Raw genomic sequence first — 144,179 nt, 5'->3', positions numbered from 1 at the left:
CAGCCAAGGTTATTGTAGGCTCCATGGGGCAGCAGCACTTTCTCCCTCTCTTTCTGTATAATACCGAGTTCTCTCCCGGAGCTCAGCATATAATAAAACAGTTGTGTATCTTAAAGGAATGAGAAAACGCCATAATAATGACCATACGCATATGCAGTAACTTCTCCAGATGGACCCTAAAGCACTCTATACCATTTGCCAATTAACGGTACAAAATGAAGTATTTACATAGAAATCATTTCACCCACGAACAATGGCATAACGCCAGCCATGCCTTAATTGCATGGAGTTACACAATACAAATTTAAGACAGGAAGTGAAGACTCACGTCATATTTCCAGAGAGAACTAAGGCTGGTGTATTACAACTACCAGAACTGGTTGTGAAATGAAAATAAATTCTCAATTAAAAATGTCACTTTTTGCCAGAATTTTGGAAACATTCGAATCATTTTTATCTGGTCAATGAAGAGAGCAGTGAAACACACCCCACACTGAACACTTCCAAAGATTGACGCATTTTAAACAAACAAACAAACAAACAAAATAGGTTGGTGTACTCCTGAATAGCTTTAATAATACTCAAAACTGGAAAGTAGCCAGGACCTGAGTTCCCTCTTTGACAACTGTCATAGGATTTTACTCATCATAAACTGGGACTTCAGATGACAGGAGATACCATGTTGTGGAACTCTTAAAAAAACCAATTTAACTGAGCATGCACATATCCAGATTCAAATTACAACTTAAATGAATTATATTAATAAAAGCTGAAGGAATTCCTGCTCATTGTTTTCTACACATCAACAAATTCACAGGCAAGCTTACCACTAATATTTAAACTGAAGCGCCATAAGTAAAAGCAACACTTAGTTCTCAAAACAGTTTTAATTAGGTGAAGTCTTGGCATCAGTCAAGTCATTCAGAATTTTTTCAGTAACTTAGTCAGTGTTTCACCCACCGTCCATGGGATGGAGGACTGAATAATGAAAAAATGGTTTGAATAAATTATTCACCGATTGCTCAAAATTTATGAATCATTTATCTGGAGAAAACTATCCAACTATACATAAAGCTGGTCAGAGAGGGGCAAATGTGTTTCTGAGTCAATTATTCAACAATTAATGGAAAAAAACTATTCACAAATGTCATTCAAATAGCTCTAGACTATGGTAACTTGGTTTCCAGTTGACTCAGCATGTCTTTTAGAAAAGTGCCAGGTTTTCATGCACACTAAGCTTTCTTTCATTATTTGAGATGCTCTTGTTTCTATTTTTCCCTTTAGCCTAGCAAAATAACCTCTTTTTCCAGTACCACGGCTACCGTTGCAGGCCTGACTTGCTTTGACTGCAAGCCCAGTATGCAACTGCGGTCCTGGGCTTGAAACAATCTCTCCTATCGCCAAGAAGCCTGAAGCAAAGAAAAACAAGCATATATACGTTTGAATTTCCGAATATATACTAGGTGGGGAGCGGAGAGGAAATCCACCTCAGAACAACAGCATGAGTCAGAGGAAATGCAGAAGAGGTGAGACAAGAGTAGGTGGCCACATTCCTCCACAGCCCTTCTTCCACCCGCGTCCTGGAGGGACCTCCAAGCACCAGCGCGCAGCCCCGGCGAACAACGTGATTCACCACAGCCACCGGCCAACTAGGTTGCTGTTGGAAAGAAATCCTGGCGTTCAGAGTAATTACGCTTTATTAACTAATGTTAAGTGCAGGAAATCCATGTTGTTATCATGGTTTTTCCAACATGCGTTTCAAACGTGGCATTGTGAACGCTGGCTGGTGTCGCTGCCTCTGTGGGATTCTCTCGGTGCCTTGAGCACAGCATCACGGAGTGCACTCGTCTTTCAACACCTTGACGCTCTTTTTTTCAAATGCAACTTAAACAATAAACGTCAGATTTAAAGACACAACAAGACAAACAGCTCAGGTTTACTTTTTTTTTCACTAGCATTTAATGAAGATTTCCAGGGTACTGTAAATCATCGACATTAAACAGAAATGAACTGCTAGATAGAATTTACCTGAAAAGGAGTGAGAGGTGGAAGAAGGGCTGTATGGTGCTCTGATAAATATGGAATCAGTCCTCTTTGTGTACAAGGTGTGCAGAAATCAGTGACTTATTTCTTGTTTTCTGAGTGAGAATAAAGGCAAAGTGAAGTGAGAGAAGCAGAAAAGACCAGAGTGCAAGGCTGTATAATAGATATTCTAAAGAAAAAAAAAAAAGCACCAGTATTTTTCATCCAAATCTGCTTTAAAATAATGACACATAGAACTAGGGACAATATTTTCTTAATTTAGAATTTTATAATACAATTTGATTTGGCATCTAGAATACATAATCATCACCAGAATGTAAATGCTGTAATCCTCGTGACAACCTCTATTCTACCCACTCTTTCTGCTGCTATTTTGGCTTGAATCTAAGAAATTGTACCACACCAAGTATTACTTTCATTAATAAAGGTTAAGCATAGCTGAGTACTGCTTAGCAAAATCTTATTTACCTGAGTAAATAACTTCCTAGCAATGACGAAAACACACAGTAATGTGCACGCTTTCATTTCCACACAATATACACCCATTAACACCCACTGTGCAATATAAGTTATCAAAGAGCTATGTTCTCTGTATCAATTGAAAAAGATTTATTTAGCAGAGCATGATTTTAAAAGTAAGTACTTTTTGGATCCTTGGACTGTTGTTGGCCTGTATCAGAGAAATGAGGTCTGGAGCTGGAAGGAAAATAAAAAGTGGGTGGTGTGGTTAATGGTGCAAGTCACTCCTCCGGTGGCATTTATCCATCTGAGCCACACCTGGAGCTGCACAGTGCCAAGGACAAGATACCACTGGAGGTGTTGCCTTGCGGAGGAGATGTACATCCCGGTGTCAACCTACAAACCAGCAGAAGGATGAGGTCACGGCTGGAAAGGAAAGGTGGCAATTCGGGGAAGCCACCGATCACTGAACAGCCCCAGGGCTTCGCACGGGCTTGGCAGGATCTCTGATAGTCTGACTGCAAGATGAGAGAAGGGAGAAGACAGAAGGGGTTTGTAAGGAAGATAAAACAGCAGCTGAATGCTGACAAAATCAACCTTCCTGAGACCCCTGTGTCTGATGTCAGCACTTAGTTTGTATTTTCACATTTAATTTGGACACTTCCGGACCAAAGTGTCCCAGGCACAACCAGTCACCACGCTGATTTCGAGCGTGTTGAAGCGGGATACCGTTGTCCTGCTAATTACATTTTAAACTGCCATCATCTCCTCTTTATGCTTGTAGCATTACATCAAAATGACTTTTCAGCATTCATTTCAAGCAGCAGCCTCGCTACATGGAGCATCCAAGTTACTGACCATTTAACCACCCAACACTCTGAAAGAAAAAAAAGCCTTTTTGTTTTTCCCTCCCCTCCCCACTAGGTCAATGTGCAGGTCCCATCCACTCCCTATGGAAATGACCCCTCTGTAAATAACCTAATATTTACCACAGTGGTGCAGAGTCCAAAAGGTAAATTTGGAAAGAGGTGGTTTCAGCCCTCATAAACAACTAAGCAAGAAATGCTTCGGGAACAGCACGCACGTAGGATTCATTACCTGTAGCAGTGCTACAACAGCCATCCACAACACCCTTGTTAACACTGCTTTACTTCTTTGGGACTTCATTTGCTAATAAAGCTGCAAAAGGATTAACTAAGGAGTTTCACAGAAATCGTCACAAAATGCCTTAGCATTTATAACCATACTCTTGCTGCCCTGACACAGTCATATGCCTTTTCAAATCACCAGTTATTTGGAGCACACAGAGTTTCTTCCTAAAAAAGAAGAAAGGGGCAGAAGACAGAACAAATACACAGCAACCAACAACCAATAACAAGAAATTGAATTTAAAACTTTCATAGAAAAATTACAAAAGAATAATGGAAATTAATATCCACATCAACAAAATAAACCATCCCTCCCAGGTGAGAAATTCCTGATGCTACCTTGCCCTTCTAAAGCAGGGAGCAGGACGGCATCACGACCAGCTGGTTCCTAAAGTACCGAAACGCTTCCAGAACAGCAGTTTTTGTGTCATGACAGCTGCTGCAGCCTTCTACGTTCAAGTAGCAAAGTAAAACCAGATCTACTAAAATAAAGTTTGCATTTATCCTTCCATGGTAATGTTTTTAAACTACAGTTCGTCCAAAAGAAGGCAGAAGCAGGGGTAATAGCTCTAACCAGGGTACCTCGCGAGAACATAACGGAGAAGAACCCTCACAATGGGCAGACACGTGCTGTAAATTTTAAGTGCCAGGAATGAGCATCAAGTTTAGTCCCCACATTTCAGAGGGTTCTCCCTTTTCAGACTGGGGGTTATTCAGCACATTGTTGCAGTAATGCGAAGGTATTTTGTAAGAGTTAAAGTCGTCTACAAGTGAAGAGTTTGCCTGAGCGAGGAGGCCAGGACTGGGCTCCCCTGTATATCCTCCGCTCCTGCTTCAGGCAAGCATTTTAGTGCGTGATCCTACTCCATTACACATCTCATTAAAAAAAAATGAAAAATAAATAAATAAAAACCCCCTCTGTTTCATTTTGCTTTCATGAGCAATTTACATTTCATTTGTGATTTTTAAGCAGAAAACCTTTGGCAGTGAGTTTACAGATGACATACTGAAAAGGTTGAGGTTTTTTGTTGCCTTTTTTTTTAATCTTAAGGAAAACAGGATTAGAGGTAGAGGCTTTTATATTCCACCACTTCTGAGACATATGTTCTGCTCTCCCACCAGTTATGAAGTGATTACTGGAGTGGCACAAACAGATTTTTTTTAACAAAGTGAAGGTGTGATTTTCTCAGGTTCTGTGAGAACATGCACACTTATTTTTACCAACCCAATCTGTTTTCCAGTAGTTTAATGTCCGCAGGGTTTATAAGGCTATCTTAGGTGTCAGATTCAGCGCAGCTTGCAGGGTGCTACCTGACTATGGAAGTTTAAAGAAAAAGACACAGAGAAAGCAGAAATGATGCAAGACTCAAAGTAATTTGGAGACTGATTTAAATATACAAAAAGACTGACCTTTTTTGCCACTTGCCCATATACAGTTCTCTAAAGCCTGAAGGCCCTCATATCATAAATACTTCCTTCATTTTAGAAACCTCACTGAAGATCTATCCCTAAATAATTTACATATGCAGCCTGACTTTTAAAAGTATTATTTGTACTCTACAAAAAGGAATTTGATCTTATAAACACTTATTGCCAGGAACAGTGATTCCAATGGGGGAAATGGGGCTTGATTTCTTGCACCTTGCCTATTTAAGCTGGCTGTAAAATGTCACCAAAGGAACAAGTGAAGAGATCTGATTTTATATCAGTTCACACCCATTTTTCAGGTATATAAAAATGAGACAAAGAGATTTCTCTACAAAGCAGTGTAGGGAAGGCGTTCGCACCTGAATTGGACTGCTCACCCATTCCAGATTTGCAGCCAAAAATCTATAAACACACCGATAGAAGACAACACTTTGCCAAGAGACTCTAAAAGCTCAATTTTGGTCTGTTACACTGGGACAAATTTAGAATAACCACTTCAAATGCAGCGAAGTTACTCAGGACCAGAGGAAGTGAGAACGAAATTTGGCAAGGACTGTACAGGGAAGTAGTCAGTTAACATTTAATCCTTGGTGAAAATCCTCAGGTCTAGTGTCCGTACCAAGAATTTACACTGGTTTAAAAAACAGTTTATCTGAAAACCCCTTCCTGGATGTATTCAAACTACTGATATATCATTTTAGCTCATAATTTAGCTACATAAGCTGAACTGTAGATTTCTAGTCTGGTTAAATTCCATATATTTGATGTCCTGCAAAGTTTTGAAGCAATTTTAACTATAGTACTTCTAAAAAAAATGCCTTTTGTTAAATCACTGAAATTTTATAGGCAGACAAAAGCCTTACATAGGGCAATATGCTTTCAATATGTTTGTGCTCAATGGCTCAGTGCTATTAAGACAAGGGGTCTGTAGGGTATTTTCTTGATGCAAGATTTTTCCAAGAACAGTCTTATCCTTACCTCTACGCTGAGGATCTCGGACAGTGAGGTCAAAGTCATTAGTCCCTGACAAAAGCCTTAGCAGGTCCCACTAAGCACGCTTGGTAGGATTTTTTATTATTGTTGCCTGTCATTTTGGATGAACAGTACCCACCTCCTTGCAAAATGGGATTTTCAGTGCAGCCTCATAGACTTTAATCTGGCCACACTTCCAGGAGCAGCACAGTCCTGTGTCCGCAGCAGCGGTGGAGACCCTTTGGGACAGGGGTCCAGGCACTTTGGACCCCCCAGAAACACAGTTTCCATGAAATCAGAGCTTTAACTGTAAAGCTGAAAGGAAAATGGAGACTGTGAAAAATTTGACACATCAAAACTTAGAGAAGGGATAATCCTTTTGTAGGAAGTATCTCAAGATAGCCTTGGTCATTTCATCTATAGACCTCTCACAATGCCAAAGGCACTTCTGACTTCAAAGTTGTTCTTATAGCTTTGGTTTTCCCTGCTTGCCTGTTGCAGTACTTCCTACTACTGAAACAGCTCCTTAGTGATGGAATCAGTGATGTTTCACTTTTTTTTTTCACATAGGCTCCCCATCCCCTCTTATCCCATTCCTTTCTTTCCTGTTGGCTTAACCAAAGTTGTATCAGACAAAGCTATGAACAAACAAACATTCCCCTTTTAAATTTACTATGTATACTGTATTATCCTGGAACTCTACGATGGTCATCTCAAACATCTTGCATGAATTATAGCTAGTTATTCTTATTTATTTTTACTATCTCCTTATTACCATCATTAAAAAAACACACAATAGAAATTAAAGTGCAATAATCTATGGCAATGCAAAATGTTAAGTATCTGCCTTAGATCCACAGAGGCAAGGAAATTAAAAGAGGCTTAAACTCTGAGCTAATGCTTCATCCCTAATTCATTCTCTTGTGCTCATATATTGAAGTCTCAGCACAATGAATCTGTGAAAGGACACATTAATGTGTTGTGGAACTGGTGTACAATAAATTGATAGGGAATTTAATGTAACTCTGATTGGAGACTGGGCCAGAGATTTCAGTGATGAGTAATACCAGGCAAAGAATTTGCATTTTAATTCAGGCTTTCCTTGAATTTTTGGCTTTAATTCATACTCCAAATATTTTGGGAAAGAAGGCTTCTGCTGAGGCATCCTAAACAAGGCAAAGAATTTCTGACAGCAGTTAGTACTTCATGATTTAATGGCATTGGTATTTCTTAAAAATAAGAGGTCATACGTCACAAAGCAACATCAGGGTCTGAAACTCTTCTCTTAAAGACTGTTAAATATTATTACGTTCCATTTACAACAGGAGGAGCATAAAAGTCCTAATATTGCAGAGTACATTTGTGTTCTCAAAAGGCTCACAAGATCTCATAATCCTATATTCTAACAAAGTAAAAATTTCTTACATGGTATTAACATCAAACCAAACAGAAACTCATGCTCCATGATAGATTTTTTTCCAGAAGAAAAGCTTGCTTTTTAAAGTTCTTTCTGCCCCAAGCTTGCTTTTAAAAGCTGCTATGAAATGAAACAAGATTTTAAAGAGTGGAGATTCAAAAAGAAATACAGAACCGGTGTAATCTTTCCACTGTAAGTATCCATGCTGAAATGACAAAGGAAAGTAGAAGGTCTATGCAAAATCACCGCAAATAAATTGCTACATGTGCCGTATCTCGTAGAACTGCTGAACAGTTTTTATTACATTTTTGTTCGCTGGAGATTGCTACAGAGATCTCTGCATTGCAAGCAGCCACAGCATTTCAGTGCGCTGCTGTTTCAGAAGAGCAGATTTTCTTGATTAATAACAAAAGGTTTTGTTGGGATCAGAGCTGTTTCCCACCATCTCTATGCAAACCCGGCAACACAAACTGTGTACATTAGCATTTCAAGGAGCCTCCTATTAATGATGGCAAGAAAAGCTCCTCTCGGTGGGTAAAATCCATTTTGTCCTCTCTTGTGACATCTGTTCTAACTTTTAAAGCCAGAAAGGAAACTAGATAATGCCAGAGAGTCTTTTGATTTACTGTATTGGCACTTGTGATGATGCTTCAGACTATAAAAGCATGTAACCCTAGTGGACATACATGACTGTGTAAATGTGAACATCTGCATATTCCCACAACATAGAGGGAACTGAAGAAGTAATTCCAAAGTTCTTTGTTAAACTTTTAACTAGCTTTTTTTTTTAATTGAGAATTCATAATTATGCTTTCAATTGCTTCTATACCATACAAAATTCAACATTTTAAATTGTATTTTTATGTAAATGTTTACTGCTACATATGTTTTTTTTATTTAATTTCATTTCCCGAAAGCTTTTCCTTTTTTTTTTTTTACATTTTTTTGTGAGTAAAGACATTTAAGCAAATAGAGTTGGAGAAGCTGAAATATGGCTAAAAAAAATAAAACCCCAAACAGTGTAGGATAAGAAAAAGTAAACTAAACCCTGCAGATTTCTTACCTCTTTACACCATCTGTGCAGTATTGCTCTTAGGCCTTTTACATTGGTCATCCTGGGAACAAAGCTGAAGGCAGATTCCAGCAGTTTTTCCATTCACTATTCATTCAGAGGTTCATCAGCTCCATATGGATCCAGCCAACTGCTGTGTTAAATCAGAGCCTTTTCCCAGAATTGACATGGTAATGAAGTCATGGTATTGCTCACAGAAAAGGCCTCCATAGGTATTTTCCTCTCTAACAAATCCAGCCTTTTCACCCCATTCACTCCCTAAAATTATCTCATAACGTTACAACATCTGTGAACTGGGTTTTCGCCTTTTAATGTCTAGCATGTTTTATTACATGACTATGCGTTACATACTGGTTAACAAGACTCCTACACAACCAAGGAAATAAACTTGCACTCTTCTCCTTCAACCTGAGATTGTTTTGTCCTCTTTTCTTTAAATTTATATCTACTATATTTATTTTTCTCCGGATAGAGCTGTCCAAAGTAGTGATGTACAAGTTGAAATTCAATTTTTCTGATTTCTATCAGAAAGCGGTTTTAGGAATATTCCAGGATGAAAACTTGTTTTACCACAAAACGGTAAATCCATCAACACAATAATTTGCTAAAGAGAGATGATGTTAATGGCAACTATGTCGTAACAGTTTCCTTCAGTTCACCAGGTGTATGGACCTGAACACTGTTTTAACACAAATAGTTCAATATTTGTTAAAGAATAAATATGATACAGTTTATTTCTGTAATAGGCCATCTGCAATTAATGTTGATACATTACATTACGCCTTGATATGACAACACAAGGTAGCTTTATTGCAAAACTACGTCTTTCTCATAATAATAATAATGTACCTGAAGAAATATAATCTATAAAAACAGGTATCATTCTAAATGCATATGTCCAAGATTAGTCATATACTGGCAAAGGAGAAGAGAATAGTAGGTTGTTTACAGTTAGTGTAGGTTTTTGAGATGGTTTGTGAATATGTATTACACTTCTAGTCTGCATGCATCTCAATTTGTTTATTTTTTAATGATTCAACACCGTATCCTGATCGACTCTCTCACTTTGGACTGGAAAGCGGGAAGATCTGGCACACACGACCTCCTCCTGTACCCTTGCGTAACATCCACCCAAGTCCACACCCCAGAGGGAAGCACTATGGCTTATAAACGGATCAGAGCTACAGCGGCTTTATGGGGCAAGTGACTTAAGCGTCTTCTTAGAGAAACTGTACGCCAAGTCTTGAGCGTTCTTTACAGTGCTGGTCCTGGCATCTCACAACAGATGTAACAGAGTTATTGCATTTCCAGAGAATGGCAACTAAAACAATCCAAGGGATTGAGCAGTTGCTCTAAGAAAGAATGAGCAACTAAAAAATATTAGGGCTCCAATTTGGAGAGGAGGTAGCTGAGAAAGGGAATGTAAGTGAGGTGTATAGAATCACAAAGGTGGTAGAAAAGCTGAAAGCAGAACTCTACAACAACTTTTGCAATACTAGAACTGAGGGTTACTTGATGAAACCAGTAGGAGATTGATTTAAAAGAGGTAAAAGTTCTTCTTTATGCAGCACCTAGTCAACTCCTGGAACCTGATGATGCAGAAGGCTGTGGAGGGAGACTGCATCTGCAGGATCATAAAAAGAGACAACTTGATGGACTAAGAGTCTATAAGCAGATACTGAAAGAGCTAAGCAGGGCTACAGCCTAACATCCCTAATAAAACTGTTCTGGGTACCAGGGAAGTCAAGGTGAATGGACCGCAGAAAGCAGTCAGGCTAGAATGGCCTTCCTAACTAACATCTCCTGTTCCTGATTTTGCAGCCAGAACACCTGGGCAGCTGGACATTGGTTTGACACAGACAGTGCCATTCCCAAGATCTTTTTTACATCCTGTGAATGTCACTCAGCCATCACTCAGATCCCGGAGCTCAGTGTTCATTCTAGTTAAACAATGCCTGCAGGACTGCTCTGCCAAAACTGGCATCAAACATGGACCTGCTGTTCAAACTAAAGCTGAGGGAGCATAAGTCCATGTCATAGAGAATCAGGAACAGCTTTGGGGCAGAAACTGAGATTTCTTATTCTTCAAAGCAAATATTTCACAGTGTCTGCAGCAATAGAAGACACTCTACCAGTGACTAACTACGGTTGTCTTATAGGAGTGCTCCAACTCGCTAGAAGACAACCCCCTGGGAGATGTGGGACCACATATAGTCACTGATACCTCAACTACACGCTGCAATGTAACTAGTTGACAGCATCTGTGCTGTATTAGTTCCCAGGGAAAATTGTTCTTGTCTGTGCTTAGTGCGGTAAGGCGCACCATCATGATTCTCCAGATGTATTTGTTACTCTTTTGGAAAAGGAGCAACAAAGAATACTGATAGGAGATGTGCTTCTCATGGGCGAATTAACTCAGAAGTATCCATTATTAGTGGGGCCAGGCAAACAAACATGTCTTTAATCCTAACATCTTTAAGTCTGTCATATTTAAGGACACAAAGGCCCATGTTTGAGGATGTTCATTCTTTTAATTCCAGAGGGCTAGACAGCTATAAGACACAGTGACAGCTCCACCAGCACAGTTATTCAGAAAAATTACCCTGGCTGCACCCAAGTCTGTCCTGGGATGCATGACAACAATCCCACGAAGAAAAAAGAGGCACTTGATGAGCATGTACAACATCCTAAAATACTTATAGCAATTTGGGGAAGAAAGATCTATTTATATAGAAATAGAGAGAAATGCAAGAAGTAACATCTGCAAAGAAACATTGCAAAGAAAAAACATCTGGAACTTCTATAGTAGATTATGCAAAAGAATACCCTTCCCACAATGACTTTGTTTTACCTATCCATGAAAAACAGCTGCTGAGTCAGTTAGAAGCAGCCCACTCCTTTTGTCTGTGCTTTAGCTTTCAAGTTAACTAAAGCTTCTACCACACAACACAATGTCAACTGTTCAAGCAGGACGGACAGAGCAAAGACAAACACCACACTGCCTCTCTGGTCTCTCTGAATTCAGAGAGGACCCCATCCTCTGAAGTGATACCGGGCCTTGACGCAACAACTGCTGCAGCAAAAATGTGGAACTGAGAGCAAAGCCCAGGCGAGTTTCAAGCCCTGCTTAGCAAGTCCTGCCATGGCAAGCCGTGGTGGTGGCAGCCTCGCACACCAGAGGGATGGTTTCTACCACGGTTTTCTGCGTGCCCTTTGGCACCCAGCAGTTACGAAGAGGAAATGTGATCACCGTTCTCAAGAAATCACACATGCCATCTCCACGGCATAGCCTGTCTCCTTCAGGCAGTGGTTTAAAGCCAAGCTCCCCTGCACAGCAAAGAGCTGAGGTGCTGACTCGCCCCTCCGACAGTAGCAGAGGGCCGGGGGGTGGGGAGAAGGCAAATCCTCAGCTGGTGAGGAAGCTGCACTTGCTCCAAGAGTCTCTGAGGACAGATGCTAGAGAAGCTGGGCATTCTCTGTGTCTGGGACACCTACTGACAACCGATCTCATCCTTTCTTGGAAAGAGCTTTTTACCTATTCAAAGCACTTCAGACCTCTTTATTCTCAACTCAGGCAGAATAGCTGGATAAATACAGCCTGGGGCATGGATGTATGGCATTGTGTTGCAATTGCTTCCCCAATATTTGCAAAGAGATTGCTTATCTATTATCCAGGTATTAGGCATCTCCCCCGCTTGCTTCTTCCTATAGACTACTATGAAGAACAATGCAGTCGCACTCAAAAGTCTTTCAACCCACTATACAAATATTCACCTTCATGAACAGCTCACGGAAAGTATTTACAAAACCACTACACCTCATATTCTGAGATTGCAACGCAGCATCTCCCTGTCTGCCTCCCAGCTATCAGCCCTGGGAGATGTGTGCCAAAGGTAATGCTGATGGAGGGAGAATTCTGCCGGTATGAAATGGGATGCTGGCACCTGGTCAGCACGGTGTTTATTCCTCGGTCAGAGCAGCTCAGCCCTGCTCGCACGTAGCACTGCTGTAACCGCGACAGGGTGAGGAGGAACTAAAGAGGTAACTCTCTCTCCTCAGCCAACCAGACCAATACTTGCAGGTGGAAACCTGTATTCCAGCTTCTTGCATTCCTGTAACAGTGCTTTCACTGCAACTTCTGTACTTGGGGTACGGGCTGTTTGATTTAATGACACCACACGAGATGGGAAACAAGTCCCTCCCCCTTCTCCCAGGAGTTAGAGACACTTTGCTCCTCTATTACAGTTATTAGAGTTCTAATAAATGAAAGCAAATGAAAACATAATTTTGGTTGGAATCAGACTCAAAGGAATTTGTAAAGGAAGGCAGAATCCTTTACAGCCTTGCTGAGGGCATCCCACCCAGGGTGAAACGGCATCTACTTCACGTCTACTCAGGGATTTTGTACAAGTTACTCAGTTAATTCGAGTTCTACTAATGAGCCAGAAGAAAGTCTCCAACATGAAGAACAGCTTCACCAGCTCCTCAGAAGAGGACACAAGCTAACACTCACAGAGGTTAGAACATTTTCCCAGCTAGAAGTCACTGGGGTTTGTGGCACAAAAGCATGAAGTACAGAGACTATGCCGCTACTAACAATGAAGGAACAAGGAAAGTCCTGAAAATTTTTATAAGTATAAACACTCAGTTTAGAGAATGTAAAACATCATATAAATCACCTGTGTGAATGTAGGATCTCAAGACAGAAACATTGATTTTTTTTCTCTGTAGGTCTCAGAGGGTTTGGTTCTGCTCTGATTAAAACAGCAGAAATCTTTGTCTTTCAAAGGGCAGACACATTCTTTTACTCTCCCCTCAAAGAACCCTCTGACTTTCACCTCCATTGTTTTTAGTCCAGCTTTCAACAACAGTCACTTAGTGATTCTTGGAAATCAGCAGTAAGTGTACAGCACTTCTATTTTTTATCTCATTTTAATCTGTCCTGCCTACTGCTAGTGGGTATTTTTCATTTCTAGGCAAGTGTTTTCAGCTTTCCCTCATCTGTTCCATTCTGGAGTTGCTGTCCTTGCCACTTCTTCACATTCATGCCTTCCACTTGACATATGTGTTGAGGTACACTTCATCCACATCACTGTCTCAAATCCAACTACTACCCGAAGCTTTTGTTTGCACAGACCAACAGTTCCCTAACATTTGCTGTCTCTTCATTAAATCCATCACAGGCCATGAGAGGCCTCTTTTTCCCTTGGTTGCCCAACCCTTGAAATGAAGATTGCAGATAATTTGTAGAATTATAATCAACGGATACATAAATCAATAAAGAAATTTAGCTCAATGACCACCAATACTTTACAAACCCAAAACCAAAACAAAGCAAAACAAAGTAGTAAAATATTTCACTGTTTATTTCAGTGTTTATCTTCTAGGTGTCTTTTTTGGCTCTCCATAAGAGCACCAACAGTTCAGATAACCATTAGTGCACAGAACAAGAACACATCCATAAAATAAGGTACTCATTAACAGTAAATTTCAGAGTCCAGATTCCTTACCAATATGCCAAGAAAATCGAGATGAAGGACTGGCAGGAATTTCAGGCCTGCTGTATATATTCTTTTGTAATTTCTTTAAAGACGAGGTGGGAGAAAATATGCTTAGTTGTTTCTAAGACTCTTCAGAAAAAAGCAAAGTTTGCTTTGAAGTTCACAAACTTGCGAAGATTTTAGCTTGTGGCTGTTATACTGAACTGCTTGTTAAGTGCAGCAGGAACAATCTGTTGCACTATTAATTTAAAATATCTATATACCTGCACTGCTAATGATGCTGCCATTAAGAGGGAGGGCTTCCTTTAAAAGTCCTGATCCTGCAGTGATCTTCGTGTTGGCAAGTTAGGCACCAATCTGGAACTCGCAGCTGATCAGGCACCAAGCCTCTGCCTTCCCTCTTCCTTACAGTTTGTTTCCATCTTTTGCAACTTGTTAATTTCCTGTCACCTTAGACACTTCAGTTGGTCTCCAGCCGATCACCCAGCTAATAGTAAAGTGCGTTAATGAGAAGATGGTTGAGTTCACTCCCGTTTAGCTGATTTAGCCACATTAACTGCAACCACAGCAGAGCCCAGGTATCTCTGCCAGGGCTGCTTACAAATGGCAGCAACACCAGAAGCAGATAAACAGACAAAACGTTCCAAGTAAGCAAAATATTTGAGAGTTGCGTGGCACAGGAGAGGGTGCACAGTTGGGTGTGTGCTGTTCTGTCTGCAGACCCAGGTCACAGATCTTCAGTTCAGTTCAGCACTTTCTCCTTGTGCTGGGTGCACAGGCCATTCCAGAAAGGCATGGTATAGCAAAGAAACCATCTGTAGGGTGGTAATTAGCTCCTGGAATAAGAGAAACCATTTTAGTGTCTATCTGTAGATGTCAATTTGTGAGTTAACGGTCAAAGGCCATTCAACTGTCTCAAAAGTAGACACGTGTTTGGGCAGCTGGTCAGAGGCTCCCTGGAGACTCCTCTGAGGGTACAGATCAGATGTCCACTGACTACAACTGGTGCAGTTTGAGGTGCAGTTGGCTGTCTAAGAAATCCATGCAGACCTGCCAAGGATGGCATACCAAGTTTGGGACTTCTTTACTGACATGGAACAGCAGTTCAAGTCCAGATGGGAAACTTGAGCACTTCAAATAGTGCTGGACACTTACATGTGGGGCAACCAAATCAAGCCTCTGGTGTCTTAATCTGTGAGCTGAATCCCATGCTTACTTACAATAAAATATATAAGACGTTTTATGGCACATTTAGCTTTGTGGGGCACAGCAGACCTCAGAAAGAAAGCAGAAGAGTGACCATAGGTTTAGTGGGTTTGAGAGGGGTGAATGCTCAGTGCACAATTAACCTTTATGATTGTTTTATATTTTCAAGGGTCACTTTAGTAGGAAAAGAACTGGAAATATCTTTAAAAGAATCTGGAAAGCTTAAACACTTTGAGAAGCACACAAACACAGGGAGCTGACACATCTGTGTGATGTGTCTCATATGAACTCCAAAAGCATTGTTTCTGAACAAGTAACTCTGGAAGATTCCATTACAGTAATTCGGACTTTGTGAGAATGAAATATAAAAACACACTTCCTACCACTGACAGAGAGACACCCTGTGCAATCGTGTTGTGAGGGATGTTGCTGCAGAAGGTCTTATGAGTGTTTATGGAGCAGAGAAAGGTGCATTCTGGAAAATCAGACAAAAGCTGCAAACCAAATTCGCTGGTCTGTAAAGCCTACAACCTTGCCAGAGATATTCAGAAGTAAAGGCAACTTTTGAACTGTATGTTATATGCAAGGTTGGTGCTGACAAGACTCAAATGGGACGGCAGACAGATCAGGCAGCTTCTCCTCTAGCTAGAAAGGTACCTCAACTGCTTTTGGGCGAAAGAGATCCCCAGTTCTGTTTCTCATTGGAACTGATTCCTCACAATTAAGGCTGGTCCTTTATTTGATGTTTACTCAGTTTACTGCCTTTCTGCATTCAGCATTGTCCACATCTGGCTTTGCACTTTGTATTTATTCTAGCCAATGTAAGTTTATTCATCAGCTGTGTTTGTTCTAGCTATGGTTGAGACAGCAATTTCATCCTAAGTCTCCGCATGCCTTGATGGATACCGTACCTTTCAGCTGAACTTTCTCAGGCTTGTTCTCAGGCCAGAACTTACATTTTTTTCTGTGAGTTAGAAGAAAACACATAGTTCTTTTCAAACCCCTCAAATTCAGATGTGAGAACACAGTTTTTTAACAAAAACACCTTTTGATACGAAGTGCTCTTTTTTTTTCTGTTTTTGAGTCCTTCAATTTTAAAGCAACTTAAATTATAGGCACAAGTATTTCTTCTACTGTTATCACAAATGTGAAAAGGGCACAAGACTGTAAGGAAAGGTGAGGTGAGGTTTGTAAGGAGGAGGTACACTACCACTCTTGTTTGTGCATGAACTCCAATGGGAGGGTAAAGCGTGTGACTGTGAGAATGTTTAATGAGTCACATTTGCATACAAATGGTTACAAAGCACTCAGATGAGTCATGAAAATTCACATCGTTTCTAAAAATGAGTGGATATGTTAATGCAATGGTAAGGTTGAGATTTCAACTGAAGATAAGCAAAAATATTTACTGTTCTGATTTCAAAAGAGACTTTAACTTCTGCCCATTATTCCTACTTACTACAACAGTGGATCAGATCTTGCCAGTATTTATCTAGCTAGAGCTTTGAATTTTATTTTTTGGTGAAGGGAGGGTGGATTTTTCTAGTGCAATCCAACATAATTTTTCTTGCATTAATAGCGAAGTGCATTACATCTGTATCACTTTTTATTCTGTGGCCACGATATCTGCTGACTTTCTTATCCTCCCTTCTAGACACAATGCTTAAAACAGTACAATGCAGCATCTTGAAGGTTATCAGAAGTAGGGCATGGAGCAGTGTTAACCCACTGACTGCAGAAGGCACTGCAGAGACAAGACCCTTCTCTTGAAGCTTTACCTCCTGCCTGCAGGAACCACTGAGGTGATAAAGCTTTTCATCCCAAGCACACAGGCAGCCTGAAGCAAGTGCTCAGAGTCGGTATCGCTGTCAGCTGAAGGAGTAACCAGACAGGATTTCTGGAAGTAAAAAAATCAGATGGGCAACCAGAAAGCTGGGGCAGTCTGGGGCCTGGGGTAGACAGGACATATATTTATGAAGGACATGTGGCAAAGAGGTAATAGCGATAGCTTATCAACAAGTCATGAACTTAAATTCTGTGTCCTAGTAAAAACAGGCACTTAGCCTAGGATGGTCTAATGTGCATTTCAGGAAAGTAAGGAAGGTGTCAGAGAGCTGGGGCTTTGTGCAAAGAGGAAGACAGGAAGGAGAAAGAGCTACCATTTTTTGGAAGAAGGCTTGGGTGGTGCCTACCTGAAGAGCTGTGTCAGGCAGTATTAGAGGGTGCTTGAAAATGACTTAGGGTGAGTACAGTCACCTGCTGCTATAATGACAAGAATTAAAAATAATAAATTACAAAAGTCAGTGCTGTTCATGTCCAGGACCCAGGAGACAAAGCAGCAGGCTTACTACAGCTTGCAGAGCTCACTCTCCATTACAAAATGCAGTCAGCTGATCGGAGCCAGCCCAGCGAGAGCCGGAGCCGGCGGGGTGCAGCCGACCACGAGGTTCAGCCGAGATTAGGAAGCTCAGAGGGAAACGTGCAGGGACAGCGTGATTCCCGGCGGGTCCCCATCCCCAAAGCCCAGGCAGCCATTGCGAGAGAGCGGCTGACGTGGCGGGGGGCGTTCCCACGGTGACGGCGGGAGGTTTAAAAGTGGCTGAAACTCGAGACTAGCATTCAGTCAGCTGATCGGAGCCAGCCCAGCGAGAGCCGGAGCCGGCGGGGTGCAGCCGACCACGAGGTTCAGCCGAGATTAGGAAGCTCAGAGGGAAACGTGCAGGGACAGCGTGATTCCCGGCGGGTCCCCATCCCCAAAGCCCAGGCAGCCATTGCGAGAGAGCGGCTGACGTGGCGGGGGGCGTTCCCACGGTGACGGCGGGAGGTTTAAAAGTGGCTGAAACTCGAGACTAGCATTCAGTCAGCTGATCGGAGCCAGCCCAGCGAGAGCCGGAGCCGGCGGGGTGCAGCCGACCACGAGGTTCAGCCGAGATTAGGAAGCTCAGAGGGAAACGTGCAGGGACAGCGTGATTCCCGGCGGGTCCCCATCCCCAAAGCCCAGGCAGCCATTGCGAGAGAGCGGCTGACGTGGCGGGGGGCGTTCCCACCGTGACGGCGACCACACCCCCTCCCATTGCCTTGAAAAGTCCTGTGGGAGGGCAGCGACTAGTCGCTGCCCACCAGGCGCAGGGAGGAGCAACCAGCTTGAGTAGCGGGTGAGTCCCACCCACACTGTGCTGCAGCAGCGGGTGTGGCAGCTTGTGCAACAGGGTGCAGAGAGCACTTGACGCTTGCTAGCCCCTCTAACTTATTGCCAGCATCCCAGACTACTGACGACCATGGTCGCCTCCAGGAGGAGAGCTTGTCTCAAACAGACGGTGGCAACGCAGACTGAGGTTCTGTCCCGAACGGTGGCTGTTCAGGTCTCCGGCTGCAGGGAGTGCCAGGGCCTGCTGCTGCCGGGGGAGGGAGGCCAGCACTCCACCTGTGTGAGGTGTGAGCAGGTGCAAGATCTGCTCCACATGGTCGTGAAGCTTAAGGAGGAAATTGAGACTCTGAGGACCATCAGGGAGTGCGAAAGGGAGATTGACTGGTGGAGTAACACCCTGACGTGCCAGTCGGAAAGGTCCCAGGGAGGTACCCCTCAAAAGGAGATGGACCTCCTGCCCTCTCGGAAAGAGGCGGAAGTCTTGAGACGGCCCCACCCTTGTTGCTGTCGGGCAGAGGTAGGGGACCTAAAAGACGACGAGGGTTGGAAGCGTATTCCAATTCGGCGTCACGGGCAGCCCCCCTCCCTGCCTGCTTTGTCTCCTCAGGTGCCCGTCCATAATAGGTTTGAGGCCTTGGATCTGGAAGAAGAGGTAGGTGAGGAGGCAGTGCCAAGCCTGCCTACAGGATCACATAGGAAGAGGCGGTTGACTCCACAACTTAAGACTGCCTCTATTAAGAAAGAAAGAAGGGTGATAGTAATAGGAAATTCCCTTCTGAAAGGAACAGAGGGCCCAATATGCAGAGTTGACCCTCATCTTAGAGAAGTTTGTAGTCTACCTGGAGCCCGGATCAAGGATATTGCTAGAGAGCTCCCAAGACTGGTGCACCCGACAGACTACTACCCGCTGCTGGTCTTCCAGACAGATGGGGAGGAAGCTGCTTCCCGTAGTCTGAGGGCAATGAAGAATGATGTCAAGGTCTTGGGAAGGATGGTGAAAGACTCAGGGGCTCAAGTGATCTTTTCTTCACTCCTTCCATCTTCAAGTGACGATGTGGGATGGAATAGGAAAATTCATTCTCTAAATGGTTGGCTCCAAGAGTGGTGCTACAGGCAGGGCTTTGGATTTTTTGATAATGGTTGGTTCTATAAGACACCAGTCCGGACAGTGTCACGTGGGAAAGGTTTATCTCAGAGGGGCAAAAGAATGCTGGGGCAGGAATTAGCTGGGCTCATTTGGAGAGCTTTAAACTAGGCTCGAAGGGGGATGGGGTTGTAGCTGGGCTTGTCCCAGTGGGGCAGCATTCTAGAACTGATGAGGACCAGATGGCCTCTTATGCTCCTAGGGAGAAATGGGAGTGCTCTGCTCGCTCCTTGAAATGCCTGTACACCAATGCGCGCAGCATGGGGAATAAGCAGGAGGAGTTAGAATCCTATGTTCGGCTGGGAGATTATGACCTGGTGGCAATTACAGAAACATGGTGGGACAGTTCACATGACTGGAATGTGGTCATGGATGGCTATGCCCTTTTCAGAAAAGACAGGCCAGCCAGGCGTGGTGGTGGAGTTGCTCTCTATGTGAGAGAGCAACTACAATGTACTAAATTCTGCCCAGGAGTGGATGATGAGCGAGTTGAGAGTGTATGGGTCAGGATCAAGGGGCAGGCTGGCAGGGGTGACACTGTTGTGGGCGTCTGTTACAGGCCACCAGATCAGGCTGAGGAAGTTGATGAGGCCTTCTATGGGCAGCTGAGAGTGGCCTCGCAGTCACAGGCCCTGGTTGTTGTGGGTGATTTTAACTTCCCTGATGTTTGCTGGAAGGACCATTCAGCCAGCCAGCCACAGTCCAGGAGATTCCTCCAGTGCATTGATGATAACTTCCTCATGCAGATGGTGGAGGAGCCGACTAGGAGAGGTGCACTGCTGGATCTCATCCTCACTAACAAGGAGGGTCTGGTCGAAGCAGTAAAGGTTGAGGGCTGCCTGGGTTACAGTGACCACGAGATGGTGGAGTTCAGCATCTTGTGTGGCAGGAACAGAATAGCAAGTAGAATTGCAACCCTGGACTTTAGCAGGGCTAACTTTGGCCTTTTCAAGCAATTGCTGGGGGAAATCCCATGGGCAAGACTGCTTGAAGGAAAAGGGGCCCAAGAGAGCTGGATTGCATTCAGAGATTGCTTCTTCCGCGCTCAGGATCAGAGCATCCCCACACGTAGGAAGTCAAGGAAGGGAGCCAGGAGGCCTGCGTGGTTGAATAGGAATCTATTGGGTATGTTCAAGCAGAAGAGGAGAGTTTACAGGTCATGGAAGCAGGGGCTGGCCACTTGGGAGGAATATAAGGCTGCTGTTAGAGGATGTAGGAAGGCAGCTAGGATAGCCAAGGCCTCCTTAGAATTACAGCTGGCGAGAGGGGTCAAGGACAGCAAAAAGAACTTTTTCAAATACATAGCGGATAAAACTAATACCAGAGGCAATGTAGGCCCACTGAGGAATGGGGTGGGTGCCCTGGTGGCGGAAGATACAGAGAAGGCAGAATTACTGAATGCCTTCTTTGTCTCTGTCTACTCTGCCGGAGGCTGTCCTGGGGAGCCCTGTACCCCTGAGACCCCAGATGAAGCGAGGTCAATGGAGGAGCTTGCTTTAGTTGATGAGGACTGGGTTAAGGAGCAATTAAATAGACTGGACATCCATAAATCCATGGGTCCAGATGGGATGCATCCGCGGGTGCTGAGGGAGCTGGCTGAGGTCATTGCTGGACCGCTCTCCATCATCTTTGCCAAGTCTTGGGAAACGGGAGAGGTGCCCGAGGATTGGAGGAAAGCAAATGTCACTCCAATCTTCAAAAAGGGCAAGAAGGAGGACCCGGGTAACTATAGACCGGTCAGCCTCACCTCTGTCCCTGGGAAAGTAATGGAACAACTTATCCTTGGTGCTATCTCAAGGCATATCAAGGATAAGAAGGTTATTAGGGGCAGTCAGCATGGCTTTACCAAGGGTAAGTCATGCTTGACCAACCTCATAGCCTTTTATGAGAATGTTACAAGGTGGATGGATGATGGCAGAGCCGTGGATGTGGTCTACCTTGACTTCAGTAAAGCCTTTGACACAGTCTCCCACAGCATCCTAGTTGCTAAGTTGCAGAGGTGTGGTCTAGACAATAGAGTAGTGAGGTGGGTTACAAACTGGCTTAAGGAGAGAAGCCAGAGAGTGGTAGTCAATGGTGCGAAGTCTAGTTGGAGACCAGTATCTAGTGGAGTACCTCAGGGGTCAGTACTGGGGCCAGTATTATTCAATATATTCATTAACGACTTGGACGAGGGAATAGAGTGTACTATCAGCAAGTTTGCTGATGACACTAAGCTGGGAGGAGTGGCTGACACGCCAGAAGGCTGTGCTGCCATCCAGCGAGACCTAGACAGGCTGGAGAGTTGGGCGGGGAATAACCTAATGAAATTTAACAAGGAAAAGTGTAGAGTCCTGCATCTGGGCAGGAACAACCCCAGGTTCCAGTATCGGTTGGGAAATTACATATTAGAGAGCAGTGTAGGGGAAAGGGACCTGGGGATCCTGGTGGACAACAGGATGACCATGAGCCAGCACTGTGCCCTTGTGGCCAGGAAGGCCAATGGCATCCTGGGATGTATTAGAAGGGGGGTGGTTAGTAGATCAAGAGAGGTCCTCCTTCCCCTCTACTCTGCCCTGGTGAGACCCCATCTGGAATATTGTGTCCAGTTCTGGGCCCCTCAGTTCAAGAAGGACAAGGAACTGCTGGAGAGGGTCCAGCGTAGGGCAACCAAGATGATTAAGGGAGTGGAGCACCTCCCTTATGAGGAAAGGCTGAGGGAGCTGGGTCTCTTTAGTTTGGAGAAGAGGAGACTGAGGGGTGACCTTATTAATGTTTATAAATATATAAAAGATGAGTGCCATGAGGATGGAGCCAGGCTCTTCTCGTTGGCAAACAATGATAGGACAAGGGGCAATGGGATCAAGCTGGAACACAAGAGGTTCCACTTAAACTTGAGAAGAAACTTCTTCTCAGTAAGGGTGACAGAGCACTGGAACAGGCTGCCCAGGGGGGTTGTGGAGTCTCCTTCTCTGGAGACATTCAAGACCCACCTGGACATGTTCCTGTGCAACCTTACTTAGGCGTTCCTGCTCCAGCAGGGGGATTGGACTAGATGATCTTTTGAGGTCCCTTCCAATCCAGAACATACTGTGATACTGTGATAAAAGCTAAGGTAACGTAACAAACAGCAGAAAGGACGAAGGATTTTTCTTTCTCTAGTACTAAATGTAACAGCTAAACAACTCAGAAAGATGATTCTCGTTGACAACTCTGCTCCCAAAGCAGCTGCCATAAGCACCTATCCACGCCACGCAAAACACTTTTATTGCTCTGGGAGAAGACATCACGTGAGGATGACAGGAACTAAGTACTGCCCGACTTTTGCATCTGTCATCCTCGCAAACTGCCTGATTTTAAAGCACGAGCGAAAATGGGAAGGTAACAGCTTGTGTTTGTTCTGTCATCCCCCCACTTCGAGACCCCTGACGCACTGAGAGACAGACTGCGGGTCAGGTTCTGCTCTGCCCTGTTCTTTCTGTAGTCATTTACACCTGTACAAACTGAGTGGAAAACATGCAAAATGGTACCATTTTGTTTTGATAGTGTTTTACCCTCACTTCACAGGGGTGAGAATGAATAGACAGGGTGCAAGGCAGTGGAGAATCAGGGATTCTGTATATTAAAAAACAGCGCAGGCAGCCACACAAAGTGTCAAACACCATATAAAAGGACTGTTCATGCATTCATGCTCAGCATCTGTGATCCGGGCAGTACAAACAGAAGTCAGTATCTTTGTGCTATGTGGGGCTTATAGGGTTTTGTTTATATAATTTAAAAATCAGCAGACCTGCAAGGCTGAATGTTGCAGGGTGCTTCGCAAACAGCAATCTCACAGCATTTCAGAAGCCTCCAGAGCATACGCTGAGGAATTCCCTTATTGTTGGAAGATGGTGAAGGCTATTGTCAGATGACTGATACTGGCTCTCTGCCACATGATGCTGGAGCTTACAGTTTTAATTAAAAACCCTAAAACAATTTGAAGAATTGCCTGTCTGAAGCTCTGATTAGCCAGGATGCCTGCCCCTTCCACACACAGTCAGGCAAGGAATAGCAACTGGGAAGGAAACCTTTCTGCCACTCCGAAGGGTTAAGATCTGTGGCTACATATGCAAGAAAGCCACCCCCCCAAAAACAGACCTCTGAAGCTGGGAGCCAAGATGTGTTAACACACTCTGCATCAGTCCCTTGGCGAAGCAGGAGACCTAAAGTCACAGATGTTTAAGAGTCATGAAGAATGAAGCATGGTGGCTGAAAGAGAGGGAAGGTAAGAGCCAGTGGAGCTGAGAGCTGCTCTTATCTTTGTCAGCTTCCAATGACAGCTGGTGATTACTGAAACGGCATTATGGCCTTGTCCTCCGCAGCAGGAAAGGGCTTGATAGTAAAACCACAGCAGAAATCATGTGAGCGTGTTTCCACATAGGCTGCCTAGAAAACAATTTAACTTCCACTCTGCCTGGCTATTATCAGCGGTGCCCCGTAGGCATCAGGGTCGAAGTGCATCTTAAGGAGTGATTTGAAGGCGAACAGCTGGAGAGAATTTTCCAGACCTTTGTTTCACGCACGGAGGACAGGAGGCAGGAAAGCATGAAGATAGCTGGGTGGGAAAAGGACTCATGCATAGCAGAGGCCAGCACGGCTGCCAGAGCAAAGGTCAGGTTCAGCAACGCGCTAAGCTAATAGAGCTGGAAAGAATGGCTAAAGAGAGTCCTAGGAAAGAGCAAGGTTGTTTTTTGCCTGGAGCACAGAGGATGTAACATGAGGTTAGTGGCTCCAGGTGCAGGTTTTCCTCTTTTAACTATCCGGTTTGAGAACTGATGGCATTTTTTGTTGTCTGGAAGAAAATCCCATGAATTCTGGGATTTTGTTCTGGTCTCCTCATACTGTAAGTATGCTTGAGAGATACTAAGCCAAACAGCCACTAGTTAAGCAGTTAAAGTTGGGCTCTGACAGGTTTCCCAAGCTGCTTCTGAATGTATTTGGCAAATAAATTCCTCCTCGTCTGCTAATTTCAGACTTTTAAAATAATTTAGCTCTCAAGTACATAACATAAAGTGATTATCTTGTTCTTCTTCACAGTCTGAGGGCAGAATCTATTTAGAACCTGAGCAGGCTGGCTACGTGCAAGTGGAAAGCTTTAGATAAAATTCACTTGCCAACCCAGAGCAGTGAAAACAAATTCTGCTCTCATGGGCAACTGCTGTATTAGCCAAACACCAGTTACGACCCTCGTATACATTCACAAACACACCTGAAGCTGGATCCAAAGCTGAGAAGCTGATAGAGTCATGCTGGGTTTCACTGGATTTGCATCAGGCCCTATGTGCATAAAGCATCAAGACTGTTGAGTCTTCATCAAAGGAGCTTCCACGGCCTGTTTCATGTCTTACCCACAGCCACCCCCATAACAGCTGATCCACGCAGACAGCCTGCTTATTCTATACACAAATGTACATTTGCAGCTTATACATATGCACTTAACTCCACAAAACACTAGCAAAACAGCAGAAAAGAGAGCAATTGGCATACTGCAGATTGCTCCCTAAGACAATCTGCAAGGTGTGTTGCTGCTCTCACTACAGAGCAGAGAGTATCATCTCCCCAGATGGCAATGCCTGTGCCAGGTTTCAGAAAGGAACATCTGCATTACAGCAAAAAACACCCAGACAACAAAAAAATTACCAAAAACCTTCCCATGACATTTGTTTTTCCTTGACAGAATCTATACGAATACTATCGAAAATAAAGCAGAAGCTCACATTAAAAAAAAAAAAAAAAGACAAAACCATAGAAACAGAACATGGCCACTCTGTACCATATAATTTCTGTAAACATATCCCCAAATATTCCACAGAATTTTAACATCAGATATGTCTTTAAAGTGATGCTGGATCCTGTGTAAAGATCCTGTACCCCACATGACACGGAATGGATACAGGAAGAATTCTTTTCCCCACCTTGTGAAACTTTCAAGGATTTCAGCAGTCTTACTCTCATGCTTCAGAAGAAAACCAAGAGTATTCTCATGAATATTTTCTCAGGAAATTCTCAGAAAAGCGGTCTGATGTTTAAAAAGCCTGTCGAAACCAAAGGCTTCATATCCCGTTCTTCTCAGTTCAGACTGCAACTCTAAATTTCCATTGCAGCAGGGGAATCTCCCAAATGACCACTTCTGGAGTCTCTCTTACGTGAGTGTTATAAGGACCTCATCACACCAGTCTTGAACCTCTATCTCCCATAAGCTAGGAAATATATCTAGTTAGGGCTAAAATCACTGCAGTTTACTTCACAAGTTGCCCTGTTTGCAACAGGAGACAGAACTAAAGGAAACTTCTTCAGAAGCATTCACTTTCTGGACAGCGTTGCTTATTTTGGTTTGTCATTTCAAATGAAAGAAACCTAAAGCAACAAATAGAGATCTGAAACTTGAATTCTCCTTCTCCCCTGTTCCCCTTTAATCCTTAGACTTCCTTGTTCCGGGGCTCCAAGTGCTCATCCAGCTGTAACTGGTACTGTCTCTGGTCCTCCAGCCCCGTCGTGCTCAAGCCAACCAAGGCAGCATTGCCTTTCTTCTTCCCCTCTCCCTCAGCAGCACTTGGTCCCTGACAGTCACCTCACTGGCTCTGCAACACCCTGTGAGTTCCCAGCTGGAGAGCAGCAGCTATAAGCAACCTATGGGTGCTGAAAAGCTTACTGGATAGGAGACTGGAATGTCCCTGATTACAATGAACTTTTGCCACCCAGAATAATTTCCCACACTTACTAGCATATACTCTGTCCTACCGTCAAAAGGGATATTCTCTTTTCAAGGAAAAGAAAAAATAAAATGATGTTAACTTTAAACTAATGGTCATTTGTGAAGCAGCTGACCAGAAAATGTACTGGTTAATAACTCCAGTTCTAGCTGCCAAGCTTGTGATAGATGGGACCTGTTACTTCAGAGTGCTTGGCATTTTCATTACACTTTAGATATTTAAGAACAACCCCCATTGACTTCCCATGTGGTAAACAGCCTTCTGACAAAAAGTCTGCTTTAAATGACTTGTCCATCATCTCACAAAAACACTTTGTGGCAGAGGCAGGGCTTGAATTAAGTCCTCCACAGCAGAATTCAGCTGTTTTGTGGGGGCGCCTTGCCTCTTTCACAACCCTTGGCATATCTTCTACAACAACTGGGGCCGGGCTCCCGCAGAGGAGCCTCCCTCACTAGGTAAGTCGCACCTGCGCAGCAAACGAGTAAGAGGTCCTGCAATTGAAGATTACCACTGAACTACAGCACAGAAATGCACAAAGCTTACAACTATGAGCCTAGCGGTGACACACTGCGGCCTGTAAATCCCCAGTACTCCGCAAGACCACAGCCAGAACAACTTCTTGGTGAAAGTGTATTAGTCACTGCTCATTTCCTCACTGTTGTCAAGTGTTTTAATTAAAATGTGTCGAGTCACACAGAAAAAAACTTGGAGAATTGTTGAGAAAGTCTGATAACCAACCCTGGCAAAGAGCATCCACACAGATGTCAGGATGTCCAGCTAAACCACACGCTGGCTGAGCTGAGGACAGATGGACTCACAAGTCAAGGGAGCATCAGCGTGGAGTTAGAGTCTGTTAGACTTCTGTACCAGGAAGAAATAAGTCACCACAGAAGCAAAGATTTTTTTCAATTGTCTGTAAATTGAGCTTTGAAAGACAGGCCTAGATGCAGACATCAAGCAGACACGTGCCTTAAGTCAAGTGAGGTGAACCCCGTTTCCAGAGCCAAGAGACCTGTAGAGCTGTGACATGGAAGTCTCACAAAACTATTGCTACTGAAGTGAAAACAAAGTGGAGTGAGAAAGCAGGAAATTAAGCAACTGCAAAAACTCCAAATTTGACTGTTCAATGGAGAACAACTGAGATCCTCAGCTAGGTATAAACCAGCTGTTTCGTTCTGGCCCAAAGTATCCTAAAAAGTTTGCACGTTCTTTCCATGTTTTCAGATCTCTTGTCTCTACTGGAAACAATAGCTTAAGGCCTTAGGTAATTTAATTTTGAGTCCATTCCCAACTACTTTTATATTGCCAAATTTAAACATCTCGGGTGCACAAATAGTTTCAATATTTTGATAAAATAAGTAGAAGGGTTTTTCAAGCATGTATTTTGGAATCATTGAAGGCATTCAGCCGTATGGAGCAACTGACGTGAACAATGTGGTGGAATAGTCTCCAATTGTATTTGTAGCTAATAACCCATCAGGAGAACATATTACTTTAATTCTGCCAAACTGGACACTTACTGCCCACCACTGCCTCCACAATCTAAATTTTGCAAAACGACTGGATGCAAACCTTTGATGAACCTTGACAAATTTGACATTATAAAAACACACAGCGTGCCTTTTCTTGCAATTTGCAAAGAATATATGTGCACCAAACTCAGAGAAGCACAAAAAAGCCACTTGCCCTCCTATAATCTGATAAGAAGGCTGGGTGACCTTTTGCTAATCTCTGATGAAACAATGAGGTACATATTTAGGATTAATCATGTAGTACACCTCAGCACTACTCCCTGTCATAAAAAATGAAAAACTGTAGCTTTTTGAAACTGAAAATTACATGCTCATCTCTTCAGGGCTAGGATTGAAGATAACATTTTTAAAGGTATCCAACCCCCATTTTTAGACGTTAGAGACAGATTTTTCTGAGTATGCAAGTGCATAAAATGCAATGTACACTTCATTATATTTTCCACAGTACATAACTTGCATTGATTTAAATAAGGAGCCTTTCAGCTTTATGAAAATCCTAGTTGCAGCCTCTTCTCATCTTCAGACATTTTAATACATATTTTTATGCAACTGTCTCCTTTCTTAAAAATAGTTTGTAGTGCCTGTAGTGACCAAGACTATCCACAAAAGAAGTTTGCATGATAATATGTAATAGTTCCACACTTTCAACTTTGAGACACCCAGTGCCAGGATTCACGAGTGCAAATTAGGAGCACACATGAGCTTTAGGCGGTGCAGGCTCAGAGAAAGAGACACAACATCCAAGGACAATTCACCCAGCTCTCCATCTCCAGTCTCCCAACAGAGGGAATGGTACATGGACCACGGTACAGAGACAGAACTCGAATTGCAAACTTCGATTACACACCTGACTTTTAAAGGCTAAAATCAGGTATGATGAATGAGAAAAATTAGTCATCTACAGTGGAATTCACCTCACTTGGCATCTACAAGTCAGGTTTCTGGTCAAAATTCATTGTCTAGCTTCTGTCGAGAATTGATGGGAAGCGACGGCCCCCAGCGAAAAGATTGGTTCCATCCAGAGAGAGGTGTCAAACAGGGACAGAATGAGTCACCCTCTGCAGGTGTCTCGTGTTCTCCCTTCTCACTGACTACAGAAAGACCAAACCTCTAAATAGCCAAGATAAGGTGAGATGAACTTCACCCTCAAGAATGGGTGAGTCTGCCAGGCCCAGCGTTCAGGCTTCTTGCCATCCAGGAGATGCCTTTACCCCTGAGCTACAGTGTCAGGCTCCCTCTTGTTCGTAATCACTCTGGCCCTCGGAAATTTGCATCTGTTTCTTTACCATGGCAAGCTTGAACAGGATGGGTGTGTGTCCTCCACCAGCCTTATCTTTACTCTGGTTGTTAGGAGTGCTTTGTGAGCAGGAGGGAGTTTATATCACCTCTGATGAGGAGAACATTGAATCTGAGTCTCTCACTTCCAGGGCAAGTGCTCTCACGAGAAAAATTGCTTATAAAAAAGCTGCACTTTTTTTCCTTCTCTCCTCCTGAACTTTCCAGCAGCTACAGCTGCTGCGCTTTGTGCTAAACTCCGTGCTGTCAATGTGCATTTAAGCATCATCTGAGCACACCTCCTGGACCAGGCCTCTCAGGAGATTTAGACACATACCTATTTTGTGATTCCCAGGTGGGTTTATGCAGGCGACGCTCACCAAGAAAGTCAGTTTAACCTAGATAACGCTCATTGAGGCCTATAAAGAAGCAGTTTTAACAGCCTAGGAAACTTCACTGGTACTCATGTGGTTCAGCCAGACCTCTGAGGGTCCACTTGCATTTGGGATGCGGTGCAGACATTTTACTAAGTTGCACCTTCAGTATCCAAACTCCAACTAGAACTAGGCGCTCCTGGCCACTGAAAATTTTGCTCTATATATTAATTATTATAAAAAGGACTGAGAATGTTCTGGGTCCCGTCCTAATATAACCAATAACAATGGTTTTGGTAAGGCACTAGATCAGTATTGCCCATTTAACACTACAAGGCTTTCCATGACATAACTGAGGTATTCTGACTGAAGTGAACAGGAAGGTGAGATTACAGATTCACCAACAATTAGACACTCGTTTCAGTACAGACTCCATTTCTCCTCTGTGTTCACAAAACACTACCACTAGGCAAGAACACGCAGAACATACTATAAAAACACATCTGTACTTGAAATTATCATAATTTTACAATTTGAAAGGGGAGAGTGTGTTTAAAACCATACCTGGAACAGATTTCCAAAATCTTCTCCTACCAAGACAATTCCCAATCCCGCCTTTCTCCAGAAAAATTAAGCCAAGTATTTTGCTATTATATTCCCACAAGTCCATACCTAAAAATCAAAGTTTTGCCAAGCTGAGAGGCTGAGGGGGGCTGGGCCAGCCAGCCAGATAACTAACAAAAGAACAAGCCTATTTTTTGTTCCTCAGTTTATTCCCTACCGCATGCAAGATATGGTCAGTAACCTCCTGCCTGGGCACTCTCTGTTTTCTGTTCTAAATGGATTTTCCACAGACTTGTTGGGAAGTGCAAAATTTGCAACATTTTAGACCTATACTAATTTAAAGGTATCACTAGAAAAGCTACGGCAGATACAAACCATCTGCTACATAACCCATGCACTAAGAAGGGAACTTGTTTGATCCCAGGTTTTACCACAACCATGTAAGTTGGAGAGCCACCTTACTGGTTCACTGTAAGTGCTTCTAGAAGACATGCTACGTAATCTAATTAAAACATAGACATTACATTCGTAGCAATTATCCCATAGTTAAAGATTAAAACAAAACCAAAAAACATGTATTTGCATTTGAGTAGAGAGGTAAGAGTTAATACATGGATTTAATACACCTCACACCAGTAACACTTACTATGCCTGAGAGATGCTGCTTTCAGGAAGATTTCATGGCAGTATTGTTCAAGTAGCATCAGGTATGCAACAGCCCTTTGCAGGTGGCAGTTTATGTAGAAAAGCCTTCAGGGCACTGGTCCTACTTACAGAAGTGAGAAATCCTGCAAAACAGTAGAAAACATTGGAACGGAAATGTCTGAATTTGGAGTTGATATAAATGTCCTGGCAAAATCACACAACTCATGTAGAAACACCCCTCTTTGCAGGGTGGTGCTGGAAAATATAGTTTGAGTAAAAGACATTCCTGCAGAAGAGCGGAGTTTGGGAGTGTGACCATAAAACGATAAGCATGTCAAAACTGAACCAGAACAAAGGCCTGTCAAACCTGTAGTCCAACACTTCTGGCCAAAAAGCAGAGTTTAGGAAAATGAGAAAATATATATGTTTCATCATAATACTTCCCAAGCCTCCAACAACACACAGCTTGGGAATCCAACAGCAGCAGATGAGGGGTGTTTAGAAGTGGGGATCGAGGGAACGATACTGCACAAAAGGAGCGTTATTCAAAAGCATAGTGGGGGGAGAGAGATGAAAATGAGATCTTGCAGTTGGCGGATCTGTGGCATTTGAAGATAAGGCCCAGAAAAGAATGGGGTTTGGAAATGGGCCTGGGAGAAGGTGCATCCATGTGTTCCTTGAAGAACACAGAGGGGTTCGCAGTGGGGTGGGTTCAAAGCAACACTTATCCTCTTGGCCAAGAGAGGTACCTGGAAGTGGGGGGAGCAGTGCTGCCAGCCCTGCTGTCCTGAGAGGTGCCCCGAGAACCCTGCCACGGGCAGCACGGGGTGCTGGGAAGCAGGACTCCCAGCAGCACGGCTGTTCACAAAGAGCCCCGGGAGCACGGAGATGACGCCTCGCTGCTGCTCTGGGGCTGCCCACGCCTGCAGGGCACTTCCCAGCACAGCAGTGGTGTCCCACGGCGGCTCTGTGCCACCAGGACCGGGGCAAGCCATGGTCAGTGGTCACACACAGCCACGTCCCTGTGAGCCTGTACTGCAGCAGTGGGGACAGGGGCAATAAGGAGGGCCTGCAGGGCACAGAGCTGAGCACTGAAGCAAGGGCAAGTGGAAATAAAATTAAAAAAAAACCAACAATCCCTTCCCCCAAGGCAGCTGCAGGGTGCGATGAAACCCCCTTTTAGGCACAATCAGCCCTGAGCATCTAGGCAAGGATGAGGTGGGTGCAAAGTGCACCGGGAGGAAATGTGTCAGCTGCAGCATCTGAGAGCAGCAGAGCAAACTCAGACGGGAAATGAGCTTGCAAAGTGCACCCAACAAGATGATCGCGGGGATAAGTTGCTTCTATGGAAACTGCAGCCCGATGAACCAAAAAACATTTTGATGGCAAAGTTTTAGCAGGAGCCGGCTCATGGCTGGTTTCAGCTACATTCCCCACCCCCTAAAGAAAAAAAAAAAGGAGAAAAAGCTGCACAATGTGTTTCTTGTTATGGACAAAAAAAAAAAAAAAAAAAAAGGGACACAGGTTTTTTCCTGTATGGGCTACATCATATTAAGCTGTAAGTTTAGTTCTGGACAAACAATCTCTTGTTGCATCTCTGGGATGGAGGTTAATGAATTCCCACAGATGATGTTGGCCAAACAGTGGTCGGCTTGTGACTTGATTTCCAGCATCATGATGTGAGGGGATCAGTATAGAAAAGCACTTTGAAGGGAAGAGGCTGCCTACAGCAGGATTGTTTCTACAAGCTAATTGTACTGAGTGCAGCTGCACAAAGCTGGATCAACAGTAATAGAAGGCGGCGCAGACTTCCTGACGCCAGCCCCGCAGAGCTCCCACCAACAGCCTGGCAATTCCAGATTGTTTTCCAGACCTTATCTCTCCCCCAAGTTTTTTTTTTTTCTTCTCTTTCGCCCTTTTTTTTTTTTTAATTTTGTGACCGGAACAAAAGTAACAGGAAAATCCTTTGTGAAAGTAGAAAATGCTGTTACAGATCGGTGCCTTTCGCAGAAGTTGTAACTAAATATTTTGCATGCATTACTCTCCCTCCCGCTCAAAAGAAAGAAAGAAAAAAAACCCCACCACACCACCCAAACCCCAAACTTCTAAAACTTCTTTCTTTGAATGAATTGGAAACGTGAGGCAAACAAAAGGGGCCGGGTAGTTAAAAACAACCGGGTTTAGCAAGGTATTTCACCTGGTACATTGAAAACTCCTGTATCTGAGCATATTCGGACACCCCACTCGGATAGGTTGGATGGTGTCAATGACTTGGAAACGGGCCAATTTTAACAGATTTTTTTTTTTTTTTGATGGCTTAAATACACGGCAATTAAAACCATTTACATTATTACTAGATGGTTTAGATAAATAAATTTCACTAGAGGCACGGGATAGGGCGCGCGTAGGAACTTGCCGGTCCCTGACGGTGTGGGGGGGAACACAGCCCCCGGGCCCGGCCCGGAGCCCTGTTGGTCCCCCGTTTGTCACGCACCGGGAGCCCCGGCCCCAGGGACGGCTGCGTGACCCCGGGGCTGCTCTCAGGAGACCTCAAAAAGCCAGAGCGCAGGCAACCCCTATAAAAACGGTGCTTTTTCCTCTTTTTGTTTTTTTTTTTTTTTTTTTTTTTTTGCGGGGGGAGGGTGAACACAGGACACAAATTCCCCCTCTCTCTCCGCAGCGCACCCGGGGCAGCCCGGCGCGCTCCTTCCCGCCCGGGTCGCGGCTCCCGGCCCCGCGGAGCAGCCCGGCGGGGGGCGAGCGGCGCTGGGATCTCTCCCGCGGACGCGCTCCCCCCTAGGTCCCGTTTTACTCTTTCGCCCGTTTCACTCTTTTCCTCCCCCCTTTCCCCGGGCGCCGCCAGCACCACCCCCCCGCAAGCGGAGCGTCCGGCGGCGGCCCCCGCTGCAGGTGCGCCCGGGAGGGGGAAGCGGGGCCGGGCCGCCGCCTGCCGCCGCCGCGGGCGCAGCCCCGGTCGCCATGGCAGCCGCCTGAGCGGCGCCGCCGGGCCCGGGCGGCGCGGGCGGGGGGGGCGGCGGCGAGGGGCTGATGTCACGGGGCTGGCGCCGCGCAGTCCGGGCCGGCCCCGGGCGCGGGGCGGGGCGGGGCGCGGCGCCCGGGGCGCGGAGAGGGGGGAGCGGGGGCGGCCGCGCACCCGCCGCCGCGCACCCGAGCGCTGCCGCGGGCTGGCGCCGGGGGCCCCCCACGGCGGGACGGCCCGCACCCCCCGCAGCGGAGCCCTGGGTTTGTGGTTGGCGGCGGAGCTGGGAGTGTGTGGGGGTGCGGAGGAGAAAGCGGCACTTTGTGCATGGCGAGCGGCGACGGGTTCCCAGCAGATGTTTGCGCGGCGTTTCGGGGTTGGGAACCGGCTGTAAAATCCCGGCTGAAAACAAGAGGCGGACGCGGCTCCCTGAAGCACCCGCCATCCCGGGGGCCCGTCCCGCCTGGGACGAGCCCTGAGATCCCGGGGAAGAGCCCCGAGGAGCCGCTCGCAGCCCCGCTGATTTCGGGGGTCTCCCCAGCTGCCCGCGCGTCTCCCCGCCGAGGCGCGGGCAGCGGGGCTGCCGAGCCGGAGCAGTGACATTCGTGAGAGCGGGGAGCTTGCAGAACTGGCGGGCCGCTGCCAAGGGTTCAAAGAGCAGAACCGAGGGAATGCCATGTCAGGAAAAGACTCTTCGCCCCTTGCCGGGAGGAGCGGAGCTTGCCTACTCGCAGGCAAGTGAAAAACGCGCACATGACAACCGTTTGGTTACAGAAAAATAACCAGTTTCGCCTCCCCTCGCACAACTTCTCAGTGTTCTAAAAAGCATGTTAAGACCTTAGTATGGAAAACCGAAACCACTTGCAAAGGGGTCCTCCGCAAAACCGGGACGGACGTTACTGTAAGCCTGCTGCGCTGTCCAAGAATGACAAATAATGACAGGAGAAGCCTGAACGTACTTGTTTACGTTGGCTATTATTATACCAAAAACAGTGTCAAAATTTCTTCCACTGGTGCATTCATGAGCCAGAAACCCAAGCTCGGTGAAGGACTAAAACCTGTGGCAGCAGACCAAGTACCAGTTGAGATTTTAATGATGTGAAGGACTTAAGTCGCTCTAAGTGATTATTTTAATCGAGTCATTAATTGATAGGGTGGGATTTTTTTTAATTATTTACTCTTTTTAACTGCACTTGAACAATGTGTTTGTCTTCCTATCAGACTGAATGTCGAGATTCACCCTTCGCATTTCAAACGCGTTGAATTGTGTTCCGGCCAGCCTGCCCACCGCCTACGGTCATCCTCCCTCCCCGAGAAAAGCCCCGGGGCAAACACCCCGGGGTGACAGTCGCCAAAATGTCCTGCTAGAGAATAGCCAACCACCAGCTCAGGAATGCCACGTTAATTGGAAAACAATATTGATCCAGCTCTCCGCACCTTTGTCTCCAAGTGTCTGCAACGTTCCTCCCCCACAGCCCCAACTCCTTCAGTGTAGCTATGCAACAGCAGCGCAGATAAACCCAGTGTTGGTCTGCTTTTAATAGGTATGACTGACAGCACAGCCCTCACTGATCTTGTGGATCTATGCCGTTACTACGTTTTTGATTGCAGTGAACACTGAAGTAGTTTAAGCATCCAGGTGGTTATTACAGAATTGCTGCGTTTTGTGTAGAATTCCATACATATCAATTGCATATATAAGTCTACACTTCTCTAACTTTCCTCAAGGTAGTATGTGAAAAGACGGGTGGAAGTTATGTCGGTATGTTATACAGCATCAGCAAACTATGGAAAAATATAATGGGGTTAAAGTTTAAAAAAATCCAAGTTGCTTCTCCAGCTAAATAAAAAAAACCTCAACTTTTTCCTCTGGAGTGTTTCTGGAAGAGGTTTAATTGGCTGCAACCAAAAGCTGCAAAAAGTACAGCGGGTAGTAAGTATTTGCATTTGTCACCAGAAACAATCTATGCATAATTAATGACAGTACTGTGTCACAAGCACTGATAGGGTGCAGATGAGCAGCCTTTCAAGGGTAATACATGTAAATGCACTTCCAATATGCACATTTGCTTAATGATCTCCAATTAATAGCATCATCTAAAATAGCCCTGTCCTCGGGAAGCCGGGAGCGAACAGTGACGCCTGACTCCGGCAGGGCTCTGGGTGTCCTGTGCTCAGCAGGGCAGAAAGCTGCAGTTGGTTTTACAGGTTTATTTTATCGTTATTTTTGATGCTCACACGCCCTTGCTCACATCTGCAGCCTGAAGTGCTCCGCCGCTGACCCGACCGTCCCCTTGCGCTGCCGGTTTTCATTTTGAAAACCCGCTCGATGCTCTACCTCAGTGAGTTTTAGGAAGGCTCAGCCCCTCGCTGCAGCCCGACCCAGTTGCCCCGCACTCCGCGGCCCTGGCTCCGGCACCGCCGGCCCTCACAGCTGCTGCGCGGGCTTTCAGCCGGCGGCGCTGCGTGCCCCCACACAGAGGTGAGCAGCGGAGGGACACCCACCGCTCCACAGGAGAAAGAGCGCGGACTAAAGCGCGAAAGCCGCGCTCCGGTCTCCGCACAGCGCTGCCCCCGAGGCCACAGCCCCGCTCCCTCCCGGCAGACCCGACTCCACCGGGGGGGTCGGGGGCCGCCGACTATTTACTCCCTCAGCTGTGCGGCGCGGCCACGCCCCCAGTCGGGATTGGCTCTCCAGGCGGAAGGCCCGCGCAGCCCCCGCGCTGTCCGCCCCACCAGTGAGGGCGCCCCGGGGTGATGGACGTGCCGGCGGCCGCCAATGGCAGCGAGCGCGGGCCGGGCTCGGCGGCGGCGGCGGTATAAGAGGAGGCCGCGCAGCCCCGCGCCTCAGTGCGAGCTCCGGCAGTGCGCAGAGGGGAGGCAGCGCCAGCGCTCCGCACGCTCCGCTCCGTCCGTGGAACCGCGCTCTCCGCCCGCCTGCCAGCATGAAAGCCTTCAGCCCCGTGCGGTCTGTCCGGAAAAGCGGCCTCTCGGAGCACAACCTGGGCATCTCCCGCAGCAAAACGCCGGTGGATGACCCCATGAGCCTGCTTTACAACATGAACGACTGCTACTCCAAGCTGAAGGAGCTGGTGCCCAGCATCCCGCAGAACAAGAAAGTGAGCAAGATGGAAATCCTGCAGCACGTTATCGACTACATCCTGGACCTGCAGATCGCCTTGGACTCGCACCCCAGCATCGTTAGCCTCCACCACCAGAGACCCGGGCAGAACCCTTCCTCCAGAACTCCTCTGACCACCCTCAACACAGACATCAGCATCCTCTCGCTACAGGTAACCGCCGGCCCCTCTGCCCCCCGGCGCTCCGCCGACCTCCAGCGTGGGGTTACAGCTAGAAATAAATGTCTTTCCTCACGGCAGAGCGCGGTGGTCGCGGCGGGGACCGGGCGGGATGACCCGGCTCTGCAGCCGCCGTGCGGCAGGGGGGAGCGGAGCGCCCCGGCATCCCGGACGGTTCTGTCCCGCTTCCCCCGGTCCCGGGCCCCTCTCCTCACTCACACCTGTGCTGTTTTCTCCTCGCAGGCGTCCGAGTTCCCCTCAGAGCTCATGTCAAGCGACAGCAAAGCACTTTGTGGCTGAATCAAACGGTGAGTGCAGCGCATCTTCTTTCTAAACTTCGGAGGGAAAAAAAATAAGTGTCTCCCTGGGGAAATGGGAGGCGTGATGGTCATTTCTAAAAATCGGTCTTACAAATTCATTAGGAGATGTCTTTATAATAAGAAACGAGTAATTAAGTCTTGCAGTCCAACGTGTATTTTGTTGCTAAGGTTCATTAGGCAGCACAGGCTGCTCTGATACTGCTCGCTCCTTAATGCAAATTCTCTTGTTATCTGTTCTTAGAGTCTTAACTTCCCAGGCCAAAGTAACTGATTAAGTTGGGAATCTTGGCACAATTCCTCAGATTCTGTGATGTGGGATTGTCTGCGCTATCAGTTAAATAAGTGACTGCTTTTAATCAAGTAATTTGCTGTAAGAGGCAGACTGGCGCCTCTGAGCATTGCGTTTACAGAGATCTAAATAGAGATTGGAGTGAGAATCCTCTTTTTACCCTTTCCCTTGAGTGTAAGTTATTTTAATGTTCAGTTTGTGCTCTGGAGAGCGAGTGTGTGAGCGTGTATGTGTTGCATCTGGACGCCAGGGTTTGCCCAATCTCTGAGTGTTTGGTTAAATGTTCAAACTGTGGCTTCCTCTCTGGCGCCAGTCTGTCCGGATCTCTGCCCTGTTAGCATTCTCCTAAATATGCCTCTTTTCAATCTCTTGCAGGTGTTCCACTGATGAGATTTTTTTTTTTTTGCACAAGAAAATGGCTACATGGTTTTTTTTTTTTTTTTTGAGGTGCTGAATTTATTTTTCAGCTGTATCTGGAGGGGAAAATCCACATCTAACTAAAAGGACCTTTTAAAATTCATGAAGAAGAAAATGTCAAGATTGATCTTTATCCTCTCCCCATTCTGCAACTTGGACTGAACCTAGTTATTTATGAAGAGACTCTTAAATACCCTTTCCCTAGTTGGAAGGCTTCCTTTATATACTATTCCCAACGTGGGGAGCGAAACAAAAATCTCACAAGGAGTTGCCCATTTTAAAGCAGACTTTGCCTTTTTTCCAAAGGTGGAGCGTGAGTACCAGAAGGATCCAGTGTTCAGTTTTTTTAGGAAAGTCTGTGGTCAGAAATTACCTTTTTGACACAAACCTAGGACTGAATGCTGTGTATATATTTATATATAAATATATATATATGAGTGAAACGTTGTGAACTCTTTAATTAGAGTTTTCTTGTATAGTGGCAGAAATTTACATTTCTGCAAAAAGTGTAATGATGTACTTAATCATGCTAAACTTTTTATAAAAGTTTAGTTGTAAACTTAACCCTTTTTATACAAAATAAATCAAGTGTGTTTATTGAACTGATTGCTTGCTTTATTCTTTGGGGACCAACTGTTCGCTGGCTTTGATTTATGTTGTGTTTTGTGGGTTGTTTTTTAAATACTTATTCATTCTGTTATGACTACAAAGTAAAAATTCAAGTATGTAGAGAACATAAAGAATAAAATTACCTGAACAATAACTCTTGTAACTTGGAAAATCTTATTTGAGTGTATATTCCAAACAAAATGATATGTCTGTGAACAGTGTGAAAGGAACAAGAAAAGTAATTTATGACAGAGGGGATGCTACTGACAAAGTGTTTGGAAACATACACAAAAGCAGTTAATCCTGAGACATTTCCCATGGGCTGCTGACTTTCCCCCCCACCCTTATAGATTATTTTGTTCTCAGTAGTAACAGCTCAGATCTGTTAATTTGGTTTTAGAATAATCACTCAGAATTAAGGGCTGTGGGTGGTTATTAGTCCCCCAACTATCTTCTGTAAAAAGGCTTTGAATGTGAGAGTTGGTGATGCGTTAACATGGGATCTAGAATGATGAAGTGACTGTTGCCTTTCCACACTGGAATGTTCATGCTTCCATGCAATATTTCAATGAAATGGGGTTTCTAATCAGTTGCAGCTTCTCTGACTAAGATACTGAGCTAAATCGCTGTTGTGTTACTGATTAAACTTTGGCTGCTCCTAAAGGGACTCTTTCTCCATAAGAATTAAATCAAGTTGGAAACAGGAGTCTAAATTCCTGAAAGCCAGTAACAGTCTCTTAATTCTCTTTTGCCCCCAGAAGCTCTGCACTCTCCCTTATTCAAGGGACACTCACCCTAGGAATGTACCCTATGAATCCACTGTAAGTACCACTGTTCATTAGCTCTGTTTAGTTGTCATAAGACAGTGGATGCGGGAACTATGCCTTATCAGATGATGTTCTAATTTAAGCTCACTTATAAACTTGCCTAAAATGGGAAGTTAAGCTTTGAGTCCTACATATGAATTGAAGAGAATCACTTACAATGGGAATGAAGCGTCCTGATACTGCAGATGAGTGCAGGTCTCTGGCAGGCACTACACTTTGGGCCTGAGGGAGCACATTCTGGGTTTCTGTGCTCTGGAGACTCTTAGAGTGAAAGGCAGGAGCCTCACCTGGGGCCAGTAACACTTTCACCAGCAAACAGGTGCGTGGGTGGTGCTCTGGGGCAGCAGCAGCTGCCTTTCCTTGCCCTTGACACCAAATCCATCCACGTAGGCTGGGAGAAAGCCAGCTCTGATCTCTTAATACAGAAGCTGCCCTGCCCAAGCAGCAGCGCACCCTCACAGAGGATCAATGCGATCATAAGGCAAGAAGGGTTAGCGAGAGCGGGGGGAGGGTGGGATATGGGGCCAAGCCGATCTCCTGCTTCTCCCCGTGCCCCCAACCCCGCAGAGATGAGGGAAATCTCTCCATGGAGCAGCACTGGCGGGGCCTCCTGCGGCCAAACCTCGCTACTGTCCCAACACCCAGCGCACAGGGGCTGTTCCAGCTCAGTGCGATGAACATTTAACCCTGACAGCCCAGTAGTAAAATATTTCATCGCTACAAATCAGTACACCTCAGTCCCTCAGTCCCTTTTTGCGTATATTTTACTTAAGTCTGAACTGCAGCACACGCAGGGTTTTAATCACAGAATTGAGATCTTCGCCCTTCCAAACCAGTAATGATCTAATGTAATCGCTACCCCATTTCTCCCCCAGAACTAACTTTTCATCCTATTGTTGATTTTACGGTGAGACCACAATAAGCATCACTTTAAACCCACAGTTTACTTTAAGACATTAAAGAACTGCAACAGTCAGATCATTGTAATTATTTTAAGATCAACCCCTTTAGAAACTAAACCATTTGCACACTGATATTTCTTAGCTACAGGATGATTAACACACTTGTAGAATGAAAACAATTTCCTTATCATACATAGCCAAAAGAGAAATTCACAATTTACAAGGCGTGGGGAGCTGAGCAGGAAAACAAACAAACATGTTTTAAAAAATGTAAATTAAGAAAGGAAAAAAATTTTCCTCTTTCAGTATTAACTAATTCATTGTCTTGACAATGCATTCCTATGATTAGAATTAGGGGCTTAAGCTGGGTGCTCTACTTAGAGATCCACTCTGGTTTTGTTCTTAAGATTTTGTCATTCAAAGATAAACGAACAGCAAGGTCAAAGCTGAGTGGCCAAAGTCTTAATATTAATTCTTTAAGTTTCCTTAAAGATGTGTGATTTCTTGATTCGATAGCATTGTCTTTTTCTCTCCAGAATACACTAGAAAAATGTGTGGAGTTTTCACCACTTTCCCTGGCTCATTTACTCTGCCTCTGAACACCGTTGCTGCCAACAGTCCCGTTAACTGACCAGCTGAACACCGTATATCGAGAGGACCCATACTCAGCTACATGATAATAAAATAGTTCTGGTAACAATCATATTTAAACACTGTAAAATCTTATCAAGTAGGCGAGGCATGAAAGTTGCAAATGCACCTATAGACAACTCCCCACAAGAAAAATAAATAAATAAGAGATCGAAGGGGACTTTCCCCTCCAGAAGAGCGGTTTCCAAACCTGGCTTTGCACGTGTATTGCCCGTAACAACACATAGACCCGCCCGAGCCGTGAATGTGCACCGAAATGTCTCATCTGGATTTTCAGGGAACACTTTTGTATCACAAAGCATGTGATGCACACGCAGTGCTGGTGACCTGTCCCACAGCAGCTCACGCACCCGGGCGGTACGAGTCCCTCCGGTCCACCGCCAGCTACGGGAAACGCAGCGAGCAGACGCCTTGGTTTTGTTTACCCTCCCCTGGGAAAACAGCATTGTGTCTATTGCACTGAAAACATTCATAACCCACTTGAAGAGCCGGAGCCAATATTGTGACAGCCGCGCTCCGGGGCCGCTGCGGCAGCAGGTACCGGAGCCGCCTCCTGCCGGCGCCCCAGCGGCTGCGTGGAGAGCGACCGCCCCCTGGCGGCCCGGCCCCAAGCAGCACCCGCCGCTCCCCCGCGGGAGCGGAGCCCAGACGCGCTTTTAAAAGGGTAAATCGCTCGATTCTTTACGTTTTATGCATAACAACCAGGGCACGGGTCTTCCGAGGATTATTTAAAATCACATTGCACAGCTACATCTGGGAAATGATGTTTTAGCTAATTCAGCTCTGCTATAGAATTTCACTCAAGAAGTGAAGTGGTTTGTAACAATCTGAAGAGAAAGTTGTATTGAAATAATAAATGCTTTGCTTGTACTGTTACGGGAAAAGCACCTCTTGATTAGCACTGGTTTGTATTTGACTCTGGAAAGTAAAACATGCTCACTAAACAATCTCGTATGTGCTCAGGATTCCCCTGTAAAACAGTTCTCTCTCTGGATCGATTCACGCAATGCGGAAAAGATAAAATAACTTACTGATGAGAATTTTATTATTTGTGAGTAAGCATCTCATCTTGTTTACCACTGTCTTTCGTTACTTATGTGCAACAAGAACTGATTTGCAGAGCTTTTTCTGGCAGCTGTCAAGAAGAGGGATAACCGAATGCAACTGTCGCGTGACAAAAGACTAAGTGAACTAACTATATAAATGATGGTATTGAATTTTGTTCAGAAAAAGGTTTTCGCAAATGTACTCTTTAAAACTATTGTTTTGCAAAAGGATTGGTATTTTCTGATTCTACAGATAAATGAGGATGTTTGATCTTTGAAATCCAATTTGTTTTATCCAGATTACCATTTTCCTCTCTATAGCAGCCATCTAAGTTATCGTCATTCTGAAGTGTAAGAGCCAAATACAAACACTATTTCAATAAAACAAAGCACAGCAATAGTCACTGATTGTGTGAGCCACTTGCTAGAGTAAATTGAAGGCGGAAACAAAACCGGAAACAAACAAATGCAATTACTTTTGGAGTCAATCATAGTAACTGAGACTATAATCAACTCCAAAAGTAGTGTTTCAGTTGATCGCTTACCTTGAAAAAACATTAAAAATGAGGGGACATGGAGCAAAGACTGTAAATAAGGGCAAACTGAGAAAAATGAATTGCATAGAAAGTGCTGCAGTGGACTTACTGCTGCTAGCTGCCCTAGAAGATGGCCCTTTATTTGCTGTCTATACTCACAGGAATGTGATTAATGAGTAGATAATATGACATTATACGAACTTACAGGACCTATCCAGATTTGAAACAATTTAACTAACTACATTACTTGCCAAAAAGGAGTACATTGTTATAATTTCCAGTAAATATCCCCACAAATTACACCATGTCTGTGGCAAACAGTTTTATGAATAGGTCAGGTATTTCTACTTAAAACTAAGAGCTTGAGCCAGCTCTTAAGTTTTAGTACTGATGGCAGAACTTCAAAAGCTCACACAAAGCTCCTTTTTTTTTTCTTTTTTAATAGAACCGGATTGTAAATCCGCTGATTTTCTCTTTCATTTGGAAGAGAACAAATTATTTTGATACTTACCGTCTAGTGTTTGACCAGCCACAGGACCAGCAGCATCTCCTCACTGAAGCCACCTCGAGCAGACCTCTGGCTGCAGCAGCTGCTGCCTGGGGAAGGGTGTGAGACCAGAGTTAGGTGGTGCTTCCCCCATGTACTCCCAGCATCTCCCCTTCTCCGAGAACAGCCTTCCTGACATTTTTTGCATGCAGATTCACTTTGTTGTACTGTTTTGTTAATACAGAACTTGAATATCCTGTAGGATATCCTATACCTGTCATCTGATTTTTTTTCTCATCCTGAGGAGAGGCGTAGTGCCCTGAAGGGGGAGAGAGAGGGCAGGAAGAAAAGGTGAAGACAGAGACAATACAAGACTAAATATCTCCTGCATATTAGGCCAAGATCAAAGCAGCATATCTTGCCTTAGAAAGGCAATGAGGTTGAAGTTTGGGTTGTGTTTTCAGTTTTGGGCAAGTTTCTTTCACCTGGACTAGAGAGCTCAGCCTGACCATCTCACTTGAGCAGACAGTTCCTTACAACCCACAGAACTGAACTGATTTAACTACATCTGACAGCAGCACTCCCAGGAAATGCAATGTACTAGCCAGACTTGGGAAGTGTCCTTCAGCCACATTTTCCATAAACCTCACGCTCCTCCACAAGCTCTCTGTGATATTTTAGAAATTTGTGCAGTACTTGAAGAGAAGGACTCAATGATCTTACAGGTCTTTTCCAACCGAAATGATTCTATGATTACAGTCTACTGGAAAACAAGGTAGGGAGGAGAGAATCCAGGAAAGCTTGTGCTCACAACAGATGGTGGTGCTGAGATACTCGGCTGTAACATACTAATTCACATATAAACTCGTACAGCATCAGAAAGGCACAGAGATTTACCTCATTGGAAATGGGAGAAAATTATACTCATGGACATTGTTATGCAGGAGGTTAACTACAAGAGATGTGGAAGGTGACAGAAGACACCGAGCTTCCATTTGTGAAGGGAAGGAGAAATCTGCTCCCAAAGCAAGAGTATGCAAAGTAGGCCAAGAATATGAACATATAGATTTTTTTTAAAGTCCAGGTTCAGTGTCAACATCAGTTAATATACAGAAATAAAGTGATGGGCAGGGTATTTCAGAAAAAAAAATGGTTAAGCTACATTTCATAGCTTCTTGGAAAAGTATCTCACTTGTGCTTCCATATTTCTGCTCATAAGTATATAAAAAAAAAAGGTGCCACTGCTAGGGCTTTGCTTTCTTTTTAATTAAAAGGTTTGTGTAAAACACATTAAGTAAACCTCCTATTAGTACTTTTCAAAAGATGGAACACTTAGAAGGCTGAGTAAATTACATGCCAAATCTATAAACTCAGTCTAGCTCTTGTTAAAAGCTGGTTTATTGCACGTAGAAGTTTCCACCCATAGATATAACGTACGGTGCTACACATGCGGACACACACTGTTAGTGATCCTTACTGATTCTCATTTTGCTCAGATCATCCCATTGTTGCTCTTACTGTTCTTACAGAAAAACCTGGAAGTGTTGGTTGGATCTCATCCTGTAAGTACTAAAACTTTATGCTACTTATGAAATTAAATTTCTAAATTCCACTGTAAATCTGCTCTTCAGTCACTCAAAAATTTTAAGAGTTCCTTGGAGACTGAACTTTTTTACTGAATTAGTTTGATTCATGCACCTAACTATGGATCTTTCTATCCTTCCAATCTAAGTCTAATTTAGAAAAAAAGCCATGCTTAGAGGAAAAAAAGCATAAGTGTTTAGAATGTGGGCCCTTTGTAATAAATATATACATAAAAACTGTGTATGTTACGTACATGCCACATCCAACGCGCAATTAGCAGTTTATTGACAGCATGACAAAAATTCTCATAATCTGAAAATCTGAAACAGATTGTCACTAATACTGAATGGTAAGTTAATTTATTGGCAGAGTTGAGTACTTACTATTATTTTTATTGCTATTTTAGGGGGCTTCAAGTTCGGCAATATTGTCAAAAAAGATAAAAGACAGGTGGATGAACCGACTTGTCAGAGGAAAGGAAACACTTAGAGAGATATCCAAAGGCAGAATCATATACCTGGACTATGACAGACCTGGAGGAAAGCACATTTGTGAGTTATGAGCATAAAAAGAACTGAAATTTTTCAAATGTAAAAAGAAACCCAGAAGCCAGGCATCTGAGTGAGATAATGAAGCAGTTACTTTAAGATTTATTGGAGTTCCACTGGAAAATGTGAAGTGGCATCAACCTGTCACAAAACAATGGAAATGTGACTGAAAGTCTAAGAACGAGACAAGAAGGATACGTGGGGCAGAAAGAATGAGTGATATTGTACTCCTCCCCTCCAAAGAAAATCACCGTGATTCTGCCAGGGAAAGGGAAGAAAAGCAGGTAGTGAAAATGTGGAAAACACAGTTATTGAGACAAAGAAGAACTGTCAGGTAAGGAAGAGGCAGAACAGAAAAAAGTATTTTCACAAAGCAGAAACTGAGTGCAGCCACAAATTCTACAAGAAAAAAACAGACATAGCAGAACAAAGGTATGGAAAACTCACCTGTCCTATGAACTAAGGGAGGGAATGAACAGATTTATCCTCCAGCCTCGCTAATGACAGATGAACACCCGCCTGCCCATGGAAATAGTGAATGAATCTCTTGTTTCGCTTTGCTTGTGTATGCAGCTTTCGCTTTACTTATTCAACTGTTTTTATCTCAACGCACAAGTTTTTTCACTTCTACTGTCCTGATTCTCCCCTCCATCCCACTAAGGAGGAGAGAGCAAATGACCGTGTGGCACATAGTTGCTGGCTGGGGTTCAACCACGACACCAAATGCCACCAGACTACAGTACAGACATCCCCAAAAGCAAATGCTGGAGGGCTTCACTGGAGGTGTACTTGGAACAACATCAGTTACTGGGTATCTGTCCTTATCGCTGAGACACTGTCACATGTTTAAATGTAAGACCTGAAGGTAAACATAAGGTAACGGTGTGGCAATTTGATGTGAGTCACAACAGAAAAAGGTCTCTAAAAAGAACACTTGCAATGAGACCTTCAGATAAAGATGCCTCTGAGTATTTCACTGAGCAGGCATTTATAGACATTCTTCAGTTTCCTGGAGAGAAAAGTTTTATAAACATAATAAAGTGTAAAAAGAACAAGTTTACTATCTCCTAATCTCTGAACTATTGCTGAAATGTATTTTTAAGTTTTTTGATCAACTGATGGCTTCCACACACTTCTTAAGCACTTAATTACAAGTCGGGAAAGAAAGTCCATTTCATTTGATGCCTATAAAGTTGATGAAAGATTTAAGATGCCCATGAAAACACTTAAAAGCTACAAACACTTCTTGCTTTTCCCTTCAAAGTTCTGGTGTTTAAGCAGCTCCATTTATCAGCTGCTGAAAGTGATGAAACGGGGCTTCACCTCTGTGAAGGAAAATAATAATCTTGTGGTTAAGACATTGAGCTGGGAGTTATGAGACATCTTTCTTATCCCAAATTTCCCACAGACTTTGTATGTGACTTCTGCAAGTCATTTCACTCCTTCATGTTTCTATGCATCTGTAGGAAATGGGAAATTCTGTTCTCTCTCTCTCAGGAATTCTTATGAACCAGCATGCCCAAAGCAGTATGATATTGGGCTCCCTTTGTAATACTAAACAGTGGCAGCAGCATTCTTGGGCATTAAAATCAGTTATTTATCATATGAAATTGTACCTGTCATGCACTCAAGGAACTGCCAGTCATGACTTGGGAGTTATATGGCCTAGAAGTACTCCCAGACTATCCACTGCTTTTAGTATTATGTTTTAAAGAGAGATTATGAGTATTGATGAGGGAGGTTCCCTAGAAGTAGGCCAAAGAATGGTCATTATCCTGTTAATATAGTGCTAATGTAGATTCAAGCCTTCTAGTTCTATACTAAGTAAAAAAGAGCCGGGCAGAAACGGCGCGCACTGGGTGCTCACACATCTCCCTGTAGGGAAGAAACCGCTTCTTTGGGCCTGATGTAGATAAAGTAACATCACTTTATGGATATTATAACATCACTTTATGAAGATTATATTTTGCGTAAACAAGCATGTTCTCTCTCCTTTCTTACTGCCCTATAACAGTATTAAGGTTACTTACGTCTAGCAGTCCCTTGAGGAACTGAATGACATAACGTAAACAGTTCAGAGACAATTAAAGCACGAGCCTGAATGATACTGTGGCAAAAGAGAGACAGGGCATTGGAAGTGCTAAATTACTCAAGAAGTGAAAAAGTAATCAGAAAATAATTTGACTTGGATTCTTCCAAGACACATACATTTTTATATGGATGTTACTAACGTTGTAACATGGAAGCAGGTACCCAACATGGAGACAGCCTGGGTATAAGGTCACTGTGCAAAATACAGGAATCACTCTAGTGCCTAGAAGCCTCGCCATCAAGGGCATGAACAAGAAGCTCTTAATCAGACACAGAAAATATAATGGTTTGCTCCTGTGAGCTGGCAGCCACTGTCTCCCATACACCTGGGATGCTCTGGGGTTCCTCATTATTGTTGTCACTGCCTCTTTGCCCCCAACCAGGTCTGTGTCCCCAGCACTTTCTATTTAAAGTGTGACCTTTTGTATTTGAACTTCTACTTTTGCCCTTCTGAGGGGTAATTTTGCAGCTCCTGCTCTTGCATGGGTATTTATATCCAGGCCTACTCCATCAGTTGATTTTCCAGGAAAACAAATGGTTTGGCACATACTGTTTTTCCTTTGGGAGTCCCATGGGTGGTGAATGCAGTCACAGCTGCTGCTTTAAACTAACTTCTGGGCATTTTGCTATGTAAAACCAAGAAGTGCAGACCAGAGGGGCAGAAAGTCATTTTATAATTATTATTGTTCATTTATATTACTCCCAAGTGCTCCCACTGAATTAAATTCCACAACTTCCCTGGTTAACACTGATACTAAATTATTAGAAAGCTTTTCTTTTCAGAAAGTTGGTTGGTTGTTTTTTTTCCACCACAAATTAGAAGTTGATTACTTCGTGCTCCACCCATGGAGCTTCTTATAATCTTTCTATAGCAATATTTTACATATCAAGAATTTATGTCCATTCAGCCTTCCTTCTTTCAAACTCAACAAATCCAACTCTTTCAATATTACATATGTGTAAGTCATGTTTTCTATTTGGTTTTGCCATTCTCCTCCAGTTGCTTATTAAAGGTGCTCAGGTCTGGACACAGCACACCTTCAGCAGCAGGAAATACCTCTCCTGGGTTGTATGATACCCCTATTCATACACCCCTCAGAGGTTTCCTTTTCTTTCCCCAACCTTCTACAGTATTATCTTTTAGCTTAGCACAGGTTCACCGGCCACACTAAAACCCCATTGCCTTCTGCAGCATTGCAGTAGGTTATACTGCATTTTCACAGAACCACAGAATAGTTTGGGTTGGAAGGGACCTTCAAAGTTCATCTAGTCCAACCCCCCTCCAACAAGCAGGGACATCTTCGACTAGATCAGGTTGCTCAGAGGCCCATGGTCTAGTTGCAGATATCCCTGCACAGATGTGCATTTGATTTCACTTTCATAAGCACAAGACTTTATACTTGCCTTTACTGAATGACATCATGGTAATTTACAGTCCTCTATGTATTAAGTAATTCTGTCCTTCAGGATAAGACAGATTTATACAAAAGTAAACTTTAAAATTTCACCAATAAAGTTGCTATTAAAAATACTGAATGGACCAAATAGACGCTGATGTGACCCTACTTTGGCATGAGATAACTGATAATCACTCCAAGTCTACCTTTTCAAGCAGTCTGCTTTCACTGCATGATTTGCTTCAGTTTCAGTGACAAAAACCTTCCTGAAGTCAAACATATCACACCTGCTGTATCAACCTTCTGCAGGCCAGTTACTCGGCCAAAGGGGGAAATGAGAGTAACCTGATAAGGGCCATTCCTGCAAACCCCATATTGACTTTCATACTTGAAGCTTAAACACCTGATCAATGATAAAAGCTTGATGAATAAAATTCTGGTAGATATCAAAGTAAAGATGACTTGTAACTCCCCAGGCCCTCCCCTTTTTCCCTTAAATATGGTTCCAAGTAGTCCTCTCCTATCTTCTAACAGCTCTATCTCCATGATACAACTGTTCTGCTTTTCTCCAGGAAAACTGATCATAGTTTATAGATTGTTTTGACTGGATCCTTCACTTCAACATGAAGCAGAGCTAGGCCATACTGACTTGAGTCAGCCATTGAAAGAATAACAAAACCACTTGAACTACTATTTGAAAGAAAACAAAACAAAACAAAACAACAACCCGTTGGTATGCTGGACAGGTCTAAGTGTTCAGAACCTCCTGTTTGCGATCTTGGAAGTTTTCTTTTTTTGGTAATTATTCATTTCTTAGAATTGTACAATTCCCCTGCGTAATTTACCTTTGTAAGATAATCGGAGAGCAGAAAAATATATTCAGAGGTAACCCCCTTGTGCTGCCCTTATAGAAGCCAAACATTTATGTGGAGTTAACTTATTTTGAATTATTTTTCTGTTTCTGCCTAGTTTTCTTCAGAGAGCATTGAACAGAAAATCTTACAATAACTAAATATGAATGCATTTTGATGATGTTTTCTTAAGAGTATTTTCAAACCCAAATAATTCTAAGATATCTGAACTGAATACATTTCAGTGCTACACAGCATCAATTTGGAAGATTTTAATGACTACCTTCAGTAATTTTTTCTAAAATTTCTTTAGCAGCGATTTACTTTCTCAGAAGTATTGTTGATTTATGAGGTAGTTGCATGTGCTGCCAGTTAAGAATTTTCAGCCTTTGTACTATCCATGGCACGTGTTCGCACCACATCCTCAACTCCAACCTGAGATACAGGTGCTGTGTCATCTCAGTTCTGGCTCCACTGGAGAACTCCAGAGTTCCCAGACTTACCCTTTGGGGTAACACATGCATAGTTTTCTCCTCCATTTTAAAATGTGTGTTTAAACATCTCCATGCATTACTCTAGTCACCTGGAAAGAGGTGTCTAAGTCCTCATACTAAGACCAACAGATGAACCTTGACAAGCTCTAGTTAACTCCTAGATCCCTGTGTGAGGGCACAACTCCTGCTGAGTGTTGGCTCAAAGTCTGTTGGCTTCTGGTGATGGAAGAATGGCTTAGGTATAGGAGGCTATAGGAGAAGTACATTCTCTAGTTAAAACAGAACCACTCGGGGAGAGGAGAAGCTATAGGACTTTATGGATGCCTTATCCAAAAAAGTGGAAGTGCCACAGAGAGCCCTAAGCGTGAATTTCACCTGCTCTCCTGAACAATGTTACACCCTGCAAAGAAATGTGGTCATGGATAGCAATTCCGTCAACTCCACTGAGGTTCTGCCATGACATCCTAGTCCTGACCACTGCTCAGTTTGTTCCTGTTGGTCTTCCCCACTGCAAACAATTTAATTAAACCTTGAGAACCTTTGAGGGTACTGAATGAACACTGCAGTTGGTGCACCAAGATAACTCTGCCAAGTGAATGTAGAGCACACTATGGGATGGCTGAGCTTCTTTAGCTCCAACAGAAAGTCCAGACAGACTGGACCTTCAGCCAAGAGAGAGAACAGACAGAAGGCTTTGTAGATAGCGCACTCATAGAGCCCCTTACGCTCTTAAGAAGTATCTCTCCCATAGTACAGGAACATCAGTACTCTAATACTAACAGACATCTAGTACTCACATCTAAAACAGAAAGCTGAGGATTAGGACAGGTAAAGAATTTTTCATCAGATCAGAAGGAGACATTATCTTGAGATTTGTTACTGACAGAGCAAAAAATTCTGACAATGTGATAAGAGAAATCCTAGAAATGTACATATTGAGTCCCTGATCATAGACCTGGGAATACATTAAATAGGGCTTAAGGTTAAGGATGTTTTAGGAACAGAAAGCTCTGCTTCTTATATCAAAGACAAAAAATATATATCAAATCAGGATACACACAGCCACAGCAAATCAGGACAGAGAAACCAGGATTCTGTTCCCAATCATGACTCAAGTAATCCACCACATATTTAAAGCATTCAGGAGAGGAATTAATATGGTGCTTAATGCATCAAAATCAAGGACTTCTGGACTGTGCGGAGTAGACCTTGTACCAACCTACACGTTGATGCAATACATCATTTTGGTGTTGTCAGTTGTCACTTGAACACGCTATCTCTTGATGTGAAAGAGAAATGTCCAGCATGTGTTTCAGACATGAGGTTTGAGACACTGATGAGCAGAATTTCATCCTCCTCCATCTGAGCATATCTCTAAGAAGTTATATGTTATGGTCTTGTAATGAACATATGTAGAAAGAGACAGGGTGGTGGTGGTGGTTTTTTTTTTTGCATAAAGTGGCTGAGTTTCACTATCATAGTCAGAGATTTCTCTACTTCTAGAAGTATGCCATGGGATTACACAGTTCACCGCTAGACATCAAAACACATGCTGATATATATATGCATATATATACATATATATGTGTGTGTATATATATATACATATATATATATTCCTCAGGTTGTTTTGCCAGGTATTACAGAAAGACTAGAAAGGAGTTCATCATAGGAGGATGAATATCTAAGTACTTTATCCAGCTTTTCACAGCCTGAAATAAACCCAGAGGAGAAAAAATTCTGATAGGTTTCTTCCCTTCCTGCCCTCCCTTGAACTCCAGGGGCTGTTTAAATACAGGTGACTGTCTACTGGACCATAAATTAAAAAACAAACAAACAAACAAACATACATACATACATGAAGTATTTTCTAGAATCTGAGCAGACTGGTCTTATGTTTTTAGACACCAGTCATCAGGCAAAGGAGTCGTAGTCCACCTCAGATGAGCTATCATCACTATTGGGTCTGTGCTAAAAGACAACTAGGCCAAACAAAAGTAATTTCCATTTTTCTCTGAAAGTCCACCTATTTTCAAGGACGAAAATAAACACTCCCTATCCTGTACTGGAAGGTAACAGAAGTGGGACTACTTTCCTGAATTTAAAGGCATAAATGCCTTCTCGTACAAATCTAAGATGAATCACCATTGTAGTTGCTGCTTGGAAGTAAAGTGTGTATACTGTAAATGCATAAAAGTGAGTTCTGTGGGTCCCAGTATTGCAAAGACCCTACCAGGTGCTTAAAGAAATTACTGTAGAGAGAGGCCTGAAAGTTGATGTGAAGACTGAAGGACAAAAAAAAAACAAACCTAAAGATAAAAGAAAATTATTGAACATGGACCATAAAATTAAAGACTCTGGTTCATATTAGCACATAAAAAGATCTGATGAAGCTGAGCTAGTCTGTCATCAGATAGAAGAGAGGCAGAAGGTGGCACAGATGGTGAAAACAGAGGAAATTATTCATGGTTCCTCATCACACCTTGAACGGAGCTACTGAAAAGATTATGTTGAAAATTACGACCAGAAGGCATTCAGGAACAACAAAATCTCTAAACCCTCCTTTATATTCCAAAGGTGTAAATATGTCCTGAGGTTAAACAGGTTTATGGTTTTAGGATTTGTCTTTGATAGAAAATGAAAATTCAAGATTTCTTATTATGTTTCAGAGTAAAAATACCTGAACACCAAAGACAGGCTCTTGAGTCTTTAAACAAATGTAGGACCTCATAAATCCTGGCATACTAGATCAACACCCATTAACATCAGTCTTTAAAGTTTGTCTATGTTCAGATTACTTCAAAGCAAGAGCTAAAATGTCCTCTACACATTTGCAGTGCCATTCAGATCTGCAGCATCGGGTATAACTTACAAAGGTCTATGAGGAAAATTAACCCTTGCTGGGTGCAGCCCTAAAGTTCTAGAATCGTAACAGACTATTTACATAGCAGAAGAGCTGACAACTGTGCTTATCGTATGAGCAAGAATTGACTGATTATTTTTCAGGAATACTTGTAAGGAAACCAAGCAGCATATTTTTCCCCCACTGCATAAAGTTTGACAGTTCTGTCCATTGGCAGATATAAACCAGTGCACTTTTTTTTTTTTGCTGTGTCCATTACTGTCCACCACAAAGATAAGAGATAAAATATATTTTAAAAGCAGCTTTGTGGACTCTGGATATGTATATCCTAGGAATTTCCAAGGACATGAGGAAGAGGATGGAGAGAAGTCAGTAAAAAATTGACTGTAGAACTTAGACCCTACCTAGGTTGTAAAACCTTCCTAGGGTAAAAAACCCCAAACAAACAAAAAATTCAATGCAAGGAAAAAACATCACAACCACTGTGGCAGGATCAGATTTTCTGCCATTGCTGAAGTGGGGAAAATTGCAGCGTACAGTAGTTCCGAGGTTATGATGAAGCTGAAGAGAAGGTAAGTTACACTCTCAGCAACCAAAGCCCCAGCTGGGCGGGGAGGCACAACTGAAGCAGTGACAAGTGCTCTACATGATGTACTCGCACACTGAGTAAGAGCAGGGGAAAGCACATTTACTTAGTCCCCAATTACTGACATTCCAAAGATACTCAAAATCAGAATATTTGCCAAAAAAGGAGGACCACAGGCTGCCAGGTTTGCAGTCAAAGAGGAAACATCAAGAGGAGGGGAGAAAAAGTTCTGAGTGATGACAGAAAGCTAACTTAATAGTAATATTCAGTTCAGACTTCAAGACTTCTCATGGTTTAAATTAACATAAAGAGGGCCTAGTATCAATAAAAGTCCAATTTTAGTGTGTGGCAGGTACACTTCTCCACACCCTGCCAAAAGCACCAGAAACTTCTAGACCAAAGGACAACCATGGTCATGCACACACTCCTTGGTGAACAGACAGGGCCCCTGGCCAGTGAAACACCTCGGCTGAGAGAAGTTTCTATCCCACCGACCACGTATGGCCACAGCTCAGATTCAACTAGGGTGCAGATGGAGCCCACCAGAGACCCCCTTTGAGTTGGTCTCCTCGGAGCAGCAGATCTGCAGCTGGGGACTCTCCCCTTAGGTCAGGACATCACCTATGGAAACTACTTGGGGTTGGGAGTCTCATCGTATACAGATGAGCGATCGTGCAATTTGAGTCATCATCCCAGAGTCTGGGGATCCCGAGTCAGCTGTGTAGTAATTGGATTCCCCTTGGTATCTCGAACCTGTGGTTTACTAAATGTTTGTCAGAATGTAAACTGATTTTGCTTAAGAGGACATTTTATTTTTGACGTACCATTGGTTAAACGATTTTGTTTGAAAGAAGAAAAATAGATTCCCCTTCTGAGTTTGCTATCTGCCTGGATTTTTTGTGTGCCCCTGTGACAGACTGGCATATGAAAGCTCAGGTCTCAATTCTTGACTCTCCTAGAAAAATATGTATAACTCTGTATGCTACTGTTGATGAGGTGGGAAAGGATTATTCTGGTGTCCAAAATGAGGCTAGTAAAATTTTGCTGCCTCTCAAAAGTACTATGAGAAATTCAGAAAGATTTGAAGGTGCTTGGATATGTAAACAGATTCAAGAATATGTATTGCCTTTGGCCAAGCACAAACCATCACATTATTTCAGAAGAGAGAAATATTAAAAAAAACAAAAAAGTTAAATCTCTGCTGATTGCTCCCCTGTAGTTTAATTAGTGAAGAAAGGCAGTAAGGCATCACAGAATTTCCATTTTAGTTTTACTGTTCCCCACAGTTAATATTTTATGTCTGTATCTTCATTTCTAGGTTCCAGGGACACACATACAAACCACTCAAACTTTGTTCTGTTATTTTCTAACATGAAAAGTCCTGGACACGAGTAAAATCTTACAATTGATCACTATTATTCTTCTCCTCGCCTTCTCTTTCATAAACGATAAACACACTGTACCCAAGGGTATACAATCACTGTCTGGTCTACTTAAAAAGGTAATTCTCCAATCCAGGTTACTTCCACAAGAGGTAACAAAGATATGTGATAGCAAGACTTAGAAAGGAGACTCGAAACATGAAAGAACCCTGTACACTGTACTATGTAATGGCAATACTAAGACTTAACATAACAAAAAGTATGCTCCATTGCTAGAATTCTATCTGAAGAAACAAACACGAACTCTCAAATACAACCTTTTGTTACACAACACCTCAAACAACCTCTTATCTATTTCTTTTTTCCTTCAAAAGACCATGTGCTTCTAAAATATTCTTCTAAAATATTCTTTCACTTCAGGTGACCGTAAGACATGATAAACTAAGAGAAGAAAATCAGTCAACAGCATTTCTTTTAGAAGTTTATCCAGTGTCACTATCATAACAAAATATGCTTTGGAGAAAGAAGAATACCTTTTAACACTTTTTAAGGCCCAAACATTTGGTGTTGCAAGTATCAGTCTTACTAAGGAACTACAGTCATGAGCAAGAAAACACTTCTAAAAGCCCTGCAGCGCCGAGTCTTTCTGTAAGACGGGGCATACATTTCTAAACCAAAACTTAAATACTAAGTGCATCACAGGAGGCAGACCTGCAAATGAAAATACAAATGCTAGACTCAAAGCTCAATAAAAGAAAAAAACCTCCTCTATCATTAGTCTTACGTTTTATCACAAAAGAACAGAATCATTACCGTGCCAGAGGCTGTGCTAAGCTGCAAGGAATACACACCTCTATTAGTGAATTCCACATGAAGACTTTTAACAAAGCAATCATAAACAACCTGACCATAAGTTTGGGTTGGAAGGGACCTTCAAAGGTCATCTAGTCCAATCCCCCTGCAACGAACAGGGACATCTTCAACTAGATCAGATTGCTCAGAGCACCATCCAACCTGGCCTTGAAAGTCTCCGGGGATGGGGCATCGACCACCTCTCTGGGCAACCTGGGCCAGTGTTTCACCACTCTCATGTCCAGCCTGAATCTCCCCTCTTCTTGTTTAAAACCATCACTCCTTGTCCTGCCATAACAGGCCCTGCTAAGAAGTCTGTCCCTATCTTTCTTATAGGCCCCTTTTAAGTACTGAAAAGCTGCAATAAAATCTCCCGGGAGCCTTCTCTTCTCCAGGCAGAACAATCCCAACTCTCTCAGCCTTTCTGCATAGGTGTTCCAGCCATCTAATAATTTTTGTGGCCTCCTCTGGCCCCTCTCCTCCATGTCTTCCCTGTACTGAGGGCTCCAGAGCTGAATGCAGGACTACCGGGGGGTCTCATCAGAGCGGAGCAGAGGGGTAGGATCAGCTCCCTTGACCTGCTGGCCACACTTCTTTTGACACAGCCCAAGATCAATGAAATAAAACAAGAAACACGCTACAGGAATTTAAAAAAAAGCGCTTTTTACATCAGCTTTACACAGCATTGTGACTTTTATAACCTGCTTCCATTTGTCAACCAAAGGGCAGAACATGCTGCATACTCAGCTTGCATGACAGACAATCTGTAATGAAAAAAAGCTATCTGGATGTTAAATAGCTAAAATAATCTTTTTAACACTGTTTGATAGGTCTCCATGTGCCAATTAGTCTTTACAAAATTTTAGCTCTGTTGGAAATATGGTTTGATATTATCTAGACATTATTTGCAGTGCCATCATACCTATAATTACTAAAATTTTGAGCACCCAGTTCCCTTTTTTCTCCTTTTTGTTGGAATTCAGACCTGTGAGAACACGCGCAACTCACAAGACAGTTGTGCATTCTCACAGAGAAAGCAACAAATTCCCACAGATTCTAAGCAACATTATCCCCACTCCATCCTTATACTGATGAAGTGTGCCTTAATAAATATAACCAAAATCTAGAAAACATAATGCACAAGACTAACAGAAAACTGTGTGTAAGGTCAGCATGGTCTTCCCAGACTTCTCTGGTTAACTGGAATTTGAATTCTGCTCGAAGTTCTGCCCACTACAGCTATTACTTGGCACAAAAAAAGACCAAAATCCTAACAGAATCTTTATCTTACACTAATTAGCACATTTTATTTCTCTTGCGTGTCTGAAAGTTTACTCCTAGGTATTAACACTTCTATTTCACCATAACTGTGGCTTTCAGCTAAGCAACCTCAAATATCCAGGTATTGTTTTCTTTGGCAATTTCTCAGGTTTAAGTTTCTAAATCCATTACTGTCACAGATGATAAAGCTATCTAGCACCAAGGCCAAACGGTGCAGCATGCTGGCCTACGGATAACAGATGCTACTGGGATCCTCCGCCTGTGCATCTCGTGGCCATACAAAGAACCTGCCATATTCTTACCGTGAAGTCCACACCACAAGAGTAACCACCTATTTTCGCATACTGTATAAACCCATGCTAAGTGCGTCCCAGGAGAGTTTCCCAAAGGTTATATGAAGAACAAATAAGAGAAGAAACAACAACAAAAAAAGCAGTATTTGGAGAGAAAACTTAAGAAAACTAAGGACTGCAAACATACTAACACCACGTATATATTCTGTTGCATGGGAAAAGTCATATAGGGTGATCAAATACCTCAGACTGACCACGACAGGCACAAAATGGGAACCTTTTTCCAGAGTCTTGAAGAATTTTACAAGTGCAAATTTTAGAAGTGGGATTTAAGAATTTACCTCTCCCCCTTTCTCAGAAACTGCAGCCCTGGAAAAGGTGGCAAATAGCCATGAGAGTCTCACCTAAATCCTGGAATGTTACTTGCGTCCAACTTTCAAAATCAATTTATTTTCACCCTTGCAAACATATCCAGGCATCAGAATGAGAGGACAAGCCAAACTGTGCTCCTCAGATTCAGTGAGGCTAAGAAGTCGTGTTTTCAAGTTCCTGTAGTGTTCAGTCATCCAAAATTAGAGTGGAGATATAAACTATCATTACAAGAGTTCTGGAAAGTGGTGAGTACTAGAAATAAGTTTGCAGTTGTCTTTTTGTTTTATATTCTTCATTCATTTCCATCCTCCATGGAACTCTTGGGTTCCGTGATTCCCATAGTCACAGAGCTAACATTTAATATTTCAACACTGGAAATTATTTATGGTTTCTTGACTCCAAGAACTGTACAATAAACTAAGGAGGACAGTAACCATAGCAACTGCGGTACAGAAAAAACAAGTTTCAGCTATGAAACTGAAGCATATTTTTAATTCCTGCAAATGCTATTCTTTCATATTCTACATGTGAAAAAAATCATTAAGCATGTATAGTAACTAATATATACATCTATTATATACTAAAAGACACTTCTTACTACTGTGCTGTATTAAGTACTCCATTTGTCTCTTCTGTTTCTCTCTTCCTTTCTCCCTTTATCACAGTACTATATTTTCTTCTGTTTGCTTAACACCTGTACAAAAATTAAAATGATGCTTCAATAAGAAGAAAATGCACCTGTCTCGTCATTTTTATGCAAGCAGATTCTAAGTGTTATATTTACTGTCCTACTAACAGCTTTTGTAGCATGCTGTCCTTGAATTGGCTATGAAGCACTCTCATTTCACTGATTCTAGGAACTTCACTAGGAAGGCATTAAATGACAACCCCAGGAACACATCTGATTATTATATAAACTACAGCATGCACTACTACAGAATGCAGTTAAAAGCAATTAAAGGAACCAGGACTGAACCACTGTTTGGAGCTGAAATTATTTTAGGTACCTGCATCCTATGCGGGGCATGGATCTACATCCCCAAAGAGAGTATTACACTAAGCTCTGCACAATCTCACACAGGCACTTTGCTTCTAACTATTGTTCTTTAGTGACAGTAAGCAATTACTCTGGTATTAATAAACACAAGACAGAAACACAGAAAAGTTTTCTGTTTGGTTATTTCGACCCAATTTTGTTTTTTTAAGGATACTTGAGGGACAAAACTTTGAGGAAGAAAAAGATCTCAGAGCCATATGAAAAGTAAAAATTCGTCCATTTGGATTATTTAAGGACTTTGACAAAATGACCTGAAATAATTAGGATCTTTCATCAGTATTGTGAATATGTCAAAATGAGGAAGGTTACAGTTCTCCTCCTCTCTTACAAAACAATAAGTATCCTTCTGTAAAAAGCCTTTAAATCCCCAAAATTTCAGAAAGCAGAAGGATGTGCATTTTTTTTTCAATAGGATGAATATAAACAAAAAAATGTTCCCAAAATGTCACAACGAAATATCACAGCAAACTATCATGAAGATACACAAGCTTTGAGGGTTTCTTATTTTGCTTTGGGAGGCTTTTTCATTAAACTAATATTTCCGATAGATAAAGATATGTGCACAAAAGTTTCTAGTACTTCTGTAACACTCTGATGAATAAATTTTAATTCAACCAAATAACGTACCAATTTAACAGAATCCAAAAATGCACAGCTCACATCTCCAGGCCTGCTAGTACAAGACATCCATGTAATGACAAAATAAAGAGCCTGGATAAAGCCAGTTTTTCTGAGTTGACTCTGGCATAGAAAAGCATTCTCTTGGTCTGGATAACAAAGGCCACGGCCACATGGTCCCACTGGAGGCATCTGGCTGGAGATGCACAAGGGCAGAACCAGAGCTGCGCAGAACCACTAGAACATGTCAATGGCCACAAACAGCAGGACGACTGCTCTGGGCTCATGGGAGGTGGCAACTCCATTTACCAAAAGTATTTTTACACTTGGTGCTCATTTAGTATTGTATTAATAACAATACTGGTTTAATGCATTCTTTTTTAATAAAATTTGCGAAGTACTTTAACCAAAACAATGTGGATGTAACATTTTTATCAAGGGAAGAAACAAAATACCGCAATAAATAGAAATTTGGACACAAACCCAACATGCCAATTTATTTTTTATTTTCTTTGTACTACCAGAGTCTAGTTTGAACAATTCTTCCTCAAAAACATGCATATTTCACTGGACAGTACAAGTATTTGCTACAATAATGTTCAGGCACATTATTTAGATGACATAAAAATCTTCAAACCTCAGAATAAAGAAGCCGGCATACAGCTCTGATGAGATTCCAAAAGGTATGCATGATTTTTAAAATGGCAAGCACTGCTTATATTTCTTTCCCTAACCAAATGATAAACACTGTACCAAGGAAAGATCATGCACAGCAACAGATGCTCCATAACACAGACGTCACGTTCATACTTTACCCTTATAATATTTTAATGTAGCTCAGGTGGTTGCATCTATTTAGACCCCTGTCTGTAAAATTATGTACCTATAATAAATAATGGATCCACTACATCAATGATAAGGTATTACCTTATAAATAACTGCCAATTCCAATGACACATGAAAACAATGTTCCTTACAAACCTGACCACCACTCTACCCAAAGTTCACAAAGTCAACAGCAATCACTGAACATACAGAGAGTAAAAGCACACACTTAGCCAAACAGGTACCTTAACACTCGGATTTCAACATATGTAATATATGTTGCACACATTAATCCATTAATTAATGCAAAGTTTGATAAGGGTGTCAGAGGCTGCGATACTTAAACTTCTGACGTCTCTTACGTCAAGTGGCAAAGATGCAGAGTCTTTACTTGCAAGCATGCAGATTTAACTGGAATGTTTAGAAGGGATAAGTAATACATATCCCAACAGAAGAGTATAACCACATCATAATTTCAATAATTTTAATAATCAAACCATACTTCTGTAACATCTGCCCCTGACCAAACCTTTGCACAGTATCTTAACAAATAATTGGTTTTCCATGCTGACAAGTACTGCTTTTGTTTGGGGGGGGGGGAAGGTCTGAAGTAATTTGCTTCTTGTTAAAATTACTTCCCTACAAGAAAATTACTGAAAATAATCTAGACCTTCTATTACAATACTGAAAGCTTAAACTACAGAGCTTAATGTAACCACACACTGACAAAGAATTCCAAGCAAGCTACAATTCGTGGGCATACTCTGTTTTAACCTGGCTGCTTTTTACAGGATACTCTCTCTTTCTTCTCCGAAACTAGCCCCTTCTGAGGCGGCAACAGTGTGGAGCTCTGATGAATCTTTTGAAAGCCTGCTGTAATTTGAACGCTGGCTCCGCTTGTGAGCAACACTCTTCAGGTTCTCATTCTGAACGGCACTTGAATTGGAACCCGAGCCAGGGTGCAGGATAATTTGAGGTGAATCTCCCAAACCTTGTATTTCTTCAAAATTTTGATTAGCTCGATTATTTGGAGCACTGTTATTATTTAGGGTTACTGTACTAGGGGTTCTATTTAAATTATAGACTTTCTGGCATGCTGGCCAGTTCTCTTCTGGGCTACTTGCTATCAAGCTGCTTTCAGAAGGGCTTTTCTTATCTTCTGAGCAAATAGACATGCGAACCACAGCTGGATCTTGAAGGCCACTAAGGCTGTGTGGAATTCCTCTCTTTCCGCTATGACTGTCATCTTCAAGCTCAATGAGATTTGCCTTTTCAAGTTGTGAATCATCTGCTCCTTCATTATGGAGGGAATGATTTGGAGAACTTTCATTGGATCTTACACCAGAATCAGATGAATCTTTTTTATCCAAAAGGGCATCTGTCAAATATTCCTTTGCTTTGATGAAGGTTCTAATAGGTTCAGATCCATGTTCTGGAGATTTAGGCTGCTTCTCTATTTTGCCATCTGTTTTCTTATCTTTACCTTCCTTAAGAAGTGGAGTATTATCCGATTCCTCAGTTCCTGACTCATCTTCATCACTTGGAAGTTTCTGATACCGGAGAGTAACTCCCTTAAGCTTTAAATCTGCAGCCTGGAAGATACTTGTTCTTTCCGAAGACTTCTTTCCCGGGAGAAGCTTGGAACCAGACTGATCGGATTTTTCATCTTCTTCAGTAATAGGATCCAAAGGAGACGCATCATTAGTAGAAACACCTGAAGTACTATAATCAACAACATCATTTCTTTTCAGCAAGAAGGACTTTCTTCCATCATCTTGTTTCTGTTCACCATCTTTTCCTTTTTCCTGTTCTGCACTAGAATGCAAGGAGCCCCCTGATGTACTCTGCCCCATATAGAAAGCACTTGAGCTGTGCGGGGAGGACCTACCGCTTACTGTAGTAGAATTGGCACCTCCTTCTAGCTGTGACATTTGAGCAATATACTCTCTATATGCATCTCTGTATTCTGCCTGGACCTTGTCAGTAAGCTTTGATATTTCAATACTAGAATCTTGAGAGTTAAGGCTTGAAAGACTTGGAGTTCTACGAGTTTGTGACTGAAAAGAAAAAAGAGAGAAAATAGTTAAATAAACTGTTTGTTTTGACTTTTACTCATATTTTTAAATTAAATAACTCAAAGCATAAAGTATGTGCTTAAATGATCTTTCTTCTTGTGAACTGATCATGCCAGTGAAATTGTCAATGCTATCATTAAAATATGGTTACTATAATCATATACATGCAATCACACGCAAGTATTCTTACTGTTGGTCCCCACAGCCCAAGTTTTCCACAAAACAAGCATTTTATCCAGTGCATTTGAGGCTCTTTTTGAGCATATAACAGTTACATTTGTATGTCAAGACAGGCTTTTCTAATATATTTTTATGCATTTACAAAATTAGCATTTTATATTAAAAAGACAGCAAGAGTTCACCTAAATGATGCACATTTCTCAAAACCACTTTGAAATATGTAGGATGGCGGTCTTTTCAATGAATTCTGGCACGATTCCATTGCATATAGCCAAATTTAGCAAAACCAGTTCTCAGACCTATCCTTTGCCACCACCTCTGCTCACTTTCAGTGTTCACACACAGAACTGTTTAAGCATAGAATGTGAGGCCATCTATTAAATTCTAGAACCAAGGTCTAGCAGACAGCTGAACAAGGTGAAGAGCGGATTGTGGCTGAACACGCAGTTCTGTGTCATGCGTATTACGGGCTGCTCACTAACATCAAACAAAAGATGTACAGTGCCCAGTGCATCAGAGCTGAGGCGCTGGCTTAAGCAGTACATACTTTAGGAAACCTACTCAACTTCACACTGCACAAGAGATCAGATTTAGAAAGACTTTTGAGGGATTATGGCTTATTTGGGGCAACACTGAATATAAAACACATGTCAAAAACCTACCCTTCTATAATACTGGAAAAAAATATTTTAAAAACCCCAAACAACTAAAAGGGCTCCAGTAATTTTAACAAGCTAAACATAAGCAGGAAAATTAATGTGTGGATTCAAACACTGTGAATTGCTTGATCATATAGATATATGCTCTTGGTCCATCCTTCTCTTTCTCGACCTCTATTTTTCTTTTCCCCTTTCCCTGCTCTTATATGCATCCTTCTTTTCTTGTTTCTGTTCATCATCTTTTTCTTTTTCTCATTCTGCACAGGAGTGCAATGCAAACCAACATGTTTCCTTCTCAGAAGATGCTCATAATTCCCCAAGCAAGCAATATACACAAGACCTACAGGTTACCATTCTGTTATTCCCTTTGTATTACTAAACAAGTATTACTGACAGCTTCCCATAAGCTCAATAATTTTGTATATAAACTAGAATACTGGGAAACAGCTAAACGTGAGCAACTAAAGGAAAATGGTGTTTAAGTGATTTCTATCTGCCGTGACACCTAAGCAATTCAATGCCTAAAACAAAATGCAAGAATGTCAGAAATATTAACACTTGATTATTTATGCATGTTCATTACTATTTACCTATACTCAGAGCAGCTATGGTTTCTCCCCAGAAAGAGAACTATTTGATTTTACTGTTCATTTCCAGGAGAAAATGATTTGATTTTATTGTGCATTTCCAGGAGTATCCTTTTTTACAGAGAAGCAGCAATATTCTTTTTTAATCAATATAAACTGTAAAAATTCCAACGGGCAAATTCTAATGTTTTCTTAAGGACAAACTACCTTTCTCATTCTTTTTATTTAACTTCCGATAACTACATGGGCATCAGAAGCATGATTTATTTAAACCTGCATTTTAAATAGCATTTAAAAAAAAAAAATTCTTGTACTTCTTTCTGTGCTTTTGACACAAAAACAATGTAACAAATGTGAGTCATGTCACTTGGGTTCTGAAAAACAAACTTGCTGGAAACCTGCTGGAAACAGGCAAGAAGGGTAATCAGGATCCTACAAACACACCCAAGTGAGCATGCACGCACACAGTAGTATCTGGGACAGAAATCCATCTCTGGGATACACATCCCAAACCTCTTTTCAGCTACAATTCTAAATATGAATATCACCTATAGCTACTAATTTAGGGGGTCGTCCTATTTTGATGCATCTTCAAGATTTTCTAATTTAGTTTTCTAAAACCAGATATTAAAAAGATGTAAATTTTATTTTATTTTTTTTATTCTATTCACTATTTAGATACCAACTGAATTGTCTTATTTCCTAAAAATGACAAAAGAAAATCACGCTTTTCAAGTGATTTCATTAGATACAAAAGAAAATTGACCATAACCTATGGCAAAAACTGTAGTTAGAGAAAGACGTCAGCTCTCAAGTCTATGACTGCAATGTCAGGACAAGGCTCTGATGTCATGGAGCACTGCAGCTGCCCATCTGGAAAAAACTAATAAATGTATCTGTAGCCCTTTGAATAGCATAACATCTGGCTAGCACATAGCTACAATATTTCAGCACGAAGTCCGAATATTATGATAAATACAAATCTTGCACGATGCCACCCTAAGCGAGGTGAGAGAAGCACGAGAGCTTTGTTTTTTTCTTTCTTTTGAGGAGCCATTAGTGGAACAGATGAATAGTTTTCAGATGGCAAAGACTAAAGACTTCAACTCAGAGAGTGTGATTAGAGTTTACATCTCTACAAAACTGTTTTTTGCCACAACTGAGAACTGAAAGTACATGAACTGTCACACAGTAGACTTGTTTCTTGACCTGTCTGTATCTAAGAACGGAACAAAACCCTTTACTGTACAGGTAACCAAGCAGAATACATTTCTCTATTAAATACCTGCCAACTTAAGTTACTATGGCGTGGAGGAGCTTCATCAAGACCAATAGTGTTGAGTTCTTCAAAGCTGAAGTTAAGTGTGTAGGGAGCTTGACCAGAAAGACCTGTGAGCTCAGTGTGAGGCAACTCAGTGTTATGCCCAGGACGACGAGTAAGTTCACTGTGAGGCATCGCAGCGGTAACGTGCTCAGCCGGTCCACGAGCATCTTCCTGAACAGCCTGGTTTTCTGAATTTCTCATTTCAAGTACCTTAACACACAAAAAAGGGACAGTATGAATGTAATTATATAAATAGAAAAAGTTCTCAAAATTGTTAAAGAAGAATTCTACTGAAAATAGGAGCAAGGAATTCACAACTGTAAAAATATACTTGCATATGTGGCTGTGGTCATCGAAAAGTGAAGAAAAAATCTGTTCACAGATGTACTCCGTTCACTCTCTTTACTGCAAATCATGTTTAAATATTAAAGATTTTTTTGGTATTTAAAAATTATTCTTATTACTGCTCAGACCCTTAAAAGAATTCATATACTACAAAATACTTCATGGAAAACAATATCAGTGATAAATTATGATTAAAAGCAAAACCAAACACTTCTATTTTATAGCTTAATCAACCAGAATCTAACAATAAATGTCACCTTTTAATTCTCAAGTGTTTTCAAGACTGATTTAGCAGTTGAGAGACACACTGTAATTTCAGAAAGAGAACTGGCAATATACTAAAATACTTCAGAGAAAACACAGTTCTGTGCTGCGTAACCCTCACTGTAAAACCTTCATTTACTCTCAAATGGGGAGGAGGGAAATGGGAGAAATGAGATATCTATACATATGCCTCAATAAGAGTATGCAATGTAGCATTCTCACATTATACAAGTATGTCTCAACCAAATAATGTACATTTACCTCATTGGCTTGATTTTTAGTTTAATTTTCTTTAAAATCATGCTAACGCAATTGTGCCATGCATGTCTTAACAGCCTGGCTGTCCACTTACTCACACCAGTACACAGGGTGTTTCAAAAAGATGGACCCAATTTGAAATCACTACTGCTTTGAAACTGGGTCCATCTTTTTGAAACACCCTGTACTTTGTACTCCCTGACTACCTTTTAACAGAAGGACAGAGGCTTCAGAGAGAATTAAGTTCTCCTAATTTCATTAACATAGGTAAATTTAAAAAGTGAAAATGGAACCTATACAGGAAAAAGACCTTAGAAAAAGAGGCGGCAAAACTCCAGCGTTCACAATCAATGAAGGGGCAAATCCATCGGCAACCAGTTCTTCATTACAATGTCGAGACAAAAAAACACAGTAATAAAATAAATGCATCCATGTTTTAAGATGATACTGATCATCTTAAAGGTGATAATAACAAGAAAGCAACAGGAAAGAGAAAAATATAAGGTTCATAATGAAAAATATTAATTTATAACGACCTGAATACTGAAGAGAAAGTCTTACCATGCTCCTGAACAGATGCCAGTCACCAAAATTCATATTCATTTCTTTTTTCAGTTCATCAATGTTGCACTGAGCCAAGACACGACCATTTATATTTGCCTAAAACAATAAAACTAAATAATGTGAATTACCAATACAAGACTTATGGCATGGCAGTAACAGACTAAAAAGATAATTAAAATAAAATATATTGATAGGGACTACCAGTGAAATTCCCCAACATCACTCTTAAGTCCAATCTTATATAATAAACATGTGTTTGTATACAAGAATATTGATTCATGATGGACAGGAAGAATCTATGTGTCATGAAAAAATTGAAAATACTAAACCACATTCAGAAATGTGTATATGAAAGGCAATGAATGTGTTCTATAAGCAGACATAAGGAAACAATATATCAGTGGCAGAAAATTTCACAGACAATAAACCACATTCATCTGCCTGGATTTCTCAGACTCAGAACACAAACTGACTGCAGATGCCCAAGTGTCTGAAGACAATCAGACAATTAAGTCCAAGGCATCCTCTGACCCCTGGCTGGAGGCATCAAGTGCTACCTCCACCAAGCTCCCTCCTGGCATAAATACAGGCTGACTCGACTCCTATCATCAGAAACACCCGGGTACAGAAGACCAGACTTCTTGCCAATTTTCATCGTCATTCAGAGATCAACGCAGAAGTACCCAACCACTGTCTGTGTTCCAGGAAGGTGACTCCTTATGTTGGGCATGTTTATACAGCGCTCAACTTCCAACAGCACCAAAATTCAACCCAGAACCTTTTCCATTACATAACAATGAGAAGTTTTTGTTTTTATACCATGTGTCGGTGGATGGACAGAATGTAAAAAAGGAACCATGTCTTAGGAGAGCAGCCACAAAACAGGAGACCCGAGTTGCAAGATCTGCTCAGTTTGAGGGATGTCGGTGGTTTTGTTCCCATATCCCAGCAGATGGTCACAATCAAACCAGGAAAAAGACCAGGCTGAGCCATTTTCTTTCCTCCTTTTTTACATTATATCATTTGTAGTAAGAAATGTAAGAATATAAATAAGAGGAATCTCATTAGAGATAACTGATGAGCACATTCTTTTAAGCACTCCAGAGCCACTGGAGCAACTGGAATGTTTTCTCTTAATGAGCTGCAATCTGACATCCTACTTATTGCTTTCAGTAACACTGCTGAAGCTTCCTATGATAAACCTGCCCCTTAATCCTTGAATCAACATCCTCCCTGTATTTTTTATGATATGATAGGTACAGGGACAATGCCAGCTCAGCAAAAACATTCACTAATGATAACTTTCACATTTGCCCCTTCTTTCTTTGCAAAAGGAGCACACAGAGTGGTGAAAAAAATTAACGAAGACAAAATGATTCTGTGCTAATGTCTCAGAAAAAAGGCAGTAACAGAAAAATACACAGTGGCCTTTTTTCTGAAGTATATATATATATGCGATGTGATAAGAGTGAAATGGAACCATCTTCAGCACTCATTTAAAAGAGATGTGCCAGTTTTTGGGGAAAAAAAAAAAGGGAGGATGTTGCTACCTGGATATCGAACACATCTCCAATTCTGTTTATCTACACATGGCACTTCTGGAAATATTTTTCTTACTTGTTTTCTCAAAATAACCAGTCTCATAATAATTTGTATTTGTGAGCCTGTTTTTCCTTTTTGAGAGAGAGTATTTTCTGCTGAAAAATACATGCTTGTATTAAAACATCCTCCAAATTTAGCACGTATAGAAGTTATGGTCATTTGATGAGTTTCAATAAACATCTTCAAGAAAAGAGGCAACTCAATATTTTCTTTTTCTCCTGTATCTCCATGTTTAGGTACCAAATATATTAATGAAATTCAGCTGATACCTTTCTTATAGTTGCAGAGTACTGAGGCAGCATGCTCTGGTCCAGACCATCTATCTGTTTTAGCTTCTCGCACACGGCTTCCACACTCATTGTGCTCAGAGACACGTGGGATGCTCCTGCGGTGGATCCTGCGCCTGCTCCCTGGAAGAAGGGAGAAAATGCACACCTAAGATCTGCTCACATACTCAGTACACCCAGAATTTCACAATATACACTAACACAAATCAAGCAGTGTTCAACTACATTTTAAAATTAAGGGATGAGAATAAGAATGCACAGGCATTTTTAAGTACTAACAGAATATCTCTATATAGGGAAATATTTATTATAGGTATTTATATGAGAAAAACCACAGCATCTTGAGTCTTGCCTATGTTATTTGAGAAAAGCAATATAAAATTCAGAAATATTAAGTACGGGTTAATCAATTTCAAATGCACCTCTACTCAGTTTCCCCCTGATTTTAGTAGTTAGTTTGGTTTGGGGTTTGTTTGCTTGTTTTTAAATAATGCAGATACAATTTAGATTTTCTTGTCTTAAAAACTTTGGGTTTAGTATCAGAGCAAGATGGCCTAAAACATAACTCCTCAATTATTTGGATTCAATGGGCGATTTTAGCAACATTTGTCCATTTTCCAGTGGTTCATTCAGCTCCATTTATGCAAGACCAGCCAAGGGGCTGTCACCACAGTGTGCAACACTGCCACTACCCTCCAAGGCACTGTGAGGATGCCTCATATATCTCAAACTTTGGCAAGACTTAGGTAGAAATTATTCACAACTCATATCTGTAACAAAGAAGTTGTCTGGTTAATGTTGCCAGCTTTTGGAAACTTCAAAGAAAGTGTGGAAAAACAAAACAAATGCACCTGCAAGCAGTCAGCACTAAGACAGTATACGATCTCAAAAAAAACCCACATTTCCCTCTTGGATGGAGACCTGTGCATTTAGTAGGAGCAAAGTGCAAAGCTCTAAACCAGGGGTGTCAAACTCGTTTTCACCAGGGGCCACATCAGCCTCGCGGTTGCCTTCCGAGGGCCGAATATCGGCCCTCGGAAGGCAACCGCGAGGCTGATGTGGCCCCTGGTGAAAAAGAGTTCGACAGCCCTGCTCTAAACAGTTACACTAGTGATTCCAAATTCCTAAAAACAAAATGAGAAGCAGTTTTATCAGCTATGAAATACTTGCACTCCCTTCTCCTGGGAGGCAGGCTGCCCCTTCCCCTTTTTCTGAATGTCAGGTTTTGGTTTCTGCACTGTAGACCAAGCACCAAACAAAGCTTATTTTGGGAGGATGCAAAAGAGCTTCTAAAGCTTCAGAGCTCAGCATCGCATGCCTAAACCTGGGGATTAAAAGGGCATTTTGACTATCCACAGTTCAGCTGATCAAGTTTGACTATATTCCTCAAATCACTAATGAAGATCAGTTTTATAGTTGCAATACTTTTTTTGGCATTTTTATTTAATTACTTCAAAGTTATTTAATCTTTCAGAATATAAGTTAATAGATCCAAATATAATGTTTGTGAAAACCAAGGACTGTCACACAGAATGGCATTAACCATATCTGAATTATCTAAACCAGGATACTTAAGAAGAATTTATTTAACTATTAATTCCAAGGCAGCAATCCAAAACCCCATTATCAACTACCATTTCACCTTGGAGTCATTTCTAACTTACTGTTACCCGAGATACCCTGATGTGGGGAGGCAGGCGTGCTCCCCACTCAAGCTATTCTGAGTTTCAAACTTTAGATGCTATCACATGTAAATCCCCCAGAGTTCTCTGCCAGATGTACTTGAAATGGACTTTAAACTGGCAAACTATCAACTTCACTCCAGAATACCACAGGAGGCTGGGGAAGTGGGGGGGTGGATATCTCAGTCTCACAATTCACACACTTGCTTGGAAACAGAGCTGGGGCACTAATCTTCATTCCTTTGACCTTTTTTTTTTTAATACGGTGTCAGCTGGACACTAAACAAAAGTTATACCCCATTTTCTGAGTAGATAGTCTACCTAAATTATTGCATAAAAATTAAGCATTTTAATTCTAGCACAGTCTAGGCACCTAATGTCAGGGCTGGGTGTTCCTTCTGAGGACAAGACAGCTGCTTTTCAGATTCTGCAATGTCTCCCTATTTAGGTGCTTACAATATTTAATTAGTTATCATATTATGCATCTAAGGGAAGACATCTAGGTCTTAATGAAGTGTGATTTTTAGCACAGCTAAATTTTTTTCATGTTAAGGATATACACCAACCATCGAACTGGTGAAGATGACAGGAAAGAGCTTAATCCATAAATGATTTATCATTTACTACTTTTATGTACATCTCTATTTTTCCTCTTTAAAAAAATCACTTTTTCTTCAGAACACCAGTTTTGTCCAGTATTTCTCCATAAACACACTATTTACTATTTATATGAGTTAGATAATACATCAACAAGGAAAGGGTATTAAGTAAATTCAAATCTTTTTTTTTAAAGAAAGTTTATCAATTAAAATAAAAAACTATTATAGCCAAAATTACATTGTGGCACTACTAAAATACACGATCCCTAACCAATGCGTGTAAGCAATTGCCTTTGTTCTCTGCATTTATTCAATACATTATCTCTCACACATCTACAAATAAATGAAGAAAAGTTTCAAACACTTCTTATTTAACAGCTCTCCTCCAGATCAAAATATTTTTCAGCAATCAAGAACGAGTCATTCTTTCTGCATGCATTAAGAGTTAGTTTAGAAACTCTTCTTGCTGTGTATAAAAAAATATGGAAAAGCTTTAAAATATTTAGACTATTTTTGTTAAAGTGTGAACTGTTTGAAATAGCTGCACATTAATCCAAATCATTCTTTATAAAAAGCACTCTCTGAAGAATAAGTAATGCAATAGCTTTAGGGATATTGTAATCACGTAAGTGAATTAAAACTGTACTTAAACTGACACATTTTTCAGCCTTGGTGGTTTTGTTAGAGATGCTTAGAGAACATTAGTCTGAAAAGTATTTGCCATGCAAAAGCTAAAAGCAGCTTGTCAAAACAAACCTCAAGGCTAGTAATGAGCATTAGTTTACAGACAGCCCAGCGTGAAGCGCCAGTATGATAGCGTCTGGAATGACTCTGAAGTAAGAGAATGATCATTGACAGAAAGTGGCTGTACCTGTCTGATTTTGCTTAACCCAGACCTACACGGCTTTGAGAACAGGACAAAACAGAACGAAAAGAAACAACAGCTGAAAGTGACATCAGAAAGGTTGAACACACAGACAACATGCTTTGAGGTAAACGGAGATCAGTGTTAGGACAGAAACAACGTATTTTCATAATGTGATGGAACTTTTAAGACAGACCTTGAGAATATACATTGAGCATATACTATACAAATACTATTCTCCTATGAGCAAACTACTCTGTTTTGCACTTGTAAAAAAGTGACGCTGTATTTTGTTTGCATAAAAGTTTTACATTTTTTTCTGATGGAAAATCCTGCTTTTAACCAAACATTCTCCTGCCATTTCAAGATCACATTATACCACCAACGCATCTGAAATAACTGATATCTTGTATCTAAGCACACCCACCCCACCTCCCAAAAAGCAAACCACCACCATCCACAGAACTGAAAATGTTGTTCTTTTAAGAACAAATACTTGAAGCAAAAAAATGCTACATGAAAGCACCTGGAAAATCCATATAAGAAAACTCCCATGCCACTCATTTTGATTCATGCTCAAACTTCTGAAAAGCACTCCCAGTTTCTTCAGAAGCATTGCAGGTTTATCCACACGACGTGCTCCAGGCCACGTTAGTTCTCACTCAAAGCACATGTACTACACCTTAAGGTGTTATCTTTTCAATGCAGTACAAAAATATGTATTTAAACAAAGTAATTATATTAGAACAAGCTGCATCCTAACAAGTCATATTTAGCAATGCAAACTAAAGCACACGGTTAAGTTTATGACAGATAACCACTGCTCATGCTGGTTTGATTTCTGAAAGAACAGGGGATACTATGGACAGATATTGGTAACTCCACAAACCGATGACAAACTCTTGGAAAGAGCACTCCAGAAGTTTTTGCAGTTCCTGTCAGAAATAATCATTTGCACAGTAAAATCAGCAGAAATGCATGTTTGCCTCCATCACAGATGTCCAACAGCTGATATATTAAGCCTATCTATCTTCATCAACAATTTAAGCCAATACCCTAAAATTTGCAATGCACTTTCATGTTGATACAACTACATAGATCGTATTCCATTTAGTAAAGAACAGTCACCTACAGGCTGAGATAGACAAGTTTTATCAGCAACATAATCCGAATATAAAAGGTGGCAGAAGTAGGAGTCTTGCTGCAGACTGACTGCTCTCAAAATATTACTGATTTCCACTAAGCTAACCTGGACTTAGACTGATTTTACAAGACTAATGATGAGGATCTGAAACTTCAGAACTCTCGTCAACTTCAATGTCAGACTGATAACATCCCAGGCCCTTAACCAGATCACACAGCATCCTGAACACAGCTCTGCCAACTCATGCAATGAGTAGCAATGATCCTCTGTGTCAAAAGAAACTGGGGTTCGCCCTGTAAGGCTTAAAACATTCAAAATAATGACTATTCTCTATTTTACACAAAGTAAAACTGGAACATTTCTGGCTTCTTGTCAGATACACATGAAAGACAATTTTGATTCTGCACGATTCTTTTGTTTTCAATCAAACCAATTACACATCTTGGTGTTCATTAACTACGTTGTACAGTTTTTTAGCTGATTTCATTACTTTGCATATACCAATCCACTTAAGTAAAAGCTGTGTCATTCATATAGTGCCAGCGACCCATCAATTAGGAGCTACCTAAATAGCTGGAAGAAATTATTGTACCCATCACCTCTGGATAATGGCAGTACCTAAAACAAGTATAATACTGTTCCCTTTCAAAGAAATTCCAATGAAGTCTACAAAAGAAGGGTTTTTAGAAGAGATGAAACCCTGATGAGGCATCCTGTCAGACACACAGAATACCATATCTTGACTAACAACATTCTCATAAACCACCCAAAAGAGTTTTAAAAATCCAAAATTATACATTTACACTGTGGGTTAAATATTTCCAAGTCTTTGAAAAGTGTATGATTCGATGCACTGTACTACACAGATTCGCAGTTGTACAAATTAAACTCAAAAATAGGTCTAATAAAATCTTCCATTATTGTTATTCCAAACAAAGTTTCTTTTTAATGTTCTAACTCCTGTATTTTCCTACCTACAGCCAAGAGACTACATAACTTACATGAATCTTTTAAATTGCTGCTTGAAACTCCAGCCTGTGTGTGCTTACAATACACGCTGAGAGCAGCAAGCAGAGAAGCCATCAGGTCCAGGTCTGGAGCTCATTCACTGCTTTGCCCTGAGACTAAATCCCGCTTTTCCAGCCCTGTGTCCCTCCTCACGCTCACAGATACACACACTCCTGCCATTTTCTCTAAAGTCCTTACATTTTCTCCTTGCATTGACAAGCTACAAAGGACTGGGAAAAGAATGGGATACTGAGATAAGGAATCAAATGCAGAGAAGGCATCACCAACTCCAAAAATATACTACAAGAAACGCCTACCCCAAAGTCACCCCTTCACACAAGGCAGCTGATGACCTGGGAGAGCGAACTTCAGGGTACATTTTCCCTCTCATCACCCATACATGGGTGCTTAGCAAAGGTTACGTGCAGTTAAATACAGTTCTGTAATTTGCGTGGGTTTGTTTCCTTTTTTTTTCTTTTCCATTGCACAACAATGGCAAGCCATTATTGCAATGATTTATTAGAAGAAAAAATAACCAAGATCAAACTATAACTGTTGCCAACAACTATCAGCAGCAAGTATTAAGAGAATGATGCAATTGTATTAACCTCTTTGGTCTGGTAATAAATAATGATTTTTCCATCAATTCCCACAGTTACTGTTAAAACAGATACCTATAAAGATGACATTTTTGTGTGAATACTTAAGATAAAACAAATGGAAAAGGTACATTAGCATTCTGACTCAAGAATAAGCTTTTTTTTTAAAAAAAAAAAAATATATATATATCAAAAGTTGCTTTATGCTGTGTTAACTGCAATAGCTTTATGGCACCAACTAAAGAAGGAGGGATCAGGTGAGAGAGACAACTGAAGTGGGAAAAACAGTTACTCCATTCTAAAATCTAAGCACTGAATGACCAGCTGTCATTCTTTACTCTGTTCAGCTACCACAACACTGTTTTTACTGGAAATTCACCACAGCTACGGAGAAAGGTAAGGGGAAAACTACAGGGAAAAATATAACAAATCTTATAAGTGAAATATTAGCTCTTAAATTCATTCACAAACTACATTAGTTTTCAACTATTCTATTTGCCCACCAAAGCCACTGATGCAGTGTTAGTGAACTGCAGTTACGATTAATGCAGACTCATTACTGCTGAAAAAGCAATGAGATGCTAAAATTTCCACACCACATGACTACTCGTTTACCATTGAGGGGTCTGTGGGTGAAGGAAGCCCCTCATCAGCATCCTCCTTGATAACATCCTAACAACAACAAAATATTACGGTTTGGGTAAAATGATCAAGGGCTCAACAAAAAATATGAAGTAAACAGTGAATGCGAATGATCTCATAACAATATATAATTCAACAGAAACACATTTGTTTTCTTCATGTAATTAAAGATTTTACCACCTTTTAATAGCTTTGCCCATTGTATCAATATCTTAGAATAAAAGTGATTGACAAGTGAGGCTTCTACTTTTTTTTAGCTTTCTTTAGTTCTTAATTCCATTTGAACAGCCATCTGCCAGTAAAACAAATACTGTTAAATAGGAATTTTATTATTCTATATGAAGCTAGAAAAGTCTGCTTGTTTTTCCTTTTCAATGGGTAAAGTTGAATTATATGTACTTGCAAAACCAAGCTACAACTGACATATACTTAATGTAAAATGCATTTCGTTTTACTTAAATATTTAAACCATTCCTTTTAGCTTTTTACTTTGACCTTTCAACAACGTTGAATGATGTAATTTTATCTTCTGCACAGAATACATATGATTAAAAAAAATGTAAAGATACATTTACAACTATCGCTCTTTTCCTTTAATATTACACTGTATCCATATTTTTACTACATTACAGTTGACATTTTCATTAAAATATTTTCCTGCCACTAGTATAGGTCATAGCCCTCTAATCTTGATATCTGAACATCAGAAGAGGTTTTCCTCTGTAAGGAATTTCTGAAGTTAAAACAAAATACATTTTACATTACATGTTAATAACTCCTTTGCTTAAAATATTTATAATACAGAGCTTGTACTTATCTAATAGTGAATCATCATTAATAACCTTCTTTTTCATTACTTGTATATTTTTTTGTCTAGGTTAGTATTTGAATTACCCTTCAAAATACTTACTAGGCCATTGTTCTGATCTCTGGACAAACTCGTTTTTAGTGGTGGACGTGAGATGAGATGAGAACTGCCAGGGTAACACCTTGGCATGTAAAGATATGGGGCAAAGAATGGCTATGGAAAAAAAAAACGTAACAAAAAAGGGACAAACAATTACACAAATCAAAATGTAATAACAAAATAAAAAATATTTCAACAAAACACATCCTCTAGTTGAGTCTAATAAAGTGAAAATAACAATTACTAATAGGTGTCTTTACTTTTTGCATTGAATAGAATTCAATTAAAAGCTCTGGAGTGAGTTCTTCAAACTCCCTGATCCCCTTCTGGTTCCCCTAGAGCCAAGGGGCGCTCTGGTGGGTTTTCTGGAGGAGCAGAGTTGCACTGGGTTTGGTAGCTACACTCTAACATCTGTTTTGAATGTGGGAAAAGGATAATTTATGGATAGTTCTGGTAATATCACTCTCCCTGACCTGCTAAATTCAAAATCGCATGCTCAGTAAAACTTAAAGTTTCATAATACCCAAGACAACTGTACCAAAAAAAAATGTGTGATACATAACAGCACCGCTGGAGCTTCCTGTATTTGTGGTAAGCATCCAAAGGCTTCCACAAATCCTACATTTTATAAATCTATAAATGGATTTTTATAGCAGACAGCATTTGAGCTTTGTTTTGTTGGAAATACGTTAATGCATGTTGCTCAATACAAATACCATTTTAAAGGACAATTGTTATAAAAGAAGTAGAAAAAACATGTTACTCTTTCTTTTTTTTTTTTTTTTTGCACAAATATCAGTTAATTCTAACCATGATTTTTGCAAACAGGTTCCAAGCCTAACAAATTTCAATACATTTTACTAACAGATTTCAAGAAAACAAACACTACCCAAGTTTCCCAAGTCTTATCAGTGTAAAGGGCCCAAATGAGAACTCAGGCTTTTAATGAAGTCACTTCTAGAAGAGACTGAGATCTCCAAATTACAAACATGCTTCCATTGGAACAAATGACGCCTTATAGCTCCAATGTTCCAAGTGCTAAAATCAAGTGTGTGTGTAGACCGATGAGTGTACATTTGAGAGTTATGACGCTTACAAGTGGCAACCCAGGTAAGAAGTACAAACCGCTTTTCTAATATTGTGAAATTTTGCTTTGGCCTATCTGTGAAATTGAATTTGGTTTGGAAATAAAGATTTTCATTTCCTTATCAAGTCTTGTTTAAGGCAATGTACTGGAAAGCAATACAGTGTTTTAGATTTCTCCGAACAACGGCTATATAACAGATTTCTGATGTTTCTATACACAGCATTTTCAAAATTGTATTATGTAGCTATTTAACAAAACAGAACTTATTATTTGGTTTGTGTTTCTGCACATGACAAGATTCTGATTAGTCTACTGCACCAAATTCAGTATAAATAATTCTATGACTCAAGGGTCAACTGGTGAGGGAGGAGTAAGATTTGTTGAAATATTCCACTTTGGATTTGTCAGTAAGGACTAAAAAAACCTCTCCATTCAGCAGCAGCTGTAAATGCACTGAGAAATTCAAGTTTAATTCCTGCATACATCAGTTACCTAGATGGCATATGCTACAACTTTGGGTGATTTATGGAAAATAAAAATGGTTCCATATTCTTAGCTGCTAGAGATAGTCTCCATACATTCTTTTGCACAACTAAGACCAAAATTTCATATGTTCTTCCAACATATGAAGCTGCATGATATGCATTGTAACCATTAGTCTAAACAGGGAATTTGGTTTGTTTAGTTTTAAACAGATAGGAGAACCAATACCTTACCTTTGTCTTACGTTTTTTGGTTAGTACAATATGATTCAGAAAACCGACTGACTTGAAAATATTTCACCATCATAAGGCACAGTTTCTCTGGCATTTTCTGGAAATGAAACTCTCTTGAAAAAGAGTTCATGTTATCCCTAACATAATTAAATGCCTCAGTTTTCCACTAACAGCTTAAACCATGTGGAAAACCCCCAAGCATGAAATGCTTAATGATTGTACAGCATTCAAGTGCCAAGTTTTCACTGCAGAGACCATCCTCTGAAACACATGGGGAGCGCTTGTTTGTTGGTTGCAAGTCATCAAACTGCAAAGCAATGAAAAGCTGGTCCAATAAGGCAATTATCCCACATTTTTTTCATAATTTCTAATTACGCCTTCAGCCCAATTCAACTACTCCACTGCTTCCCAACCGTGGGGTCTGTTATAGGCTGGAACTCTACAGACTCAAGCTTCCTTTGAAGTACAATAAGAACAATACTGTGAAAACGTGAGATCAATATAAGCCCATGTTGGGCCTCAACCAGCATAGAGCTGTTCTCCAAGTTTGCAGATAGCTTATAAAGCATAAGCATGTTGTTTGTTATTTTTCTAAGATATCTAAGAATTTGCCACTGTGTTGCAAAAAAAAAGAGATGTCTTCACATACCACAGTTTCTAGTTCCAACCTGAGAAATTTCAATTAGACTGGACTACTGCTCCGACCTTCCCCATAACGAAAATTATCTCCACAATGATCCATGATTGCAGTGATACTGGGAACTAGAACCTGAACACAACTTGCAGCCAGGCCATCAGACAGTGGTAAAATGTAAATGTCCAGCATAGTCCTATACTGAGAGCTATACACCCAAGTTGAAGAGCTGCTAAATGGGACTGTAATATTTCCTTTACAGTTACACAGAGAGACAATGGGGTTTTAAACCAAAAGTGAATAGATTATGCCACTGGAAGTTCAAGGTCTGTAACCTAGAAACATCTAAAGAACAAAGCAGAAACATACATAATAAAGAATTCACATTTCCTAAAAATAAACAACCTGATTTTTTTTTCCCCATTCACGAACAGACAATAAGACACAAAACATTTAATAGTCAGAGTAAGGCATCTATCCCTAGAATTTAGGGTGGTTTTGCATAAAATTCAGGCATTTCCATAGAAGTATCTGAACCCATTGTGTTGTGTCATACTTGTATCCAAGATCTCTCTCTGAAACTTCTACTGGGGAGAGCCTGGTCTTCTACTGCTGTTCTTTTTTTAAACACCATTTTTACAAAAACCTGAGAAGTGAAATATAATTGAACATGCTGAAGGAAATCACCTTTCAGTCAGAGCTTTCTACCAGTAGGTTCTCATTACTTATCTCAGTATGTGGTGTTCATGACGTACCTTTATTACTCCATGGAGGAAAGTAATGAATACAGCCCTTTGTCAATATTTGAAAGTGTGGAACACTAAAACCAATTATGCCTTGGAAGAGCAGTATAAAATTCCAGAAAGAAAGGCCAAAACCGAAGTATTATAGTCTTCAGTAGGCAAAAAGGAAAAAACAAGCATGCCTCTAAGTCTGTGTATGCACATAATACAAATGAACAAATACAGTCATTGTATGAATGGCTTATGACTCACCAGTAATTGCTTTTGTAACGCTTATTAGAGCCACAAAAACATACAAGTGTCAACTGTGTATCACCCCATACTTTAAACCTTGTCATGTACAGTAACACAGACACAAAACCAGGGTTTCCAATTAAACACCCACTTTAACAAAGCTGAGTTAGTATCAGCATGAAGATTCATGTGACAAGCATTTAACAGTGTTGGACTACTTCAAAGTATATGTCACTTTAAGTTATTTTCAACAAAACAGTATATCGTCACTGTATTGAAGGTATACAGTTTTGCGCTACATGTATTCTTTTCTGCCTTAGTTAACAAACAATGATTTAGGAATAACCCAATTTTCTTTCCAGCTTACTAGCCTGAACATTTACCCGCTGTCAAATCTACTTAAAGTTGAGGCCACTTCTCGTATATAGAAGTAAGCTATGACGTATCAGCTTTCTACTCTTTTTTCATCATAGTACTGCAGAAAAAAAAAGTGAAAAGTTCAAAAATCCTGAATACATCCCACAAAAAGAGAAAGTTTAGACTCGATCCGACTATACAGTAAAGTACTTCATTCAGTTGTCAAGTAAGCCACGTCCAGGTCTATGTTTCTTGAGGCCCACAAATAGCTCAAAAATGCATGCTTTATGCAGTTTATGTTAATTTCTTTAAACTAGTGCAACACTGGTTTAGGGAAAAGATCCCAGAATAACTTTAAAAAGAGACAAAAGGGAAGACAGACATAGATCCTTGTGATGTAGCTCCCCACTTGAGGTTCTGTATGTTTTAACCCAAGTCGTCAAGAAAAAGCTAGGATCCCTTCCAGTGTCTGTGAGCAAGTGTGTAACGATTGAGCATAGTTTACCCCATAAAAGTAAAAATAAAAAATAAAATAACCTGCAATATCCTACAATTGAACAGTGTCTCAAAATCATGTGACCTTTTTTTACCCCTTGTGTAATTTGTTTTTCTGATGCAATTTACCACTTTTCTCCCCCAGACTACAGGGACCAAACAATACTGTGAAATGTACTGACTTTTGGACTTTTCTCCATTCCTAAATAAAATTTGCATGGGTCTTTTAATATTTTATAGATGACATCTGCAATATTACCAGATTAAATATGAAGAGTGTTAATCGGTTCTCGATTATTTACCCGATTGTAAAATGGATGCTGAGGTCCTGTCATACCACTATAGTAACTGCTGTGAGGCTGCGGTGATAAAACTCCGCTATTGAAAGGCCCATTGAAAGAGGTTGTAGAAGAGCAAGCTGATGAAGGCTGACTGAACAGAGATGTTGCTCTAGCAGGTGCCTCATGTAAAGGCAATGTGGGATAAGGAAGGCCTCCCATATTCATCTGATCTCTTGCAGCACGAACATCTGAAAAATAAAAAGGTAAAACAGAATGAGATTTTGCTTGAAATATTTGAAGAAGTGTTGATTTGTTTACCACCTCCTTACAGTACATTTTTGTGTATTTAACTCCAATCAGAACTCACCAAGTAGAACGTCAAATGTCACTTTCAGCTGCATTCAGTTGATCTATCGAGGATCAATATACACAGGGGTCTTTGGGAAAGTTAGGAAAATTTATTGCATAAATCTACATAGCATATTAAACACCTCTCAACATTCTCTCCCAGAGATAACAAGTTATGAATTCCAACACAAATAAGAAGAAATGCAGGAACACATCACGCCAAGTATGTCTCTGACGGTGAGCACGTCTGATGTGACAGTCAGACCTGCACTATTTCTGAAGAGATTAAAGAGACAGAGCTTGGGAACAATATCAGGCCATCCCGCTGTGGCTATTAAGCGCAGAGAAGGAAGTTTCACAAGTAGGAACAAAAAGGGTTCCAGTTGAGGTCTGAAGAAAAGTGTCACAACAGAAAAGACAAGCAAAGAGAACTATTAATACTTGAATTCCATTCCCACCTAGAATATTGTCATACCAAAGACTCATAAGGATCCTATTTTAAATTTAAAGTTCTGGTTTTCTTCAAAGCTTTAGCATGTCTTAACAGGTGGAAACGTCAGGATGCCTTAGCCCTACTCCAGAGCCACTGGCAATCCCTAAAACTGGACAAGAAGCCACCGTGTGCCACAGCAACCCACAGCAGCAGCGAGCAGGCAGAACATTTAATGTTTTTTTCAGAAGAGAACATACCTGGACCCAATTGCATCTTTTGAGACTACAAGCAAGTAAAGATAACTGCTTAACAGCCACAGCACAATAATCCCTCTAGGATGAATTTAAATATCATACTAGAGCAGACTAAAAAGTAACTCACAGGTACCAGCTGCACAGGTATCCAGTAAGGTGTACATCAAATGGAGATGTTCTGCTTTGTTTCACTGGTTTCAGTTCTACAGGATCTTACTGATGTTATTAAAAATTACAGAATCACAGAATGTCAGGGATTGGAAGCGACCTCAAAAGATCATCTAGTCCAATCCCCCTGCTGGAGCAGGAACACCCACATGAGGTTACACAGGAAGGCGTCCAGGCGGGTTTTGAATGTCTCCAGAGAAGGAGACTCCACAACCCCCCTGGGCAGCCTGTTCCAGTGCTCTGGCACCCTCACTGAGGGTGAGCTTCTTGTCATATTGAAGTGGAACCTCTTGTGTTCCAGTTTGTATCCACTGCCCCTTGACTTATCATTGGGTGGCTCCAAGAAGAGCCTGGCTCCATCCTCGTGACACTCACCCTTTACGTATTTATAAACATTAATGAGGTCACTCCTCAGTCTCCTCTTCTCCAAACTAAGGAGACCCAGCTCCCTCAGCCTTTCCTCATAAGGTAGGTGCTCCACTCCCTTAATCATCTTCATTGCCCTGCGCTGGACCCTCTCCAGCAGTTCCCTGTCCTCCTGGAACTGAGGGGCCCAGAACTGGACACAATATTCTAGGTGTGGTCTCACCAGGGCAGAGTAGAGGGGGAGGAGAACCTCTCTCCACCTACTAACCACCCCACTTCTAATACACCCCAGGATGCCATTGGCCTTCCTGGCCACAAGGGCACAGTGCTGGCTCATGGTCATCCTGCTGTCCACCAGGACCCCCAGGACCCTTTCCCCTACACTGCTCTCTAAGAGGTCATACCCCAACTTATACTGGAACCTGGGGTTGTTCCTGCCCAGATGCAAGACTCTGCACTTGCCATTAAAATTGTTAACAAAGATCTGGAAGACAACTTCCATGTCTACTAAAATGTCATTGTGTGTATAGGTCTCTCCTGTCTGCTAATAGTCTTCAAACCAAGAACAGCGCATTCCCCCCTCCAAAAAGAGATACTTCAGTCTAGCACGATCTGGCCATTACAGCAAAGCTACCAAGTGAAACTGAATGGCCTGTTACTGAAGTTAAATGAGACAATCTGAAGGTCTGATTCAATGAACAAATAATGATTCTACATAACACGCAAAGTAGCATGAAAATAAATACTAAAATTGTCATTTTCCATTTATTTGAAAGCATACTCACCTGCAATGATTTCTCGTAGCTTGGGATCTAAGTTTACAGTACATGGCAAAAAGGTTCTTACATCACGTGCAACAAGAACAGGTGTCCGTGAAGATAAAAATACTTCAAAGTTCCGTATGTCTCCATCAATTTCAAGTAGAGGTTCAACATCTTTAGTTGTAGGAATATTCTTTGAAATTCTAAGAGAAAAAAAATTGGATAAATTGTAAACCATATTTATTAGACTACGTCGTCCATTTGTATAGCGATATTCAAGGGTGAAATACCAGTATACTTGCATCCACTCTCCCCGTTCTCTGGAAAACAAAAAGAATCCATAAAGAGCTGCACTGTCTGCAGAGAGAAAAATTTAATATTTCCTAATATGCAAGAAATCTCAAACTGCTACGTAATCTGAACTAATTATATGCTTCAGAGAAACCTCAAAGAAGTCAAACAGAAGACTGAAATCGGATCAGGAATCTATAGATCAGTAGCATCAAATAAAAAGTAAGGGGAACTCAACATTCGTCACCATTAACTTCAAATATCCACTCAAATTCTGGTACTCTAGGCAGAAATTTCACGGTTAAAAGTCTCATTTTGAACTAAAATTTCTTGTAACAGGAACACTCGGGCATCTTAGACACTGATCAAAACCCAACTGCACATGATTCATGGTAAAAAGTGGAAAAAGAGCTGCCTGGTTTCAAGTAATTCACCTTCTATGACAAGAAGCCACAAACAGAGAGGAACAAAACTCTGTGACATGATCAATATAAGGGACTGCTGCTGCATTATGACTATTGTCAAAGAATGGTGTCGTGTTTGGTAGTTTTTTGGGGTTTTTTTTGTAAGCATTAGTATCAAGCAGAGTTTTAGGAAGGAACAAGGAGAAGGAATAAATGCTAGTCTTGTGGAAGTTTATGAAAAGTTTCTACCAAATGCAAGCAAGTGATGGAGGCAAGTGATGGGTCAGATGGACCTATCTTATTTGACATCCCATCTCATAGAATCATGACTGGTATCTCATCCAACGCCAAATAAGATATGATAATGTAAATGATGGGAAGAGAGGAAGGAGCCTTCATGTGCACTCAGTAACCTATCAAAGTGCAACCAAGAATCTCTCACATTAAATAAATACACACTCATGTGTCCACAAAGAGAGAAGAACATAACACTTAAAAACCTGGTTGGAACTGAATTTTTAATACAGCTAATTAACTAGATCTATCATTAGCTGAACAATCTTACCTTATTTCACAATTTGTAAGCTTTTTAAAAGCAACGATCTTCTTTCATCTTTAGTTTTAAATTCTCCATAAGAAGTAGATTTTTATGTACCAAGGGTTTATTCTAGAGACAACAGTAGCAGATTTACACAGAATATTTAGCATTTAATATTAAGAGGAAAAAAAGAAATCAAAGATCAATGCTAGATGCTTGAAGTAAGTGCAACTCTTTTACATTAAAGATGTATTTTAACTGTGTGTTAATCTTTCAACCTGATCTTTTAGGACAGTCTTGTCCTATACTAAGAGTAGAATTAAAATATTCCTATAAATTTTACGAGAAAACATCTGAATGGTCCATGTACCTAAAAGATGAAGGATATTGCCACAGCATGCTGTCACAAGCAGTATCTACAAATAAGTTTATTCACAGTGAGATGTTACAGCTGCAGCATAGGAAAATGTAGCAAATATAAAGTATAAGAGCAAGTCTAGCCTATTCTAACAAGGGTTCTGATCCTGTAAATCATTATGAGCAGTCACCTGGATGTCAGTGGGACTATATGCTTTAGGGAAGTTCACTGCACATAAGGCTTCACAGGCTCCAGCCTTAAAAGAATCAAAAGCGATGCTTCTGTAAGAAGAGAAACTTGACACCCAGAAGTAGGTTACAGTTACAAAGAACGGAAATAGTTCATTCTCTAAGAGTGTTTAAAGAAATCTAATAGGAGCAAAAAGTGGTCCTCACTTCAAAGAAAAAAAAAATGAGAACATTCACAGTATCGAAGTAAAACATACACGCAATAAAATCGGAGAAATGTATATTATACACTAATATCTAGCTACTACCTTCGGTTATTCTATTTTGCCTTATATAAAATTACAACTAAACTGACTGTAAATGTATGTCTTTATTCAAAGACATCAGAAACTAAAAAAAAAATAAAAAAATTAAAAAATAAACCCACTAACTTACATATATTTACTATGAGTATTCTAAACAAGAGTTCAAACACTGGCAAAATGTAAATTAAGTCACTTTTTAAGCCAGGGACTGAAGAGTTAAAGAGTGGCCTACTTCACCACTTACATCTACAAAACAAGAAGCCAAAAGAGAATGTGACATAGATTTAAATAAAACACACAGCTGATGAATCACATGAAACAAATTAGCTGAATTTTAATGCCAGCTCTACTTAAGTCTGAATGCGAACAGTGTTCTGAATGTGATGAACAAAGCTACTGTTCAGCAGCCAACAGCTCACTGCTGGTGTGCAGATTGAAGTCTCCAATCAAACCTCCTGAGCTCAGTATCTTAAACTACGCCTTTGAAAGAAATATTTATGTAAACGATAATCTTTTGGCAAAGAGCCACAAAAATTGCATGTGCCTGTACTTCTCAGATAAAAATAAAAGGTTAGCATGTAAAGCACTTCAGGAGTTACTTTTTCTAAAATATAAGCGTACAAATCTAAAAATAAAGTGCTGTGAACATCCTATTCTCATTTTGGGGCTAGATTTTCCTGAGGCAGAAGAACTATTGTTTAAATCAGAAACCTCAAAAATTGTTAGTGTTAGAGAGTGTTTCCACAAGCAACTACTTGAATTTAAAAGGAATGAGCCCAAACCAGAATATTACTTTGACAAAAGAGAACCTTAAAAATTGAGGACACTATTCTGCATGTGTCCTTTCCATGTACAGCTACAATTTTAAATTGCTTGCGTTGTGGATTAAGTTATATTCCAACAACGATGGATTATTTCCCTTTTTTCCCCTCAAACAGAAACATTCACTGCAAATACACATAGGTAAGTCATCTTCTCTTCCATTCAAAAGACTGAATTTGTTCCAAATTTTTTCTAGTCTATATTCACCTTGCACTTCCATTACTGACGTGGAAAACAACCCCCATGGTGGGTCCAACACTGCACGTTGTTTTGCTCTGAAGTTATTTATCCTGTTCTTCTCCTGTCTGGTCAGTAGAGTGTCAGTGTATCTTTATGCTTAGGGGTGTATTTTTTCCTGGATTAAAAGCTCTCACACAAAACCCTCCAGAAAATTTGCAGTACTGTCAACATATCGAGAATAGTGCTGCAAATATTGTTTCAAACTGAAATTCACAACAGGTTATTTTGGACACTGAAAAAAAAAAGCATTTGGCTCATATACACACTTGTATAAAGGCAGGAATAAAAAGTCATAACACACTCAAAACATAAAGGAAACAATCTTTTAGCTTAATACAGACTGAAAAAAAAGAAAGCTATAGTTTGATATATCCATCTTGACAAAAATTATAAACCCCTCAGTGCATATTAAGCAGTACAGAGACTTCACTGAACAGATGCAATAGCTATTTAAAAACTCCTGTTACTGTAGGTATTCAGGAAAGCTTGCTCTGCAAAACCAATTCTCACCATCCAATTCAAGTAACAGCAAATAAACCATCTCTTCTGAGTGTTCCAGCTTTTGACCATTCCAGAAAGAAAAACATTTTGATCCTTAAAAAAATGATATTTATTAAACTAATCTCCCACATCCAGTATAATGCACCATCACCGGGTCATATTAAAAAGGTCTAATTTTAATACAACTCTCCTGAAAATACCCTACACCAACACTCTTCATAATTAAAGTGTTAATACAGTTATAAATGCCTGGATTTATTCACAGCTTTGCAGTGCTACTTGAATTACAGAAGGCAAAGTAATTTTTTAAAAATCAATGTATTTATTACACAGATGGAAAAGCAGCTAAACAGTGTAGCACAGAAGAATCTAAGACTGCTCAAAGCTACTCTGTAAACAGAAGTAATCATGGCTCACTAACTGCCAAGTCCAATCAGATCACTCACACAAGTGAAATACAAGAATACTGTATTAACCTGGTTTGGGTATTTTTCCACTGCTGAACATCAGTTACAAAGGTACTTCATGGCTTTATGCAGAGACTCTTTTATTCAATACCTCCACCTGGAGGACTTCAGAAACGCAGTAAATACTGGCAGGTACCCTAGCATTAGAGACGCCCGTGGTTCATCCCAGTCTCCAGCACAAGGTTCCTTTCCAGGGCTGGGTTCTAGCACACAGCTAAACCTCAGGACCAGGCAAAAGGAGACAACTTCTCCAAAAGTCTATGGCAAATGCTTCCCTGACAGAACCATGAATTCCATTTCTCAGAATAACTCAAAGACTAATCTATCAGTCTGTTGCAAATGCTACCCAGAAACGGAAGGTTAAAAGGTACGATTGCTATACTACATTAACTTTGATAGGTTAATAACCAAAATCCAAGTCAACCAGGACCAAAGACATATTACTTCCTTCATATAGCATTTGGATTATCTGATCTGTTCCATATCTGGCCCTTCTGAAGCAGGTTCTTATGACAGAGTTGACCTAATGAGGCAAATTTATCATGTGGGCATATGAGCAAATCATTACAAGGAAAAACTGGAGCATCAGCTTTGGAAGAACATGACAGCCCACACTATTGCTCCACAGTCAGCTCTTACAGCAATATGAGACACAAGTCTTTTCTGAATATGAAGCAAGTATTTTATCTCCTCTTTTTTCGTAAGAGACAGATGATGTCACATCTAAGAGCCAGGACGTGGGCCACTGCAGTGTGTAGTTAAAAGATGCATTTCCAGCTTATCATCTTGCCTCACAATGTTCTCCCAGGCTCTCAGGTTTTGAATAAATATTCTGATTTCGACAAAAAGCCTCAGCAGACAAAAAAAGCCATCATCTCCAATTTTATTACCCAACTTTATCAGTTCTTCCAGAAGTACAGAATACTCATTAATTGACTTACACAGGTCTAAAAAAAAATTCTTTTGTGAAATTGTTTCTACTGTTGCTAAAATGAAGGCTTCTGTGTTCCACTGTAAACTAGTATCAATCAGTGGTACTTGGGGGGATCTGAAATATACAGAGGAGCATTTTTGAGAGATGTCACTAATGCACGTTAACTACACTGTAAGCATTTAAACTTACCTGGAAAATGTTTTAGATATATGACTGATTATTCTATATTATAAAAGTAACTAAAAAAGCTAAAAATATTCCTCCAACTTGTTCCGATTAGCTTTTGCTCCAGATCTCGTTCTCTCCCTACTACCTTGCCACCTGAACTTCCTTCTTACTTGTCACATCCTCTCTTTAATTCTCCTTTGTGCCTTGATTCCTGTGGGGCAATAACCACCAGCTTTTAACATTGAGACCACACTATTAGAGCAATAAGAAATATAATAACTTTATGTGCCCTACGTTTTAAGTAGGAGGCAGTAAAAGGAAACGGAAAAACAAAAAGCAGGTTAAATATTTAGAAGCAGTGCCTCACTGTGAGGTCTACGAGGATATTAATTTGTCTACTTAAGGAAGTGATTTACTTAAACCTGGCCTGGGCAAAAGATGATTGCAGAGAACATTATAACCAGGGTGATGAATTTTGGCACCTTCCGTAGCTTTTTCATTTTAAAATTTCTATAATCACTAAAAAGCTACATTTCTTAAATTAATACATCAATAAATTTCACACAACTCGCAAATCCCTCAAAAGTTAATTTCACCCTTTTTATTAAAAGGTATTTAAACAGTGTCGAAACTGGAATTAGCACAATAACCTTCCAGAAAAGTTGTATTTCAAATGATCTTGCTCTAGCATTGCTAGAGATTTGCTGAAAACATGTAACATACTTTTTAAAAGAATAATTTAATAGATACTTGTCTAAAGCACTGCAAGGAAAAGCAGTCAGATAATGCTTATCTTCAGTTTTTATTTTACTTCTTTTCTTCTTACTTATGTATATTAACAAAAAACTCTCAAATGATTTAGACACAAGCTCTTAGCTCAACACGTAATTGCAACAAAATTACAATAATTGTACCAATTAAAATAATCCTGAATGAACAGTTTGTCATCTTAATGTTCCAATGGTTTATAGAAGGATCTACTTAATTAGCTGAAATTGCTTTCCAATGTTAGTATCAAATGTCATTTGTTAAAAGTTGAACGATTTCGAAAATAATTTAACAAAGCAATTTTACAAAACACCAAGAACCAACATTTTCTTTTCAGCTGAATAAAGCAAGCAGATGTGTCATCAAATTGCTATAAAAATAAATGAGCCTTTATATGGGGAAAAATAAATTTTACTACTAGTGCTACAGAATAGTATTTTCTGATTTTTTTATGAAATCAATTTCTTTAATAAAATAATTTCATACCATTTATATCTTGGTGGTATTTTTAGTATGCTGTAAATACACTTTCTTAAACTGAAGTAGTAAATAATGAAGTAGAAATATTCAACTCCACGTGAAACACAAAAATGTTTTAACCTGCCTAAGTGTTTCCTAATTTGATTCATATGAGCGTATCACACAAAATTATCAGTAGAACACAGCACCAATGAAACCACACTACAGAACTCCAAACCTACAGTCATCAACTGCTGTTCCACTTATAACTAAATTGGTTTTTACCAGTTTAATCTGAAGAAAAGGGAAAAAAAGACAGAGGATAAGTTGTCTAGTAACCTGAAATGAAGCATTTCTCTGGTTACTTCCAAAAAGAGGTAACTGGGAAAAAAAAGCAAGTAAAACCATAAAACGGTGCTGAAACTGTCAAGACACACAGAACTGAAGAAATGAAGAAACACCAACACTTTCCATTATTAATAAATCAGACAGAGCAGATGTCTTCCACAAATTATTCCTGAGAATGGAGTAAGAGTTGCAAAAGTACTTTAAAAAGTAATAAATGAGCTACGGCTGGCTTAGATCCTTTAGTTCCACACACACAAAAAGAATCCTTAATAAAAGCAAGTTAGTATACTATTCTTCTAAATTCAGTGTGTTCTGCTGTGGCACATCGTTTTCCAGTCCAATTTGACATCTACCATAGGTACGCAGACACACGTGCAAGAATATTCGCAGAGAGAAATTCAGCCCAAGTGATGGATGAATTATATGTTGTTAAGTTTTAAATAATGGTTACTTACAACTCTGAGGAAAGCACTACCATTTTCTCATCCTGGAAGATACAGCTCTGTTTTTCAAAATCAAAGATTTTAGATTCTTGATTTCCATGGTTTCATTCAGCTTCCCAAAAAGCATGTTTTCAAGGCAATTAAGCAAGGGTGGAGATTCTTATCTGAACAGATGGCTCATGAGAGTTTCTTCTATCCTGAGCCAAGCCCTCATGTTCTAATATTTTGAATGAATATATAAGAATAACCATGCCACAGAAATTCAGTGACCAGCAACTATTTGCCAATATCCTCACAAAGATTTATAAGCCCTGTCTTAACACCTCAGCCTGAGCAAAGCCTGGGCAAAGAGTGACAGGTACAACTGTCCCTCGTGACATCAGGCATGACAAGCAAAGTATCATCAAAATCAGCCAGTAGGAAGCACTTGAATAGCTTGTGTGATTATGTGAATTCTGTACCGTTAAGCAAAATGTAAATTCAGCTCTGGGGACAAGGACTCTCCTCTCCCCAGTATCTTTAAGCACTGAGAGTGAGTCTCTCTTAGGACTATCTTCCTAGATACACTGGTCTTAGGTTTCTCAGTTGCACCTCGTAATGGCTAGAACTATATTCACAAATATATGGAGTCTAGATTCTAATCACTGAGAGGCAAATACCACAGATCTGTCAAACTCCTGGGTAAATGTTCTACCCCAATGGCATCCAAACATAACCATGAGGAAATTCTCATGGACCACTATCAACTTTATACTGACTTTTTTTTCCTTCCAAACGGGCCCTCCACAGCAAGTAGGTCACTAAATTGTTCTGGTAGCCTGAGGTATATTCCCTGCCATCTTCTTTTCAAAGGTCAACTGGCACTTTACTACCATGCCAGCGCTTGCCTGGACAACTCCACATGTTCACTGAGACCAGAAGGTTTCTGCAACTGGTCGTATAGTTTGCCCCAGCATCTTAAATACTGTAAGTGCATAATATTACATAAACTAGGTATTGCCACTCCCCCTCTTCCACATTATTTCCGAATTAAAGTTGCCTTAGCTGCTGTGTTTTGTGCTGAATTTAACCTTTTCCTCCTGTTGCAAACACGCTCACACCACATTTTGTCCAGGCTTTTTGGGCGCTACAGCCAGGATCCTGAATAGGCTCCAGATGCAAGGCAAGCACCACAAGACTCAGCTTAGGCCTCACATTAGCAATTCTGAGCCATCACACCAGTGGAACTGTAGATGTTGCAGGAACTTCAGGGGTAAAAATTTAGACATTTATGTTTTTTAAAGTGTTTACAAGTTTAGTCATTTTCTGAACTGCATGCTTGAACTCAAGGGGCATATACAAGCCTGAAGTTTTACTCTCAACTGTATAAACCTTAACACATGCAACAGGCTTTAATCAGCAAAGACAGCTCAGCTACTAACCTCTTTAAGAAGTGACAGACTGGTAAATCTGCCATATCTAGAAGAGAACTGGATGGCTCATAGTTGCAGAAACTCTCCCTAACATCTGCAGATTTCAGCTGGAGAATGGCCTACAGGCAAGAAGGTTATGAAATTACTTTAGTGACTTCTAGGAACATCTTCCACTAGACAAACTACCACAGACTTTGGTTCCTGCCATAAGAAGGATACAAACAGATAAAATTCATTCTTCAGATTATCTCACTTAGCAAGTAAACTGAACGAGGAGAGGGACTTAGAAGACATTCCCTCCCATGCAATCAGCTTTAATAGTGTGATTTTTAATCAATAAGGTGGCAATATCGAATTGCTACCATCTACAGACTTAAGCAGTAGAAAATATCAAGAAACAAAGTAAGATGACCATAACTCAGAGCCTTAAACTAAAATGAAAAACTAAAGTCTTTGGGGAAAAGAAAGAAATGACTCAAATTTCTAAGACTGAGGAAGACTTGTGAATCCAAAAGAAAAAAAAAAGATTGGAGAAAGTATTCAAGCAAAGCTGGGATTCCTCGCTGCATAGGAAGTAGGACAGTGATGAAATTGACAGCAAAATCTGAAGTGAGACTAGGGCTCTCCTCATCCTCTATAATATCTATTCTACTTTGGTACAACTTTTTTGAAATGTGATTACTAGAGTCTCATAGTGTTCAGGATTTAGATACATCACGGATTTGTATAATACAACACCTTTCTTCTTTCCATTGCTTTGCTAATAACTCCTAAATACATTGTTTCATTTTCCACTTCCTGCTGAGGACTGAACATATTTTTTCAGAGAAATCAGCTATGATTTGTGAATGTCCTTCCTCAATGCAGATTTACAGCCAATTACCATGTTAGCAGGATTATAGATTAAATTATTTTCCCCAGCATGCTATGACACCTGTATCAACAATGACTTTGATCTGCAATTTACTAATAGCTACTTCCACAACTCTCTGTGAAACGGCTCTCCTCGTTATAGCCCCACATTTCATCTTCTCCCTCTGCCAGACCATTTACAGGTATGTCAAAGATTACAAGTGTTATCTCTGGAAACTTTATCTGCAAGTTTCTCACAAGACACTTACTCCTGCCTTTCACTTCCATCTTTCATTTTCCTGAGGCAATCTTGCCTGTTATGACCTTAAATTTTAATACATTTAAATGTTCTCATATGAAGATCTTACTTAAAATTGCTTAAATTTCTAAATGTTATATTGTCTTCTTCACATGTTTCTTGACTCTGTTGAGAATTCAGTTTCCTGAAACACATCTTCTCTCTACAAAAGCCGCAGGGACTTTTCCCAGTGTATCACTTATTTAGATCTGGCACTGACATTCATTCTGGTGTCATGGATGTTTGATTTAGTCTTCACAAGAGAACACATTCCCATAGCTGGCTAATTTACAAATCTGAGGAGTATCAGTTTCCAGCACTCAACAGAAACTTGCTTTAATCTGACAACTTAAATCTCTTACAATTCATTTAAAGAAAGCACATGTATTTTATTTTACTTTGGGGCTTTAAAAATTTGCTTTCTGCAACTTCTGCAAACCATTTTGGCATTTCACAAAACTGGCATTAGTAAGACCTTACAGCAACACAGAGGAGAATACAGCACAACATAAATATTAACCATATGTCACAATTATAAATAAAATGGTAAAAATAATTTAAATAGACCAGGATAGAGAGGTGGGTAATGACAACAGCTGGCTTGACCACAGAACAACCTAAACACTTAAGGGGTAGAAAACATGATAGACAAGAACTCAGAATTAGGAGCTTAACCTGCCAATGAGAGAGACTACAAGAAATCCTGGTCATAAGAGATGACTTGAAAAGGTAACATACAAACTCGAAGGAGTAAATACTGGTACTAATAAAATATATCAGCTGGAAAGCAAAACCAAGCAAAGATCCAGACCAGAAAAGAGAGGCTGGAAGTGAGAGGATACAGTATAAGGAAGTAAAAAGAGTAAAGATTTTTTTTTCTCCAGAATCTGGACTGGAAGCCAACAATGCAGACTTGGCATTTTTTTATTTTCAAAGTTTGACACAAAGCATGGGCTGGTTCTCCCATACAAAAGATTTACAAAATATAGCATCTCTACCTGTTACTAGGACAGAAGTTCAAGTGACTCCAATCCATAAATACAAAAGCTGTGCCTACAACACAAATTGAAGCTTTTTTTTTTTTCTTTAAAACCCTGGGAAAATGTTGCCAATATAACATTCAACAGGTTTTCCCATCTCTGCATAGTTTGCCACAGTAAAGACGCACTACTACTAACAAAACTGGTTTCATACTCATCAATATAGTTTTCCATATTCACAGTATCTATAGATAAAATTTACTCACGAATTTACTTTCGCCAACAATCATTCACAGTAAGAATATATTTATTAGATTTTTTCTGTCTTTCCTTTTTTTAATAACAAATTGAAGCAGAGAGATATAGCTATATCTTTCAGTAACCAAACTGAAATGCCTGTTTTCTTTCAGAGTACTGCACATACTGAAACCAGAGCTCCCACTACCTTCAGCTATAGCCCCAAACACTTACTAGAATGTGCCTACCAAACCATAAGCTGTATACAACACCTCCCAACAGAGGCATAAATACTATCCAAGTGAAAGGTTTGACAGTCCGATATCACACAAACTCTGATGAATAGTTCTAGAGCAGCTTTCAGTTATCTTAGTTTTCCTATGGCATTCTTTTTAACAACAACAGATAGCACTGAGATGTGACAGAAAATGGCCCTCCCCTTTTTACTATGCAGCCTGTCTATATAGTTTGCAAAATTAAATTCTGAACAAGACAGGAATCTTATGGGGGCAAAATAGCATATGATCACATACATCACATGTAATAATGCATATATAGAGGAGAATTAACTGCAGACTATTCTTTAATTTCTTAATGCTTGACTACCTGATTCTTTTAATTTTACTATACTTTTTGTTGTGAACGTATTGCTTATTCTTTGAAACACCGAAAGCCAAAACATTGAGTGAAAAAGATTGCTAATGTTAAATACCAATACAGAATACACTAAGACAAGCATGCAAACAGACACTGTTGGAGCTACGCGGGACAGACACAGTTGTTCTGCTGGTGCCACCTGCCGACACAGCACCACCAGGCACAGGGACCACAGCTCACTCCTGCAGCATCAGCTGTACTGAGAGCAGAACTGGTTCTAACGTGCCTCCAAAGACACAGCGCTAAGTCAACACAGGTTTTATTACCACTTGTCATACCCTTGCTGCACACACAAAACATCTACCATAACTCTCCAGTTGAAGGCACCTGTAAGAGACCAATGTGTTGTGTTAACCCCCTGCCCCACACAGCCAGCAGCCAAGAGGAAGGCAAGGGAAGCTCTCACTCCAAGGGAATCTTGGCAATTCACAACCTTTTTAACACATTATAACTTAAAAATCAGAAAAGTTATTCTAATATCAAAGGATTCTCCTTATATGGAGAACTTGATCAAGTGTGAACTCCTACACCTAACAGAGAACCTACAGGATTCCTTTCATCCAAGGAAGAGAGCCAAGCAGAACCCTTTCCCCACACACTTAATAGTACAGAAATGCAGCAAAATCAAGGAAGAATTTGCATCGTCACAATAAAAAGTAGTTCGACACAAGCTATTCAATGCTAGGAAAATTATATTCTTGCTCCTCTTCTAAAGTACCAAAATATTTTCTAAAACACCCTTGCAGAATAAGAGGCAGGAACGAAGTAACAAACTCAGAACAGGAACAGAGGCTATACAAGTATCGAAATTCGGTATCTATTAATGAGATTCCAAATGGGAAAGCTCTTCTATAAACTAGAAAACCTTAGAAAATAGAAATTAATTTTTTTTTGAAGGAACTAAAGTAAATACTCTACTTCGAACTGATACAGACATTCAAGCCAAGTGTCTTTAAACAATTGTAGATAAAAAAGACCACTGCAGAAAGGATTATTTTGGCTAAAACAGAATTTTGAGAGCATTAGCTTATCCCAGAGAGGAGTTCACAGACCTTTTCACACTCAGCATACAGTAATGATGAGTACCCAAATTACCAGACAGATATCTCAGCTTTGTCACTACAGCAGTAAAGTTATACATTTAATTCCTTGCAAAAGTTCAACAGAAGTGGCTGAGAGATCAACTCTCTTCCTGAGCATGCGGCAACTTTGCTACTACTCTTATGAACCCTTTTTTTTAAATAGTAAAATAGTCAAAGAATCTCAGCCTTGTAGCTTTATCATTTTCATATCAAATAATCCTGTTGGTAAGTTTTGCTAAAGACAGAATCCTGAGTGTTGGTCCTCTTTTCCTTATTTTCCCGGTATTGCAGTAGGACACAAACAGCTTTACTTAAAAGAAGATCATCACCTTCCTTTTTCCAGTATATGGTACAGGGTTCTTTACTGTTTCTTCATATTAGAGATCCTAGTTTTATACACTATAAATTTATTTATACATTTATAACTGTCAATTACTAGTTGGCACTCTACTTAAGTGGTTATATTACTTCCAAATACAACCTACAAAGCGAGAGGCAAAACAGCATAGCGGGAATCATTACTCTCCTCCACACCTGAACTAATAAACCCTGACACACTACAGCTGGAACTGAATATCAACAGCTCAAGTGACTGTCACTAACAACAAATAATTCAGAACTCCAATAAGTCATTCACATTCAATGGTGACTGTCCTTCTCACATTGGGTTACTACAGATGTAACATTAGCTCATACTGGAATTACTAGTACCCATGTAGGAGAACAATTCAAGTCCTAGTACCTCCTCTGGTTTATCAGAAAACATAAACACTTATGTCTTGAACACAGCTTTGGACTTTGATCACTCCAAAGTGATTTATTACTGTCAATGCTAATAATCGAAAGACTGTAATGAGTTTGCTGGATAAATACTGAAAATAAGCTTATGAAACATGCCGTACCACAAATCTAAATAAAGAAGTTGGAAATTTCTGCAACGGAACTACTGGAAAGCACGACAGGAGAGGGAATCCCTGATGATTCTGAATTACTGTACTTACCTGGTCACACCAGCCATGTGAACCCACAATGGAGAGGTGGGTTCCCATTACCTTATTGATTTCACAGCTATCTTAAACTCACAGAAGAAACCCAAAACCCAGAAAGTGGATCCATTCTCTACAGGAAAGTGTTTTCTAATAATGCATTTATTTACCTCTGCAGTTTGATATTACAATAACAACCTCCCAACTTGAAGCCACTCCCGTCTCCTACTTGCCTTCTTTCCCTCCAATCCTCAGCCTCATCACGCCCACTCCACCCCGTCCCTCTGCTTTCTGGGTCCTGATCTTAACCTCACTTCAACTTTCCTAATACAACCCACTCCAGTCATCTTTTCCAATCGATCAACTCAACTTCTTCAACATTTCAATCATTTCCAGTGCAGCCCAGCCCATCTTATCCCATTCCTTGAGTCTTAGCACAAGGCACCTCCCCAGAATTTTCTTTCCAAGTTTTCTCCTCTCCGTTCTTTCCCTGGATCCTGCAGTGTCTCTAGATTTTCTAGCAACTTGTTCAGTAAGTCCCTGTCTTCCCTCTTTACCTCAGCTGTTCTTTTCATCTGCTCTGTTATTTCTTACACAAGTCAAACCCTTCTTTCCTCTCACTGACTTCCATTCTCAGATTTCGCTTTTCTCCTATAGTCACATTCTTTCTCTTCCATGCCTCTCGCTGTCATCAGGTCACTTGTCACAAACCACAAGTCCTTCCTTACAAGCAGCCGGGTTCTGGAAAGGCACGTTCACTGGCGACATAGGGAACATTCAGTCTCACTTGCAATACCAGACTGCTCTGTTGAACAGCAACTTGTAGCAGCAATGGAGAAAGTCACACTTCACTTTGTATTCCTTAACTGCAGCACAAGGCACTGCTGTACCCCCAAGCTCACTTGCTAAGCTCCAAACCTTCAGAGAGTTTTTGCAGAGCTTAGTTCAGATTTCAAACTAGGGAAAGAAAAAAAAAAAGGCAAAAAGCGAAACTTCTGGCTTGGCCAAGGCAGAGATGAAAACTATATCAAGAGACAGAAGAGCAGTTGTGAAAGAATTCCAGTATAATTCTCTTTTTTTTTTAATACAAAATACACTCATACATGGTACATTAAGTAGCAATGAAAGTCATTCAAAAGTTTCCAAAAGTTAACAAAAGAGATTCAGATTGGGGGAATTTTAGATTTTTTTATTTTAGATTACAACTTGGTAGCTCGTTGAAAGCCATGTTATTCTAATAATCATTAATAACGATCACCATTTTAATCACTGAAAGTGCATACCATTACCAGAATAACACCTACCTCTCATAGATGGTTTTTAAAGTCAGCTGATCTGGAACACCTTCAGTCTCTTCAAGATGCAGAATGAGCCAAGATGTTCTATACGGCCACTGCTCTGTGAGATTGATCCAACTTGCCAGTCTATCCCAATTGAATGTGATCTGATTAGCTCTCAATAAACGACCTAATATAGCACAAAAGGAGGGAAGAAACACAGGGGATTTTTTCCCTTTTTGAAAGATATCTTTTGCCTTCGAAATAACAGGTACGTAAGTTCTTTAACCTGTGAATTTTCTGGTATTATATTTTTAGCTCAGAAAGTTCAAAACCATCTCAAGTTGCATCAAAAAATATAATTTAACAACCTAATAAAAATTCTTGCAAATACTGGTCAGAGCATGAGACTCTCCAAAACTGTCAACTTCAGCTTTAAGTTAAATGCTAATTACTATAATCTTGTTACAGGTGAATCTTAAGTTATGTTAACAAAACTCAATAGAGAATTTCACACAGAATTTTCTCAATCTAAACACAAAAATCATGCTAATCCTGTGAAAGATATTCTGTGCATTGGCATATGAAATCTGGTCAAAACAAGTTAAGCATACTACTGCCATCTTCAATAGCCAATAAAGTCAAAGCTATAATCAAAAAACTGTTTAAAGTTAATAACAAGAGGTAGGAATTACAAATGAAGTTAATTTAAAAAAAAACAGAAAAAGTTAATGCTACAGTTACACATTTCAAGTTGTAGCAAGTTTTCTAGAATTGCATTATTAATATTGATGATGATGATGTATAACTTATACTCTGAAGGCTCTGCTCACGAAGCTGTTCATTAAATCACCATATATAACCACAGATTATAGTACACTAAAAGTGTTCTTGCAGGGCTTTGTTTGTTTTTACAACTAACAGCTTGTGATTTTGTTATACATTCACATCTGCACTATAATTTGCTAAAACCAGACATTTCATGCTATAAATTGTAATGACCATGCTAAGATCCTGCACATTAATTTAAAAGATTAGCTCGGATTTTTAGGTCTGTTGTCACATATAAATGATCACTAAAAAAGGAAAAAAAAAAGCAGGGAAAAATAGGGAAAATTACATATGAACAATCTTCTATTAACTATAGTAGTGTTAAGTTAATGGAACAGAAAATAAGCCATGGGTTATTTTACTTAATGTAGAACAGCATTTACATTTAATTCTACATAACCTGAGTGAAGGTAAATTAGGACAATCTACGCAAGCTCTGCGAATGGAGCTGTGAGAGAGCCAACCGCTCTGTGTTACCCAGGTTGGTTCGACAGAGCTAAACCTCAGCTCAGAAACACACAACTGTGTCCTCAGGCCAGACTTCTTACTGCCATGATCACCCCACACTGCACCAGACCTGAACCAGCTCCACCTACTTGTGACCTGCTGGAAAGACCTTCTCCCAAACGCAACGAGAAGCTGCAGCACAGATACTGCTGTAGCAGGTTTCTCTAACCAAATGGATCAGCAGGAATCAGCTCAATTTTGGCCTGGATTATTATTACTCTGTGCATCTATTTGTAAAGCAAAGAGCTTAAGCGAGACTTGAGATGGCTGCAACAGGTTTCCAAGCTCCAGCTATCTTCTCTGCAATAAAGATGGGCTGATTTCTGATTCTGTAGCAATATGGCTACATTCACCTGATGCAGAACTTAATGCTGATTCTGTTGAACTGATCCTTCATATGCTTGCAGGTAACTGCAATATGTCTGTATCTGTAAAGATTTTACTCCTAAAATCCTCTCTCTCAAATGATCCAGCCCTCATTAAAAAACTAAGAGAATTTTCCACTTAAGCATTAAATGGTATCATAGAAAGACAGAGGTCATATTTCTAGAAATGACAGAGCTCATTTAACATAATCTTTTATTGCTAGTATTATTGGCAGGATTGTACTGTAGTCTTCCTGGCAATCAAATTTTATTAGGCTCACTGGAATCAGAAGTATTAGAGATCCTATTTTCATTAACATAACCCAGAGCTTGTGATAATTCGATTAATGTTGAACTAGCTAAGAACAAGAGCAGAACTCTTCTCCTTCAAAATGCAGTAATATTCACTTTATTCTCCATTTGTACAGTGTAGTACTACTCATCATTTAGTGGGATCCTTTATCAGAAAAATCAGAAACTCAGACTAAAGGAGTTCAAGTGGCATAAAAAACAATTAATATATTTTATTCAGGGTAAGAGTTCTACAGCACAGGAGCTGTAGAGAATAGGATTAATGTCATCTTCTAAGACCCTCTTTGAAGTGTAATGTAGGTAGCTGTAACTAGGATCAATTTGTTAGAAAAGAGCTTAAAGATACACCAGTGTTACTGTTTACAGTACACAAATATGCCACACTGACCTGTCACTGAAACAATATTGAGCAACCTTCTCATGGTCTGAGGACTGATGTCACTGAACCAATCTTCTGTAACCAGCAGCTTGGTTAAATCAAAAGACATTTGGCGTGTAATGGTACGTTGCATCTGGCGTCTTCGGTAAGTATCCTGATATTGATACAATAAAGGAATACCGACTAGTATCAAAAACTTTTCTGTATTTCAAATACTTCAACTCTACTTGATTATAAAGTTAGAATCTTTGTGAATATGCATCTGTGAGGCTGACATGAAACATCATAAAAACATTTACCAGAATATAATACTGATTTAGCTATGTAACAGTTAAACACAATTTCCACATAAGCCAAGAACTGGTAAGAGTTAAACATTTTACTTTCATGTCAATTCTAAGAGGATGAAACAGTGACACAGTGAGGTATTTTGTAAAAAATGAGGGCATTGCCGTCATGGTTTCCTGCTGTTTCTACAAAAAGTTAATGCCATGCATTTACTAATTACATTTTAAAATTAAAGTGAACATCAGGTTCCTCTGCTACAAAACTCCCACCTCTCTACCTGTGGCAGCTCAACCACCTCAGAATCCTCAGACTCTGCATGGCTTTTCACTACTTCCTAGATACCTTTTATTCAACCACTTTCTGCTTTTATGTGAAAATTGTAAAACAGAAGAGAAAGCACGACAGAAAGTGTGGTGGACATGTTGCAGTAAAATCTAGTGTTATAATATTATAAATTAGTTGATTTGCTCAATTACTGACCCTTGTTGCAACATCCTGTCAGCAGGTGATACCAGGCGTACACATGAAAATCCAAAACATACACACATAGCTCATATCTGCTACCAGTATGCTGTATCACCACAGTAGAGAGCTGAATTTAAGTATTTGTGGAAAAGAACACTTTGGTGAGCAAACTTCTTCCTCTTTGACAGACCATCAGTATACTCATTTAAGAATATACTTCTCCTACATGGACAGTTTATATCAATTTTGTAAGAATGGTTTGCTAAGTCTTCGAAGTGAAAGAAAAAAAAAAGAATAGAAAAGAAAAAAGGTATTACCAGTATCTCCATTTAGTCTAAAAATCTTTCTCACCCGCCTATTGAGAGCAGTTTTGCTACCAAATTTGGCCATGTCTCCAAGACTGTTCTGAGAAACTCTCCTGTCAACCTCTTCATGCAATCCTATAGAAAGAAAAACAAAAAGCAGGCATTTTCTCCATCCATATACATTTCACTGACCTATAAAATAAAACTAGTGATCTGCCAATTATTTAAATACTTTGCTCCAAAAACCAGATTTTTGGAACACTGGTTTTGGAACTTTGGTATCATCCTCCTGCATGACCTCACCTGCATTATCTGTATAAGGAATATCCCCATTGGTTGTTGAAGCTACCATCAGCTTTTTTGCATTACTAAGCCCTCGGCTATTCAGAAAAACAGGCAAGTGGACAATGTTTCGCATATAATCGTGTCCATTTATGTTTGAATCACGTAGAACACTGTTGAGATTCTGGTTAATAGCCTTTATAATAATGTGTGGGTCACTTGCAAAAATAGCAATAAATGGGCCTTTTGAAAACAAGACTCGTACCTGCAAAAAGAGTAGACAGTACATCTTGTTAATAATAATTCACAGTAATTGTGGATCATTTGAAAATTTGACTCAGCATCTTATATTCATTCTGTCTGAGCTAAACTTGAGAGGACAAGAGATATAGAGAAGTCAGTTTCTTCCATCTGAGATATGTTAGGAACTTATCCACAATTAGAAAGAAGAATACTTGACAAATTAGCAGTAGCAGCTACACTGGAACTCATCACCAAGAAGGTATCATGCAGTCATGTCCTAACACCCATAAAAATTTGGCATTTAAGTATTTTTCATATAAAGTACCTCAAAAGTAAGTATAAAAAACCTCTCAATTGTAAGTTTCTTTCAACAGGATACTAATTATTATTAACTGACATCTGATTATTTGAAAACTTTTCACAAGCATTAAGACATACAGTCTTGCTGGAATTTAATTTTCAGCTTTTAAAAACCATCGCTTTTAGTACTACAGCTATGCCAAGGTACACAAATGTTAGAAGACTACAACACACAGACTCTATACATGCTTGCTTTCCACAGAAAATACACACTAACTGTAGATATCTGAGCTCATCTATGGAAGAGATGATGCAGAGAACACATTTACAAAATAACCCAACTCACAGTATCAAGCATCTGTAAAACTTTGTCCTGCTCACAAGCATCCAATCCATCAATAATTACAACAAGCCTTGTCTGGTTCTGAGTGAAGCCATCAATGGTTTTTGCCATTTTGGCCATTAGTTCCACTTCACATTTCAAAACCTATAAAAATGAAAAGCAAATAAGGAAAAGACATGTCTAGAATACTTAAAACTCACAAAAATGCATATAATTTCCAAAATTTTAATTTCCTATTTGCGCAAAAACGTACAGCAGAACTGCATGTTCCACTTTAACAAACTTTCCTTATTTAAATTCCATTATAATGTTATTTTAAAAGAAAGTAATATGTTTGTACTGTAAATCAGTATTTCTAGAGTAAACAAAAGAGTATTTATAGCTTCAGCTAATCCTCAAAAGTTGCTGTGCATAAAGTCTACACTAAAAAGTTCAATCTGCCTTCTAGTCAAACAGACTATCCTATGACTCTAAGGCTCAGTCATTCCTATTCAGAATACACATTCTGAAAACTTAAAAGATGAGGTTTTCAACATCAAGTTACACATTTAACGACTACACTTAATATAGAAACAAAAGAGGAATTCACTTGCCCTAATATCAGCAAGTAACAGGTAGACGTTAAAATACCATCTAATCACCACTAGAATCAGACGACCAAAGTCATATGAGTAACTGTCCAGAAATACCCACTTCTCTCCTTCCATTTCAAAGGGTGAAACTAACCCCTAAATGCTGGAAGTTATGCCAGATAAATACCACTCAATAAAAATGGTCAGAAAACACAGTGACAAGACACAGATAAGGTCTTCTGTGCTACAAAAAATATTTGCACAACACTTTCTTCTACAAGCTACCTGCTATGATCTACAGGAGTAACCATAATGACGCTAAAGTTTATCTTCAAATAGGAGCATACAGAATATTCGCTGACAGCCTGAAGGGTCCATTTTTTATCAGGTTACATAAAACTCAGCCAAACAACAGTATTTTCTATCCTTTTTGATTTAATATGTCAACTGTTTTGGAATGGTTTTTCAGTGCTCTCCTTCCTTTCTCGCAGACAGCCAAAGTTAGACTTGGTTTTTCACCTCTAGAATATTTTAAAAGTTGTTCTTTCTAATCTTATGATCTAAACTAAGCTTTTACTAAATACTGACCATTTAGAACAATTGTTTTACTAGTACATTCCTTCCATCAAAAAAAAAAAAAGACAGTTAGAAACTGAAAATTTAATCCAAATTTAACATTCCTGGTTGAGCAGACAGATCTCATACGCTAAGCAAAATTACCAGTGGCACAGAAGTGTTCCCTTCAGTAAAAACTCACCAAGGCTCATTCTTATGTTGTGAGACTTGGCCTGATTAAATAAGTGCCACTCCATCTTAAGAATGCTACAGGTTTGAGGTTTAGTTTCAATTCTTTTAATGGCCAGTTCCTATAAATGCTTACCTTCATGAATCCCTCACTTTTCAACTTGTGAAGCTTGGAGGCAGCGTTGTGAAGGCGTTTTCTTTGAGAATTCAAAACTGAATCCATAACTTGCCACCAGGTGCGACAATTCAAGACAAAGGCCAAACCAACAACACAGGTAACTGATATAAGGATAACATTCACTGTCATGTTGGCTGGTTCTACATTAAAAATTGCCAGCAGGGCAATCGCAGAAACAACGCAAGACAATATGAACAGGAAAATCACGAAGGATGGGAGACAGCAAGTTTTCTTCCATTTCTTTTTACCTAGGAAACAAGTATTTGCTGTTAAAATGAATGTAAATTGTAGCTACAGCTGAGTACAAAGTCTGTAATTTGCATACTTTCCATAAAACACAAAAGGTTACTGCAGTGTTACCATCCAGTAACAAAAGTGAAAAAAAGTCATCTAAATTTGCCAAAATTCCTGGAAATCATGAAGCAGGGATATTCCTTTAACCTTCAGTTTATTTCCCTTGTTTCAAGAAATCTACAATAGATGGAAATGACCTTTATTAAATATCATATCATTAGTATCATCCCTTCTGTGAACATCTCGGCAAATTGTACTTATGCAAATAAATCTTAGGAAAACAGTATGGAAACCACTCGGTTTTAAACCAAAACAGGATATTTACATAGTCTAATAGTAATGGTGCCGTTGGAGAACTGTATCAAAATTGCAAGCTCCAACCCGAGACAATCCTTTCTTACACACTAAAACACGCACAAACCAGGGAGGACAGGAGTGTGCACGGTTTGGGCAGATCATAGGAGCCTCAGAAGAGAACAGAAACCACCTGACTTCAACTGGATTGCCAAGGAAGAGACAACGGAATATTGCAGTTGGAGGTTAGCACGGCTAAAGCAATGACCAAGGAAATAGCTTTTTTCCAAAGGAGCAGCCTCTGCCTTCGGTATCTGTACAGCAGAGAAATTCAACACTTAATCAGTGCCAAAGAACACAGCATAGGAATAATCTGATGCAAAATGATGACAGCTAAAAATCAACATTGGAAGTGGAATGGAAAAATCAAATTTTAAATATGCTAGGTGGAAAGAATATCCAAGTCTCATACGCAGCCTGCGTTTGATATTATTGACTGGGGTATGAGCCACAAAGGTCCTTCGCATTACTGACATATGTGACAGAAAGGACTGTGATGCAGGACAAAGCAAGAGCAATGCACAATGACGGCAGTGAGGGGCAAGAAGAGAAAAATAACAACTCAGTTATAATTACATCCAGTTCTCGACATTTTGAAGTAGAGATGTAAGCTCCTCTAGCTAGAAAGAGAGAGAACTGGATTAGAGAGAGACTTAGGAATCATCAACAATGAAATGGCAATTGTCTGCAAGCTTACAGACCTAAGTAAAATTGAAGGAGGCTAAAAAGAAGCCTGTATGGAATTTCTATGAACATCTAGAGACGAAAAAAAAAAAACCTATGACCCTAAACCTACAAACATCTAGAGACAACCAGAAGATATGCAAGATTATCCAGAAGACACTACAGCAACAACAAAAGAAAAGAGAGCATGAATGCTGGAAGGCAACAGAGCTGTTAAGGAAGTTTATAAGGAACAGAAGATAAGATTACAAAGGAAGGGGAAACATGATTACTGCAAATAATCACAAGAAGGCAGCACTACACTGCCATTCTCTAAGTCAAGCCTTACTTCAGGAGGAACTACAGCATCAACAAAGCTGTTCCACTGAGGTTAAGGAAAAGAACTGGAGAACGTCCAATATGGAAATAAGGGTGACAGACTCCACATATCACTTTCATAAATAACAGTGAATCTGAGAAAGAACAATGAAGAGTAAGCTGTGTTCAGCACATGGAATGTTTTTTTCACCCTCTGCAAGACAAGAGAGACTAAACATCTCACTTTGTGAGAGGAGACAGCATCTAACAGATTCCTCAATTTGTGGTCAAGGTCAAAAAGAAATGAGAAAGAACTGACTGAAATTGAGCTCAAAGTGGAATTAAGTCCTCAATAACTCCCTTTCTTTACAATATCATACTCTGTTCTGCATATTTTTTCATAAATCTGCAGATGTGACAAGAGAAAAATTTGTTCCATTTGGATCAAGTCAGAGTATTTTGTTCTGTCTCACCAGCACTGATCAAAGCCATTTATGAGTTTGGACCAACACGTTCCAAACATTTATTATTTCCAAGAATAAATAATGGTCACTCATAAAAGCTCTGAATAAAAACCTATTGAACGAAACAGAAACTGCTCTTCCCAGGACATAAAAGGATATTTTTCCTTTAACTGACTTGGACAAAATGACTTAATTGCTATAAAAAAAATACAATGCCACATGTAAAAAAACCCACTTCCATTGACACTTCTGAAAACTTCACAGAAGACACTCCTTTATAATACTAAAAAAAAAGAACCAAAACAAGATGAGCAAACAAAACAGGGCATTTTTCTCTCCAAAAAATGGAAAAAGGTCTGCCCTTCTGTATGAATTTCTGCATGGCTCTCTGTTTCTAAAAAGAGCTTATAACTTGAAAAACAGAACCTTGCACGTTCCTAGGGATGGGGCACCTACCACCCCTGATAACAGTGCATTGAAATGGAATAATCGGAAATGTCATTTAGGTAATAAAAACCTTGTGTATCTTCTGTCTTGAAAACTCGAAATAGCCTTGTTGCTAAGAAACCAAATTCCCTTTCACATGCATCAGACAGGGTAGCAATCATCTCAGCCAATGAAGTTTCTCCACCTACACTGGACAGTCTATTGTAGTCCGTAAACAAAAATCTGAAAGAGAAAAAAATATATATATTTTTATACTTTAGAAAGTTTTAAATATTGTTTGGTAACCAAAACAAAAATCTGCATTTCCACAGACGAAAGTTTTTTCAAGTGGCGCAAAATGTAAAACACTTAAATATTTTTTTTTTTTAAACTCTACATGGAATTTAGGTATTTCTTTATTTCTTCTCCTGTTATCAATCTCTTCTTTGCCCCATTTCCTATTCTAAAACTTGATTTCTTAAAAATGATCACATCACTAATGGCACCTCAGATAGCAGTAAAAACATAAAAATATCTTTCTGATGCCAAAACATTATACTGAGAAGTATTATTTTTAAATGTATTCTGAGCCATTTCCAAATATTTATGGAGGATAAAAAAAATACAGAAGAACAAGACCACATAAAAATCACCGTGAGGCTCAAATACAAGTCTCTGAACAACAGGAGTAAACAAAACCATAAAACACATGGCATAAATTTTCTTGCTTTCAGGTAAACTAGAAGCTCTGGCAGTCTGATGCTTTGCTTACAGGGGCAGGGGAAGACAACCAAGAAAAGAGACCTTAACAGAAGTAATCAGTGAAACAAGCATTACATGTAATGCACAGTAACTATACCAGAAAAGTAAATTCTTACTTTGTCTGTTACTGATTTTTAGTAGTATGATAGCCAAAACCCCTAATATTAAAAAGTAGTAACTTCACCAACTTTGGCACAGAATTTTTCTTGAAAACAATACCTACTTCGCACTGAAAAATTTCACACCATCCTCTAGGGCTACTGTTTTTCAAACAGGAATCTCAACAGCTTTTCATAGGAAGATAAACATGCACATAACAGGCAGAGTTAAAGTATCAGAGTGAATCTGAGTTATTAAATCAAGAGTACACAAACAAAATAACTAACCTGACAGGTAAAGCTTTAGTGGTTTGCTCTGGTAATTCTGGTGGGTTCACAAACATGAGTTTCAGAAGCAACTCTAAATATCCAATATGTCTTGCCAACCTTGTACTTAATACCCAGGCCCAGTTCCAGCTCTCACCTTCTCTTCGGCCACCAAAGTAAATTACAGCTAAAAAATGAGAAATGAAAACGGATGTTATAGCTATATTTTAGTCAATGTTCACAACTGCAAGAACCATGAAGTTTGAACACATAAGGCATGGAGTGGCATAAAAACAGTTGGATGAGAATTTTTCACAGCTACAATTAAAAATGGAAATGGTAAGAATAACATAATTAATTTAAAATACAAAATTCTTCTTTGCTTTCAAGAATGACCTGTCACAAATGACATGCAAAATACAAGGAAAGGGTTTGAACGGTTCCTATTTTTTTCCAAAACCACTTAGTATTTTTTCCTGAATCAGAAAGAACGCCTACAAAACAATACTGAATTCCAAAAATAGACAAAAACCTCCACAAATGTCATATACAACTTACTAAAGAAAATGTAGAGAACTGCTAATAAGCTGAGCGACACTGCTATTCCAAGCTTTGCATCCACTGTGAAAGCGAGCAATAAACCCAAACCTCCGCACAGCAAGAGTGTGAGGAACACGATAAGCCAGGAGAACTGAAACAGAGGTTCGATTTGCTGTCCTGCGAAAGTCTTCATTTCATCTAAAACAAAAGGACAAAGAGCAGTTAACGTGGTAAATCATTCTAAACAGAAAGCAAAAAAGCTATTATTAGTGATCCTCATCTTTGAAAATAAACACTTTTTGACTAGTCTGTATAACTTTCCATATTACTGATTCAAAAAGACAACGATGATTGAATTCTTCTTCAAGCATTAGTGTAAAACCCTAAGTTTTTGTGCATGTAATGAATGAAACCATTTAAATACAAAATACTAGCACGGTTTGCTGCCAATCATCTACTTTAGAAGGCATATTAAAATCCATGCCATTCCCTACCCTCTTTCAAAAGTTAAAAACATATTTTATCATGCCAAGTAAAATAAACCCACTGTATCTGTCAAAAAAACCCCAACCCTAAAAACTTTCATCATTGAAATCTGGACCATGTTACTCAAATAGTCAGATACAAAAGTGAAATGTAAAGGCTTCAGTATTCATTTCTGTTTGTTGCTTCATATTTCCTCAAACACAAAGTCCTGAAGAAATTTATTTAGCATCTGTTGAATAAAAAACTTTAAATACACAATCCAGAATAAAAAGATCAATGAGGAACAGGAAGAAAATACTGAAAAAGTCATGCAAAAATCTAAGAGTTCATCAACAATAAACATCACAGCCAAAAATACACCCTGCTTTTTATATCATGGGGCATGAGGTGAACAAAATGAATGCAGAGATGTCACAATTTAGCCAATACAGCTTTTCAAAACATAGAAATCACAGAAAGTAAGAAATAACAAGATTGGTAAACATATTTTTGAATTATACTGAAACATCTCAGAAAAACATCCTTTGTTAGAAAAAGCTAAAACTGTAAATAAGATGCCTATTTCTACTGCAAAAAATAATGACTCTCCTCATATACTGCATTTGCTTTCCTATGTCATTTCAGAGAGTTCAAAAAGCTCAAAGTAAATAAGGGGAACGGGGAAGAAAACCAGGTGCAGAGAAAATGCACTACAGAAAAAAAATAATGTTAACAGCCTCAAATTTGTTCTCAAACTTACAAACAAACAAAAATAAAGACAGGTAGGATGACTGCAGCAAAAGAGTGACTTGTCACAAACCCCCCCGGCAAGGGGCATTTCAGCAGCACCTGAAGGGAGGATTCACAGCTGCAGGACACAGGACAACAGACAGCAACATTTAAAGACCGTCTTGACATTGTATAAATGAACAAAGCAACCTACAGATGAACAGACCATGCTGAAATTTAAATCCTACACTACATGGACCAACAGATGTCACAAAAAACAGTAATTCCCATGTGACGTTTTTCATAGGTGGATTTGAACCTACAGAAAAGGCTAAATCAAATTTTACCTTCCAGTTTCTTGAGCAGGAAAGATTTTCCACTTCCCCACTGTGCATATAAGCCCACACAGATGGGCGGCTGCATGGTTGGTTCACTCAGAATATCAGCCAAAGCGCTGCTATACAAGTCATAACCCAGCATGTCCCCGTCAGATTCCGTGGGAGACAAGTGTCCTGTAATACAAATACCATGTTACAGAACTTTGCTTTAAGAAATCTTTTCAATATGGCAATTTTCATACATAAAATTATGATGGGTTCACCTATTTATACATATTCCTTTCATATAATAGTTGTTATTACTGGTACGTTCTTGTTCAAAGGTAAATCATCCACATAAATGTTAGGTAATTACCCAAACAATGAGAACCTACCACAAAAGACTTAAAATCTAAAATCACAGCAGGTTAAAGAAAATAATTCCTACATAAGCAAGATCTAAATAAAAACAAATGGTCATCAGAAGTTGCACAGTATCCAATGTCGACGGGTAAAGGTCAAAAATAAAAGGTATGTTTGATCTTTATTGGTATTTTAGAATGGCAAATTTTTTTGCCAACATGTATTTTTAAATCCTTCCCATTAGTTGCAATGTTAAACTAAACAGTTACCACTTTCTGACACAGAATTGAATAAACTCGATTCTCAATATGCAACTGGTTAAAAACTATATAGGAGATTATTCAATTAATCATTCATCTCATTAAAAAAATGCTCAGTTTTCATCAGTCTGGGCTCAGATCTGAGAAAGATATCAATACTTATACTTACTGGCTCCAAATATCTGTGTTAAAATACTCTTCTGGTGGCTACAGTCAATATTGTAAGGTGTTTCTCCCGCTTTGTTGGGTCTATAAAGCAATCTACCATCCTTCGGATTTCTTAAGAGCAGCTCGGCAAGTTTACGGCTTCTTCCACGAATGGCGATATGAAGAGGAGTATCTCCTTTCTGCAATTAAGCAACAAACTAGTAATATCTAACATGAATTCCAACTATTATGAACAGACCATATGTTCAAAATTGTTTCCGATGCACTGTTTACTTGAAATATATCTTAAGGTATTCTCAACAACGTTAATGCCGTCTAGCAAGTGTTTTTTTCCCCCAGAGAAGCATTACAAAGGTTTCAGAAAAGACACGTGAAAGGCAGTTCTTATAATGTTACATCCAAGGTACTACCTTCTTTCTTAAACATTTATTTCAAGGTTCATGAAAATATAGTTTCTATTTATAAATGTCTACCGGCAAATTCAGGGACTTGTTCAGAATAAGAGATACTCCGTGTTAGAATTATTTCAGTGTCTGCTCAGACTTCTCCAAAAAGCTTTCTGTTAGAAGTTTCCTTATGATATCAACATTATCACTTATTTGCCCTAAATATGATATTAAAAGGTTAAAAAAGTATCAAATAAATATTCCTGTATTTAAAAGGTTTACTATAAAACTAGGTAATGTGTAAGAGAACAGCAACAAACCATTGTGTTTGTCTTTGGCACTGCTTAGTTTAATGGTTATTAATCAAAATCAAACATCAGCGACAAATAACAACCATTCTCTACACTCTTTTTCAAGTGTATTAAGAATCAGTATTTTTATCTGTGGAATTCTTATTCCTCACCTAGAATTTCTTCTTTTCATATTACTGAAAGCAGTCTAATACAAACAAAAAACCAAAATATTAACAGTGGGAATAAACTTATATTTAAGTATTCTGATCTATTTAATCACAAAGCATATGGGAAATAAAGCATTTCGATATTCTGGTCTAGTTGACGATTAAGCATATGAGAAGCTCTCTTCCTGTTTTAGCCTTGACAGCTCACTACAAAATTCTGCTGCAAAACTAAAATTATTAAATATACTGAAGTAAACAAAGAAATACTATTTACCTTGTCTACAGCAGAGACTTTAGCTCCCTTGTCCAGAAGAAGCTCTACTATTTCAATATTTCTCATCTTGGTTGCCTTTATAAGTGGTGTTTCTCCATCCTAAAAAAAGAAAAGTAGGCCTAATAATAAAAATCTTCCTGGTATATTCAGAACCAAGCAAACACAAGTGATATTGTTATGAAACAAATTCCAAACTTTAAAAGAGGATTTTCGTTTCTGTGCAAGTAGCAACACTTCAGTGCATAGGTTCTTGAAAAAACATCACAGACCCTGTATTCCAGATCGATTATAATCACAGAGCAAAATATGAGTGTAAAATACATTTCTGTTAATGACATCAGAGAGAGAAAAAAATTCAGATATAATACAAGGTATCTGAGAAGAGTCTCAGACTAATTCACCGCTGTACATACTACTTCCTCTGTTTTATTTAATTCCCACAAATGCAAAAGAACCCCAAAAACTGGAGGTCTCAACTTAGCAATATCAGAAGCCTCTTCCCTCACTTTCCAGTAGCAGCCACTCTCTACTCCATATTGCTGGTCATGTCAATGTCCACACATTCTCTGCTACTAAGTTTTAGTATAATAGTAGGTGATGCTTATCAATAAAGGTAACATTACAATTGCTGAAAAAAAAAAAATCTGTATTTCAGAAAAAAAAATAGGGGGTTTTTAATGTGGGTTTGGGTTTCTTTGAGGTTTCTTGTTTTGTTGTAGTCGGTTAAATTTTTTGGTTTGTGGAGTCTTTTGGGTTTGTTACTTTGTTTTGGTTTGGCTTTTGGTTTGTTTGTTTTTACAGTATGCAAAGTATCCACACTTCAAAAAAGCAGAATTCGCTATTCCGTTCTTAATGTCACATACAGACATTAAACAAAGCAAATTATGTCCTCAACGACATTCTAAAAGTTACCTTTGTACATGTTTCAGTATCAGGGTTGCATTGCAAGATATCCCTCACCATTGTAGCATTTCCTTTCTCAACTGCCCAATATAAAGCAGTTTTATTATCCTAAAAAATAAAAAAAAGTATCACATGTTAAAAGTACTTTCACTCCATCAGATTAACTTCAAAAACTGTATATAAAATACAACCACTATATTGAAAACAGCACACAATACAGCAAATGCAGATCAGGGCAAAGGAGGGAAGTGCTACCCAATCTAAGCAGTACACAAGTAGCAGACAGCCAGAATCTTCCTCTGATGGTGCTCATTCCTGCTGCGCCAACAAGGCCACAAACGTGTTCTGTAGATTAACCCCAGCGAATGGCTGGACAGATACGCTCACGCTGCCACAAGTCACAGCCTCCCTGTCCCTGAGGAGGTTGAGTCCTCTCGCTGTTTCTGTATTGCCCTGGTCATACCATGATGGCAAAAAACTCCAGATTTTCAGACCCATGTCAGCAAGAAGCTGAGACACACAATTCCAGGTTTCTGACAGCAGGTTAGAGGAAGAGATCCAAACACTACTTTTTCTCTAAACTAAAAGCTTCTCGGCTTCTCTAAGAGGCTCCGCATGGACAGCAGGCACTAAATCGTTGCAGCTCTCAGTGACTAGCTGTGTTCACACTCGGCAGAACACGTCTGCTAGCAGAGTGATTTGAATAGCTTCAAGAAAAAGAAATCAAGCTGAATGTAACAATAAAAACAAGTACTGTGCCAAGTAACAGAGCTTTCAGTAGAAAAAAACAATACCTTAATCAAAGGACAAAAAAAGAAAGAAGGTGTAGGTAGAAAATATGGAAAATACTGACAAGACTGTTTAAGGCAAGAAGGAACGTTAGTGAAGGAGAGAAGAACCAACCAAGCACACTGACAGAACTGGCTAACAGAACTGACAACAGATGTTATCTCAGGGGTAATGTATTTTAATATATTGATATCAAGTTTAAAATAATATTAAGGAGTTTTAAAAGTATTTCATCCTTTTAAATTCACATCCTTTGCTTTTCAACCATTACACAAATTAACTGAAAAAAAAAATGCTGCTTAACAAGTCATTACAATTATACATGTCTTATATCTTAAAAACTGCACAGCAACATGATATAGTTGTATTGTTTGATGGGAATCTGACTTTCCCACAGAGCAGACTGAGCAAGTTTTTAAAGCCCTGTTTTCAGAAACACAGTACAACTGTTTGGTATTCAAATTCACATCCTATACTCTAACACTTACATTGTTGTACTTACCTGACCTCTGATGTCTATATCAGCGTATTTATGGAGCAGGGCCCTCACAATTTCTACATGACCTCCTCTAACAGCCCCGATCAGTACTGTATCTCCACTCTAGAAAAAATGTCAAAGAAAACTAAAGATGAATTAATAGCAAAAAGAAATGCAACAGAGAATAAATTACATCCTCTAAAAATATATTATGCCTATTTACATTCAGTAATCTGTACTCATTTTAAAGACAGATAAAAAATAGTTCTTTCTCTGCAAATGACGGCTATATAGAAGAAACAATACTGCACTTTTTATTTTTTTGTGCAAGGAGGCAAAATATTATGAATTTATGGCAAAACAAACACCTCAAAATTATGTCCGGCTTAAACCACGATCTTGGAAAAAAAAAAACCAGCACAAGTTAATAACAGATATGAAAAAATGCAGCTGTTCTCTATGTTCACAGGAGGACCAACCACTCACACTAATAACCTCTTTACAATCAAATAACAATGTTGGCTGTCCCCTATAGATGTTTCACAGCTGACAAAAGAACTTCAATAATTCTGAAGTATTTTATCCTTCTTTTTTGATTCCTGTTCACGTACACTACGTTGTTATAAAGAACCAAAGCAAAAGGACCATTTTATCTCAAACTGATTGAAAGAAAAAATATTTTGCTGCGGTAAATGGAGTTGTATATCCGTAAAATAAAGTTACAGTTCTGCATAAGGCTTCTGAATTTAACACACTTAAGGATATGTCAGAATTTCAGAAAATGAAATCCTGAAATTACCTAATACTTTTTTTTATGATGAAACAGGAAAAACAAATAGAAGTGTAGTTAAATCACAGCTGTGGAATTCAGTTAGAAATCTCAGTAGCAGTAGATCCCCTGTCAGTCATAGTCATAATGTACCTGGCTGCAAAACAAGATATTTTCCTTATCAAAGCCTACTCTAGCACCTGAAGCTAAGAGTACTCATTGTTTGATGTGGTTTTGGAATACAGTCAGCTGTACTGAAAACTGTAATTTAACCTTCCTAAATCCACAGGGATGCAGACAGTTGTAGAATTTTGTGACAGGAGAAGTAGGAAGGGAGACTGAAATGTATTTTCTTAAACATCTAAAGTTTTACTTTGATATGTCCCCGAGATCAAATTTGTTGTCACATGCAACACTGTGGCTCAGTACATAACTATCTAAGAAATGTACTAGGTTGACACCTGAAATATAGGATAATGCATCCTAAATTCTTTTAAAATTATGAGGCAAATACTAGGAGGTTTTCCTCTCTTCTTTGCAAACCCAAGCTACTCAATTTAGGGAACGGGAATTCAGCCTCAAAACCATATTAGGGCTATTAGGGCTCTAAACTAAAACATTGATCTTGACCGAGGGACCTAAGTTTGGTTATTAATACCTAACAACCTGCAGCCCCAAGGGTGCAGTGCTGGCATTTCACAGAATCACAGAATGGTTGAGGTTGGAAGGGACCTCTGGAGATCATCTAGTCCAACCCACCTGCTAAAGCAGGTTCACCCAAAGCAGATGGCACAGGAATGTGTCCAGGCAGGTCTTGAATGTCTCCAGATAAGGAGACTCCCCAGTCTCTCTGGGCAGCCTGTTCCACTGTTCTGGCACCCTCACTGTGAAGAAGTTCCTCCTCATATTCAGACGGAACTTCCTGTGCTTCAGTCTGTGCCTGTTGCCCCCTCATCCTATCAATGGGCACCACTGAAAGGAGTTTGGTCCCATCCTCTCGACATCCACCCCCAAGATATTTATAAAAAATATTTATAAAAAACCCCCTGACTTTCAGGAAAACCTGACTATCAAGAGGACACTGCAGACAGTCCAAGGTACCTATAAAAGCAACCAAATAAATGTCTGCATAGGTGGCAAGCAGATTCACAGGCTGGTCACTGCCCATATTGGGCACAGGCCTCTCCCCAACAAGGCAACCGCGGCTGGGGTACAGCGCACACCTTTCACCGGTTACATCCACATCTGCACCCAGAGCTGGAGCCGCCCTCTAATATCTGCACCTTCCCTAGTAAAAGTTTCACTGTAAAAGATAAAGGTAGCCACTGAATGAAATATGCTTTTTTATAATATCGATTTTTTACAATTTTAACAGCACTACCTCATGTATTAATACACAAAAAACCCAGCCCAAAACTCTAAGTTAGTTAACTATGTTACAGATAAGACAAATATACAACCATAAATCATTTCCGTGCCCTATGGAAACTCACAATTCAAGAATCTCAAACGAAGAAAAAAAAGTAGTTTCTGTAGTTTACCTTCACACACAGCAACACTTGCCACTTAACATACTTGTACCCGCAAATTTGCATACACTAGTATTTAAATATATATAATTATTTTATATATATATATATATATAACCACAATAATGATGAAAATTTACTCACTCTATCAGGAATGTTCACATAAGTTCCAGCATCAAGAAGATCCTGCACGATTTCAGTATGTCCCTCCTTCGATGCAATCATCAAAGCTGTGTTTCCATCTTTATCTGTTAAGTTTACATTTGGGTTCCTTTTCAGTATTTCTTTTACTGAGTCAGTATAGCCACCCTTCACTGCTACAATAAGTGCAGTCATAGAATTCTTCAAACAAAAACAACAGATTTTTTTGTACAGAGGATATAGACATCATCATTATATCAGCAGTTTAAATAACAAAAGAACACTCACTGACACAACTTTCTTAACCATGTAGATACATCACTTCAGTTTTATGTTTTAAAGTGCACTACTTGTTATACTTTTTTAAAAAAAGAAATAAATGAAATTCTACAGTAGAGAACACTTCAAATGCAAACAGTGAAGCTCAGATCAGGTTATTTTAACTCCTGAATGTCACACACATGGTAAAATAATTTTCTTGTGATATGGGAACACAGTACTATCAGAGCATCCAAGTCTGCCAGTACCACTCACAAGGAGGTTTTCTGAAGAACTCCTGAAATAATCATACAAATACAAAAAGTTGTCCTCTTTATTTTACTTTGACAAGCATTTTAAGTGGTTTATGCAACAACAACACCACAAATCAGTTTTATTTAAAACCAATATGCAGCTGAAAACTTCTAAAAAATTTCCAACTTCTGAAAAGGCACAACAGCCATTATTATTTGCAAAAGATGCTTTGTATGTTATTTACTTTTCTAACAGCACTGCGGAAAGAGTTGTTTGATGTATTGGTTTTGGTACAGAATGAATTTTGATAGTATTAACCTTCAGATAAAAATAACCTGAATTCACTTATGTTCATTAAAATTTACACTTTACATACCAGTGTGTCAACTGTCAATACAACTCCTTAGTTATGTAATATTTTTATTAAAAGGCATAAAGAAGTTTAAATAATCCTCACATGTCATTTGCAAATACCTGGAAAGTGATATGCTAAAACATGAACATTTAATCTTTTTTCACGTATTTCTTGGTATTTGTATTATAAATAAAACAGGATACACATATATCTACCCACACTTTATCACTGGAAAATGAACAGTTACTTACAGCTCCTTCTTGATCAACGTCAGCTCCCATTTGCAGCAGGTATTTCACACACTCCAAATGACCTTTCCTTGCTGCCCAAACCAGTGGGGTGGTTCCATACTGCAAAAGCATTTATAATATTCTATCATATTGCTCTCTCTACCTGGTATTCCGTACAATCTAGTATTCACCTTGTGCTTTATTACATTAGTTTTTATAAAGATATACAGATAGCTTTAAGAATTATTCTTCTATGCAACCCAGGATAGTAAGATTTCCAATAGCTTAGAAAACAGAAATATTCTCCACTGAAATAAATGTTCACGACCATCTTCAGCATAGTATGGAAAAACCTCTTGCAAGTATAAGGACTTACTCCAGCACACCAAGGCTAATCTCACAGGCAAAATATAAAAGGTGTTTTTCCAATCAAAAACTCCTTGATTTTTATTTTTTTAATAAAACTCACTTTTACAATAAATATATCAACAATTAAATGAATTAAATATTATATAAATATAACTTACTTTGTCAGAGCAGTTCACTTTAGCTCCATATTGCAGTAAGAGATGTACTATGTCTGAGTGGCCCCGGCCTGCTGCCCAAATAATTGGATAAACACTGTATTGCTTAGAATGAGGAAAAAAAAAAAAGGAGACATAAAATCAGACTCTTAATTATTTTTCGTGAATAATTGGTCATGATGCTTCAAAGGACAATAAACATATAGAAGAAAGAATATACCGAAATAAATCTAACTATGCATCAATTGTTGCCTAACACACTGTCTAGGTGATCTCTAGGAAGACATCTACTTGTTTTGAATCAATTTTGTTTTGTAACTCCTTATACAAGGTTTAAAAATTCACATCCTCATCTTGATACAAACATTTGTAATGTAAGAGAGAAGCAACAGACAGCTATGCAATATCCCTAAGTAATTTGGACCGTAGATCAATCACATCACGCATGCAGAAGCTTCATAAGCATACCAGATGAAATCCATAGTCAGAGCAGTAAGTCACTGGTGTTCTTCCCTGACTGTTCACTCTTGCCTCAAACACCAAAGAGCTGACAGTATAAACAAATTGCTCATTCCAGTTTCAAAATGACTATACTTGAATAGAAAATGCTTATAAAGTCAAATAAATCTCAAAATCTTCGGTTTTTAATTCTCTCTAACATGCATGGTACATATTTATATGATCTAGCCCAGTGGTGTCAAACTTATTTTCAGCAGGGGCCACATCAGCCTCACAGTTGCCTTCCAAGGGCCAAATGTCATTTTAGGAATGTATAACAAATGTTATACCCCTGATCTAGCCCATTCAATAACTATTATGAAACAATTAAATTGTTTCTAAATCGCACATATTAGTTACCTCATTAATTTCTACAGACACAGAAAAATGACAATTGTTATACAAACAGCATTAGATACACTACTTATCTCTTCTATTATTTCCTCTACTGCTAATTTGAATCTTATTAAGAGCTATACTCATTTCCTTTAATTAATAATAAAACTAATCAAAAAAGTGACTGTCATACAGATAATTAAAGCAATCCCTTCATAAATATAGTGACTGATGTTATATTGAAAAAATGCAAAATATTTCATCAAGATAATAAGATGAGTGCACAATTCAGGACTTTACACATTTGGGAGTGGGAGGACAGGGCATTTAAGACTAAAACTTACCATTCCTGTGATGTTTGGATTTGCTCCTTTCTCAAGTAGCAATTTAGCTACTTCGGTTCGGCCTTTATATGATGCCCACATCAGGGCAGTCCATCCTCCCTGGCAAGCACAATTTAAAGAAATGTAAAAACTGAAAAATAATCTCTAGAAACCTAATTAGTGACTTTTATTTCAGTTTGAATTTGTCCTAAGACTGTTTTGCAAGTCCAAAACATAGTAAGGATTGACTACGCAATGTTGTAATCCTACTTACGTAGGATGAATAATAAGTACACGTATGAAAGTACTGATTTCTTTCTGCATGCAGAACTTGGGAGAATATAGTCACAGAATCACAGAATCAGAGAATGTTAGGGATTGGAAGGGACCTCGAAAGATCATCTAGTCCAGTCCCCCTGCTGGAGCAGGAACACCTAGATGAGGTTACACAGGAAGGCATCCAGGCGTGTTTTCCATACTCTTAACTTCAGCAGAACAAAATTGGTCCTTGCAAGTACCCATTTCCCTCTCCAGTCAATGGAGAGAAGTCTGCAGCTCTTCAGAGGTGTCCAGCCTCCTAATAGTGTGAGCAATAGCTGTGGCTCTTTAGGAGAACTGGACTAGAGCACCCTCTTTCCTATACAAAAAACTGGACAGCATGAATGAAAACAAATTCCAGAATACTGAGAACAAGGACTGCTCTATGAATAATCACAGTTGATCAGAGAAAAAGTAAATATGGACATGTATCTTCTGGGGAAACATAACATCTATTTTACCAGAATAATACGTTTAAAAAAAAGGCTATCACCACAAAAAAAACCCCACAAAAACAAAAACAACCACTCAACCTCCCCACCCCCAGAAAAACAAAAACAAAACAAAACAAAACAAAACAAAAAAAAAAAAAAACAATCAGTTTAGCTTGTTGCAAACCAAATCAAGAGAAAAAAAACAGCCCTAGAAACAAGTTGCCTTTATTAACACTAAAGCAACCATTTCGCAGCTGCAAAACCAATATTTAAATATACATTCTTTTCCATTTTAACAGCCTGGAGTACATAATTTAAGGAAAAAATATCTTTTATTTGTTTACATTACTGAAAATCTCCAACTCCTAAAATTGTTGTTCTTGCTAAAAAAAGGAAACCGATTTTATTTTTACACTAGGACAACACATACCAAATCCCGATGCTCCAAACTGACATTGTAATTGAGTAGCTCTGCCACAATAGCTGCATGTCCTTCTTTAGCTGCTGAAATAAGAGCTGTCCAGTTATCCTAGAAAAAGGAAAAAGTGATATTTAAGTGATATTCAATATTTCACTACAATTACCTTGTTTTTCAAGTGTTTAACCCACATTAGGACATCCACAGCTCCTTAAAATAGCTGTCCTTTAAAATAAAAAAAAAAAAAGTAGTTATAAACTCACAGATTACCTGCCAGTTATACACATAAAAATACAGAAGACCAACAACTACTCCAAATCTCCCTTCAAGTTATCTCCTTTCCTACCCAACATCCACCACTCTACAACTCCTTAGTTCATTGCAGGTTAACTTCTTAAAAACATTATGGAGAAAACAACATCTACAAAGGGTTAGAGAATGAGGTCAAGACATTGAGAACTTCTTGGTGAGGACAAGATGGCAACAAAGGCCACAACAAACGGCAGAGGTCTGTCTCCACACACAGTGGGTGACAGCACCCAATGGGTTCATAACACACGGGAATTTGGGCCACAGCTCCTTAGATTCATGACCACTTCATGAGAGACACATTTCCTCTTGCGTTACATTTACCTTCCATCCACTGCTCAAACCAGGTGTGCTATACGCATATAAATATAGGAGCACTTTATATGGCAAATGTTCTTCCCATAAGTATAGGAACTGTAACATTTGCAGCAGATGTAAGCAGATGTTTCCAAAAATAGAGACATTTGCTTTCTCTCTTATTTTTAATTCTCTTTTTTTAATGACAGGTTTCATACCTTATTTTTCCTGCATGCCTATACCGCCAGAATTAAGTGAAGGAAAAAAAACAAAACAAAAAACACACAACAAACAAACAAACAAACAAACACACACACACACATGCAACCACCTTTTCCTGTTTATCACTCTTCATTGGAATGTACAGACCTTTCAAAACTTTAGCAATACCTCCATCCTATTCATCTTTTCTGGGCATCCCTCACCTAGAATCGACCTTTTTTGCAAAGACAGGAAGACAGCTCATAACTCTGAAACCCTTCTCTGCTGCTGTTCTGACTTTGACCCCAAATAATCCTTTAACCTAAAGTCTCTCAATATTTATTGAAAAAACAAACAAACATAAAAATCAAGGAGAAAAACCCTGCATACCACAACATCACCAAGATAAACAAAAATCACTTGGACTCATCTTCGATGCTGTATTTCTCTATTCCGCCAATCTTTCCACAGCAACTACTGCCAATCCTATCACTACAGCTCCCTAGTACTAACTTCCCAGGAAAAACAGCAGCAGCATACAGCAGAGACCCTCAGACATTTAAAACATCTTAAATATCCCCATTCTTTATGAGGAATTGAATCAAAGGAAGGCAGAGCGAAGCAATTTTACATCAGATTTCTCTTATATGTCAGCATTTTCCACCTTTTTTTTTTTTTTCTCCTGCCCTCAACACTCACCTAAATACCTTTTATTTGCCTACATCTTGATATTTTTTCTTCCTCTATTGTTAGTTATCACATAAAGCACTAATACTTACAGCATCCTCCAAGTTGCAATTGGCTCCCTTCTTGAGAAGCTCCTGGACAATTTCTAAATTGCCCTGTTCAGCAGCCAACATGAGTGGAGTCTGGCCATTCTGAAATCAAAATGACAGGAAAAGTGATGCGCCGGGATATAATGCAAACAACGCACATACACCAACAATAAAAGGCCAAGCGCTGCAGAGGAACGTTGTTTCCAGTTTTTAATTGCCTGCGAGGAGGATTGTTTTCAAACCACACAGTAAACTTGCAATAAAACTGGAGAACATATTGAAACCTGTTCCATAAGAGATTAAAAAAACAATGCAAAACAAAAACAAAACAAAAAATCAGGCCTTAAAAATAGTTACCAAAAAAAAAAAAAGTTGCATTGTTAAATATCTTTCTTTCTGAATCATTTGCCCACTGAAGACATCTCTAATACAGCCTGTTACATCTTTAAATCTTGAATTACCTCGGTCACACTGTTTAGAAATGGATAAATATATAAATTTAGTATAGGAACCCCAATGGCCATTAAAACGGTAAGACTTCTTGTTGTAGTCTTGGAAATAATAGTCAAGTATATACTACAGTTTCATCTGACAGTATACCAAATATAGACATCACTCTTGTCCTGTGCAACCCAGGTTCTGAACCGGCAGCCTCATCTCAGGGAAGATGAAAGACAGAAAAGTTGGTTTATTTGCCTTCAAGAACGTTTTAACAGTCAGGTACAATCTGTCACCCTTTGATCATTTTATTTTTGTGTCAGCAAGCTTCTCTTCAGAGCTACTCACAAACAGAAGAAAATCCTTAGATACAACTGCTCAGCATGCTGAAAAATAAAATTTACTGAATTTGACAGTAAATCTGTTATCTCAACAAATTTAACAAATTAAGATAATTTTTCCTGACCTTTCTTGTGTCTTTTCTCTGTACTACATAAAAAACCACAAATTACCTAGTCTATAAAGAAGCTACATATTAGAAATTATATACCAGTAGTCTCCCTGAAAAGAATAAAAATAAAATCAGAATATGGTAAGGTCACTGATCTTTATTAGTAAAATAATAAACAGTAAGATTAATAAATATATTTGATGAGTTCTTTCCACTCTCTATGTTAAAATAAAAGAAAATAAAGCACTGATTCTTTCAAAAAAGCTTTCTGGTCCATCAGTTATTCTCTAACTGGTCTTCACAGAATCTTCCCTATGACATTATGGATAACCAACAATATTACTAGTGACAGGATATAACCCAATACCTAAGGCTGTGACAACTGGCACCACATCCAGCTGGAGGCCAGTCACTAGTGCAGCACCACAGGGGTTTAACTCCTTCAGTAAGGGTCTGGGCAATGGGACTGAGTGCACTCCCAGCAACTTCGCAGCTCATACAAAATTGAGAGGAGCAGCTGATGCACCAGATGCTTGTGCTACCATCCAGAGGGATGTCGACAGGCTAGAGAAATGAGTGAACAGGAACCTCATCATACCGGGTGTAGGCGTCCAGGTTTCTGTATCAAGGTCTTTGTGAGGAGAGGCTGGGAGTGCCCCATGCAGTTGCAGAGAGGCTCTGGTATTCTCAGACAGATGTAAAACTTTTCTATTGTAGCAATGAAAACATCATTCCCTTCTTGCTAGGAGATTCTCAAATATAGCTTCAATTTTTTAGCAGATCATGGAGATTTCACCAAAGAAACAAAAGTTAACTACTTAACTACTGTGCCTGTGGCATCCAAGTTAACTCAAAAGTTGTTCAAGAGTCTAGAAACTCCAGAAGAACTAAATGCTCGTATTTCTCACAAGCACATCAAGTACTGTTTATCTGTACACGACAGCTAAGCCTAGGTATTGGAATATCCAAATTATAAAGGGACACACCTGTACCTTTTTAGGTAAGTCATTCAGTAGTGATATCGTACAGATTAGCTCTCTCCTGTAGTCCATGAGAGAACAGAAGACTCTGAATTGAAGATGCAAAAGGTACTTCAGTATCAAGAGTAAAAGAAAAGGCAGATCAAAGGAAATTGTAGGTTTTTAGGATCAAAATGTATCACACAAGTCAAGCATCTATCATTAGCTGTTAAGTAATCAAGGTATCTGGTATTAGAGAGAGAATGCACAGGGAGAAAGGACATGCAGGGGAATGGCAGAGACTGAGACTTGCTCCACTTAACTGGAACTGCCAGTGCTGCTCCAACAAAGCCATCCATACACAAGTTGACTGGAACATCCCAGCTTTTCCGGGAACTGATCACAGTCCAAATATAATGGGTTGGTAATAACGTGGGTGATCCCAACACTGGACAAGTAAATGCAGCCCAGGAGGTCCTGGCACTAACAAATCTGAGCTTGCCAGCAATGTTTTTAGACATACCCTGCTGGCACTCGAGCTCCCGTTCTGGTATTTTGTCTTTACCCGAGAAAAGATGCCTTGGCAGGTTCAAAACTGGAAAAAGAATTGCACTCAATGCCAGTAAATTCCAATGGAGAGCAAACACTTAAACAGAACTCCTATTATTGATACATATAAACAGTCTCACCCCACCATGGGTTTAAAATGGATGCAAACCATACATGTTTCCAGAAATTACCTTCTCCAATGCAATATACCAGAAGACTGAAAAATCAGCTATCAGGGAAATGATCTCTGCAAAAACGGCAGCTACTGAAAGCCAGGAGTGCACTTAGTCTCACTAAGAAGAGAAGAAAAATTAAGAAAAGAAGGTGAAGGCAGCGACATTGCTGATAAAGTTAACACAGATTATCTGTCAGATCTCAGGTATGTTGTTGAGAGGAATTACCAGCAGAGGAAGAGACTATTCCTCTTCTCAGATACACTGCATGTCAGGTAGTGAGGTTCATGTGTATGCTTTGAAACTTAAAAATTCTCTCAACTACCTCAGCATATGTGCATACACAACACGAAGTGAATGTGCTGACAATGACAGAAAACTGTCCTAAGTGAAATCAGATCTAATAACTACAGTAAGGCTAAATTATGTAGATGGTTTTCACATTTGCATTATGTTTTCTGGTTTTGAGTAATATCTTGCATTCTACAATTTCTTGCCAAAAATACTGTTTCCATCTTAGGCAGGTTTTAAAAAAATTAATGCAATAGAACAGGCATTTTTTCAGACTTACTTTAAAAAAAAAAAAATTAATTGCCAAGTCAGTTTTCCATATGCTACAAGGCAAGTAAAAAACTGCTTGGACTGTCAAACTCAATGGGTAAAGGTCAACTGTTCACAGTAACTAGTGCTCAGTCGAGAGGGTTTGATTTGGGGCTAACATCGCAGCATCTTCATCAACAGCCAGAACCATGAAACAGAACGTGCTCATAGCAAGCAGACGGACTGCCCCAAACTCGGGAGAGCGGTCATTATGCTTGAGGATGGGGATGCTGTTCAGAAGGAATCAAATAGGCTGGAGAAATGGCCTGACAACTCTCCTGCAGTTCAACAAGGCAAACGCAGAGTCTGGGATGGGCTGACTCCATACAACAGTCCTGACCGGGGACCCCACACTGCAGAAATGGGCGCGTGGTTCCAATGGGCAATGAGGACCAGGAGTAAGCTGTGCACCCTGAGGCAAGGAAGGCAAAGTAAATCCTGGTCTACATAAGCAAGAGCACAACTGGCCCTCTGCTCAACACAGGCGAGGCTGAACCCAGAATACAGTCCCCCAAGTTGGACTCCTAACAGAGAGAATCCCAACAGAGAGATCAACAAACTGCAGTGTGCAGCAACAGGGTCACTCAGGTGGTTATGAGACTGGAGTAAAAGACATGCAAGCAGAAACTAAGAGCTGGATTTTTTCAGGCTGGAAACAGAAGATTAAGAGGAGAAACAACATCAGCCTCACACTACCTAAAGGGAAGATTCTTAGAAGACAAAGGCAGATTCTTCTCAGAGATGCACAGCAAAAAGACAAAAAACAACAGTCACAAGATACAGCAAAGGATAATCCAATGAAACATAAGGAAAATGTTTTGAAACAAAGAATATTTAAGCACTGGAGCATTGCCCTGAGAGGCTGCAGGATTTACATGCTTGAAGGTTTTCAGATTTTGATTGGGTAAGTCCCTGAGCAACCCGATGTAACTATGAAGTTAGAAGTTAGCCCTGCAATTAGGAGGAGACTGAATCCAGTGACCTCCAGAGGATTCTTCAATTCTGAATTTTTCTATAAATCTGATTCTCTGAATATGCTGTTTAAATCAATAAGGTTCCAGTTCTACAGCACTGTTTAGGAAATCAGAACTAAAAAAAAATAAAAATATTTAAAAATATGTAAGCTGTACATTCAGATGAAAGAAAAATCCATATGCCTACAAACCAGAAAATCTACTACAGAAGATGAAATTAGTCAAATCATCTAAGCTTACCTGTAAAATACACAAAAGACATAACTGTGTATCAAGGTAACCTGAATTTTAAACATTGTGCAAACCAATGTGGACATTCACTAGCAACGAACATTTGCATGAATCAAAACCTCTCAGGAAACTCTTGGGAAGCTTTAGTGCAGTATAATGACCACACATTTGCTTAACTTGCTGGTGGTGATATGCTCAAATCAGACTAAATGAGATGGCAAAGCAGCAGCTAATGATTATCACACTATCCCAGGACTCCAAATAATCCACATTTCAACACCCTACTGGGTAGCAAGACTTCTTGTGTAATTCTGGTAAAGTCATTTAATACTCCTTGTTAAGTCTACACTTACCTTTGGATACATCTGTCGTCATCCACATGAGCACCTGCTCAGAGCAAATTGCAATATATGCTCCTATTTGGATCACATAACAAAGTTTCTCCTGCTTGGAAACCAGGATGTGGGAGAAGACTTGTTATCTCAGGTTTCACCCCCAAACGGACAGGGCAAGAACGCACATGCAGCTGAATTTGTGAACAAAGAAACAATTTCTAGCCGCATAAATACAGATATAATCTCCATCCACAAAGTAAGAACGGAGCTGCAGTTCCAGCTCAGAACACTCAGAAAACAAATACAATTAAAAGTGATGAGGTGCTGAGAGAGACTGAACCCTGTGTGTTTGGTCTGTGCAAAGGTAAGGAATCAGTTGAAAATAAAACTGAAATTTGTATCTTAAATAACCAGTGCGATCTCACTATTATTCATTCTGTAGCTAACAAGCTGAAATATGAAACTGACCTTTCCAAAAAAAATCATCTTACCTCGTTTCTCTCATCTACATCCCTGCATTTCTCAAGAAGTGCTTTCAGAGCAGGAACATTTCCTTCTTCTACATAGGTCAACAGACTCTGACTCATCAGACTTGCCATCTTTGTACAGTATTTAAAATGCTTCTATAACAAAGTTATCTGTATTTCAGAAAAGGAAAAAAAAAAAGCATAAGTAAAGGCTATGAGAGTTAACTTGAACATTAATAAGCAGGAATTGTACATGCCAAGTTATTAGTTGGGTACTAATACCCACCATTCTCAATAAAATGTTGTGGAGACATGGGCATTGAACTGCAATAAACTTCAATGAAAAGCCAACTGCTTATTTTTTCTAGGTCTTAGAAAATTACATAAATTATTCTGATTTTTAGGTATTGTCTAAATATGTATTTTGAATTGAATGCATAGTAGTCATTCATTTGCATATTCTTCTGCATATATAACATTGTAGAAATACCTGTGTATTTTACATACTTCATATACGCTACTTATTTACAATACAACCCTTATGCTTTATATACATAAGCAGAACATTGAGACTATTCAGCAGTATGAATTTGCAGCCTTATGGAACTCCGAGAAACAGCATTTATTAAATCAGTTATCACCACCTTTACCCAGACATGCCTGCATGTGATGGCACGTTGTCAACTTGCCAGTCAAACTTAATGTAGCTTCTGTTGACTGATCATGTGTTTTTAACCTCTAGTATGTAAGACAGGAAAGGTTTTTCTTTGTTAAGGCAGTCCATTAAGAATTGTTTAAGCTTTGTAAAAGAGCTGTTCAGATAAAGAGCAGTAAAACTGCACCACATTTATCTGAATATGGCTCCAGGGGCTGAATTATTCACTGCACCTAAATTAAGTTTCACAGGATAAATAACAAGTTGTGGGGCTAAACACAAGACACTACCCACCCCATACCACCTTTCTCCTCACCAGCAGATGATGATTGCTCGCCTTCTGGATTTTTCTTGCATGACAGCAGCATAACAGCACAGAAAAAAATCCAGCTTAGTGTTAGCTACATCCCAATGGTCAGGCTGTTCCTCACCAGGAAGAAGCCAAAGACCAGTGGCATTCCCAGGCAATGGTTCTAACTTTTATTCTCACATAAGAGCAGCCAGTGAATTTTTCTGCACTCCCAACTGAAGCGGAACATTAGCCAAGAAGTGACAAGAGGAAGCCAGCTGGATCTTCACTACACTTAGCATGGATAAGTTAGTTTAGATTTAGAGATATAAATAAAACAAACAATCTAGCTCTGCCTTAAATTGCTTGCACGGATTGTTAACAGTATTACACCATCCTTTCTCCCTCAGCAAGCAAGTACATATAGATAAACACACTGCTGTCGAGATATGTTAGACACAACCTGAGCTCGCCTATAGCACCACAGCCATCAGGTGACCCACATACAGAAATGCCTGGGGTGTAAAAATGTCAGCAAAGAAGCCAACAAGCCCGGTTCAGTTAACATGACAGCAGCTCTGGGTACATGTAGGACTTTAGGCACACACAAATGTCTAAAAACAATGGAAACCACAAGATACATATTTTAAGTATGTAAGCAAGAGAACATGAGAGGGAGAAGAGTGAAAAAGGAGGGACTATGAATCTCACTGTTAGACTTGGGCTTAAAACTGAGGTTGCACTGAGGCTGAGGGACAAATTACAAAGAGGATTTAGGCATCTGAATTCTTCATACTCCAAACGTCCACATACCACAAAAAATACACAAATCAAATTGTATCATTCAGATGTTATTTAAAACCCAAACCTAAAATCAGTTTTTTAAAAAAAAAAAAAGAAAAAGAAGATTTCAAATACAAAGCCCAGCAACAATTTTACTGGGCACTGTACAAATAGCCAGTCTCTCCTACAAGTTATAAATAAACTAAGAACACAAAAGGTCTGTCACGTTTACCATACAGTTAGAGTACCAGCCTGCAAAGGGGGGTGAACAGTACAACGGTGGTGTCATATAATTGTCGTTATTTTTTTCAGTAGGAGGAAGAGCTAATTGAGAGGTTGCAAACTTAAAAAAACCCCAAATAACACCAAAAATGAGAAGTTGAAAAGAAACAGTGATTGTAGTGACTCAGTGCCCACACATAGGCTCCTACTGCCATTTCAAAAACAAAAATACCAGAAAAGTCAGCATCCAGCCTGGCAGCCCAGAGCAGCACGCCTCCCTTACGGCCTGTGCCAGGACCTCACAGCCCTATGCAGTGTCTCGAATATTGTTGGGCACCTAAAACAACATTAGACCTTCACATGCAGGCACCTGAATTCCTACCATATTTTTTTACATATTCCAACAAAAATGCACAAACTGTGACTTGCCATTAGCTCCACTGCTCCCACTGACGTTTTCACAGCTCCCTGTGCAGTGTCCCAGCTTCTCTCCTGTAGCTGTACCTTAAACTCCCATCCTATTTTCCATACCAGATACTAAACTGAAAAATGTATTAAAAAATCATAAGCAAAGCATGACTACAGTGTCTCACCAAATGAATTTATACTCTGTGGTTACTATCAGAATTTTACCAATTAATTCTTGGCTAGTGTGAAAAGGAAAAAAGTATTCAGCATCACTTCCTCCTCAAAGTGAGGTTCTTCCCTTGATGTTCTCCACAGCCGTATTTCAAAAAGCCCAAGGCAGCCCTGCTGCACTGTAGATAAATATCCTGCTTCAGAAATCATGACTTGAACTCCCAGTTATCGAGAGAGAGCAGGTCCTGCCTTAATGCAGATCTGAGTCCTTAGAGGCAACTTAAATCTTTGACTAACAGCAAAATACCTGAAGCTAACGAACAAATCCAGAGCTGCATTTATAAAGTCCATGTTAATGTTACTTTTCTAAAATAACAAAAGCTTTGCAGGTGTGAACCATCTCCAAGTATATTAGTATTAATTGTCACCTATACTTCACTGTCATGTAATATCCCCTTCTTAGAATTAATAACAGTGTATTTCATAAAAACAAGAACAACAAAATCAAATATTATAATGATGAATTTTATATCCTCATGCTTTCATTTGCCACTTTCCAGACAAGCTTCTTAGGGCATCCAAAAGATTAACATCACTGGAGGGGTTTAGGAAAGCACTGTTTAGATAGTCAGTAACTGAAATTTCCATTTAAAATGCAATCTGAATTCACCAGGCTAATCTACGCATTAGTATTCTTCTCATCCTTAAACAAACACAGCAAATAAAGGAAAGAAAAAAAACACACCACCCAAAACAAAACACCACAACACAACCCCAAGCAAACAAACAAACAAATCGAAAAAACCCACCACCCTGCCACCAAATATACATTAAAAAGGTGATGGTTGTTAGGATTTTTTTATTCCCCCCCCCACCCTAAACATGCCTGAAATAAGGCTGAAGTCAATTCACCATGCTTTCAGTCATGACAGCAAGTCATTATAAATTGAGCACAGCCACAGCCAGTCCACCTTTTCATTAATTAAGACTGATGTTATTATGTTATTAACATTAAGCTCTGTACTCAAAGTTCATGTTGGTTCTGGATAATAAGGTGTGGTTTCCTCCAAAGCTTAAGATTTCTTCTAAATTAAATGCATCAAACCAAGACTTTGAGGTACAGTCTCTACCTACATAAGTGGCTCTATTCTGACCCCTCCAACAGAAAAAGTTCCTGAAATGTATATTCATGAATGTGGGGGAAAAAACAAACCACCCCCCCCCCCAACACACGCCACCTAGAACAAACAAACAAACAAATCGCACATAAAACCAAACACACACAAAAATCCACCACACACCTCAACATCTTATCCTTTACCAAAATAAAGGATGAGCTTAATCCCCACCTATTTTCATAAATCTATCACAGTATCACAGTATGTTTGGGATTGGAAGGGACATCAAAAGATCATCTAGTCCAATGCCCCTGCTGGAGCAGGAACGCCTAGGTGAAGTTACACAGGAACATGTCCAGGCGGGTTTTGAATGTCTGCAGAGAAGGAGACTCCACAACCCCCCTGGGCAGCCTGTTCTAGTGCTCTGTCACTCTTACTGAGAAGAAGTTTTTTCTCAAATTTAAGTGGAACCTCTTGTGTTCCAGCTTGATCCCGTTACCCCTTGTCCTATCATTGTTTGCCACTGAGAAGAGCCTGGCTCCGTCCTCATGGCACTCACCCTTTATATATTTATAAACATTAATAAGGTCACTCCTCAGTCTCCTCTTCTCCAAACTAAAGAGACCCAGCTCCTTCAGCCTTTCCTCATAAGGGAGATGCTCCACTCCCTTAATCATCTTTGTTACCCTACGCTGGACCCTCTCCAGCAGTTCCCTGTCCTTCTGGAACTGAGGGGCCCAGACCAGCACAATTCAAGACCACCAAATACATATAGAGCCCTTAATTGCTCAGTTAACAGTATTTACTTTGTTGTTTAACTCAGTAGAAGTATTTTTATAATCTATAGCAAACCTTTCAATTAAAACCAGAGCCCATTTAGACACTGATCCCATTTCCAATGTGGATTAATGCTGTTTTGGTTTGGTTTTTTTTCCACCAACATAAACCAATTCCCAGTCCACAAACCAGCTCTTCATCCACAATCCAAACTTCCAGGCTTGGAAATCTCACAATGCCCTTAAGCAGCAAACGCTGGTATTTTATAAGACTAACAGCCCAGCAACAACTATGAAAAGATATATTAAGGGCACAACTGCTCAGGTGAAGGTAACATTTACACAAGGATTAACCTGGTTTTGTAAGGCGCTCCTCCTGAGCTGAAACACACGTTATCAGTGTTTTGGAAAGACTGCAAAAATTTGCTGATGTATCAAACTTTTGTTTCTTTCAAGTGCATCAATACTGATTGCAGAGGTCCAGATAACTCAAATCTGCAGATATTTAATGTATTGTCAGAATCTTGTATCAGTTTCTAACTACATACAAATAACCCACTATTACACACCAAATTTTCCAAATAGCACCATTTTTTTGTAGCTCTCCTCCATATTTTTTTTTCAGTGGTGTGTGTGAGCTCTGATCATTTATGAATAAATAGCAAAATTGGTCAAACACTAGTGTTATTGATAATACTTTATCTTCTTGATTTGTTTTCAATAAGTAAAGGTTGTAGTGCCAACACAAAATTCGTATTTTCTATCATATGATGAAAAAAATTGTTGCCCTCTTCATAATGTGTTTCCTTCTGTTTCCAGATACCGAAGGCACCTTCCCAACACACAATGCTGTGGCAGATCTTTCAGTTAACTGTAAAGGGAAATAATTACAGTACTGCTGATATCTGGGCGTCTACAAATCAGATAGGGAAAGATGCAGTTTTTAGCCCTTAAGGACTGGAAATACCATCTTTTCCAATTAGAATTTAAAGAAATGTGAAATACAGAAGATTTGGACATATAATAATGAGACTACTATAAGTTGGTTTCATATTCTTACACATTGTTACACATTATGATGGCTTGAAAACAGAAAAACAAGTTGGAACATCACCGTTACTCATGCTGCATGGAATCTCATTAATACAAGCATTACCCATCCTTTATGACACTTTATTGTAATTACTTGCTAAATGGACATACTTCATAAACATTAAGATATCACAAGCCAGGCATTACATGAAACAGTAAATATTTTTAACTATTATATTTCAGTAGGGACTGAGTCAAGCAAGATTCTGGTTAAAGAACAAACTTTCAAAACAGTTGAAATAAGTCTCTCAAATATTAATTTCTGGTATTCAGCAGCAGAAAGAAATAATAAATCTAAGTTTCTGTAAGTATCTTGCACCCACATCTCTAACACCTGAAGTTCAATTATGACTAACGATCTTCCGACGATTTTCAGCTTTTCCTTATTTACCTGGGAACATTTATTCTACTTCTTTTACCCAAATTCCTGTAATCCAGATGAAAAACATTCTAATAGATTACATGATTCTTTGTTACTTTGTATCAAAGAACAAATAAGTGCAACTAGAAAACATTAAAAGACACAAAAAGATAACTAGAGACACAGACATTCTTCTTATTTTTAAACCTGTAACAAATAGAACAAAAAAAAGTTTGCACAAAAGGAGGTCCCTACAGATGTAACCATTACTACAGTACATTGTAAGAAATACAGAAAACTGGAGATATACAAGTAATTTTTTTTCCATTTCAGGCACTCAATGCAACTGCCGTTTCCAAATATTGTAGTATTTCTATTTTTTTTAATAAAACAATTAAGACCAGAAATTACATCCACAATACTGGAAAGATGCAAACACGTATTTAAACAAAAAGCCACCGTTGTCATCTGATAGCAACTATCAGACATGTCTATGTTCTGTCCTGGTTAAAACGATTAGTTAAAAGAAAGGTTTTTTGAAGTGTCTGACAATGGGATTTAAGCTTTATCAGAGAAACTACCTTTAAGATAGAATTTAAATATTGCCAATGAATATATGAATTCCAAGAGAAAATTTAATGCCTGTACAAAATACAAAACACACAGTCCTACAAAATATAATGTCAAGTTTCAAATATTTCAAATGAAAGTAAACAGAAACAGGTATCAACAGTAAGCTTTTCAAGACATTACACCAACCAATATAAATCAGTTCTGTCAAAATCTGTACAAAACACTAAACTGCAGCAAGAAAATCTACACCACCATCTTATACTGTCTCACAAAGCAAACACATTTCTCTGTATCATAAGATCGAGGGTTTGTTAGTCACGGCCACAAGGTGTATGACAAAATCTAACTTCTGGAGTATTTCCACTTACAGAAAAAGTCAGTTGTGATGAAGATTTTTTTGTTGTTGTTAAAAGATTTAAAAATAATTAAAGCCACATTTAGAAAGCTATCGTCACAAAGAATTTCAAGTAGATTTTAATTTCTTTATAATGAAGTTACTTTAAATAGCCACCATTTCAGAACAAAGAATAAACAGTTATTCAATAGACAAATATGTGGGGTTTTTTATGTATTCTGGCCTGATAAAAACCTCATTTTAATTTTTCCATTTCTTTATTATTTGAACAGGGATGGAGAGGAGAGAGGAGGATGTGTCAGATTACTCCCATACTTCAAACACCTTTCTAGCAAAAAACATATTACTGTATTACTTCAGCATCAGTCCTTCGTCAAAAGTTACAGACCAGAAAACACTTTCCCGGACTAATTTTTTAGCATGTACAAGAAGTAGCAAAGCCCTGCCTTTATGGGATTTCACTGCTCGAAGTCAACTTCTTCAGCCGTGCCCGGTGACAGGACCAGAGGCGATGGGCACAGACTGAAACCCAGGAGGTGCTGTCTGAGCAGCTGGAAGCACTTTGTGGCTGTGGGGGTGACCCAGCGCTGGCGCAGGTTGCCCAGAGGTTGATTCTCCACCCCTGGAGATGCCCACACGCCACCCGGACATGGACCCGGACAGCACGGTCCGGGTGACCCTGCTCGAGCAGGGGCTGGGCCGGGTGACCTCCCGAGGTCCCTTCCAGTCTCAACCACCCCGTGATTCTCCACCTTGGACATGGCACCAGACTCTCTCGCCGGCTCCAGCTCCTGTTTGTCTCCCCAACAGGTACAAAAGGCTCCCGCACCCCCGGGCGGAGCGGACAGCGGTGCCGGGCCGTGCCTGTGGCCCCCATGGCCGGTTCGATGCCCGGTGAGGTGTCCCCGCCACCCACGACCTATGGCCCTGCCCGCCCGGCGCTGCCGGAGCCCCCGGGGGTGGGACAGGCCGGGCGGAGCGGCCCCGACAACATCCAGCCCGGTCTAGGGCCTGGCCAACACGCCGGCCCTGACCATTGATCCCCCTCCCGCAGCGCGTCCCCTCGCCCCGCCGCTCCCAGGCGGCACCGGCGACGGGGGCCCCGCGGCGCCCTTTGTTTGCAAGCGGGAGCGCCACCTCCCCCGTGCCCTTCCCCTGTCCTTCCGCGCCCGACCCGCGCTGTCCCCGCTCCCCGCCTTCTCCTCACCTCACAGCCGGCGGGACTCGGCCCCTGCGAGCGGCTCCCCAAACCCGGCCGGAGCGCTGACAAGGAGGGAGCAACGCCGAGCGCTCCTCATCTCCTCAGGGCGGCGGCGGCCATCTTGTGTCGCTCCGCCCTCTTCCCCACCCGGCTGGTCACGTGGGCTGGGGCGGCACCGCCGTGGGGCAGGGCGGCCGCGGCCGGGACCTGTCAGCGCGCCGGGGAGCCCTCCGGGCCGGCGCGCTAATTACCGTGTGTAGACAGCTAATAACGGGAATTAAACAAAAAAACACAAACAACCCTGCCCGGCAGCGAGACACCGCGGCGGGAGGAGGCGCTGACTGAGCGGGTCCGGGCGGCGGCACAGCCGTGGGGAGCGCCCGAACCAGAGCGCCTCAGCATTCACCCGGGGCTGCTTTCTGAAAGAAAAGGGGGGCAGTTTTTATTAGCAGTTGCCGTCTGATAGATAAAACAAGTGTGGTGAGGACTGCTGCTGGTAAACACGGGAGGAAAAAAAAACCTTGCTGTTGTAGGAAAATAGGAAATTTGGATTTTAGGCCTGTATCAGTGTTATAAGCTGTGCTGCTAAGGCTGCAAGTCTCAGCTTGTCCCCTGTGTAGCCCTTGCCCAGAACCACGAGCCTGGTTACCTTATGCTTGCTTTGTACCCTTAGACATTGATAAATGCTATTCTTAGGTTTGCTGATTTCTGTACTAGACTGATGAACTATGGATAACAAATGAGACAAGTAGAACTTCAAAGCTAGCCATGCAACCCAAGGACTTTTCGTTCGGTACTTGCCAAGTGGAACATGAAGAAAGAAGTGAAACCTGCAGACCACTGGGACGGAAGGAACCTGAAGACATTGACAGTGATAGACAGTGATAAATTTACCTTAGTTGCATAATATCTGTTAGAACCCTATATAATGACTAGCTGTATGGCTGTATGATGGTCACTGTCTGAGGAGGTGATCCAACCCTGCTGTTCCTGCGAATCTTCTACAATAAATACTGCTCAGAGTAACCCACGAGAGTTCGAGTCTCTCTCCAGCACCTTCCTAATAACCTTTTTCACTTGCCACAAGGCCTGATGTTCAGCAGCGGCCAGTGCTGCCATGGCCGAAGCGTCCGTGACCCCCTCTGCGTGTGCTCTATTGATCAAGTGCATCCAGTGACCATAGCAGGTCACTTCCATCTTCAGCATAGCCCAAATCCGCGATACCCGAATGCTGCTTTATTTAATTCATTTGGGTAACTGGATGAGAGATGATCTCTAATGACTACAGTAATAACATCTCCCCCAGAGCCCACAGAGACTGGCTTAAACCAGGGACAGTAACGAAGGGCCATAGCCCCCATGTTCAATGCTGCAAAATTAGGGATAAAATTTAGTAAGAAAAAAATAAAGGGGGGGGAGGGAGAAAAAAAAACAACACATCACTTTCAAGTAATTCTTACCCTTTTTGTTTATCTGCCCTCATAACAGATGTATGATTTTTAATCTTTTAGTTTTTAAACAACTGAAAAGTTTGTGTCGCAGTAACCAAGCTTGTCTCAGATACAAAATCGCCCCACTATTTCAGTTTTCGACATCTATCCAACACAAATATAAACTGAAGATTATTGCTGTGCTTTAATTATTATTCTACTGATTGTAATTACTATAATATTTAAAACTGTTTTCTTTCCTTCCTCCAGTTTCCTCAACTTAAATTGATAAAACTCCTGATCATGCAAAATGTATATTTTTGCCATCTGACAGAGGGTTACTATGAGGAGATGCTGTTATGGGGTAGAGCACACAGGCAGCCACGCCACTTACGGTTTATCAGCCTAAATGGTAAAGTAGGCAATGGGCGGTAAACCAGGAGGATTTGATACAAAGGCAAACCTGTTTGAAGCAAAATGAAAGCTGGTGTGGAATTCTTTCCAATGAAATAAGTTATTAATTACCAAGCAAGTAATTTAGGTATCTCATCAGGAAATCACTGGGAAAACACTGCTTTATGCATGTGTAATACATGAGTGTTTTTCTTTTCAGCTCATGCTCGACTTGTATTTAAATTTCTTATGACAGCAGGATAACTAGAATAAAAGTGCAGAGAGTCCCTTTACTGCTAGAGTTTATTTATTTGGAGAGATAATTAATAAACCCAACAAAGAAATCACTCTTTTGGTACCACATATGACTGTCCTAGGAAGATCTGTAAGATGCACTGGCAAACCTTGCCAAGGGTACAGGTCTCCAGCTCTAATCTACTAAATCGGTTGAAGACACCTTCCTCTAGAACTACTTCTGTATTCTGGACCAAAACACCCTGCATGTTATCAGGAAGTTACTCAGATGGAATTCAGTTAATTATAGGCACAGGAAAATATCTGCTGGCTCCAGGATGTTCTTAATCAGGATTCTTTCTGTGCAGTACCTTACAAGAGCAGAGTTAAAAATCTGTTATAAGAACAATCATATTAATCAAGTATTAACATCGTGAAGTAGCAACAGAAGGCTTTTACCTGACTCTGTTCGTTTTTCACTAAATGCAGTTCATTAACATCCTTTTCATACTACTGACCCCCACCATTGTGAATGCACATTTGAGAAGGTGATTTTCATGGCAGTTAGATAACATCTGGTTGAAATGACAAAAACCACCAGAGCTTCTATGAAAATTAATAAAACCACATCTGTAGTCCTTTATGTTGAAATGGGAAGTATTTGTAGGCTCCACGACACAGCTTGCTAAAAGAGAATTCTAAACACACAAGACTTAAAAATTCATTAATACAGCAGGGTCTTTCAAGAGACCAACACACACATTCCAGTACTCCTCTAGGGTGGGGCATTTGCAGAAACAGATCATTGTAAAGATATCTTTACAAAGTTGCATGGGCTTAACGAAGTTTGTACTGAAGCAGAATTAATACCAGAACAAGAGAAGAGAGTAAAAGCTCCAGTATGAGACAGGAAGCAATGGAAACAGCCTTTGTTTAGTAGTGACATATAATGTCCCTTATTTTCTGTAACAACCTAAATGCACATGGTGAAGAACTTACAGGTCACGGAGTCTCAGCCGCGTTCCTGTCACCAGCCAACAGAAACTGCCGTACTGGAGCTCTAGTACTCAAGTTTCAAAAAGGATAAAAGTGCACATGTATGGCACACATTTGTTTCTGCTTCTCTGGAATTATCAATTAAGTAAGCAGCTTCTTCAAAGCATTGATTTTGATTTGTTAGTTATGTAGTTTCCATGTATCAAACTAACAACATCTGAGCTGTCATATTTAGAGATAGGGCACGAGGCAGCAATATGCTTTGGCATGGATACTTTAAAGCTGCTTAAGTACCTTTCCCAAGCAACAAGAAGCTAGACTTGAAATTCTGTTTACCAGCTCTACTGGAAATAATTATATGCATGTATTTGTATATAAGCTCTAGACAACAAATGGGATAAAAGCAATTTTGAAACAGAATACTCCAGCTACCATAGTGTAAATGCATGCACTGTTATGTTTAGTAATCTATACAGTAAAGGAGAAGCTGCATTAAAATAAGTTTGTTCCTTAGCCCTCATTAAAGCCAGACAGACACCAAAGAATTTAGAATAACAACTTCACTTTTTTTAAACTACAGTTTAATCAGATTTAAAGACACAAATTAGAAAAAAACATTTATAGGCAAGTTAAAAACACCTTTAAAACATAAGAGCATGCTGCTTCTGCAGCACTGCCAAGACAAATTAGAAATCAGTAATTATTAAAATATCACAATCACAGTGTAACTAACAGTGGTATTTTAATTTTACCATACACTAACACTTAGTTTATGGATCTGTTGAAAAATAACACCTTTTTAAAAAATATATATTTTGCAATAATAAAAATGAAACTCACCAACAATGCATTATAGTCTGAACCAGGAAAGGCAAATTTAGGAATACTGTAGCTATCCACTTTTAGGGGTGCTTTCTCACCTTAACATATGGGTAGTTGGAGGCATAACTACTTCTGCATTGAGGTATAACTATTCCCTTGAATGTGTAACCAAGGCAGGAAAGAACAAAGTTTCATATTTTAAATTCTTAAATTGAATAACTTATTACAACATCTTCAAATAACTCTATATTTACCCATCTTACACTATTTTTCATTCAATACATTTTGAATGTTCTCTTCTAACTGGTCTAGAACACATCTGAGGTCTGGGATTTAAGAATAACTACCTAATTACTATTGTATCATTTTTGACACCTTTGTCACAGTAAGACACATCAGAAGATTCTTCATAGAAATAGTGAACACCACTGGACAAAAGAAGGTACAACGAAACGATGTAAAGAGAATTGATAAACACATAGAAAGGCAAAATACGCGTAGGCAAATACTCCTTAACTTATCATGACAAAAGGTTGTTGCACCTTTAATACATATTCTGGCGCTATTCTGATGACCGGTCTGTCTCTAGGCACGCTGATTCGCTTATTTTTTGTTTCAGATTACATCTATTTTTTGTTTCAGATTACATCTTCACATTTGGAAGCCTAATCTGAGACCACAGACCAGAGCTGTCTGTTCATATGACATATTATTGTGAAACCTAAACAAAAATCCAGCTTGGAGTACTTCTTCAGAGGACAGAAGGAAGGAAGATTGTGCAGAGGTCTCTTTTGCCAAGAGGTTTGTTTGGAATAAGGTGCTGGACTGAGTCGCTATTAATAGGGAAACTTTCCTCCGAAAGTGGCCCTAACTCAAATTTCAGTCATATATCTGAAGTCACATTTTGTATTCATAGCCTTCAGCAGAATTTCCTGTAAGGGTTGGTTTTACAACTGGGCGGATGAAGCCCTTTACTTTTCACTTAAAAGTGTAACCAACAGATTCTGTTTTCACTTTAGGAAGCAGAAAGCTTAATACTCTGAGAACAGAGCCCAACAGCCTTCAGCAGATTTGCTACACAATTCGGGGGCTCGACACTGGCCTCACATAAATATTGATATGCCCTATTTTAAGTATATTTATGCACACTATAGGTAACTACAGTTTGTCAATTCATAACATTTACACAATGCTTAGATGGATATGCACATGGATTTAGGTAATCTAAAAACGTCTAAAACCAAAACCAGGCCTAAGTCACTGGACACATAGCTAATATACAGAAGATGATGAATTGGAAAAATCTTCTTTTGCACACTTGTATAGCTAAAGTGAGCAAAATTATGGTTTAAATATTATGTAATGGGATGAAAATTCTTATAGTTGATAGCTTTTGTAAAAAACATACTAAAAACTCATCTCCAAACAGGTTTTTAAGGAATTAGTGGGGTTTTCTTTTGTTTAGTTTTAACTGTCATAAGGAACTGTTGCAATATTTGCAGTTCTGACTTTGCATGGTGACTTCACGGATGCCTGGATTTCACGGTGTTTGCAAAATGTCCAGGTTGAGACAGCAAACGCACCAAAAATCTACGTAGGTCTAACATAGAGCAGCTGCAGCCTGGGTCACAAGCAAGTACACCCTCTGTCAAGCTCTGCATGGGGGATCCTGTGGCAAACCCTCTCAGCCACTGACAGGACACAATCCTACCAGACACTTCTTCTCAGACAACTTTTCAACCACGACTATGAAGAGGGTCAAGACCAACAGTGCCAACTAGCTTAGATCCAGACAGGTCTGGTCATCCAATGAGAGAGTATCTGCTTAGATACTTAACTCAGCATAGCATTTAAGCACTTGTTCAAGTACTTACAGCCAATTGATTTTTGTAATGGGAAATGTAAAAATACTCCCAAGTGGTCTTCTGAGTATTACTGGACCTAAATAAATACATAAAGGCTAATCATGTAATGACATGCTGTGATGAATCAGCACAGAATCAATGTATTTTTTTTATACATAGAGCCTGCATTGTGTTAAAATCCTTAAATTTGTTTCCATCTGTTTTTCTAACACTGATCGCTTTTCAGCATAAATGGCAATATTTCAAAATTTTCATTTGAAACAAAAAATTCTCAAACCTGATTTGAGAATTCAATGAGAATTACGAAGTGAAAGGCTTAAGGATAATGGAAATGAAGGCCTAAATTTTTGTAAATTGTGCTTTTAAATTTCTTTGTAATTCAAAGCCAACTTATAAAGTTGAGCATGTGAAAGTTCACATGTAAGCAACAATGACACATTTGCAAGCAAACACAAGGACATATTTGACCATGTATTTAAACAAATTGTTAACAATTTGTTTGCAAAGCTTCTGAGAGAAAAATTCAGGCTCTGTTAACATAACTTTTGATATGAATTTGACAGGAGGTGAGGATTTCATAAAGGTCTCCTCTGCCTCAGAGGGCATTTTACCGCTAACCAAATCAATCCTGTCAACAGAGGCACAACTACCTAGTGTGCATCCTGTCACACAGCCATAGCATTTATAGTCATATTGCTTATGCCCACAGGGGGAACAGAATGAGTTATTTAAGTGTAAAATTCTTCTAATAAATAATATAGTGGTAAAACTCATACCACAAGTCAGTGTAGAGCAGGGAATACACAAAGATCTCTTCATAAATTCTTCTCACTAATGTATGATTTGTTATCAAGAGCATATTGAAATGCATAGCAGTATTTTTACATGGTAATATATTTTAAAATGTCACCTATTACTGAAATCTCATCTGCATGTCAACTGAAGGAATGGCCGTGGAAGAATTAGCTTCCTGAATAAGAAGGGCATATCTGGAACTGTAAAGCCTTCCCAATTACAACAGTAGTAGGCACCACTGGAAGTATTATTTAAATACAATATATATATATCTCTTTCATTAATACAGAATCATAAAAGTTAAAAAAAGCTTAAGCAAGCAAATAGTTACTATCAGGGTGACTACACTGACTAACTAACATTTACTCATTAAGTGCCTGAATGAATTGTTCACAATAGGCAAATATCTGCAAAGCACCATAAAATTATGAATGATATGTTGTATTTACTTTTCATAGTGTGCTGATCTGCAATACTGAAAACACTTTTACCTCTTGGATATACATTAGTTAGTAAGTGAAAGAACACTCAAACCCATGTTTCCTTCATGCTCAAAACATTCCTAGGAAATTTACTTTCTACTCTTTTTTTCAGCAAGAGCAATACTAAATTGCCGCCATTCTTTCAAATTGAGTATTATAAAATATGTGTAAAACCTAAAAATTACCTAAAGCATCGGGGCTGGCTGCTCTTGACTTTCTGACTGAGTAGATAAAAAGGATTCAGTGTGATAGCAAGGCAGAAAACTAGTAAAACAGAAGGAAAGCAACAACTACAAAACCCCAGTTTGACTAAAATCAGAGTGATGCCATCAAAACAAAAAAAACCTCTTTCCATAGTCCTCAAGACAATTCATTTGCATTAAGAGCAGATTTTGGTTCAAGTACTTTCATATTCAGCAATGACATTTAAAGGGCAAATTCTAGGACACTACACTTAAAAATAAATTATGTGCAGAACTAATTAACTGTCATAATCTTCTTGTGTTGCAATTATTTAAGGGGTTGAGATCATAAAGTAATTGTACTGCACGCAGACACCAGTCACGTCCAGTTTTGAAACCTATATCTTGCCACTTGTGCTTGACTAAAGCCTGTACGTATTTTCCTACCTGTTTTAACTTCCCCATATACAAAAGCTCTGAAGAAAACTCTATCTGTGAATTCACTCACACTGAAGTACCAGTCTGCCCTATCCTAAACATGCTGATCTTCTGGGAGTGCTTACAACTGTGTTTATATTTCATAATGAAGAAATAGGAAGCCTCCATCGCACATATGGGCACAGATGCCAAAACAAGAAAACAAGAGTACCAGAACATTAATGGGGAAAATGGCACATTAGATGTTGTACTGGCATCCAAAAGTGCTTGTTTGGGTAGATATGTAGACTGCACCAACAAGAGGAATTTACCTTCCACAGCAACAAATGCTGAAAGAATCAACCCTAATTCTACTTGCCCACCCAGAAATGTGCAATTCTAATTTATGTAAATGTCTCTTCAAGAACAGGAAGTGGAAAAATGTCTTTCCTGATTCTGTATCTAATAAGGATAATCAAACATAAGGAACTAGTGTGCCCTTAGGTATAAACAACAGAAGAAACCCTAATGCCATTCCAAAGAGGCAGGTGACAACCACAGCCCCATGGTAAAGGGAGGTCTACTTGGGTAATCAAAGTAAGGATTTAGGAGTCACATTGTTTTTTTTTTTAAAGATAATACAACAAACATCCTTGCCCATCTAAACAAACTCATCCATTTCCAGATTTGGTTCCCCCTTTCTAACTGTGTAGGTTAATTATGACTAACCTACGTGTATGAAAATGTAGGTTAACCTCCTGGGGTTTTAGGCAAGGAGCCCAAGGCCAGACACAGAACTATCACAGCAAGGACACAGCTCTGACCTTACTTAGATCTGGTTCTTTAGAGAAAGCCAAAAGTATGGAGACTGTTTTTACATGGTACTATCCCCAAAGCTGAGGACCATCGTTGCACTTCTGGTACTAAGAATATTCACCCTACTAGTGCCAGATTATTTGATAAAAAATTTAACGTTCAAAATATTATGACAAAATTTTTCTCATTCATTTCTAGGTTATTAATCAACAAGCTGCATTATTTTTCTCCGGTAGTATTTTGTGTCAGTTTTAAAGCTAAAAAAACCCCATGTGGATAAACAGTTTGTGTTTACTTAAAAAAAATTACACGAAAATACAGAATATAAGCAATTAAAATGTAGCCCTTTAACGGTAGTACTCTAGCAGGGACCATCGTCACAATAAATAGTCTGGAATAGATACAACCACTGCATTATTCCCTTGACACACTTCCAAAATTCAGTAAGTCAAATATTCTGAAGGATTTCTTTCTTTCACTGTGTTACCCACAAATATGGTGTGAACATTGCATCTAAAATTCTAATTTAAAGAAAAAGCTTTTTCTTAAACTCATCTACTTCTTGGGATAAAGGGCCATCAATTATCAAGCATACAGAAATTGGTTCTGATAGCAATTTCACATTTGGCTACCTGTGCACTAGAACACAAGGTAATTTTGCTATTTTGTACTGAAAGCAACATTAACTGTCTACCTTATGCCTGGGAAATCAAAACAACTTTAAGTATTAAATACTTAAGTATTAAAAATCTTCTGTTGTAAAACAATTCTATTCTAGAACAAGTGTTTCTGGTATTTGAGGGTAAAAACACACTTTCATTGAAATCCTGGTGCTTGCACATTGTCTTCTGTGTCCCACTGCTGTCTTTCCTTCGCTGGCTGCAAAGCCCACCTGGCAGTGTTTCATTTTTTTTAGGTACTTTAAAGTAAAAGAAACCTACATTGGAGCTATGAAGCCCTGGAAAAGGTGAACCTTCAGGTGTTTTACTTTTTTTTAATCCATTCAGAAGGGCTATGTGTAATTATACTCTTTATCAAAGAAACCTAACTATAATTTGGCATCAGTAATGTTTACAGTTCTGTAATGTACTGTAATAGTTT

The 144,179-nt window shown here is 39.7% G+C and overlaps 2 protein-coding genes across 7 annotated transcripts; one reads left to right on the top strand and one right to left on the bottom strand.

Annotated features, from left to right (window-relative positions):
- The first annotated feature begins 36,513 nt into the window (after positions 1 to 36,513).
- On the top strand, positions 36,514 to 38,491 carry ID2 (inhibitor of DNA binding 2). Its single transcript, XM_080342954.1, has 3 exons — positions 36,514 to 36,935; positions 37,185 to 37,249; positions 37,926 to 38,491. The coding sequence occupies exons 1-2, from the start codon at positions 36,588 to 36,590 to the stop codon at positions 37,239 to 37,241; spliced, it is 405 nt and encodes a 134-aa protein (XP_080199080.1). The 5' UTR covers positions 36,514 to 36,587; the 3' UTR covers positions 37,242 to 37,249; positions 37,926 to 38,491.
- Positions 38,492 to 59,784: 21,293 nt separating this feature from the next.
- Positions 59,785 to 134,782, bottom strand: KIDINS220 (kinase D interacting substrate 220). Of its 6 annotated transcripts, XM_080342980.1 has the most exons (30): positions 134,653 to 134,762; positions 126,667 to 126,813; positions 121,469 to 121,567; positions 119,895 to 119,993; positions 118,734 to 118,832; positions 117,559 to 117,660; positions 117,053 to 117,151; positions 115,937 to 116,134; positions 113,519 to 113,617; positions 112,237 to 112,335; positions 111,325 to 111,423; positions 110,206 to 110,383; positions 109,444 to 109,608; positions 107,921 to 108,100; positions 107,384 to 107,549; positions 106,327 to 106,478; positions 103,675 to 103,964; positions 102,226 to 102,366; positions 101,358 to 101,601; positions 101,101 to 101,189; positions 100,006 to 100,150; positions 97,630 to 97,792; positions 82,612 to 82,790; positions 80,279 to 80,505; positions 75,714 to 75,824; positions 74,777 to 74,833; positions 68,247 to 68,387; positions 66,373 to 66,471; positions 64,906 to 65,154; positions 59,785 to 62,176 (listed from the first exon to the last, which is right to left on the bottom strand). In XM_080342980.1, exons 2-30 carry the CDS (start codon positions 126,772 to 126,774, stop codon positions 60,905 to 60,907), a joined length of 5,349 nt encoding a protein of 1,782 aa, XP_080199106.1. In that variant the 5' UTR covers positions 126,775 to 126,813; positions 134,653 to 134,762; the 3' UTR covers positions 59,785 to 60,904. The 6 variants fall into 6 exon arrangements, with proteins under 6 accessions (XP_080199106.1, XP_080199108.1, XP_080199107.1 ...); XM_080342982.1 differs by lacking the exon at positions 126,667 to 126,813 and having other exon boundaries at positions 134,653 to 134,782; XM_080342981.1 differs by lacking the exon at positions 74,777 to 74,833.
- Positions 134,783 to 144,179: the final 9,397 nt, after the last annotated feature.

This window comes from Nesoenas mayeri, assembly GCF_963082525.1.
Source record: "Nesoenas mayeri genome assembly, chromosome: 3".
Classification (NCBI taxonomy): Eukaryota; Metazoa; Chordata; class Aves; order Columbiformes; family Columbidae; genus Nesoenas; species Nesoenas mayeri.
The sequence above is the reverse complement of the archived record's forward strand: the minus strand, read 5'-3'. Positions and strand labels throughout refer to the sequence as shown.

Coding starts and splice junctions, on each gene's coding strand:
- ID2 (XM_080342954.1), top strand. CDS start 36,588: ATGAAAGCCTTCAGCCCCGTGCGGTCTGTCCGGAAAAGCGGCCTCTCG. Junction 36,936..37,184: donor TCAGCATCCTCTCGCTACAG/GTAACCGCCGGC, acceptor TTCTCCTCGCAG/GCGTCCGAGTTCCCCTCAGA.
- KIDINS220 (XM_080342980.1), bottom strand. CDS start 126,774: ATGGCAAGTCTGATGAGTCAGAGTCTGTTGACCTATGTAGAAGAAGGA. Junction 68,388..74,776: donor CACCCACAGACCCCTCAATG/GTAAACGAGTAG, acceptor CCCTTCTTCCAG/GGAGCAGGCGCAGGATCCAC. Junction 66,472..68,246: donor ACTCTGCAACTATAAGAAAG/GTATCAGCTGAA, acceptor TTATTGTTTTAG/GCAAATATAAATGGTCGTGT.